Below are 144,179 nucleotides of genomic sequence, written 5' to 3'. Positions count from 1 at the left end.
GTTTAATTTGCCTGTCAGTAGTACCATAGCAGCATAAACTATTTATACCTATAGGGGACGCCAGGGGAATTGGGCCACACTGAGCGAGGATAAATTCTTTATCCTTTTTGTTACACTGTCTGTGTTATATTTTTCAGTTGTCTGTCAATATTTCTCCGTTGTCTTTTAATAAAAGCTAAATAAAGGTTATATTTTAATAAATTATTCACTCTGAGGTGCACCACACAGAGACATTCTTCTCTCTTTTCGACTTATACTTTACTCCATGTCCAGTGGTAGCACACCCTCCTGAAATTGATAAAGTGGAAACACCCACTATAACCATACTGCGGGTCCGTTTATACTGTATCCTTGAATTTTTGTACAGATCCAGTGCGACTGACCTCCTCCTATCCCCCCGTCCCTGTTTTTGATGTCAGACACTCAATTTAACAGTTGATATATTGGCCAGTGTGTATGCACCTTAACACTAACCAATGTGCTATAGATTGACCACCTTGTCAGGTTTTTATAGTAGAGATGTGCGGCGGCCACTTTTTCGAGTTTTGGTTTTGGTTTTGGATCTCCCTTCGTGTTTTGGATCTGGATTGGTTTTGGCAAAACCACCCTTGCAGGTTTTGGTTTTGGTTTTGGATCTGGATTTTTTTGGAAAAATGCAAAAAAAATTGCTAAAATAACAGAATTTTAGCCTGTTTTTGCCCCTAAAGTATTATTTACCTCAATAACATTAGTTTCCACTCATTTCTAGTCAATTTTGATCACTTCACAGCTCACAAATTTGTTTTCATTTACTGTAGTTGGGCCAAAAGGTTATACCGAGGTAGCTGGATGACTGAGCTAAGCGACAGCAGTGGGCATCACATACATGTGGACCTTACACTTCCAACCTGGCACATCTTGGAAGCAGAGCGGCACTCCAGGGGCAGACAGGGTGGCAGCTTAATAAACTACCCCAAAAAAAGAGAAATGCTCCAAAGAGCAAAAAATACAAAGACTGGTAGTAGAAGCTTCAGCACTTCGATCAGGTTGCTGATCTCCCACTATTTCCTACTCCATCATCCTCCAAAAATGTGTTTTTATTTTATTTATTACTTTTATTTATTTTTCTTACTTTACACTGGACACAGCCTGTCACACTGGACACAGCCCCTTGGACACTGGACACTGCCCCTGGACACAGCCCCTGGACACTGCCCCTGGACACTGGACACAGCCCGTCACCCTGGACACAGCCCCTGGACAATGGACACAGCCTCTGGACACAGCTCCTGTACACTGGACACAGCCGTCACACTGGACACTGCCCCTGGACACAGCCCCTGGACACTGGACACAACCCCTGTACACAGCCCCTGTACACTGGACACAACCCCTGTACACAGCCCCTGTACACTGGACACAACCCCTGTACACTGGACACAGCCCCTGTCACACTGGACACAGGCCCTGTCACACTTGACACAACCCCTGTACACAGCCCCTGTACACAGCCCCTGTACACTGGACACAGCCCCTGTACACTGGACACAACCCCTGTACACTGGACACAACCCCTGTACACTGGACACAGCCCCTGTCACTCTGGACACAGGCCCTGTCACACTGGACACAACCCCTGGACACAACCCCTGTACACTGGACACAGCCCCTGTACACTGGACACAGCCCCTGTACACTGGACACAGCCCCTGTACACAGCCCCTGTACACTGGACACAACCCCTGTACACTGGACACAGCCCCTGTACACAGCCCCTGTACACAGCCCCTGTACACTGGGCACAGCCCCGTACACTGGACACAAGCCCTGTCACACTGAACACAGCCCCTGTACAGCTCCTTGTACACTGGTACACTGGACTTGTGTACAGCAGCCCCTGCAGACCCTAATTGAGTGAGCAGCAGCAAAATAATATATTATTATTATAGCACAGCACAGAGCACAACCACCCTCTTCCCTCTCCTATGCTGGAGTAAAGATGGCGGGGCGCGGGTGCGTCTTATATAGAATCTAGATCCCGCGAGAATCCGACAGCGCGATGATGATGTTTTGCCTCTTTTTCGGTCCGGAATTCAGGCGGGAACACCCGAGCCGACTCGGATCCTGTCTCGGATCACCATATTCGGATCTGTCGGATTCCGGCGATCCGGACCCGCTCATCTCTAGTTTATAGTTTAATCCCAGAAAATACAAGTCTTTTAATTATATGCCCAGCCTTAGCCCTATCCTGATTGGGAATCGTCAAAGCCACCTACCCCTACCCCCCAACCTATTCACACACACACCTCCCAGCAGGGCTGCCATCAAAAATTGTGGGGCCCGGGACTGACAAAATAGGCAGGGACCCCTCCCCCTTGTAAAAAAAAAAAACCGACGTGCCTGGTGAGACCACCCGTGTCCGCAGCACCGGCCGCACTACTCAACCTCCACAGGTACAAGATTACTAAAGAGTGGAGAAATGGACAAATAGAGAAGTTTCGTATAGCAACCAATCAGGGCTGGCGCTACCCGCTCAGCAGGGGATGCAAAACCTGGCGCAGTGTGCCTAAGGAGCTCTAGCTGGCGAAATTGTATAACTGACACTAGTGTGTGGTTAAAGGTGAATTGATACTATTATGTGGCCACGCTGCTTCCCTGCAAAGCCGCACCCTACGGCGCACACTATCCCTGTTTTCAATTTGTGTGGGGGGATGACCAATTCCTTTTCTGGCACAGGGCACCAAATTGTATAGTTACTGCATTGTTGCACATGATGTCTATAAGTAGCACCACTGTATTATACTGTTATACACCTTTTTTTTACCATGTGCCTTTGGTTCTTGCTGTCTTTTTGTAAAGTAGGTTTGGGCGCAGATTTGTAGTTTGCAGGAGGGTGCCGAACACCCTAGTTCCGGTCCTGCAACTAATCAGCTTCTACCAATTTTATTATAGAATCTACATGAATTTTGTTATGACGTAAAGTGAAAACAAAAAAACAATATAAGGAAAAATGCAGAAAAATAAATATATAGGGAAAGAATACATAGGAAAGACTATATATTTGAAAAAAATGATAACAAAATAAAGATAAATATAAATAACATGGAGATATTTTTATTTGTAATGTGGAAGATGATGGATATCAAGCATGTCTTGCACTTAAACAGGGGGCTTATTGGTTGACCGTGGAAAAATGCAGGACCAAAGGGTTATATTTGGGGAGGACTCTGGAACATGTCCAAGATGGCAGCCCTGAACAGTTTCCATTGCACCAAATGGATTGTTACAACTCTGGCGATGGTGGTCACCAGGACAGAGCAGCAGGTGCCAGTTAGTTGAACATGGCAAACGTCTCCCGTGGAAATAATATTATGACCCGTTAGGGTCATTTCTCCTTTTATGTTGGAATAAAAAAATAGGTTGTAATTTTACACTGCCCATTGCTTGGTATTCAACATCTCATTATAGGTTTAGACTTTGGACATAATGATGGCGGTGGTGTTGGGGATGGGGGAGGGGGGGTTACTGGTATTGAATGTAAATATAACTGATTGCCTACTGGATATACAATGATATCTCAATGCATCAATGCCCCCAAACTACATTAGGTAAAAACAGCATTGCAGGGGTGATATTACATAATCAATCGTATCACACCTTGCATCGCCTTGTAGGAACCATTTCTGCACAAGATCACTGTTACTCACTTAAAGAAAAGGTGGTGTTGTCCTCCCTGTTTTTTTGAGCACACAGTAACACAGTCATAGAGGGTATGGGAGGAGGAGGCGTGTTGGGATGTATTACAGTAATGGCAGGCTGGAAGTTCCCGGTTTATTTTGATTGTATCTCACTGTTGCCATACGCTGGTGTCCAGCTCCGCTGCTGTAAGGACTGCGTAAACAAAGAGCTGACTGTCCCTTCTCCTTATACCCAGCTCCTGGGATGACTCACTTCCCCCCTCTAACTCAGCAGCGGGACACAGAACCTGCCACCAGCCAAGGCTGCATTATCTGAGGAATACAGGGATTTTACAACAAAATAACACTCGTCTGCGAAAACACTGACCTCTATCATCCTGATGGTGAAACCTCTTTAACCCTTTGAGTGCCAAGTGCATTTGTCAAAATAGGTGTGAAAATTGCCTAGCAAACATTTTTATTCATCATAACGACCTGCAATGTTTACCTTACATAGGAAATATAATCTTATTTTTACACAGCATTTGTAGTTTGAATTTCTATAACACATGTGAGCGACGCTGGTGTTTTTAGCAGATGTTTTGCACATCTCTCACAGAAATGTTGGCACTGAAAGGGTTAAAAAGGATTGATTCGCTTGTTATCATAAATGGAACTTATGGGCATACGGTAGATTTGCTCAGTATTTGCAGAATACGCGGTGGCCCGGCTTGTCACCCATCAACAGCGATTGCATAAGCCTGGTATAAAATAGGTTCCAAAGTATGGAAAAATAAAGTCTATTTTGGATGTTCTCTTGTAAATATTGTGTGGGTGGATGGATACAAGAATCAGAGCGATGGGGAATATGTGTTGGTATTTAGGAAAAACAACTAAATGTCCTCAGCAGGGATCGCTGGATTCCAGCTTCTGACAGCTTTCGCCAACTATTTGTTTCATGACTAAAATCAACATCAGGGCTGACGGCAGCCTCGCTTGGCTTTGCATCACTGGAATAAACTGGATATGCAAGTTACATTCCAAGCCAATGGTTCATATATCGATTTCACTATCATCTACACTGCTGCAGCAACGCACTCTAATGACCCCGAGATAGAGCCGACCTTATGAGTTTACTCTGTAACCCAGCCCACATTACACAGATTTCCTAATGCAGAGAGATATCGTATCTGTATATACAGTATATCCATACTGATGTGAATGAAACAAATGACAGTATAAATTCATGCAACCAGCTGCAGACTGGATAACCTCAATATCCAGCATGTGATCAATGTAACAAGACTTCATATTTTCCTACTCTCTTTCCGTGGGGTATGAATCATAGGATAGACAGCAACTAGGTCGACAAGCATAAGGTCGACAACACTAGGTCGACATGCATGAAGGTCAACCTGACTGAAGGTCAACATGCAGCAAGGTCGATATGACTGAAGGTCGATGAGGTTATTAGGTCGACATGGAGAAGGTCAACAGTCAAAATGTCGATATGGGGGTTCTCACTTTTTTTGTCCCGAATTTAGACATAGTCGACATGGACACTGAAACGTAGCACCGCGTCCCCTCGCATGGCTCGCTGCGCTTGCCATGCTATTCTCCCACCACGCCCTAGTGGATGGTAGGGCATGATATACCGCCTGTCGGCTCAAAAAAAAGTGAAAAACCCCATGTCGACCTTTTGACTGTAGACCTTCTAAATGACGGCCTAATGCTTGTGTTGACCTGATGACCCTATTGACCTAACCCATGTTGACCTTCAGTCATGTCGACCTTCCTGCATGTTGACCTTTAGTCATGTCGACCTTCCTGCATGTTGACCTTCAGTCATGTTGACCTTCATGCATGTCGACCTAGTGATGTCCACAAAAAGCTTGTCGACGTAGTGGTGTCAGCCTAATGCTTGTAGACCTAGTGATTGAATCCCCTTCCGTGCTTGGGGTACTCCTGAATGTTGCAGATTCCCCACAGACTCTAGGGGGTGTAGGTCACCCTCCCCATCTGACCCACTTCCTTTTGAAATGGGATGGTGGGGAGTTGCGATCTCAGAAAATCACGTCATCTTGCCATACTCCCTCGATGTGATCTTGCCATTTGCAGAATGCTGCTATGATGGGCAGGGCCTATTAGCACAAAGCACCTCCCATAATGATCGCTTTAATCTCCCCAGAGAGGTAGCAGAGAAAGTTAGAAATACGGAAGAGTTTGAAATGAAAAAGTATCTATGCAGAGGTGTCCTAAAGGTTGTAGAATAGATTCTGGAGTAAAGGGCCTGATTCAGACCTGCTCGCTAGGCAGCGTATATTCACTGCCTAACAAGCAGGTAAATGCGTACACATCCGCTCGCATTCATCAACAAGGAGGATACAGTAAATCAGTCAATGGTCGCTCACATGGAATGGTTTCTCTAGCCTTCCTGGATAAATGTAAAGCCGCCCACACACGATGCGACGGGGTGATGCAATGCGCACTCCCACGCACATCCCATTGCACAGATTACATTGCATCTAGTACAAAAGGCACAGTTATCGCTCCGTGTAGGGGCGGCTTTAGGCTATACTTACCTTTTATCCTGGATCTGCCACATGCCCGTCCCCTTCCCACCCATCCTGGTACCAACACCCCGGCGAGTGTGAAACTCGCTGAAGGCATACGCTCCCGTGATTTGCACATGCGCATATTTCAGCATGTTCAAACTCCAACCATCGAGACCATGGTGAATTCAGGACCTGAGCAATCAGATCTGAATTGCTCCCAAAGTTTTATCTTTCATTGATCACCTACTGTATTAAACTCTTTTACCCTAAACCTTTATTTCATCCTATATATACCATATAGAAGGCAAACTCTAATATTAACCATTTGCTTCCCATTCTCACACTACTGTAAGTGCTACATTTACCAAGATGGGAGTTAATCTGGCCGTACATCTACAGATCGATTATCAGATCTGGCTGGTTGGAACAAAATCCTGGTAATGGATGAGAGCAAATAACAGTTGACCATTTGCTTTAAAATGCTGGAAAACTGCCAAAAACTGTCCTGTGCATAGAAAATTAAATAAAAGGAAGGAAAAAGCAGCGCTAAATAATTTAGGAAAAATTGGATGATCTTTACAAAATTGTTTTAACTAAATGATAAACACACATATAAAAAAGATAAATAAAAACATCATCAGTACATGGCATGTAATGAAAGAAAAAATATATATGAGGGTATATAGTAAATAATTAAAAGCCCATTTCCACACTAGCAGCAATTAGGAGAGTCCGTTCCTATTATGCCCAGAAAGGCAAGATTTGACAGATTTGGCATTCCTTTGAAAAAGCTGCCAGGTGCAGCGAAACACGTCAAGAGTGCTGTTACCCATTTGCCACCACCTCATTTTGGATTGCAGCCCGAACAAGCCCAGCAGAGGATTCAACCTCCTACCTCCAACCTCCTACCCTCCTACCACCTTGGGATACCAATAAGCATTAAATCTTTGGTACTTGTGTACTTTCACGGCCAAATGTAGTGGCATGCGATGGCATGCGATGGCATACGATGGCATGCGATTTTTGAATGTTTTTTTGCATTTTTTTAAAAATCGCATGCGATCGCATCACAAACGATTCGATTGCATGCGATCGCATGCGATTTTTAACAGAAATGCATCCAAATGCACTGAAATTAGTATCAAACATGTTCAATGGCCCCCAAATGTTATTTTTGAGGCTGTACCACCCCCACTATCAACGCGAACCCGAAGCGTGGCGAGCGCAGCGAGCCCGCGAGGGGCGGCGGTACGCGTCCTACGACCTTTTCATACCCCCACTATCCACTATCCGAAGCGTGGCGAGCGCAGCGAGCCCCGCAAGGGGACGCGGACACCTGCGAAGCCCGCGAGGGGACGTGGATACCTGTGAAGGTATCCGTGTCCGCTCGGCACGCTTCAGGCCTGGTGGCTCGCTGCGCTCGCCACACTTTCTATTCTGAACTCCACGCCGACGTGGATAGTGGGGGTATGAAAAGGTCGTAGGACGCGTACCGCCACCCCTCGCGGGCTCGCTGCGCTCGCCACGCTTCGGGTTCGCGTTGATAGTGGGGGTGGTACAGCCTCAAAAATGACATTTGGGGGCCATTGAACATGTTTGATACTAATTTCAATGCATTTGGATGCATTTCTGTTAAAAATCGCATGCGATGCGATTTTTTTCCTATACGATGGACATCGTGGGAGCTGTGATTGTACACAAGTACCGAATCTTACTTTTCACTCAAAATCTCCTTCAGGACATCTGAGGTTTCCCACCAAACTGTCCTCAAAGTGACCTCCAGTGGATTGGTGATTTGTGCCATCTGGGCCGACCACTTGGACCTAAGGACATTGCAACCTATAACCCATCTGGAGTGGTAAATCTGGGGCAGATTTATTAAGCTTGGAGAAGAGATAAACTGGAGATAAATCGGAGAAAAGGTAAAAGGAGATAAAGCACCTGCCAAACAGCTGTGTTTGAAAAAGACAGCTGGGAGTTGATTGGCTGGTGCTTTATCTCCTTTTAGCTTTTCTCCGATTTATCTCCAGTTTATCTCTTCTCCAAGCTTAATAAATCTGCCCCTATGTCTCAAATCTTGACTTTGTGGGCATAATAGGAACGGACTCTCCTAATTGCTGCTAGTGTGGAAATGGGCTTTTAATTATTTACTATATACCCTCTTATATATTTTTTCTATTATTACATGCCATGTACTGATGATGTTTTTATTTATCTTTTTTATATGTGTGTTTATCATTTAGTTAAAACAATTTTGTAAAGATCATCCAAACTATCGCCAGCCCCCAGCTTCTGCCAGGGGGCACGCGTGCCCGAGACGCCACACGCCCCGTGGCAACGGAGCTCCCTGCCTATATAATTACCCCCTCTCCTTCATGTCCTCCCATCCTCATTCACTTCTGACAGCATCACTTGCTGTGAGCACATATACAGGGGAATGTGCAACGATCTTAGTTACTGCCAATTTAAGGAAGACGGCAAAGTTTACTCTTCAGATAATTGCATACCTCCCAACTTTCTGTGCGCCGGACCCAGGACACAGCTGCTGCGCGCCGAAATTTTCGGCCTAATTTAGGGGGCGTGGCCTATGCCGCAGCTCTCCCGCGAGGCCACGCCCCCATTTTGCCGCTATGGGGGCATGACCCAGAGGCTCTGTGAGCCTCTAGCCATGCCCCCAGCCCCCTGGCTGCGGGAATAGACGCTGTGCGCGTGCGCACAGCATTTATTCCCTGCTGCTTAGCAGCTGACAGGGGGGACTCCCAACAGCCCCCCTCACCACGGGACACTGCCGGCCGCGGGAGGGACAGCGGGACAGGCCCTGATAATCGGGACTGTCCCGCTAAAATAGGGACTGTTGGGAGGTATGTAATTGCGTATTATATACTATCAGCTGCTGGGAGACATTACAAGATAAATGCAATAATAACTATTTTGTTTTAGTAAGTTAGTCACTATAGAAACAAACTATATTTGCTGATCTTGTTACTCTGGCAAAGCTTTGGACACTGGCCAATAAGTTTTCCTTTATTTTTTTTTTACTTTCGACACACCCAACCGTCTGCTTAAAGCTGTGTGATTATTGGGGGAGGAAGAAGATAAAAGATGTTTTGTAAAGAAATACTCTAAGTAATAGCAGATTGTTTCTGAGTGTTTCAGTTTCACTAAATTTATAAGCGGTGACAAAGAACACTTCCTGGATACTGCAGCTGACAATATGAGAGCTGAACATGGTAGTGTGTGAAAAGTTACAAGAGGTCAGACAAGATTTTATGTGTGACTTCCGCCCTCTGGCGGTAGTTGTTGTTATTGCACAGTGAAGATTATTTCCACCACTGGGAATTAGGTTTCTATAGTATAGGGCTAATGATGCATTAAAGAAAATTATTTCAGGATGTTCTCATTGAGGTTTAATTGGTTAAGTTGCCGTTTTTTTTTTAGTACAAGCCTTTCTTCCCATACAGTTTTCGTTTTCCAGGTGCACTCAATACTGACTGACATTTTCCTATCCACAGGTGGAGCTAATTATTTCACTTGATTCTGTGAGGAGACCTGCAAAACATGCACTGTGTGGGGTCCTGAGGACCGACTTTGAGAGCCTCTGCGATAAGTAGGGTTACCACCTAGTCCCTTTAATTCCGGACACATATTAATTACACAGGTTCTGTGGCTGGCTGACTTCAAGACTCCACTTCACCTGATTTTAAACTGCCACAGAACCTGTGTAATTAACATGTGTCCGGAATTAAAGGGACTAGGTGGTAACCCTAGCGATAAGGCATTGAAAGTGGAGGTCTCTAGTGCTTGTACAATCTGGAATATGCTAGTACATAAGGGTGAGGGTGAGAATAGTATTTGCATATTACCACAGCTGCGACTGGAATCCAGCGGCCAGCCTAAGTAGAGTTTGCTGATGCGTTTCACCTACACACACTGACAGGAAGTAGTGGCAGCGCGATGTCTAATGAAACTTTATATTGGTTAGATAGATTATGTAGGAAACAATGCGCTTGTGGTAAGGAGATTGATTAATAACAGGTGCACTATGTGATGTTATTGAGCTCTCTATTTGAGGCATGCATTCTGGGGGCTAATCACTTGCTGTGAGTCTGTCTGTGGTGCAGGGCTGGGCAATTGCGGCCCTTCAGATGTTGATGAACTACACATCCCAGGATGCTTTGCATTAGTTTTGCTATGTGGCCATGCTGAAACTGATGCAAGGCATGCTGGTATGTGTAGTTCTTCAACATCTGGAGGGCCGCAATTGTGGAGAAAGGTGTGCCATATGATCCAGAGGCTGTACTTTGATGGCATGATGATGTCACTTTAACAATAAACATTGCCGCTATAACTGCTTGAAGACTGGTGAATGCTGTTTTTCGGGATCTACTATTAATTATTAAATTCAGGTGTTTCAATCAAACCAGTTGCCACAGGTGTATAAAATCATGCATGCAGTCTCCATTTGCAACCATTTGTGATACTAAATGGGTCGTTCTGAAGAGCTCAGTGACTTCAAGGGGTAAATTTACTGAGATGGGAGTTCTATTGAAGATAGGAATTTGCCCATAGCAACCAATCAGATGATTTCTATTATCTTCTAGAAGGTGCTTAATAAATAAAAAGTAGAATATGATTGGTTGCTATGGGCAACATCCTATCTTCAAAGGAACTCCCATCTTAGTAAATTTCCCCCCAAGCGTGGTACTGTGATAGGATGCAACCTATGCAATAAGACGGTATATGAAATTTCAATTGTCAATGATGTTATTATAAAGCAGAAGCGTCAGTGGCGTAGCTACCGTGCAGCAGAAATGTAGTATATATTTATATACTGCCTTCATAACCCATCAGTTACATAACAGGAGCTATGTGATGTACACAAGATTTGATACACATGGTACACACAGGCTTTCCTACCCTCCCGGAATGGCCGGGAGGCTCCTGAAACTCGGGTCCCTTTCCCAGACCCCGGGAAGGTGGGTAAGTCTCCCACATTGGCCACGTTGTCCCCTGCACCCTCCTTCACTGCGCTACATACTGATTTTCGTGGGTTCGTCGGCGAGGGGCGGGGCTAAAATGGTGCAAATCGCATAATTTTGTGACATTTTAGTCCGTCCCCCAATCTGCAGACCCGCAAAGTGACTCCTTTGCCTGCTATGGGGGCAGGGCTTGGTGACGTCCACCTCGCCCAACCCCCTGACATGCTGCTGCCTGGTCTCCTCTCCGGGCTTTTCCCGGAGAGGAGAACTAAAAAAGTAGGCAAGTATGGGTATACATGTCAATAACAACACGTGATGATGGTAGTGTTGAGATGTTTTTGAAAGTAACTAGGGGGTGAGTGAGTGTTTGTGAGTAGCATTGGTCTTAAGGACTAAGGAAGCAGATGGGTGCATGGGCATTACTCTTCATGGTCCATTCATGGAGATGCTTGGCTACCACTGGAGACTTGCCTGAATGCAGTGTCACAGAAGCTGAGTGCCGTGCTGGCATTTTGGTGTCTCCCCTTAGAGGGTGACACCCGGGTATGGCCTGCGCCCCACACACACACCTCAAGCTACTGCCACTATAGTATGCAACCATTATTCTGCCTGGAGGTGAGGGAGTCTGTTCCGAGCATTCCTGGTGATCAAAGCACGATGAATGCTCAGGATTTAGCAAAATATGACAGTGGTTGTAGAGTCTCGAATTTTTTTTTAGAAATGGATTATTTGGTGTCATAGGACACAATACAAAGTAATTTGATGGACCTTAGACCACCAGGAGACAGACATATTGCAAATAGTCCAATTCCCTGTGCATGCTATGGAAAGGTTCTCCTTAAAATGGTACACTCTCCCTTTATATACCAGCTGGTTGACCGGTACAGTGCCAAGCATAATTCATTTATTTGCCTCATATATCATTGTGTTTTGATGCGGTAGGGAAACCACAGTAATATTGAATAGGAGCGATGTTAATGGGGTAGGGTTGTGATTTTGTACTGTAGCTGTGTCAGGAGTTTTAGGCGATGCCATAAGAAAAATGGCTTAGAGGGCTGGGTATGATATTTCGGCGATGGCGGCATACAGTATTTTATCCCTACCCCTAATACTAACCCGCCCCCTCAATAGCCTAGGGCTCACCTCTCCCACCCTTGGGAATCCTCTGTTGGTATTCAGGCCGCATTCCTGATTAGATGGTTTATCAGTGGGGGCATCTACAGTGTAGACAAGGAGCAACCTTCATAGGAAGACTTAGAAAATGTTCCTTGAAATCTTATGAAGGGGGCGGGTGGGGGAGGGACAGGGGGCAGCAGGGCGACTCCATAAAAGTACTGGGTGTTTGCCTGCTCGGGGCAGGAGGCTGATATCACATAACAGCAGCCACCTCACATTCGGCGATCTGCAGCGGAAATAAAATTTAGTTTAGACTGACTTTTATTTCTAAAGGGGAGAGAAATCATTAGCTGGGCAGCCACCATCGAATTAATTCTCTGCCCTTCGGCCTCATGCGAGAGGATGTGTTCTAATACACATCTCCTCGCATGCTAGCGAGGGAATGTGGGTGGTTGGGTGTCCGGTGGGGCGGCGGGTGGCGTTGACCTGTTAGGCTGCGAGTATTCCCATTCTCTGGTACTATTCTATAGAGAATATTCTGGAGAATTTTAGGGGGTTGTGGATAAGGAGTGTCTATTGTAGGTAGGGGGACATAAAAAGGACACCTTCATTACAGGTATATGCATCCTACAAATCCACAAATATTCTGAGAATTACAAATTTTCAATTTAAATAAAAAATATTTGGAGATTGCCCCTTAACAGGATTCTTTCTAAGTAACTTATTTAAAAGACCAGGTAAAATTAAATTATTTCTGGATTGCTTGGGTTGTTCCATCAGACAAATGCTGTGTGCAACAGTTTTGAATGTTTATTTTTATTTTTTGCAGTTGGAACAGAAGCTTCTTCATGAGAGGGACAGCGACTATAGTTTTACAGATGACCAAGAGAACTAAGTCACCCATGAATATGGCTCTTTACTACCTATATTGATGCCTCTTATGTTTGGGTAAGGCAAAGGAATCTGGAATGAAGATGAGTGTTATAATATGTCTAGTGCAACTGGTACAGTGGCACAAGGGCGTTTGGCTGGGGCAGTACACCTATGAAACTCCAACGCAGGTGTCCTACAGCCGGTTCTGAGTTCAGGGTGGACAGAAAACTCTGCGGGAGCAAAACTGATCTATTTTATAGGAAGGTCACTAGGAGCATATCCTTGCTTTCTTTGTATGTTCTTTGCTTTTTTTTCTTTCTTTGTATGTATGTTGAGAGGCAGAGAGGAGCTTGCATTAGGCGGAGATGCAGGTCCTGATATGCCACATGGAGTAGTCTGGGGTTGCTCCAAGGTAGGTAGCTCTTAGTTCAGATATACCAAGTAAGTAGCCATTATCATGAGGCTCCTTGCTGGCTAATTGTAGACCCAATTTAGGGTAACAGTGGTGTGGGGTGCGGTGCCCCTGGACTGGTTGGGCTGGGTGGCTTTAGTGCGGCATGCCCTTACATTCTATTAACACTTTTCCCTCACTAAAGGTGCATACACACTGTACAATTTTTTTGACCAATTTGGTTGAAAGACATTTCCATTGAACCCAGTGTCCTGGACGAAAGATGTTGACAAAAGATATTGTCAACAAACAAACAATGAAAGATGATGTGCATACCCGCCAGTTGTTCATCAAGATTGTTCGTCAACTGTGCATGCAGCTCAATTTGAATATCTTTCAAAAAGAGCCTATAAACTGTAGCTAGATCTTTCTTCTTTCGTCTGTCGTCAATATCTTTAGTCAACATCTTTAGTTCAGGACACTGGGTTCAATGGAAATGTCTTTCAACCAAATTGGTCAAAAAAATTGTACAGTGTGTATGCACCCTAACACTATCTCTCTCTTATTTTAATTACATTTCATTTATCTCTCTCTTTATATATAGCTTCGGCTTCCTATCACTAATTATTAACACTTAGTATCTCACTGGCATGCCGCACTGGGCCTCCTAGCTTATGATGGTTTTTGGGGTGCCGCACCCTGCACCTAGATATAGCGCTGGCGCCAATATACAGAGAAGCCTTGACGCGGCTTGGGGGCATGTCATACACCTGCGCAGGTATATGTAACCAATATCTCTGAATTCTATTATCATGTAGTGTTCAAGATTGGTTACTAATACTATTCAGTGTGCTGGGGGAACCAATGTCTTGTTACTTACCAAGTAACACCATGCACCTGAAAAGTATTACTGAACTAATTTGAGCATCTACCACTATCTGTATGTTTCTTTGGGGAGGTACTGGGTGGCGTCATTGAAGGGATAAAAGTACACTTTTTTTATCAAGGCAAACAACATTCTAGTGTCTCCCTAACTTCCTCTGTTACCTTACGAAACTCTACATCTGGTATATATGCAGCTATTTCCTGCTGGGTGCCCAGGCCTCTCTTGGGATTGTGATCAACTTGCAGCTTGTGCAATATATGGTCCATACCGCTGGCTATGCCTTCCAATGTACAGTATGTGCTATGTGCTATCCTTGATTGAGTATGGAAGTAAATGACCTCTGGGCATGTACTGCTCATTCCAGGAGCTTCCAAATGTAATGGAAATGACAGATAAAAGGTTTCTACAAACTTAATTCCACCACCAAGGGGGATATATGGAGTTTCTGGTAGCTACTTGTATTTGTCCAGTGACAGGGTACGCCTATGGCTCTTTTCTAAGGATAATATTTTCAGAAGTAGAGACACTTTTTCACCTTCCTGCAGTGGCTGACAAGTGTTTTTGGACCACCTTTTTCTTTGAGAGCTTGGCACCTAGGAACAGCTAGATTGGCTTGGGCAGCAAGCATCCTGACTCTCCACTGACAGTCAGGGGAGTGACATGTCCCATCACTTACCAACACAAACAGTACCACTGCCCCTGCCCAGCAGGCTAGACGGTGCACAGGTCACATGTACACTAGCTGCCAGTGACGGGGCTAACGCACAATACAGCAGAGTTTTCCTTAGCGCTTTAGGATTAGGATACAGTCTCAGTCTCTATGACTGGAATGGTGGACCTAATGCAGATGTTGTTCTTGTGATTGCTGTTGCTCTATTTTGCAAATGTGACTATATGCTAAAATTGGCAGAAGCTATCCTGAGCATGGGACGCCCACTGCTGTCACTTCTGTCCCATATTATACAACTGCTGATAAAATCAGTAGCATCTTCACAAATCAGTGTCAGCACTGCCGGAAGGAACATCCCCGTGGATCTTCCCATGTTATAAGCGGGAGCCTGGTTCAAGGACCCAGCTTACCCATTTACACTGTCACTTAACCTGGGATCTAACTAGGTCCAACCTTACAAAAGAGTGACTCTTTTCCACTGACCCACGGCACAGGTTATCACAGCAATAGCCCAGGTTTTAGCCCGGGCAGAGAATAAGAAGTATTACATTTTCAATAGAGTACCAATTCCTGAAACACACACTAACCTTACTGTAACTAAAGCACTCACACCAAGAATGTCCTTAAAATGATGTAATAAAATACATTATTATTTCTTTTTCTCACTTTAATTGACTTGAATTTAGAATTCATATGGACATATTAATTCTTTCAAGGGTGCTCTCTTATAGCAATGACATAAACTATAGCATGCAAGCCAATTAATTGTACATGCATATCCCCCTATATCCCGTGTGGCTCTTTTCATCTCACAGTTCACCTGAACAATAAGGTTAATTCAGCGTTATTAATAGAACAGCTGGTGCCAAGTTCTCTGCGCCTTTGTCTGCATTTGAGAGAACTGAAGACTTTGTGTGAGCTATGATTATTTAACAAGATATATTAATGGTATAAAAGTATACAATTAGGAAATCTGGAGCTCGGAACACAGACATTACACAAATATAAATATCAGAACATTGTTTTGAGACCCTAAAATACGGCAACGTCCCTGCAGACACACAAGTTTTTTTAGTAACTTATAAAGACTCCTAGGGACTTTGATTTGAGACAATGTTTATGGTTTAATAACACTTATCTAATTTTACTAACAAAGCAATATTTGTTCAGACATGTTCAGACAGGTTTTAATCATATTGTATTCAGTGGTCTTGGAGCTTTTTATTTAAATAAATTTTATTAGTGAGATGCCATGGATACATAAAGAAATAGTTAGACAAATAGATATGGTAAAGAATATGGTCCAAATATGTACAAATTAATGCAAAAATTAGGAACGTGCGCAGAGGTTCCCTGGACCAAATACAATACAGTCAAGAAAATATATAGGCATCTCTTTTGTTTTTGTTTTTAAAGGTGATAATATACTTAAAGGCAATATAGATATAGTGCATAACAAGGATAAATAATAATATATGTACATATACATACATACACACACACATACATGCATACATACATACACACACACATACATGCATACATACATATAGCTTACACATATATACACATACAAACATTTTTATTAGTCACAGAAGCCTTAAAGATAAAGTGTTTAAGAGAACTAATAGAGAAGAGAAAAAGAAAAAAAAAAAGGAAAGAAAAAAAGGGGGGGGGGGGACCCGGAAAGGAGGGGGGTCCTACCCGACTGGTCAAGTTCAAACTTTTAGGAGATAAGTTACTATGTTTTTAGTGGAAGGCTGGGGGTACATTGAAATACGTGGTCCATGGCTCCCAGACCCTAATAAATTTAGCGGAAGAGCAATTTAAGATACTAGTGATGTACTCCATTGAATGAATATGCCAGATCTTGGCAGTCACCTCGGCTAGAGACGGAACAGTTTGAGATCTCCATAGACCCGCTATACAGGTTCTAGCCGCCAGAACCATATGAGTGAACAATTTATTCTTCGAGCGAGTTGTGTCTGGGATATTCATTGAAAGGAGAAAATAGCCAGCTTCAAATGGAATTTGCAAAGATAGAATCGAATTAGCTAAGGTAGTCAGCTTCTGCCAAAAAGGGATTAAAACTGGGCATTCCCACCAGATGTGCAGAAAATTTCCATCCGCCTTTTTACATCTCCAGCATAGGGGGGATATATCTGCGTTCATTTTATTAATTCTTACTGGAACATAATACCATCTATAGAGAAGTTTATATGCGTTTTCTTTCAGTTTAACACATATAGAACTAGAGGCAACATTAGAGTAAATTTCAGACCAATCGTCATCTTGCAGCATTTTTCCTAGGTCAGATTCCCATGCATTCATATATGAATCTCTAGTATCAGAAGTCTGAGGTAATAAAGAAGGATATAAATTTGAAATTAGGCCTTTTGTCGATGTCTTGCGAAAAACTAAGTTTTCTATAGAGGTGAGTGGTCTAGCAGTGACTTGTGCAATTACTGAGGAATGAAAATGCCTGATTTGGAGATATTGAAAGAAATATTTATGCGGAATAGGGTGTATAGATTGGATGTCTGCAAATGTGGGGAAGGATGAAGTTTGAGAGATCTCATTAATAAACCTTATCCCGTTTTTCCACCAGCTACTAAAGGCCTTAGGGGAGCAACCTTGTCGAAAGTAAGGATTATCAAATAGAGGGATCAGTGGACTAGGATAGGGTGCTACTTTGAATCGTTTATTGGCAGTGTCCCAGATATCTAGAGAATGTGATATTACCGGATGGGTCTTTGTAATCTTAGGACGGGCCGGTCTGGGTAACCATAAAAGAGAATATACCGAATGGAGTTTGAGACTTTGAGATTCAATATCTACCCAAACCCTCTCAGAACTAGGTCTATTCCAAAGGACACATTGGGCCAATCCCGCTGCTAAGTAATATGAATTTAAATTTGGGACCCCGAGACCACCATCGGAAGAACGTCTCTGGATAATCAAACGACTCACTCTAGGCTTTTTTTTCGACCAAATAAAGTCCATAATTTTTTTTTTAAGAAATTTAAAAATACAAGGGGGAATACGTATCGGCAGGGTTTGAAAGTAATAGAGTAGACGTGGTAATACATTCATTTTGATAGCATTAATTCTACCAATCCAGGATATATGATATCCTCCCCAGTCAGCAAGGTCTTTTTGTAAACGTGCAATTAATCTTGGGTAATTAGCTTGATAAAGATGTCTGTAATTTTTAGTAATGGCGACACCCAAATAGGTGAGCTGGGTTCTATTCCAGCGGAAGTCGTAGGCCGACGCCAATGTATCTTTAATGTGCTGCGGGACATAGAGATCTAGGGCCTCAGTTTTTAATGAATTAATTTTATAACCTGATAACGTTCCGAAATCTGATATCTCACGGAAAAGGTGAGGGAGGGAGTTAGCTGGGTCAGTAATTGTGAGCAGGACGTCATCAGCATAAAGGGCTATTTTATGCTCCGCGTCACCTATTTTAATTCCTTTTATATTTGGGTTGGATCTAATGCGTGCTGCAAGAGGCTCAATAGTTAGTGCGAAAATGAGAGGGGACAGCGGGCATCCCTGTCGCGTCCCATTAGTAATTAAAAACGGGGAAGAGGCTATTCCATTAGCCAATACTGATGCACGTGGTTTGTCATAAAGGGATGATATTCCTTGGAAAAATCTACCAGAGATGCCTATCTTTTGAAGTATGTGAAACATGAAGGGCCATTGAATCCGGTCAAAGGCCTTCTCAGCGTCTAAGCTTAACACCAGAGCTGGAATCTTCTGTTCATGAATACTATGAATCAAGTCAATTGTACGGCGCGTGTTATCAAATGCCTGTCGGCCAGATATAAAGCCCACCTGGTCGGGGTGTACCAGGTCCGGGAGCAGTGGGCCCAGCCTGTTGGCTAACACCTTTGCAAATATCTTGATGTCAACGTTGAGCAAAGAAATGGGCCTATAGCTTGAGACCAGGAGGGGATCCTTGTCTGGTTTGGCGATCACCACTATGTTGGCCAAAGAGGTTAGTGAGTCAAAAGAATCACCATCAAGGAGACCATTAAAAAAACTTTTTAAAAAGGGAGTCAGAACTGAGGCGAATTTTTTATAATATAGAGGGGTAAATCCATCCGGGCCAGGAGTAGAGGAAGTTTTTAGACCTCCAATTACTGAGTGAATTTCCTCTTCTGATATTTCTGCATTCAGTTCTGCCAATCTCCGGTCGTCAAGGGTTGGAAAAAGGCCACTAGAATGGAAGGCAGAAAGAGACAGGGGATCAATAGAATTGTTTTGAGTACTGGAACTATTCAAATTATATAATTTCTTATAGAAATCATGGAATTCTGCTACTATTTGTTTTGGGTCATAGGTGATTATTCCCGAACTATGACTCTTAACCCTGGATATCAAGCTGGACATTTTCTTCTGTCAGTGGTCTTGGAGCTTAAGTTGAAGGAAAATGAATGTGCTCCTATATAAGGTAACATATTGGCAATGTGCACAACCTATATCACACACGAGGGTGGATCAATAAGTACCTGTGTTTGAAGACAGGTGGCGTTGCTGAGGAAAGTTGGTATTACTATCGCGTACTACCATCTTTCAAACAACGCCATACCAAATTTCAGATTGAATCATAGGTCAGTTTTTTTTTTCCCACCACGACAATGCACCAGCTCCCTCATCCGGAATTGTTGCGACCAACTTGCATGCTCCCTGCAACTTCATTCTGAAAACGTGGCTCGCGGGAAAAAATTTAAAATCAAAGGAGGAGGTCATCATCGAGACAGAAACCTACTTGAGTTTGACAAATCGTATTTATTAGAGGGTGTAAAGAATTGGCAGGGACATTGGGAAAAGTGTATTGCCGTGAAAGGAGTTGCCGACCCTCCCGGAATTACCGGGAGTCTCCCGAAAATCCGCGGGTCTCAGAGGCTTCTCCCGGAGAGGAGCATTTGAAAGTCGGCAACCCTATATATATATATATATATATATAAAGTAGGAATCCACCAGGGATAAGCACATCACTGCAGCCAAACTTGTGAAACAGCTCCAAGTTTATTAGCCTCGACGGGCCGTTACATGTACTCATGTCTCTTGAGAAAGGGGTTGTGCCCCGAAATGGCCCGTCGAGGCTAATAAACTTGGAGTTGTTTCACAAGTTCGGCTGCAGTGATTTGCTTATCCCTGGTGGATTCCTGCTTTGTATATATTTCAGCAAAGGCACGCAGCACTATTTGGATTTATTGTGGAGAGTGCCAGTCCTTCATCCTGTAAGCATACTTTTGATAGTAGATATTTGATGGCCTTTGTCCAGACAGTGCTGGGCCACAGGTTTGTCGGTCTTTCCTGTCTCTAGAGCCAGCCTAATCGTGTATCTGTGGTTCGCCATCCGATCACGGAAAGGTCTTGTGGTCATCCCTGTGTAATACAGCCCACAGGGGCAAATCAGGATGTATACCACATAGGCGCTTGTACAAGTTAATCGATGGCGGATTTTTATCCTCTTACCACTATGTGGGTGTGCCACGGTGTCGCCGCTCAACATCGCATTGCATGTTGTGCATCCTTTGCACTTGATGCAACCTGGTTTGGTGGATCGTAACCATTGTGATCCCTTCGGGCTTGGACGTGCTGTTGGTCTCATCAGGATCTGTTGGATATTTGGATTTCTGCGATAGGCCATCATTGGTGGCGGGTGATTCTGTAACCCCAATGTTCGGTCACTAGTCAGGAGCGGCCAATTTTTCTTATATATTGTTTTTGCCACTGTGGCTGTGTGGTCAAAGGTGTTTATATGTACCATTCTCTGGTCTATGTTTGTTTGTGATCTTACAGGCGGAGTTTCGTGTCTGGCCTTGGCTTTTTGTAGGCATCGGTTGATAATCTTCGGTGCATATCCCCTTTCGAGAAACCTCATCTTCATTTTATCCAATTGCACCAGAGTCCTCTCTTCTGTTGAATTCGTCCTAAGGACCCGTAGGAATTGGGAGATGGGCAGACTTTCTTTTAACTGGACAGGGTGCTGGCTTTGAGAATGCAGTATCGTATTTCTGTCCGTGCTTTTTCTGAACATTGTATAACCCAGTCGATCCCCATCTTTGAATACATTAAAAAACGTTACTGTTTGTTGGTCAATAGTATGAGTTAGACGGATTGGCTCTGGCATTGTATTAAGGTTGTGGACCATCATCTCAAAAGATTCCTTTGTTCCTGCCCATACTAGAAAAATATCGTCGATAAATTGACTATAGCATAACAGGTGCATATGGGCTATAGATGTAATATATTTACTCTCATACTTCGCCATGTACAAATTGCCCCCCCCCCCCCCCCGTGGCCTAAATGAAAACAACCCGCTAAACTGTTTCTTGTGAGGCATCGATGATAAATCCCTAAAAACAAAAAACAAAAACAACAATTGATTATCAGTTGCCTAAAACTCTTTGTTGGGTGGATAGGATGAGTGGACGGAGATAAGGGGTATGTGGACGGGATGCAGTTAAGATCCCGGCGGTCGGGATCCCGGCGTTCAGAATCCCGACGCCGGAATCCCGACCGCCGAAATGCCGACACTTTCTCCCTCCTGGGGTGTCCACGACACCCCTGGAGGGAGAATAAAATAGCGTGCCGAGCGTAGCGAGGCACCGGGCCCGCTGCGTGGCGAGCGCAGCGAGCCCGCAAGGGGGGGCGATCCACGTCCCCCCCTTGTCGGCATTTCAGCGGTCGGGATTCCGGCGTCGGGATTCTGAACGCCGGGATCCCGACCGCCGGGATTCAATACTGAATCCATGTGGACATATATGACCTTTTTTCATATCATCATCTCCAACAGTAGTGACCATCATCCATGTTGATAAAAATAATAAAAATTAATAAAAATGAAATAAATCTCTTTAATAAAAACATAAAACAATACATAAAATTCAAAAAATAATTATGTAAATATGTAGATATTGTATATGTTGTCCTATATGTTTGTATGTCAATGATATGTATTCCTTTTTGAAGGAGACAATATTTAAGTGCCTTGTTAAAATGCTGTACAGAAACCATTCCACTTATCTGCATTCAATTCTGGTAATAATCTAGAATATTTAAGTCTATGGATATGTTGTCTTATGGATAATTATATATATTATGTGAGACCCAAAACCAAAGCTTTTTCAGAAGCTTTGGCTAAGAGCATAAGCAGTCCAGTTACACCTATTTCGCTCTTTCCTATTGTATCCAAGTACCTACATCCACACTAACAACTCCCTCATAGTAAATGTTCTCCTCAATCAGGATCAGAAGTAGTCCTGCAGGCCATTTCAATGGCATGACTGACTCCTCGATTCCTGTGGAGGATCATTAAATGCTATGCCTACTGCTGCCACTGCTGCTGTTGGTAATGTGAATAGACTATCATCCCAGAGAGAAAGTTGGAAGTCCACACATTAACTAAGCAACTGACTGTCCAACAGTCCGTTGCAAGGAAGATGAAATATGACAGCAGTCATCCTGTTGCAAATCAAATTACTAAAGCCATAACAATGATTCTGGAGTTAGACGTGGGCCCATTATCCTCCATCAGTGCAGTGGGATTAGGCAGTTGATGGGTGTACTGTGCCCCCAGTACCAAATCCCATCTAGATTCCACTTCACTAGGCAAGCAATTCCCAGACTATACAGGGACACTAAGAAAAGTGTCCTTCGTGTCCTCAAAAATGCCATTGTACCCACTGTCCACTTAACCACGGACATGTGGACAAGTGGAACAGGGCAAACTAAGGACTACTGTACATGATTGTGACGGCCCACTGGGTAGGTGTATTGCCTTATGCAGCAACAACAGCAGCGGCACTAGCAGCATCTCAAAAGCGACAACTCATTCTTAGGCTGGCTACACTGTGTATTACTGATTTCCATAAGAGTCACACCTCCCAGAACCTCTTAGAGATCATCACACAATGGCTTACTCCGCGTAGACTCTCCTGGGTATTTGTGATATCTGAAAACACATTGTGCGAGCATTACAACTGGGCAAATTCCAGCATGTCCAATGTTTTCTCACACAGTTAACTTGGTGGAGCAGAATTTTTTTAAAAAAAGGACAGGTGCGCGCAGGAGATGCTGTCGGTGGGCAGAAACATTTTGTGCTGCTTTCGACATTTAGCGACTGTGTGTCAAAGACTGGAGCACCAGCAAACCCTCTTGAAACCTCCTCATCTGAAGCAAGAGGTAGTAATGAGGTAGAATTCTACCCTCTATATGCTTCAGAGGATGGAGGAGCAGCAAAAGGCCATTTAAGCCTATACATCCACCTATGACATAGGCAAAGGAGGGGGTATGCACCTGACTCAAGCGCAGTGGAGAATGATTTCCGTGTTGTGCAAGGTTCTCCAACCCTTTGTACTTGCCACACGTGAAGTCAGTTCAGACACGGTCAGCTTGAGTCAGGTCTTTCCTATCATGAGGCTTTTGCAGAAGCAGCTTGAGAAAGTGAAGGTGGAGCTAAAATCGATGTGGAACTTGTAGAGGGAGCCCTTCATTCTCTTTGTCAGGATTCAAGGGTGGTCAATCTGTTGAAATCAGAACACTACATTTTGGCCACCATGGTCGATTTTAGATTTAAAGCCTACATTGTATCTCTCTTTCCAGTGGACACAAGTATGCAGAGTTGCAAAGATCTGCTGGTGAGAAAATTGTCAGCTTAAGTGGAATGTGACACGACAACAGCTCCTCCTTCATTTTCTCCAGCAACTGGGGCTGCAAGGAAAAAACAGCATTTTTATAGCAGAACTGCTGTCGGTGATGCAGGGCAGGAGCAAGTTTGGATATATGGTCCATACTGAAGAAGCTACCTACAATTACTGACATGTCTACTGTCACTGCATATGATGCTTTCACCATTGAAAGAATGGTGAAGGATTATATCAGTGACATCACCCAAGTAGGCATGTCAGACAGCCCATATCTATACTGGCAGGAAAAAGAGGCAATTTGGACACCCCTGCACAAACTGGCTTTATTTAACCTTAGTTGCCCCCCTCCATTGTGCACTCCAAAAGAGATTTTAGTGCAACCAGGCACCTTATCGGTGATCGGCGTAGGAGGTTGCTTCCACAAAATGTGGAGAACAAGATGTACCTCAAAATTAATTTCTAAATTACTAAAGGAAGAACAGCAATTGCTTCCAGAAAGTACAGAGGGACCTGTGATGGTGGATTCCAGCAGGGATAAATTAATACTCTGTGAGAATGAGGATGTAAACACTGAAGGGAGTTAGGAATTGGAGGATTAGTAGGACATCTTGCCTCTTTAATTTGTGAAAGAAGAGACAGCTTAATTACTTATTTTTTTGTGGGGGCCCAAACAAACCAATCATTTCAGTCACAGTCATGTGGCAGTCCATGCTATTTATACAACATAAGGGTGGGAGGGAGGGAGGGACTTTGAATTAATTAAGGAAATTAATGTTATTGAGGTTAATATTACTAAAGGAATAATAGCTGTTTTTATCATAAAAAAAAAAAAATACAGATCCAAAACCAAAACTTGTCCGTGCATATCTCTTCTCTAATAGATACTCTCATTCATATACTACTACAGAAAGGTACCTGAAGAGCAGAGTACACTCATGGCCCCAACATAAGCATAAACCTAAATCTAGAATAGAACAATTTTACACTGTCCATCTTGGATTCAAAATGAAGCCCTCTACCTGGGAGCCGGCTGAGATGTGGAGGAGACACGTAATGGCAGTACGGATGGTGTAATGGTTAGGATTACTGCCTCACAGCACTGAGGTCATGGGTTCAATACCCACCATGGCCCTAACTGTGCGGAGTTTGTATATTCTCCCCGTACTTGCGTGGGTTTCCTCTGGGTACTCCGGTTTCCTCCCACAATCCAAAAATATACTTATAGGTTAATTGGCTCCCAAAAAATTAACCCTAGAATGTCTGTGTGTGCATGTACATGTGGTAGGGAATATAGATTGTAAGCTCCACTGGGGCAGGGACTGATTTGAATGGTCAAATATTCTCTGTAAAGCGCTGCGGAATATGTGTTTCAACAGTTTCAAGACGAGTAGCTCAGGGATCAGATCTTGGGGCTCTTCTTTTTTAATATGTTAATGTTACCGCTTGGATATCTAATATTCAAGGAATAGAAGTTGTCATGCATGTGCTGATGACACACAATTATATCTGTAATGCCTGTGATATAGTCCAGATAACCTTATTGCTTTGTTGTATAAAATACATTAATCATCATGAATAATAAAACAAAATATATCTAATCTTAAGACCTAAAGGCCCCATACACTACGCAGGGCTGGTCAGGGTGTTTGTTGCCATCTGGATCTGCAGAAGCTTTGTAGAAGGTTTTTTTTCCCCACCCTTTGTAATTGAGGAAAATATATGTAATTATGTTGAGCAGATTCATTGTACTTTATCATACAAAGCTGAGGAGATTGAACAAGGCACAGCTTCCTCGACAGTATATACTATGGCCACAAGAGGTCACTGTCTACTTCTTGAAAATTGGTGATTCTTGTTGAACTCTGTGCTGTGCTACTTTTGTAGAAAAGAGAATAGGCCTATTAAATAGCATAGCATTTATATGATAAATCTGCCTTTTCTGGGCTTTTGTTTAGGCGGAAATGTACAGAATAGACCGCAAGGTGATCTTTCTTAAAATATAATGGTAATATGAATATTCTTACAAAGGGTTAAGGATGAAGTATGGTTGACGTTACCTAAAGGTTAAAAAAAAAAAAAGTTCTGGTGTCTCTATCTCTATTAAAGTCCCTCTCTGGTGTCTATTTATATAATAAGTTGAAGAGTGTGTGTGTGTGGATGTCTGTCACATTGCGGACACACTGTGGCACTCAGAGCCACCCAATTCACCAACAAGGTACCTCTGGACCCGGTGGTGTGCATCTCGAAGCGGTTTTTGTAAAAATGTCACATAAATTTAAAAAACACCAAGGTTCTATTTGCTTTGATTCATGATCTGGAGATCGACGAGTTGGGAAACAAATGACCATATATCTACAAATGGATCGGGCATGTGTTCTCCATAAACAACGGCGATCCGTCGTGATTGACATAAAAACATCTGGCAGCCTTGCGAGTCAACCAGAATAAGAACCACAGCATGTAATATGAAAGGTAAGAGCTGGTTGGATGGTACTTTACCTTCGTCCACCTTATCTCTCTCTCCAAGGCTTAGTACATAGACCTCTATAGCTTTTTAAGTGTACAACATCATACCAACATTCTCCATTACATAATGGGATCTAATGTTGTTCAACGTGAATCTGAGAAATAAGGGCACTTGTAAAGGTCAAAAAAAGAAACCTAGACTAAAGCTGTGTACACACGGTGCGATTCTGGCTATACCAAATAGAAACTTCGTCAGAATCACTCAGTATTCATCCACATTCGATGCCGGAGCGCTCCCCCGTTTAGTCAGTATCTCATAGAAAAATAGACTGTGTAGGCAAGTCTATCTTGACTATCTTGCCTGTAGAATGTATTTGGCCTAGGACAGGCATGTCCAAAGTCAGGCCCGGGGGCCAATTGCGGCCTGTGCTGTAATTTCAAGTGGCCCGCAGCCTCCAGCTGGAAGCGGGCAGAGCATCAGATGTGGGAAGCACAACACAGGACACTAAAGGTGGGGCCCTGGCGAGCGCACCTTTACCTTGCTGTCTGCTGCAGTGAGGAGGTGCCGGCCGCCACAGTCAGATGTGTTTTTAGCATCCTACCCCTGCTGCTGCAATCGTATATCACCCTACTCCACAACCACAGTGACAGCAGTATTTGGGGAGGAAACAGCAAGGGGGAAGCTTGCTACCATAACATGCAGAGCGGAGGAGGGCAGCAGTGGGGGCCCAAGCATCTCCTGTCCTTGCAGTGCCTCCTTTGCCTCTCCATCCTCTGGCTCACACAAGGGGCTGGGAAACATACAGAGAAGGGTGGGGGATATACAGTGATGGAGGGTCTGGCTGGGGGACATACAGTGAATGGAGGCAGCGATGGCCATTCAGAGAAGGGAGGCTGGGGGACATACAGCGAATGGGGGCAGAGTGGCGTACATAGTGAATGGGGTCATACAGTGAAGGAGGGTCAGGCTTGGGGACATACAATGAATGGAGGCACTGATGGACATTAAGAGAAGGGGGCAGGCTGGGGGACAGAGTGAATGGGTGCAGAGTGGGGAACATACAGTGAACGGGGGACATACAGTGAAGGAGGGGCAGGCTGGGGGACATACAGTGAATGGGGGCAGACTGGGGGAAATACAGTGAAGGGGCAGGCTGGGGGACATAGAGTGAATGGGGGCAGAGTGGGGGACCATTCTGATGTTATTAATGATTCATAGAATGTCAGGCTGAATGGTCGGCCCCCACACATTTACACTTCACCAAATCTGGCCCTCGTCGCAAAAAGCTCCTATCTATTTGGTCCTAGGCCACTCCTGGCCTAGGACCAAATAGATAGTCTAAATCTATAGGACATGATCATCTAAAGTGCAGTTAGCCAGAACTGGATAGTCAACTCGGCCATGAGCCAGAATCGCACCGTGTGTACACAGCTTTAAATAGCCTAAAATGTTACTTTTTTGTCAGGGAAATAATCAAACTTAGAACAGGTGAACCTTGGCCTCTATGCAGAGTACATGAGACCTTATGGGAGCAGACATAATTACACAGACAGGTGTTTGCTGTGTGCTGTGACCCTGAGCTGCTCTGACTGCTACAGGTCAGTAACTAGTACAGCTCAGCTGGGCTGAATGAAGGATCTGCCTAAAACCTGGACTGGAGATATGGAACTTTTTGCTCCACCCAACTTTCCAGTCACCTTTTATTCCATGGCCAGAAACCAGAATTTACTGACTCCCCAAAGAAATCTGCTCCCTGGAAAAAAACACAACGCTCCCAACTTATTTCCAGCTGAAGAAGCAGAATGACTGCCCACACCTTCCGTGGCATTCCTAGCTGTGGCATTCCTAGCTCGTCTGTGTGTGACAAACTTGGTCGCTTTATTTATTGTACACAAATCACTATAATAATCCAAATGCATTTTATAACAACAAATATACGGCCCATCTTCATATTCCTTGTACTGAAACCTGGGGTTAAATTGTCTTTCAATGCTGACAATAAAATAATCAACTGTTATAGGAATGTGAGCAGTGCCATGGTACAAAAGTTGTATAGTACAACTCATGTTGGACCGGCAGAGGTCGGACGGGCAGCAGATCTGACCTCCAGCTCAGGTCCAATGCGCACGGGATATCAAACACATCTGATTTGGGCCGATTTCCGAGTGAAATCGTCCCAAATTGGTCTAGTGTATGGCACCTTTATATTTATCAAAAATCAATTAATGTACTAAACTCTGTAATTAACTTTGTAATAACAAAAATAACAAAACCTCTTAATTAGAAATAAATACTTTAAACATTTTTTATAAACAACTACAAGTAGTTTGGCCACATGAGCGATACAAACAACACAGGTAAATAGACAGATGGTGACATTTCATAGAATAGAATAGAATAGAATCTTTATTATCATAAAACGTCCACATACAATGAACATTAGACGAAAATAAATTGTAAACAATACAAATACAAAAACAATAAAAAAGAGGTACACTTGACTACAGGATTGTGCATAGATCATAAATAACCCTAAACATTTAAAATATTTAAAGTGTTTAAAGTGCGGATTGCTACTGGAAAAAAACTCTCCCTATATCGTTTGGTTTTACATAAAACTGAACGATATCGTTTATTTGATGGAAGTAAGGAGAAGAGATCACTATTTGGGTGGGTGGGATCCCTCAGGATACTGTTAGTCTTCGAGAGAAGTCGCTTTTTAAAAATATCTTGTAAACTTGGTAAGACTACCCCAATCGTTTTACCTGCAGTTGACACCACCCTCTGTAAAGACTTACGGTCAGCTGCCGAACAGGGACCAAACCATGCCACAGCACCGTAAGTGAGGACACTCTCAATCACACATGAGTAAAAGCTCACCAGAGTTCTCTCACTCATGCCAGCCAGGCGCAGTTTCCTAAGAAAAAACATACGCTGGTGGGCCTTTTTGACGGTAATATTGATGTGAGTGCTCCATGAAAGGTCCTTAGATATATTTACACCCAAAAATTTAAAAGAATCAACAGTCTCCACCTGTTGACCATTTAAAACCAGTGGGCAATATGTAGTCTTGTGTAATTTTCTAAAATCCACGATCATTTCTTTTGTCTTGCTCACGTTCAGGATCAAACAATTCTCACTGCTCCATGACTCCAATTTGGACACTTCCGTCCTGTACTTTGACTCATCATCATGAGAGATGAGACCTAGAATGGCAATATCGTCCGCAAATTTAATAATTTGAACAGAATCGGAGCTGGTAGTACAATCATAAGTAAATAATGAATACAACAGGGGGCTCAAAACACACCCCTGGGGGACACCTGTGTTAACTATCAATTCGCCAGATACCTGGTTCTTCACCCTAACGACCTGAGGCCTGTTAGATAAAAAGTCCAGAATCCAGCCACACATGGGCCCACTTAATCCGATACTGGAAAGTTTGCCCACTAATGTGGATGGAACTACGGTATTAAAGGCCGAACTATAATCTACAAACAAGATCCGGGCAGAGGATCCCTTTGAATCAAGATGAGCAGAAATCTTATGAACTAACATAAGCACTGCATCATCCGTGGATCTATTAGCCTTGTAGGCAAACTGAAAGGAGTCAAAGCCAGGAGGAATGCTTTCCTTAACGTGAGCAAGAACTAATCTCTCAAAAGCCTTCATAATTAAAGATGTTAAGGCGATCGGCCGGTAGTCATTCAGGCTATCAACTTCATCAGATCAGAGAAAGATCTATGGCTTGACACTAATTTGAGCCCTTTCCAAAATCTCTTTTCTGATTTTGGGATACGTGGGATGATCTTTAAGGACCTAAAAGAAAACAAAAAAAAAAAACAGGAAGATTCCATGAGAACAAATATATTTCAGAAAAGCAGTTTATATACAACAAGAGCAGTGCAGGACTTACCTTATGACTAACCTCGATGGCATCCAGAAACTTCTTATCTTTTAGATAGTTAAATGCAAGCCTGAAACCTGGAAACATAAAGATAAAAAAATAAAATATATATATATATATATATATATATATAAGTTCGTGAGGAGGCACTCCGATTGGATGGTTGTGGTAAGTCACGTAAATGCTGTTATCTTCTGGTGCCCTCCGGGCTAGGCCTTGGCTGTCTGCCAAATGTACAGAGGGGGGGTGGCGGCACTCAGAAATAAATGGAGACCACGCTAGGTTAGACCGACGTTTCTGTGCCGACTGGCACTTTTATCAAGGTGCAGGAACAATTGACAATACAACAGTGAACATTTAATTACCCTTACCTGATCCGTCCGTGCCGCCCGCTGCGTCCTCCCGAGACGGCGTCTGATGATGACGTCACGCGCCGGGTGCCGCGTCGAAACGCACGGAGAGACCGCATGTGCGTCAGGTTGTCAAGGTAACCTGGCAACAAATGCCGGCACCAGCACAACCATCTGAAAAACAAGAATGACAAAAAAAATTACGTAAAAGCCAAGAATAATAAACATACAATAACCAGTGAAACATCTAGACACATTTACAGGGTCTGCAAAGTACTGTCGCCTTAGCTGCACGTTATAATAATCCATCTAAAACCGGGTGTTATCGTTCCCGAACTCCCGGATAGCCCTACTCACCATTATAGAGGGCAGTATAGATAATACATTAGTTTTAAATAAAAAACTTCTGAAAAAAAGCTTTTTTTTACTATAAATATCCCACATAAAAGGAATCCAGCGACTACCAGTCATTAAAGAAATGTGCGGATGCGCTAAATACATTGTTAATCACAGTGCTATAACAAGATGGCCAAAGTGAGACCGAATGGACTGATTTTGTACAAACTAGTGTCATACATGAATGACACTAGTATATACAAAATCAGTCCATTCGGTCTCACTTTGGCCATCTTGTTATAGCACTGTGATTAACAATGTATTTAGCGCATCCGCACATTTCTTTAATGACTGGTAGTCGCTGGATTCCTTTTATGTGGGATATTTATAGTAAAAAAAAACTTTTTTTCAGAAGTTTTTTATAATGGTGAGTAGGGCTATCCGGGAGTTCGGGAACGATAACACCCGGTTTTAGATGGATTATTATAACGTGCAGCTAAGGCGACAGTACTTTGCAGACCCTGTAAATGTGTCTAGATGTTTCACTGGTTATTGTATGTTTATTATTCTTGGCTTTTACGTAATTTTTTTTGTCATTCTTGTTTTTCAGATGGTTGTGCTGGTGCAGGCATTTGTTGCCAGGTTACCTTGACAACCTGACGCACATGCGGTCTCTCCGTGCGTCCCGACTCGGCACCCGGCGCGTGACGTCATCATCAGACGCCGTCTCGGGAGGACGCAGCGGGCGGCACGGACGGATCAGGTAAGGGTATTTAAATGTTCACTGTTGTATTGTCAATTGTTCCTGCACCTTGATAAAAGTGCCAGTTGGCACAGAAACGTCGGTCTAACCTAGCGTGGTCTCCATTTATTTCTGAGTGCCGCCACCCCCCCTCTATATATATATATACTGTATATATATATATATATATATATATATACTGTAATTCCCAATGCACTCACGGTTTAGTTTGTTATCTTCCGGAGGTGCTTCCGCCAGTCACACAAGCACAGCTTATGGTCCAAATGTAAAGTCACTTAGAATCAGGGCACTCACCAAGCAGCTGTAAGGCAATGCTTCTTTTTATTAATCCATCAAGTACAACAAGTATGCCGACGTTTCGGACCCAACGGGGCCCTCAATCATGGTGTCCTGGATGCTTTCTCTGTGAGATCTGATTCTAAGTGACTTTATATATATATATATATATATATATATATATATATATATATATATATATATATATATATATATATATATATATACATAGTTTGGATTCAGTCCAGCACTCTCCTGAGTGGGTCAGTGAACGTGGGTAACTTATTTATTTTATTTATTAACAGTTTCTTATATAGCGCACACATATTCCGCAGCGCTTTACAGAGAATATTTGAGCATTCACATCAGTCCCTGCCCCAGTGGAGCTTACAATCTATATTCCCTACCACATGTACACGCACACACAGACATTCTAGGGTTAATTTGTTGGGAGCCAATTAGCCTACCAGTATATTTTTGGATTGTGGGAGGAAACCGGAGTACCCGGAGGAAACCCACAGAAGTACAGGGAGAATATACAAACTCAGAATAGTTAGAGCCATGGTGGGAACTTCTGGTGAAAATGGATAGTAGACCAGCAATTAAACAGACAGCGACACTCCACGGGTAACGTTTTAAGCGTGTATTAGGTGAAAGCATTGACCTACATTTCAGGGGCCACAAAACCCCATTGTCAAGGTATACAAAACCAATAAAGTAGGAAGGAGTCTGTATATAAAGAGCCAAAATACCAACAGGCCATCAGACTAGCATAGAGCTGACACCCCAAGTTACCTATCCATCAGCGGTGGTACAGGGTGCTTGAAACAAATGCAGTTTAATTACAGCAAAGTATGTACATTTCAGAATTTCATTTTTGTTTAATGTATATAGTAAAGATGGCCATAGATCAGGGGTTCCCAAACTTTTTTGAATCACGGCGCCCTAGAGCATCAAAATATTTTCAAGGCACCCCTAGGCCAAATGCTTCTTATCGAGAAATTCAGAAAAAAATATTAAATGAAGTGCATTGTGTTTATATGTCACAGTTATCTGGTGAGGGACAGGATTTGCTTCTGTTTGTCCCCATATATTATGATTGGCAGCCACAAGCACTGGTTTTGCCTGGTACATTGACCATAAATAATATGAAATGATCCTGGTCCACCACCCCAAGGCACCCCTGCAAGTGTCCTAAGGCACCCCAGGGAGCCTAGGCACACAGTTTGGGAACCACTGCCATAGATCACTAGTGGTTTTACCACCACCGGTAGTCTAAATCTTCAAGGGATTTTGCTATCGTTGGTGGGCATCCAGTGGTGCACCACTGGCAGTGGTGGCCAAATGTTGAGGAACATCAATGTTGGCCGATGTTGTGGATATATACATGGGCAGCATGCTTTTCCGATGATGATTTAAAACCTCTTACCATTGGTGGTCGTCCCCTGTATACATTGAGTGCTGAATTTTTATTTTATTTTTAACTATCAAATTTTTGGCGGTTTAATGCAGCCATTTTTAAGAGTAAAATTGTTGGGAAGAACCATAACTACCATAGGGCTGGTGCAAGTTTCAATGCTGTGACCCATGGTGGCATATAAGGACGCCCCATTACAGCAGATGCCAAAAGTGGGTGTCTCAGTCCTTGCACATTGGGCCACACAGCTAAACATGGGGGAGGTCTGCTCTGGCAACAGCACAAACTGGAAACTATTATCTAAAATTGCAGTTATCAGACAGCCCCCTTTAGGGGGGGGGGGGGGGCAAGGTTACATACCTACAGCCGAACTGGACTGACTGCTGTAATTCCAAGCAAGTTTATAGTTCTCTGCAGCATCTTTATATGACTGTTCCTTCTCCATAATGAAGCCAAGATATTCGTAGGCTTTACAACAAGACTGCAAATAAGAAATACAATATTTACTGTAACATTTAATATTAAATGTTCAATGATCATAATAATTTAATCACAGCATAAACTGGGTACTGCAATAATAGTGTAGTAGATTGAAAACTACCAATACTTACTATAATAACTAAATATCATATACAATAGGATGTAAGAGCGTAATATCCAACTATCCATAATGCTATGAAGAGGAAGTGGTGCCAAAATTAAGCAATTTTCACAAAATTGCTTCCTGTGCCTCCTGCCCCCTCGCCATGGACTCAGTATTACAAGCACTGTGCTGCCATTTCACTAGGAAGTAGGTGTGAGCAGGGCTAGAGTAAGCCTGGGGGGTGGCAGGGGCATTCAAGACAGGTAGCTCATAAAGCACAATGGTCAGCTATGTATGCTCTTTGCTATGCATATGCTAATATTGGTACATGGATGCCATGGCTAACATCTCTGCTCCCCTATAAAGCCGGTCTCACTGTCTAAGCATACATATTACTATTTCTGTTATGTAAAGGTAGGCACTATAGCTTGAAATAATACATACTGTGGACACTAGTGTCTTGTATACTGTAATATAAAAGGGGCAGTGTTCTTGGACATATTAACTGTGGGCACTACTACAGTATATGGCATACTATGGACTGTGGGCACTACTATATGGCATACTATGGACTGTGGGCACTACTATATGGCATACTATGGACTGTGGGCACTACTATATGGCATACTATGGACTGTGGGCACTACTATATGGCATAATATGGACTGTGGGCACTACTATTTAGAATAATGTGAGGTATCCAGGCCTGCCATGACAGACAAACACTTTCCTCAATGCCGCTGTATTGCAGAAGTGCAGAAAATCCTATTGGTGGATCTATGCACCAAGTAGTAATGGCCACAATACTGTGATTAGTCATCTCTATAGCAACAGAACTTGCAAGATGTATCAGCGATCTGGGAGGTTACCAACTACCAAATGTCTAGTTTTTGTGCCAATGATTGTTTTCCATGGTTCTGGTGATGTTATGCAATATATTGCTAGTGTATACAAGATGTAGGAAGTACAGTACTAGTGCTATTTCCTGCATTCCAGCAATAAAACAAAGTGCTAACTAAATATCACAAACAAAATGCAGACGACCGTTTTGTAGTTGTCATCTAGGGGATAGATAGGATGATTGGTCAAAAGACGGACCCCAGCATCCTGATACGGAGAATCGTGTCCCCTTACACTCCACACCATAAACTTCCCTTGCAGCAGCCTCAACCTTACACCCCCCCCCCCCCCCTTAGCCTGACCCCAACTCTCCCTGCTAGTCCTTAACCCCTATACAATGCTTCCTTGACCTAACATCCCCCTTGTAAGTGCCTAAACCTAACCCCCTACTGAAGTCTAACCCGTCTAACCCCCACATCCTAACCCTAAGTCCGCCTGTCGGTAATATGGAGAAGTGCTCACATACAGGTGATGCAAATACAATATTTTACGACACACTACAGCATTGCGGGACAGCCTCGCCCTGTCCTGCACGCCTTGCTGTGGGTTGTAGTTTGGGGAATCCTCCCTGAACTACTACCCATGCTGGAATCCTCTTCTAGTCTTCTCTGTGTCTAGTGTCAGTTTGTACTGCATCTACTTCTTTTTTTTTTATCTTTTTATTGAATGTTTTCAATATAACAGAGACAATAACAATAGTCACATTTATGAATTAGTGTAATATACATCAGATTGGACCATCATAATCATAGTATTGTGGCTTAAATAACCATTTGCAGTGCTTACCAATTAAAATAAATTAAAGCTCCAACTGACTATCAATCACCATAAGAATTGTAACACTAATAAGGTAACAGGTCCAGCCCTTACGTACAATGAAAATCATAGAGCTGGTGTCTCTTGAGACCCTCACCTTAGCATAATTACACTAAATACCTATCTATACAGTAAATACATAAATACATAAACACGTAGACAAGACGGGTAGGGTAATGTGGGTGGGTGGGGGGGGGGTGGGTGTAAATTTCCATTCATCTGTATATTTCAATATTCAAATATTTCCGATGTTAGTTCTTTTGTATTATAAGATACAGTAGGAGCAAGTTTCATCTTTTGCTCCTTTGGTCATGGCTAGCCATGGCTATTCTATTGTTCTCAGCTGCAATACAATACGTATTGCAGCTGAGAACAATAGAATAGCCATGGCTAGCCATGGCCAAAGGAGCAAAGATGAAACTTGCTCCTACTGTAGCATCTACTTCTTAAATCGGGTTGGTAGGAATTACAGGCAGTCGGGTTCCTGCAACTCAGAAGGACAACAGTGGTATCCCAATAGCTAGAACCTACACACATATCGAAAAGGGTACTTGTTTCCTATCACGGCCACAATCGCGGGCATCGTGTGCCTTAACTTTAAGGCACACGATGCCCGCGATTTCCTTTGAAAAAAGCAGTACTCGGGTACATCGCGTCGGTCGTGTGCCTTAAGAAGGCATACGACGCGACCGACGCAATGCCCACGATTTCCCCATAGGCTTCAGTGTTAAAATATTTTAACATTGAAGCCTATGCGCACCCGACGCGATGCCCCCAATTTCTCCATAGGCTTCAATGTTAAAATATTTAACATTGAAGCCTATGCGATGGACCCGATTTGTCCATAGGCTTCAATGTTAAATTATTTTAACATTGAAACTGAGTCCATTTAACATAGGAAAAAATGGGAAAAGGTCGAATAAGGGCCATTTCTCATTGGGTATGGCCCCGTCATGTGTGTAAAAAATAATGGTCCCCTATTGTGGCCGCCACCCCCACGATCGACGCAAACCCGAAGCGTGGCGAGCGCATCGCGCCCGCGAGGGGCAGCGGTGCGCGTCCTCCGACCTTTTCATTCCCCTACTATCCACGTCGGCGTGGAGTTGAGAATAGATTAGTGTGGCGAGCGCAGCGAGCCACCGAGCCCGAAGCGTGGCGAGCGCATGCTGATACCTGTGAAGCACGCGAGGGGACGCAGGGATCTGTGAAGGTATCAGCGTCCGCTCGCCACGCTTCGGGCTCGGTGGTTCGCTGCGCTCGCCACACTAATCTATTCTCAACTCCACGCCGACGTGGATAGTAGGGGAATGAAAAGGTCGGAGGACGCGCACCGCCGCCCCTCGCGGGCTCGCTGCGCTCGCCACGCTTCGGGTTCGCGTCGATCGTGGGGGTGGCGCACACAATGGGGGGCCATTATTTTTTACACACATGACGGGGCCATACCCAATGAGAAATGGCCCATATTGGCCCTTTTACCATTTTTTCCTATGTTAAATGGACTCAGTTTCAATGTTAAAATAATTTAACATTGAAGCCTATGGACGCGATGGACCCGATTTCTCCATAGGCTTCAATGTTAAAATAATTTAACATTGAAGCCTATGGACACGATGGACCCGATTTCTCCATAGGCTTCAATGTTAAATTATTTTAACATTGAAGCCTATGGAGAAATCGGGTACATCACGTCGGTCGCGTCGTGTGCGTTTTGGTATGCACCCGACGCGACCGACACGATTTTTTCCGACACGACCACCACGATAGAAATCGTGGTGGCCGTGCTAGGAAACAAGTACCTCGAAAAGTATTTTTTTCCCTGACAAAGCTATGAAGATCTTAGTCTCCTATGCATCCACGTCTCATAATTCTCTGAGGTCCCTGCTGCCTGCTTGCTTCATCTTTACAGCACATCACTCAAAAAATACCCATTTTTGAGAGACAGACTCAAAATATTAAGTGGCACCTAAACCTATGAAGGAGGGACTACTGATATATCTGATATTTGCGACATGCCCCACCATTTTTACCAGCTTTTTGCCAATGCTCGGAGATCGCCAAGCGCTGGTGATCCAGCTCTCTGGATGTTTTTAGCTGATTCAGTTCTCTGTATGTCAAATGACTCTGGCCACACCATACACATCGCAGGCTACCCAGGTCAGTGCCCGGGAAGGGCCACCTACTCTTGGCAGGGGGGCTTCTCACAACTTCGAGGTCAATGACCAGAGATCACCAGAGCACTTTTCTGGAAGTTCTTCTACTTCTGAGCTGAAAACCAGCATAAGAGAAATGGTAAGGCAGCTATTTAAATGATTTGGAGTCAGAATTAGAGGCCATGAGGACTGAGTATTGGAAACCCTGCATTAGAGGGAACACTGATGGGGATTAATGCATTGTAGAAATGAATAGAACAGTCTGGTGAATAGTATGATGTGTGTATTTCTCTCATCCTTCCTACCTTGTTGTATTTAAGGCAGCGCTTCAGCAAGTCCGTTGCAATGTCATATTTTCCTGATTTAATATACACATCAGCAAGCAGCAACCAGCTCTTCTCAAGATCATCAGCATCTTCCAAGGTCCAGTGAGCTTTGGACAGGCGCTTTAGCTGGTTCCTTGCTCGCGGCGTTTGCTTGAGAATCATGAAAGCTTGGGAAACTGCCAGAAGAGCCGAGACGTTCTCTTTCTGCAAGCAAAAGTGGTAAAACACGCATCAACCTTAGGGACAAAGGGGTTTTTTTTTTTCAAAAACATTTTATTGAAATGATCACATAGTACAATATATTGTTTCCAAGTCAAGGCGACAACTCACTCCTTGTTAGACATAGATATACCTCGCAGGGTGATCCTATTTTCATTTTTTTTTTTCCAGTAAAATACATACATACAGAAACGTAAAAAGAAAAACAAGCGATTATATAATACTGTAGGCAGTGTGTAGAACATTTACATGGTGGGTTCGTTTCAATTAGTACAAACAGTTATTTTGTCAGCCTTAGTTTAGGCTGTATTTATATAATTATTATTTTTTTTTTTCCTCCCTTTGATTTTTAATTCAAGTACACCGCCAATACGTCATAATTGGTTTTACACCATCAATCTAATTAAATGTATAAACTCAAACGGACAGGACAAGACAAAGGAAAGGTACGGGGAAGGGTAGGTATTGAGATAACTATGTCTACTTCCTAACAGGTAGTCTAGTGATGCTATTACATTTTACATAGGGGTTGCCAACACCCTTTTCCTCAACTGTAGTGATTAGATGAACTGATCACATGGGACCTAACTGACGTATTAAATACCATGAGGTGTTTTCATATAGACTCAGAATTTGTGTTTGAATGGTACTAGGCAGGGTCTCGATATATGGCCCCCATTTTTTATAAAACCTTGTGACACCAGTCTCAACATCGGGTATTGTGGCTTGTCGTTCCATATATAAAGTATTTAAGATCGTGGTTTTCGTTTCCAGTATGGAGGGTACTGATTTTTTAATCCAATATTTCATAATTAGCCTCTTTGCTATTCCCAAAATCACTGTTATGACTGGTAACAAAGCTTTTTTCCTTCCCCCCCAGTCCCACTCTCCCATTACCAGTAGCAAGCAGGCTGTAGGGTTTTTTGCTATTTTTAACCGAAATGTACTGTTTATAAATGCAATCAGTCTATTCCAATATGTGGCTATCCTGCCGCACTGCCAAAGGTTGTGGAAAAAGGTGGCTCGCCTCTGACCACATTTGACGCAGGAGTCTGGCTCCCCAGGTAGCATATGTGCCCTCTGTATTGTGGCTACGTACGCCCTGTGTATTACTTTCCAGTGCACCTCCTGGAGGGATGCTGAATGGAGATATTTCATGGTCTGTTGGCAGTGCTTCAAGACCTCCGTAGACTCTGGGATCGAAGGTATCTCCGATTTCCAGGCCATCAATGTTCTATTCCCTTTTTTCGCCCCATCTGTGACCCCCGCCTCTACATAATAGTATCTCAGTCTATAAGTCCCAGTGTGAGCCAGTGTCATGATGGTGGTGATTGGGTCAGTCTCTGCCCCTTCCGGACCAGCCGGAGGGAGGGACTGAATCATATGCCTTGTTTGTAGGAACATGTAAAAATGGGTTTGTGGTAATTTATATTTTTCTCTCAGGTCCGCGAAAGACATGAGATGTCCACCCGGATCGTATACATCCCTGATTGCCGCCAAGCCAGCCTTCCTCCAGACCAAGAACTGAGGGTTGTCCAGTCCAGGGGTAAACCTTGGGTTGCCCCATAAAGTGATAAAGCGAGAGACCTGGGGGGATCTTTTCAATGCCTTATTTGTGTATAACCATGCTTTGTGTGTATCTTTAAATAAAATATTGTCTAGTATGTCTTGCCTAATCATCTTCCTAGGTGTGTGTATTAGTGCTGTTGGTGAGTATGGGGCGAACAATGCTTCTTCGAGGGCGCGGTTAGTAAATACTGAGTGCAGCCAGAACCAATCCTTTATATATCTGAAACAAACTGCCCTGCTGAATGTTGCAGGGTCTGGGATATTGAGCCCTCCCTCAGATCTGGGAAGCTGTAGTTTTGCATAAGCAACTTTCGGTTTTTTGCCCGCCCATAAAAATTTAGAGAAGACTGTTTTGACGATGACGCAGTCTTGTCTGGAGAGGGATAATGGTATCATTTGGAGTAGGTATGCTAGTTTGGGGAACACAATACTTTTAATGACTGCTGCCCGTCCCATCGTCGAAAGGGGGAGGGAGGTCCATCTGTGAAGGAGTGCTGATATCTCCGCTATCACCGGACGGAAGTTAACCGAGTAGATCTCGGACACAGAGTGGGGTATACGTATGCCTAGATATTTCATTGTATGCCTTACTATGGTAAATTGGGCCAATGGGGAATCCATGATGGGCGAATTTTGGGGGCCTGGAAGAATCATCAGTTCGGATTTGTTATAGTTGACTCTAAATCCTGAGAACGATCCAAACTGCTCTATTAGGGATACTATCTCGGGAATGGCCTCTTTTGGATTCGATACGAAGACTAACATGTCGTCAGCGAAGAGGGCCAATTTGGCCTCCTCGCCTCCAACTCTGATTCCGGTATATGTAGGGGATGCTCTAAGGGCTATGGCTAAAGGCTCCAGGGCCAAGGCAAATAGTAATGGGGACAAAGGGGTTTTATGTATGAAGCAGTGACAAGAGTAGGGAGGTGGAGTCTAGACATTATCCATAGCAGCCAATTAGGTTTGAGGAAGCATTTAACAAGTACATACTATAAACAGGTATATGCTGATTGGTTGCGATGGGCAACTTCTTCACTGGTCCAGTTCTCCACTGCTTGAAACATCAGTCCCATATTACTACTCTCCCCCAGTTAACAGAATTGTGGGGATAACTAGATGGCAGACTCCCTCTCATATATATGTATATATAATATGTCTCTGTACACAGTCGGACAGCAGAGATCACTCATGTAAAAGAAGCAAAATGCCATGGGCCAGTTCTCTGAAACGTGCCTCAGACAGGTCGACGTGAAGCTGGTAGAATAGAGGCATGATATCACTGGGTGATTATAATAAAGATATATTCTTCATTATTGCCCTTCTGATTGACATCGTTCATAAATGCACCCACTGTGTACGCAACAAACAATGCACATTCCCACTCAAGTCTACATGTATGGAGCAGGGACCCGGTGGCGTCACTGAATGATATAATTTGCTGGAAGTTCTAGGTCATGTACTTGATAATATCGCTCATTGAGCAAATCGTCAAGTGTGTATGTTCCTTTAACTCCCTGGAAGTCTATGGCATCATTCATTTAGTAGAGGGAAGAAGGTAGATTCTCTTTTAGCCTCCATTATCTACTTTCCGTTGAATAGCAACATGAACTACAGTATATATAGAACATAAGACAAAGTAACTCATGAAGAACAAAAACTTAGGGGGTGATTCTTGTTTAATTGTTCCCTCGCATAGGGGGACATAATTTTTCGTGACTGCGCATGCGCATAGTCAGTTATGCGCATGTGCAGCCGCACACAACAGTGCTGGCGGGGGCGGCAGATTCGCCCATGGGAATGGCCAGCGTTTCATGGGCGTTCCCATAAAAACACTGGTCATTCTCATGGTAATTCCCAGACAGTGAGGGGGGGGGGGCGGGCAGCTGACATTCCGCTTCCCACACAGGATTTCTCAGATATGCGAGCGCTGGAGAAATCATTCAATGGATGCCGACAATCGAACGATTTCTCCCCCGCACCCAAGGCTGCGAATGGATGTAATTCGCAGCTGTGCAGGTGATCGCGGCATGCGAGGGGTGGGCGGCCGTGCGGGCAGCCGGCGATGTCTGGGGGACATTCGTAGCCTTGCGAGTCAACCAGAATAACCTCCTTAATGCAATATAGCGTAAGAGGAGTATTTACATGGTTTAGTTACATTTAATTAAGGAAACCATTCAATTAATCATCATATTTAGCAACATGTTAGAAAATGATAAATACTTAGATACATTTATTTATATTGTAAATATGTCCAAGCACATATATTACCTCAGTGTTAGCCATTTCAGTGAATGTACTGAGGGCAGCTTCCACACTGGCTTTGTCTCTGGTAGCCATCAGGCAGTAGCTTTGCAACATTGTGAGCTGGTTCTGTCCATGTACGGAGCGGGGGTGAAACTCCTTCAGCAATTTCTGAGCTGTACGAACACCGGCCTTCTCCGAATCCCTCCGGTCCTCTGAGAGACTGAATCACACATGGATCAAGGTTGAACACTATTCCTTTTCACTGCCTTACATATCCAGGGCTTATTCTGAGGTGGACAGCAATGGAAACGCAAACTGCACATTTTTACAATTTATTCAGAGTTGGACACATACGCAAGTACTGTATGAAGGTCCCTCCCCTTCATGTACCTGGTATACATGCACCAGAGTATGACTGAAGGCATGGCTTCACTGTAACATTATACATTTCATTGAATAATGCGGATAATAAAGAACCAAGCGCAGAAGCATCTGAATTGCTATCTACTGTAGATGCATATATAGATTTTTCATTTCCATAGCAACACATAAACAAATGTGGAGCCTTCCTCTTCCCACCAGATAATGCCTCATACTTTATCTGTGTAAACTAATACAGCCTACACACATGCCGATATTAAGGCATTTTCTAAGCGATTTTGCTTAGTTCGGCAAAGTCGCTTAGAAAATGCCCTCAGATCGGTGTGTGTGGGGACTATATCGACAGCAATGCGCGTCCCCGCGCGTCTTTGTCGCTGGCCGAGATTGATGAACAGTGTCAATCAGAATCGGCATTGGCAAGGTTCTCCCACCGGAGAACACTGGCGCTGTCTGCTCGCTTAGCACACAGAGCTGACAGCTCGCTCTGTGTGTGGGCTGTCTGCTCTGTGTGCTGAGCAGAATGGCCGACATAGCACAGCTAGGTCGCCCTACACACATCGGCATGTGTGTGGGGCCCATTACTCTTCAGTGCTGTGTATTTTGACTTATTAAAGCTTTGTAGCCGTTTTCTGATACTTGCATAGATAGGTGTACTTGAGAAACTTCCGTCCAATCAGATGCAGGCTGTCAATCATCATCAGTGTGCAACTTACACAGTGTGGTCTTAGCACCTGCAAGTCAGACCCCTGCAGGCTAACACGACCGTGTCACAATTCAAAAGCAAACACCCAAACCATACCCTTATTGTACCTTGGCCATGTCTGCATGCTAACCCCCAGTGCCCCCCCCCCCCATGTTATGTCAAGTCACCTGACAAAGACATGCATACAGTGGCAGAATTGTGAGTGGTGAGCCCAGGTGCAAAAATATTATTTTCCTGGCTGCCCTTCCCCCCAACCGAAATGCACAATATGTAAAACAGGGAGAGGCAGAATGTGAAAGGAAAAACAGTGGGTGGCAAGGGGTCGGCAGTGGGCTCCTTAGTTCTTAGGGACCCCAGTGCTCCGCACCTTCTACACCCATGGTAGTTCTGCCTCTGCGTGCATAGTCACAACATAATAGGCAAGTTACAGCTGATAAAGTCTATAATTTGCATTTATGCCCAACTCTGAATTAGCACTAAAATAATGTACATGTGAAACAATACAGTGGTTACCAATGTGTCCTTATTCTTCTTGCTGCTGGTAAACTTCTGCCTTGTGTGAATGCATTGTGGCAACAATTACACCCAGCAGCAGACCCGGGCACGTTCAACAAGCACATGCCCGAGTAATTAGTATCCACTACAAATTCCTCTGCATGTTCTAAAGTACTGCCAAGCCCCACTACCATACAATATACTACATAAGGAGTGAGGTACTATAGTAATACAGAATACATGTTACCTACCTGTCATCCACATCCAGGCTGTCAAACACCTCCCCACCCACAATCTCATTGTCTGGGTTTAGACAGATCTGAATCATATTTGTGATTGCCTGTTGGCCCCAGTCACTGTCTTTGCGAGCCAAATTAAAGTATTTCAGTGCCTCGTTAGGCTGTCCTATGTGCCTGCAATAGAAATGAAGTGAATAAGGACAATTATTAATTTTCAATATGCATCTATTCTAGCTTATAGGAGGGAAGTTTGCCTCTTAGGGGCATCCTATTAGCTGCAGTACTTCACCTCTGCTGATAGGATCATCGGGAGCAATCCTATTAGATATTACTTCACCTCTGCTGATAGGATCATCGGGAGCAATCCTATTAGATATTACTTCACCGCTGCTGACAGAATCACCGGGAGCTATCCTATTAGATATTACTTCACCGCTGCTGACAATCATCGGAAGCTATCCTATTAGATATTACTTCACCTCTGCTGATAGGATCACTGGGAGCTATCCTATTAGATATTACTTCACCGCTGCTGACAGAATCATCGGAAGCTATCCTATTAGATATTACTTCACCTCTGCTGATAGGATCACCGGGAGCTATCCTATTAGATATTACATCACCGCTGCTGACAGAATCAGTGGGAGCTATCCTATTAGATATTACTTCACCGCTGCTGATAGAATCACCAGGAGCTATCCTATTAGATATTACTTCACCGCTGCTGACAGAATCACCGGGAGCTATCCTATTAGATATTACTTCACCGCTGCTGACAGAATCACCAGGAGCTATCCTATTAGATATTACTTCACCTCTGCTGATAGGATCACTGGGAGCTATCCTATTAGATATTACATCACCGCTGCTGACAGAATCAGTGGGAGCTATCCTATTAGATATTACTTCACCGCTGCTGATAGAATCACCGGGAGCTATCCTATTAGATATTACTTCACCGCTGCTGACAGAATCACCGGGAGCTATCCTATTAGATATTACTTCACCGCTGCTGACAGAATCACCAGGAGCTATCCTATTAGATATTACTTCACCTCTGCTGATAGGATCACTGGGAGCTATCCTATTAGATATTACTTCACCGCTGCTGACAGAATCAGCCGGAGCTATCCTATTAGATATTACTTCACCGCTGCTGACAGAATCAGCGGGAGCTATCCTATTAGATATTACTTCACCACTGCTGACAGAATCACCGGGATCTATCCTATTAGATATTACTTAACCTCTGCTGATAGGATCAGTGGGAGCTATCCTATTAAATATTACTTCACCGCTGCTGACAGAATCACCGGGAGCTATCCTATGAGTTATTACTTCACCGCTGCTGACAGAATCACCGGGAGCTATGCTATTAGATATTACTTCACCTCTGCTGATAGGATCACCAGGAGCTATCCTATTAGATATTACATCACCGCTGCTGACAGAATCAGTGGGAGCTATCCTATTAGGTATTACTTCACCGCTGCTGATAGAATCACCAGGAGCTATCCTATTAGATATTACTTCACCGCTGCTGACAGAATCACCGGGAGCTATCCTATTAGATATTACTTCACCGCTGCTGACAGAATCACCAGGAGCTATCCTATTAGATATTACTTCACCTCTGCTGATAGGATCACTGGGAGCTATCCTATTAGATATTACATCACCGCTGCTGACAGAATCAGTGGGAGCTATCCTATTAGATATTACTTCACCGCTGCTGATAGAATCACCGGGAGCTATCCTATTAGATATTACTTCACCGCTGCTGACAGAATCACCGGGAGCTATCCTATTAGATATTACTTCACCGCTGCTGACAGAATCACCAGGAGCTATCCTATTAGATATTACTTCACCTCTGCTGATAGGATCACTGGGAGCTATCCTATTAGATATTACTTCACAGCTGCTGACAGAATCAGCCGGAGCTATCCTATTAGATATTACTTCACCGCTGCTGACAGAATCAGCGGGAGCTATCCTATTAGATATTACTTCACCACTGCTGACAGAATCACCGGGATCTATCCTATTAGATATTACTTAACCTCTGCTGATAGGATCAGTGGGAGCTATCCTATTAAATATTACTTCACCGCTGCTGACAGAATCACCGGGAGCTATCCTATGAGTTATTACTTCACCGCTGCTGACAGAATCACCGGGAGCTATGCTATTAGATATTACTTCACCGCTGCTGACAGAATCACCGGGAGGTATCCTATTAGATATTACTTCACCGCTGCTGACAGAATCACTGGGAGCTATCCTATTAGATATTACTTCACCTCTGCTGATAGGATCACCGGGAGCTATCAACAAGCAATGTCAGTCCCCCATTGGCAACGAGCAACGTCAGTTCCCCTTGGCAAAGAGCAACTTCAGTCCCCCTTGGCATCAAGCAATTTCAGTCCCCCTTGGCAACGAGCATGAAGCCCCTGGCATAGAGCATGAAGTTCCCAGCAATGAGCATGTAGGTAAGTGACACTTATGTGTCAAATGTGTAATGGGCGTTATGGTTCATTTAATGGTATATACAGAGCCGAATTTCCCATTAGGCACGTGAGGCACGTGCCTAGGGGCGGCACATGTTTGGGGGTGGCACTTGGATGCCTGTGATAGTACTGTCAGCCCAAAATGTACCAATAACTGCAAAATATCCACTGTACTGTACTATATTCCATCTTAAATAGAGTGTAAATGGATAGGACATGCAGATACTGCCCCTATAAACTGTCCTACTTAGTAAACATTATTGTTGTGCCTAGGGGCGCCCTCATCCCTAAATCCGCCCCTGGGTATATAGAAAGTAATGGGCATCATGTGTGGCCTTATGTGGCATTGGCATTAAGGCATGTGGCTTTATGTGTAATGGGTATTAAAAACTTCGCTAAAATGTGCAATGGGCATACCGGTGTGTGGTATAATGTTAGGCCATGCCCCCTTTTGCCACGCAAGAGCCCCGCCTACTACAAATCTGGGGGGGGGGGCGCGCAAAACGTGACCTTGCTCCGGGCACCGTGGCACCTAGCTACACCACTGATTGTACTGCAATTGCCCCCTTATTCTTACCATGTTCTGCTTCTTTAAGAATAGAGAGACATAAACATAAGAAGCAAACCAATTCTACAAACAGACACAATCATCATTGTGTGCTCATGCACAGTAAGGGAATAATAATGTGACACAAATAAATACAAATTTTCAACTCTACAGTGTAAGTGACTGTATGTTATGTCCTCAGCATGGTTACAACTTTTGCATTGTGTGACTTTGCGCGTTTTGGTCACACCTCAAGTGCAGCAGTTTGGGACAATTTGAGGATAGATAAAAAAGTACACATATATATATATATATATATATACACACACATTATAACATCAAGAAACATTAGTGCAAAATTGCATTATACAGTTTATTTACCAGCTAAAAAGGCCTTTACAGTAATTATATCCAGGTTCCAGCGCATTTTTTGAGGAATTTGCATGCGCCAAATCAAAGAACTCTGTAGCTTCCTCAAGTTTCCCACTTCTCCTTAGTAGGTCAATAAATTTACTCAGCGCTGTAAAGTTATCTGGAATGGAAAAACACACTGGGTTATAAGACAGGACACAGTTGTCACTGTATGGTCATGATGAATTCTGTTCCAAAAAGTATTTGTACAGGATTTCCCCTGTAGTTCCTGGCAAAATGCCAGTCTAAAGGTGGCCATACACACGCAGATTTATCTGCAGATCTGTCTGGTTGGAACAAAAACCTGGTTATGGATGAGAGCAAATTACAGTTGGCCATTTGCTTGGAAATGCTGGAAAACTAACAAACTGTCACTGATCCATAACCATGTTTTTGTTCCAACCAGCCAGATCTGAAGATAAATCTTACTAGTGTATGGGCACCTTAAGCCTAATGAAGTAGACCAGAGTCACAGGAAAGGCACAGAGAGGGCAGGCCTCAGTTAGAGGTCCAGGCCTAAGGTGGAGGTGCAGGCCTCAAGTAAAGAGACAATGGCCCTTATTCTGATCTGTGCGGCCGGAGCCGCATACGTTGCTCCGGCCGCACAAACCAATCCCCGCCTACAATACGGATCGCCACGGCCGTCCGTACGCGGACGGCTGGCGATCCGCATGAAAATGGTGGGGCGTACGCCTCCACCATGGTGGGAGCTGCCCCCTGCATTCGATGGTCGGCGACCATCGAAGGCAGGGCCGCACGCTCCACCAGCTCCCGCAAGCTTAGACCACACGGACAATCGTCCGTGTGAAAGCTTGTATGGGGGCGGAGAGCTGACATCCGGCGATGTCAGCTTTCCGCCCCCATCACTGGCGTCATAGCCTCATTACCATGCATACGCCCCGCGTTTGCATGGGAACGCCCATGAAACGCTGGGCGTATGCATAGGGTGATGAGGCTATTAAGCCCCTCACGCCCCTATACGCCCCCTTTGCGGCGTATACATTTTTTGTGCGGCGATTTCGCCTGCACATGCGCAGAGTGACCTCTGCGCATGTGCAGAGTGAAAACATCGGCGGTACGGCCGCACGCGGGCCGTACCGCCGAGATCAGAATAAGGGCCAATGTCACAGCTATCCCGCATCACTGTCCTAAGGCGTAGCTGAGTTGGATGGCATAATTGTTAGTTCTTCCCTGGAACTCACATAGGAACCAGAATCTTGGAAAGGTATGGGCTTTTAAAAGAACACATGCACCTTCTATAAGCGACATTAAATTAGACATTCTAGATTTTGACTGAAGTAATGGGGCCTACACATGTAGCCATTTTCTAAGCTATGTTACTACGTAATAGCTTCATAAAAGAGGGATATATTATATCAAGACATCACGGAACTAAGGGTCTGATTCAGAGGAGCACGCAGTTATCGGATGACGTGTCGAATGAATTGGAAATATAATCATTATATATAAGTACATAAACGGTCAATACAGTGATCTATCAGATGATTTGTTTACCAAAAGATCTGTACATGCGTTCCCCTCCTAAGGTTAGAGGAGTGAAGGCAAGGTTTCTTTACAGTAAGGGCAGTTAAGATATGGAATACTCTGCCAGAGAAGGTTGTGATGGCAGACACTTCAGATACGTGTAACAATGGGTTATACACATTTTCAGCAGAAGAAATTATACAGGGATATAACTATTACTCATAATGCACTATGGTGGATCTAGTTTATAACAGATTGGCAGTAACGTCATCCAGGTTATTACACAGCAGGAGATCATATATAGATTGAACTTGATGGACTACAGTCTTTTTTCATCCTCAACTACTATGTAACTATGTCATCGGACAAAATGATATTATATTAAAATCAGATGCAGAATAAAACAGATTCCTAGTATTCTACAGGTGGTTGCATAAAGTATATATTATTTATGTAGTTAATGCATATTTGTATGATCAACCGGAACAAACATCCGACATGTCACATACAAATATGCATTAACTACATAAAAACATACTTCATGCAACCACCTGAAGAATCATAGAAATGTGTGTAATTCTGCATCTGATTTACAAATAAATTAATTATTAGCATGTACCTTGATGATGTATTACTCATGCAATATACAGAACGTACACTTTTTTGCATTAAATTGTCTAATTAATAATAATATTTATATATATATATATATATATATATATATATATATATACACACACACACACACAGACATACACACTAGTAAGCCCACTCGAAGCAAAAGCTTTGAAATCTAGTCTGCTACCTTCTGTGTTTGTGCATGTGTTTCACTCTCTGCCAGCAGCTGGCAGTGTTTTGGAGACTCACGGACACTAGACAGATATAACTAGTGCTATTTTTCAGCAGGAACTCAGTTCCTGAACCTCTAATTAAATATGACATCATCAGGAACTAAAAATGTACTTTCCATAAGATAAGTTTTATTTTAAAGTCACCTGGGAGTGCCTTTGTTTCTAAATACAATATGTACATCTATCTCTCCCTCCATCTCTTTATTATATATATTATTTTTTATTTAATTGATCCACCCCGAGACCTGGAGTTCCTGGACCTATTTTTCCAGAAAAATAGTACTGGATATAACCTTACCTGGTGTCTTTTTGAGAACCTGATGAAAATGTTCTATAGCTTTCTCATATTCCTGTTTCCGAAACATGATATCTGCCATCATCTAGCAGAAAAAAAAATCAGAATAAACTATAGATATAATAAAAGTCAGACCTGTTGCTAAACTGGATGCAACTACTCACCCACTCGCACCTGCCATTTGTTTTCATGCTTTTAACCTCTTCCTGACGCAGCCAGTTTTTGCCTTCCTGACAGAGCCATTTTTTTCAAATCTGACATGTATCACTTAAGTGGGTATAACTTTTTTTTGCTTTTACTTATCCCAGTGATTTTGAGATTGTTTTCTCGTGACACATTGTACTTCAAGTTAGTGGTAAATTTTGGTCGATACAGTCTGTGTTTTTTTGTGAAAAATACCAAAATGTCGTAAAAAAATGGAAAATTTAGCGATTTTCAAAATGTTAAATTTTCTGCTTGTGAGACAAATAATCATACCACTCAAAATAGTTAATAACTAACATAGACCATATGTCTACTTTATGTTTCCATCATTATTTCAACCTCCTTTTAATTTTTTTGGACACTAGGAGGCTTAAAATATGAATAGCAAATTCTCAAATTTTCAAGAAAATTTCAAACACTGATTTTTTTAGGGACCAGTTCAGTTCTGATGTGCCTTTGAGGGACTTGTATGTGAGACACCCCCATAAATGATGCCATTTCAAAAACTGCACCCCTCACAGTATTCAAAACAGCATTTTGGAAGTTTGTTAACCCTTTAGGTGTTTCACAGGAATTAAAACAAAGTGTAGGTGAAATTTCAAAATTTCATTTTTTTTGCAGATTTGCAATTTTAATACATTTTTCTAAAGAACACAGTAGATTTTACTAGAGAAATGTGACTAAAAATTGATTCCCCCAATTCTTTTGTTTTCATAAATATCCTATATGTGGCCCTAGTGTGCACGTTGACCAAACCACAGGCTTCATAATAGAAGGAGCACCTACTTGATTTTGGAGCCTCCTTTTTATGAGATTATTTTTTAGGCACCATAAGATGCTAAAAGTTAGGAACCCCCCCACAAGTGACCCCATTTTGCAAACTACACCCCTCAGGGAATTCATCTAGGGGTATAGTGTACATTTCAAACCCCCAGGGGTTTCACCAATTTTGATACAACTGGGCTGTGCAAATGAAAAATTACATTTTTTACACAAAAATGCAGTTCTGGCTCAAAATTTTTCATTTTCACAAGGAATGAAGGAGACAAAGCACCCCAAAATCTGTGCCCCAATTTCTCCCGAGTACGGCAATGCCTCATATGTGACCAAAAAATTCCAGTTGGGTGCATGGCAGGACTCAGAAGGGAAGGAGTGATATTTGGATTTTGCAGCTCAGATTCTGGTGGAATGTTGGTGGGTGCTATGTCGCATTAGCAAGACCCCCGAAGCACCAATACAGTGGAACCCCCCCACAAGTGACCCCATTTTGCAAACTACACCCCTCAGGGAATTCATCTAGGGGTATAGTGTACATTTCAAACCCCCAGGGGTTTCACCAATTTTGATACAACTGGGCTGTGCAAATGAAAAATTAAATTTTTTACACAAAAATGCAGTTCTGGCTCACAATTTTTCATTTTCATAAGGAATGAAGGAGACAAAGCACCCCAAAATCTGTGCCCCAATTTCTCCCGAGTACGGCAATGCCTCACATGTGACCAAAAAATACCATTTGGGTGCATGGCAGGACTCAGAAGGGAGGGAGTGATTTTTGGATTTTGCAGCTCAGATTCTGGTGGAATGTTGGTGGGTGCTATGTCGCATTAGCAAGACCCCCAAAGCACCAATACAGTGGAACCCCCCCACAAGTGACCCCATTTTGCAAACTACACCCCTCAGGGAATTCATCTAGGGGTATAGTGTACATTTCAAACCCCCAGGGGTTTCACCAATTTTGATACAACTGGGCAGTGAAAATGAAAAATTAAATTTTTTACACAAAAATGCAGTTCTGGCTCAAAATTTTTCATTTTCACAAGGAATGAAGGAGACAAAGCACCCCAAAATCTGTGCCCCAATTTCTCCCGAGTACGGCAATGCCTCATATGTGACCAAAAAATACCATTTGGGTGCATGGCAGGACTCATAAGGGAAGGAGTGATTTTTGGATTTTGCAGCTCAGATTCTGGTGGAATGTTGGTGGGTGCTATGTCGCATTAGAAAAAACCCCAAAGCACCAATACAGTGGAACCCCCCCACAAGTGACCCCATTTTGCAAACTACACCCCTCAGGGAATTCATCTAGGGGTATAGTGTACATTTCAAACCCCCAGGGGTTTCACCAATTTTGATACAACTGGGCAGTGAAAATGAAAAATTACATTTTTTACACAAAAATGCAGTTCTGGCTCAAAATTTTTCATTTTCACAAGGAATGAAGGAGACAAAGCACCCCAAAATCTGTGCCCCAATTTCTCCCGAGTACGGCAATGCCTCATATGTGACCAAAAAATACCATTTGGGTGCATGGCAGGACTCAGAAGGGAAGGAGTGATTTTTGGATTTTGCAGCTCAGATTCTGGTGGAATGTTGGTGGGTGCTATGTCGCATTAGCAAGACCCCCGAAGCACCAATACAGTGGAACCCCCCCACAAGTGACCCCATTTTGCAAACTACACCCTCAGGGAATTCATCTAGGGGTATAGTGTACATTTCAAACCCCCAGGGGTTTCACCAATTTTGATACAACTGGGCAGTGAAAATGAAAAATTAAATTTTTTACACAAAAATGCAGTTCTGGCTCAAAATTTTTCATTTTCACAAGGAATGAAGGAGACAAAGCACCCCAAAATCTGTGCCCCAATTTCTCCAGAGTACGGCAATGCCTCATGTGTGACCAAAAAATGGCAGGACTCAGAAGGGAAGGAGTGATATTTGGATTTTGCAGCACAGATTCTGGTGGAATGTTGGTGGGTGCTATGTCGCATTAGCAAGACCCCCAAAGCACCAATACAGTGGAACCCCCCCACAAGTGACCCCATTTTGCAAACTACGCCCCTCAGGGAATTCATCTAGGGGTATAGTGTACATTTCAAACCCCCAGGGGTTTCACCAATTTTGATACAACTGGGCAGTGAAAATGAAAAATTACATTTTTTTACACAAAAATGCAGTTCTGGCTCAAAATTTTTCATTTTCAGAAGGTATGAAGGAGAAAAAGCACCCCAAAATATGTGCCCCAATTTCTCCCGAGTATGGCAGTGCCTCATATGTGACCAAAAAATACTAGTTGGGTGCATGGCAGGACTCAGAAGGGAAGGAGTGATTTTTGGATTTTGCAGCTCAGATTCTGGTGGAATGAATGGTGGGTGCTATGTGGCATTAGCAAGACCCCCGAAGCACGGTGAAATGATGAACCATAATCCATAGATGTGTGGTATATTTTAAAACACTCCTTTATACATAGGCCGGGTTTGTCGGGGCAAGTTTCACAGTGGAAAATAGTTTCCTTTCTTATTCCCTTTTTATAGCAAACTTTGCACCTTTTTTGTGTCCTGCCCTTTCTTGCAGTGGAGGGGATTTCGTTCGGAAAATGCTGCCCTGGTACAATACGGGGGCCAGTACTAGAAGTACTGGGGCCCTCTGCCTGCTGGTTCCCAAATATTAAGCCCTTTATGACTTCCTCTTGAAAGTGCATAAATGTCCCCCTCTGGCTGGTAGAACGGAATAGCACGTAAGCGTTATACAGTGCCATCTGGATGATATACACGGCCAGCTTCTTGTACCATATTTTTGTTTTCCGCAGGGCACTGTACGGCTTCAGTACCTGATCTGAAAGATCCACTCCGCCCATGTACTTATTGTAATCTAGGATACAATTAGGTTTTGAGGTGTGGGTACTGGTACCTCGTACAGGGATGGAGGTGGTACTGTCTCCATGAATTGTTGTCAGTATAAGGACATCCCTCTTGTCCTTATATTTGACCAACAACATATTTTCGGTGCATATTCCCCTGCTTTCACCCCTTCTCAGTACTTGGGCAATGTGCGTTTTTGGGAGGCCTCTTTGGTTCTTGCGCACAGTACCGCCAGCTGCTGTACCTCTTGAACCAAGGGCCTTAAACAGGGGGATGCTAGTGTAAAAGTTATCCACATAGAGGTGATAACCTTTATCCAGGAAGGGGTGCACTAAATCCCAGACAATTTTTCCACTAACACCTACGAGGGAGGGGGGGCATTCTGGCGGTTCAATTCTTGAATCCTTCCCTTCATAAACCCTAAACCTGTGGGTGTACCCTGAGGTGCTTTCACACAGTTTATACATTTTTATGCCATACCTTGCCCTCTTACTGGGAAGGTACTGGCGGAATTTAACCCTTCCTTTAAAATGTATAAGGGACTCGTCGATACAAATAAATCTGTCAGGGATGTACATCTCTGCAAATTTGGCACTGAAATTATCAATGACCGGCCTGACTTTGAATAGCCGGTCAAAGGTGGGATCATCTCTGGGTGGGCACTGTGCATTATCGGTGTAATGTATAAATTTAAGGATTGCTTCAAAACGAGTCCGAGTCATGGCCATACGGTAAAATGGGGTGCTGTACAGAACATCTGTACTCCAATATTGCCTAATTTCTGGCTTTTTTTACTATGCCCATATGTAACACCAGACCCCAAAACGTCATCATCTCTACTGCATCTACAGGGGTCCACCTAGCAAATGATGACGTGGGGTTTTGAGCAATAAACTGCTGGGCATATAAATTACTTTGGTCCACCATTAAATTTATAAAATCATCAGAGAATTTTTTTTTGAAAAAGTCAATTTCTCTGAGACCTGTACTATCAAATTGGATTCCTGGGATGGCCAAAAACTCAGGAACCTGGGGCTCAAAATTGTCTGGTGGTGGGGTCCATACGGGATCAATCATTTGGGGGGGGTCTCAGCTGCTCTACGGGGGCGTCTTTGAGGGGGTCCCTCATCACCAGAGGAGGAAGAGGAGCTTAAGACGAATCCTTCAAATTCCCCGCTTGCCTCACTGGCTGTGTCAGAGTCAGAGGCAAGCATGGCATATGCCTCCTCCGCTGAATACATTCTTCTGGAGGACTGGGATGACATTTGGGATGCCATTTGGGATGCCATTTTTATTTTTGTGTTTCTGTAAGTGTAATGTTTCAACACGTGTATAGTGTATGGGGGGTACAAACTTTATTTCAACACGGGTGGAATGTAGTGTGTAGTGTGTATGTAGTGCAGAAAAAAAAAATACTTTATACAGGAATTTGATCCCAATAAAAAAAAAAAAAATTGAAGGGGTTAAAAAAAAAAAAAATTGAAGGGGTTAAAAAAAAAAAAAGGTCCTGCGCCAAAAATTGAGCACAGATGTTGGTCAGTAACGACCGTCACTGAACAGCGCTCAAAGGCAACAGGACACCCACAAAGGCAACGTGGGTGTAAAAACAAAAAAAAAAAACAATTTAAAAAAACTGCAGAAAAAAAATTATATCAACCCTGTGCCAAAAATGTTGTTCAGTGATGTACGTCACTGATCAGCGGCCACAGGACACCCACAAAAGCAACGTGGGTGTAAAAACAATTTAAAAAAATACACCACAGCACTCTCCAAAAAAAAAAAAAAATTGAAAAAAACTGCAGAAAAAAAATTATATCCCTGTGCCAAAAATGCTGTTCAGTGATTGTACGTCACTGATCAGCGCTCAGCGGCCACAGGACACCCACGTGGGTGTAAAAACAAAACCCCACTGCACTCTCCAAAAAAAAAAAAAACTGCAGATCAGTGATGCAGTGATGCAACACTGATTAGCAGTGAGGGGCAGCAGGCACACAACTGTGGGTGCAACCTGACAGGGTATATATATAAAAAAAAACCTGGACCCCCAAAAAGTTGCTGATTAATTAATTTAAACTAATCAACACAAAAGGGGGGGCAGCAGTCAGTTGCACACGCAGCACAACCTTTGGTGCAACTGACAGGTATATATATAAAAAAAAAACCCCTGGACCCCCAAAAAGTTGCTGATTAATTAATTTAAACTAATCAGCACAAAAGGGGGGGCAGCAGGGGGGGCAGCAGTCAGTTGCACAGGCAGCACAACCTTTGGTGCAACTGACAGGTGTATATATATAAAAAAAAACCTCTGCACCCCCAAAAAGTTGCTGATCAGCTCAGATATAGTGATCAGCACAAAAGGGGGTGCAGCAGACACAAAATATAGCACTCTCTATCACTCTCCATCACTCTCTGTCACTATCTCTCACTATCTCTGACTATCTCTGACTATCTATCACTATCTGTGACTCTATGACACTGCAGCAGCAGCACACAGGAAGTCACAAGATCCAGGAAGCATCCAGCTGCTGGCAGCACGCTACCAGCGGTGATCAGCGGTGATCAGGTAAGTATAAGGCAAGGTTCAGGTATGTATAGCAGGACAGAGTGGCCGGTGACCGCTCTGCACGCTATTCCAGACCGGAATGGCGTCTGCAGCGCAGTCACCGTTAGTTTAAATGGCGCGCCTTGGCTGTGATTGGCTCATCGGTCCGACGAGCCAATCACAGCCTTGGGGGCAGGTGGGGTGAGGTGTCGTCGTCACCGATGACCCCCTCATGCCCCCTGACGCCCGGCGGTGATTGACACCTGTGTTACCGAGCGTCTGATTCGCCGGTAACACAGGAAAACGCTGTGAATGGCTGTTCACACTGAACAGCCAATCACAGCGATCGCCGACGGGGGGGCGGCATCGCAGCCCCCCCTGGGCATGCAGGGACATGTCTGCTGTCAGGGACAGCAGACATGTTTAAACTGTCACCGCGTCTACAGACGCGGGGACAGTTTAAAGTCATGACGTATATATACGTCATGTGTCGGGAAGTACATCCCGGCCACGACGTATATATACGTCAAATGTCGGGAAGGGGTTAAACAATTATTTAGCTTGAGAAAAACACATTAGAAATTTCCACTTCCACTAAAACACCTGATACATCAGAAACAAGTGTGTATCATGTATCATTTTTTTTTTCATTAAGTACTAAATCATCCAAAAGAGCAACAAAAAAACAAAATGGCAGCCAATGAGAATCGGTCAGCTATGTAGAGCGCAACCATCACCACCATCCTGCATTACTATCTGCCCATGATGGGGATGGTGTACATGCATCTATGTCCCGGTTTGCCATTGTGAGAACATGTACACAGTACTCAGCTTAGCCTCTTCCTCTGCCATCCCGCCTCTATGGGGGCAAGCAGATGTACGAGAGAATCACGCAAATCTTCAAAGCTGCATGGTGTGCGGGCAGATTTCTGGTCATGCGTAGTGCAACATTACACAATATACTGTACACAAACCGGCAAAGTTTTCACTGTGCATTTGTGTCTAAGGGTAAGCGTGTTTAACCGTGTGTAACTGTATATTTGTATAGCTGTGTGTGTAACTGTGTTTGCAACTGTACGTGTGTATAACTGTAAGTTTTTGTGTAACTGTACGTGTGTATAACTGTAAGTGTGTGTTACTATAGTTGTATATAACTGTAAGTGTGTGTAACTGTACGTGTGTATAACTGTACGTATGTATAACTGTAAGTGTGTGTTGCTATAGTTGTATATAACTGTAAGTGTGTGTAACTGTACGTGTGTATAACTGTATGTGTGTATAAGTGTGTGTTACTATAGGTGTATATAACTGTAAGTATGTGTATAACTGTACGTGTGTACAACTGTAAGTGTGTGTTACTACAGTATATGTGTATACAACTGTAAGTATGTGTATAACTGTACGTGTGTATAACTGTAAGTGTGTGTTACTACAGTATATGTGTATATAACTGTAAGTGGTCAGTACACCTCTCAAACGGTAATGCCAATGTCCTAAGGTGAGCTCAGGGAGGACAGAAACCTCCCTTGGAGCAGAAGGATATTTTCATGCTGGGTGTCCTTGCCCTGTGCTGGACAGCCCCCACCATGCCAAAGAAAGCAGTTGCAGTTTTCCCTTTTTTAGCAAAACTGCAACTGTTGCTGAATCAGCCCCCTTGTATACTATGTATCCTATATCACATATGTGTGTGGGGGCTGCTGTGCTCTGAGGCAGGCCCGGCGACAGGGGGGGTCAAAGGGGACATGTGTGAAGGGCCCCGGCGATCTGAAGGGCCCCAGAGCCCGGCCAGGGCCCATCTGTTTGCTATTATCCCCGTTGGTGGCGTGGTGTTTGTGAAACTCTGTGCTGGCCGGCCCCCTCAGCTCCCTGTCAGGCTGTCAGGCACGCGGGCAGCTGGCGGTGATTGACACTCACAGTCACAGACTCCCTCCGCCTCAGCCGGCTCCGTCCCCGGGTCTCTCTCCGGCTGTAACGTCGCCCGACTCGCCTGCGCCAGTGATTGACACAGTGTGTGTCCGCGCCGCGCCGTCTACGTCACAGACAGCCGCTCAGCGCTCGGAGGTTGAGCCTGAGTCGGCTGTCTCCGGGCTGCACTGCGCAAGTGCATTATCTGTTATCTGTGTTCAGCTCCCCATAGGCATTGTGGAGTCGTCTGGTGCCTGCTGACTGTGCCTGAGGCTGTGCCCGTGTGAGATTCCAGAAAACCAGTGTGAAAGCCTGCCAACACCCCCACCCCCGGATCCTCTATGGTATACAGTAGGTACTGACTAGGAGGGAAGGATTTTCTCCAGCGTTGCCGACTTTTTCTGTCTCCTCTCCGGGAGAAGCCCGGAGAGGAGACTTCCAGCTGCAGGTCGGGGGGCGGGGCTTTAGCTTTACATCATTAAGCCCCGCCCCAGGATGTTAAAACCCCCAATACACGGATCTCTGTGGAGGGGCGGAGCTAAAATTACGCGATTTTAGCTCCGCCCCCTCCTCTGACACCCGCGGATTGACGATTTCAATCCAAAAGGTATGGGGAAGACGCCGCAATCGGGGGGTGGCGTGGGGGTCCCCCGGAATCCGGGAGGGTTGCCCACCTTTCCGGGGGGCCGGGAGGAGGACCCTATTTTCGGGATCCTCCCGGTAATTCCGGGAGGGTCGGCAACCCTGATTTTCTCTCTTTTTGCTATGCCTATGCTATGTGGAACTAAAAGTCTCAGGCTCTCAGCAAATTAGCACCTCCTATTATGTTTAGAATTAGAATATGACTGCATGATACTCCAGCATGCCTGTATGAATATAACAATGTATCTCAGTCCTACCTTTTAAATCCAGAATAATGTGTTTTGTACAGTAATACTATTATACTTCAAAATTTCATTTTTAGTATTGGTTATACTGCCTCACAGCACTCAGGTCATGGGTTCTATCCCCACCATGTGTTATATATACACAAGGCAGTACGGACGGTGTATTGGTTATACTGCCTCACAGCGCTGAGGTCATGGGTTCTATCCCCACCATGTGTTATATATACAGGGCAGTACGGACGGTGTAATGGTTATGCTGCCTCACAGCGCTGAACAGGGTTGAAGGGCGGGGGGCCCCGGAAATACCAGTGTACAGGGCCCCAAGATTTCTGTTGCCAGCTCTGCTCTGAGGTATACACCCTTATTAAGTGGCAAAGTGGGAACCATTATTCTTTGTAATCCTTTTTGGGCAAAGTCCTTAATCATACATGTCACCGTCAGGAACCTGCTTCACCACTAAAGCAAGTCCTGACAAATAAAGGCACATACGGCCCTGTTCATAATGTACATCTGCCCCACTGTATGCTACATGTGCCATCTCATCCACAACCTCCCATCCTGTTAAGGAGGTAAAAAAAAAGACACAGAGTAAGAAATTGCTCATTGTGTATGGTTGCCCACTGATCTTATAATAGCTTATTGGACTGGAGCATCTATTGGATCACCATCAATTATCTTATAGTGTGTACCCAGCTTTAGATTTCTTAACATGGCTACAAATGATTATGTTTTGTATTCTATAGGCTTTGAGATTAAACACTTGCAGTTAAATTATGCTGAAAGCCTTCAACCCTATAGTTACCATTGTAGCTTCATCTTTATATCTTGAGTCCATAATGAGGGTATTACACTGCATTTCACAGGAATCCAAGTCATCCATTACTAGGAAAAGACGTGACAACTTCAGCGTTACCTGCAACTATAAGGAAGAGGGATTTATAACCTTCCCTTCTACACTATAAACCAGGCATGTCCAAACTGTGGCCCTCCAGCTGTTGTGAAACTACAAGTCCCATCATGCCTTGCCATAGTTTTAGCATTCCCTAAGAGCAAAACTGTGGCAATGCATGATGGGACTTGTAGTTTCACAACAGCTGGAGGGCCACAGTTTGGACATAACTGCTATAGAAGAAATAAATCCACTCAAAGTCATAAACTACCTTATGTGGCATTAAATATGGAATGCAATAAACACATTGCCACTTACATGGGGTTAAAGCAATAAGACTTACAGGGGTTCATTTACTAAGATGGGAGTCTATTGGAGATGGGATCCTGCTATGGGCAGCCAAACAGAATCTACTATCTATTTATTCAGCATCTTCTAGAACATAATAGAATTAGATTGGTTGCCCATAGCAACATCCCATCTTCAATAAAACTCCTATTTTAGTAAATAAATCCCCAGGGTCTCCAATCACCCAGCAACAATCTAAACTTTCCAAATCAACACTTGCATCACACAGAGTGATCTTGTCGATGCCCCTCCTCCGCCTGAAAATTTTCATTCAAATAAATGTAAAGCACAGGGGAGAGGCATGGCAAGTAGTAACAGAAGAAGTTGGACTCTTGGGGGAATTCTATTTTTTGGGTAACTGCACTATTTCCCAGGGATTCGAAGGAGCAACTCAATACTTGCTCCCAGTGGTTGACGTTGGGTGGTTGGTTAAAACTGAGTAACACCACCTTCAATGGTGAGGTGGAACTAGTTCTACTTCCACCTTGGCCCTGGAAAGTAACAGAAAAGCAATGTCATTTTCAGGGGGGGTGCCAAAAACCCCATCACTGGCCCTGGCTCTGCCTTATGGGGGGTGGGGAGGTAGGAGGGAATTAGGTGGCAGAAGGAAATTCATTCTGCCACCTCTCCATGGCCACTTTAGGCCCTGCTTTCTTCAATCTTCCATGAATGCTGTGATGCACACAATTCTGCTTGCCACCTCCTATGTTTTTGGCATGACAAGCACATCAACTAATGGGCTTTGCAGCTTAACCCCCCCCCCTCTAAGTGCCTTACCCTCTCTCCCCAAAGCCTAACCGTAAAATCCCCCCCCCTCCCCACATACACACAATCCTATCCCTAAGACCCCTTAGTGCCTAACCCTTTACACCCAAACCCCAGTCTAAGGCTAACCTGCCCCACATACTTACAGTTGGGATGTCAGTAGTCAGGATTCACGTTGGCATCCTCATCGATGTTGGGTTTCTGACAGCGGTATTCTGGCCGCAGGTCAAGATGTCAGCATTGGTAATCTGACTGCCAACATCCTGTCTGCTGGGATTGTCACCATATTCCCATTTAACATATACTTACTTTGTTATCTGTGTCACAGTAAGGCATTGCTTCAGTGTAGTATTTTAGAGCATTTGGGTAATCCTTTTCGTCTACGTAATGTTCAGCAAGTTGTATAAAGATCTTAGTAGCCATTTGCAACTGTCCTGTTATCATTTCTGGGTGTTCAAGAGAGACTCGCTTTAGAATTCTAGCCTGGATATCCAAAGCCTGCAATAGTCAGAAGTCATTATGTAACACAGAATAACAAGAACAATGCAAACATCTATAAGGGTTTTAGCTCTGGATGCATTGAGATAAATATTTGATGTTCCTACATGTGTGCAATAAAGGCTTCACTTCTGAATGATGACTGATATGTACATGTTGTGGCTAACATCAGAAGTTTGCTACATGTGACATTGGCCCTTATTCTGATTGGTGCGGTAATATCCGCGTGCGTTCGTGCCGCCGATGTTTTGTGTCTGCGCATGTGCAGAGGCGTCTCTGCGCATGTGCGAGCGGGGCGTACGGCCAAATTCCGCATGAAATGTGAACACTCCGAACAGGGGGTGGAGAGGGGCGTGAAGGGCTATTTGGGCTCATTACCATATGCATACGCCCCGCGTTTCATGGGCGTTCCCATGCAAACGCTGGGCGTACGTATGGTAATGCGGCCGTGACGCACGTGTAGGGGGCGGACATATGACATCGCCGGATGTCAGCTGCCCGCCCAGATCCCTGCTTTTGCACGGAAAAATGTCTGTGTGGTCTGAGGTTGCGGGTGCTGGTGGAGCACTCGGTCCTGCATTCGATGGTCTGCGACCATCGAATGGTGGGGGAGGTTCCCTGAGATGGAGGAGGCGTATTCCGTGAAAAATACACGTGCGGTCCGTTCGGCCAGCTTCTTACCGCATACGGACAGAGTTGGCGATCCGTATGGAAGGCGGGGTTTCGCACGCACGGTCCTGGCCGCATAATCGGATCCGGCCGCACCGATCACAATAAGGGCCATTGTTAGGAAGATAAACTTTTTTGGCTCAATAAGATGGGAGAAGAGGGGAGGAGGCCTGTGCAGAGTCTACTCCGTTCTGGGCCCCTCAGCGCCACTGGACCTTTTGACCATGTCAAACTTTTTGATGTGTTGACCTTTTGCTTGTCTACCAATAGTGGTCGACCTTTTGACTGTTGACCTAACAACCCGTACCCCTTTTGGCAAACCCAAAGCATAATAAAGCGTCTCACACTACATATAACAAACCACACAGAAAATACTCAATTAAACAATAGAAAAAGTTTTCCCGAAAGGGATAATCTATGATCACCCTTGGAAATTCTATGTATGTAATGTTTTAATTTCGGCTAAAGAAATAATATTTGGCATCATCATTACCTTATTTAAAGTTCCAACCAATTCTTCTTTTTTATGGTGTTTGTATGTTTGTCCAAGTAACATAAGAAACTTAACATCACTGACCATCGAAGGCAAGTCAGATGCTAGGAGGAAATTAGAGACATTATACTATTACTTCAGTTAATATACAATACAATATAACCAAGCATAGTCAGCCCATGTCCTGTCCACTTGATTTACAATATGCTAAGTCAGTGGTTCCCAAACTGTGTGCCCAGGCATACAGTTCTAAGAAAAGCCTTGGGTGGGTTGTTCTAGGACCAAATCAAATTATTTATTGTCAAAGTGATAAGCAAACCAATGCTATTGGCTGCCAATCATAGAACATGTGGATAATCAGAAGCACAACTGTAGACCACCACATAACTAAACCTAAGGATGACTGGTAGACACAATGTACTTTTTTTTTTTTCAAAATATGTCACTATTATACTTTAACCTAGGGGTGCTGTGGAACAAATGCTGATACTCTTGGGAACTGTGATTCAAGAAAGTTTTGGAACCACTGTTCTAAGTATAATATTTTATATTAATGAGTTGGATAGATTATTATTGTTCATAGGACTCCGGCTTATTGATTAGCTTTATAGAGCTGTTGGGTACCGCAAAAAGCAGTTGGACTTCCAATGCGGCCACTGACTTCTGGCTGCACGTATCCAGGTGGTGACCAGGGTTCACAGTTTAGGTGATCAAGTCTGGGCTAGTTAAGAGGCTGGGTTTTGGTCTTCTCACTTGTAGACCTAGGCTACAGGAACCGTAACAATGTTAAAGGGTTGGTTCTAACCTAAACTGGGTAACCCAAGTGGAATCTACAGTTATTATAGAGTTCATTTGGTCAGCATATTGACAAAGCTACATTAATCAGAAGCTATAAAACCAATGTAAGAGCTCTTATCCGGTTTGCTGGGACTACTGTATATATATGATTTTAATACTCCACTTACACCAGCTATTGTGTCTGAACACTGCTCTATGGCATTTGTAGGACTAGAAGAGAAGAGCTTGTGGGAACATACCAGGCTCATGATCTAGAGTATGTTTAAGAAGATTTTCAGCTTTGCTATAATTTTTGAGTTTCAGAAACAGGTCAGCAAGCTCACAGCACAGAGATTCTTCCATACTCATCTTCAGAGCGACTTCATAGTAATTTACTGCCTAAAATCAGGATACAGATAACTGTAAGACAACTAAAGCAGGTATTAAAGTCAAATCTAAAACAGGTGCATACTCCCTCTCCCCTTCCCTCTTCTCTGTTCTGTAACTCTTGCCACAAGGTCTTAGGCATTACTTAAATTAGCTGCTAATGGGAGATATCATGTAGTGGTTGTCAAACTCTTTCCTCAGAACCCCAAGCAGTTAATGTTTTTCAGGTCATCTGTGGATTTTTACAATGTGACAGATTGTTATACGCCTTGGTGGCTCCAGAAGAGAGGCTACAGTACAGTTTTAAATGCAAAGAGGAGAAACACCAACTGCCAGTGAGTCAGTTTGGGATGGCAGTTGATGTGGCTCCCCTATTTGAATTTTGAACTGTGCTGCAGCTCCTCCTCTGGAGCCGCCCCTGGCCATTCACTTGTGCACCTGCTAAATGCTCTGAAAAATGTGAACTGTTAAGCTGGTTACAAACTTATACAATCATTGGGAGATCTGAGAGTGATTGTACGATTACTGATGGGAGTTCTACAAGGATGTATCTGGTTCAACATAAGGTGTGAACAGCATTCCAGATTTGTATTGCCTGTATAAGTATGGGGGGGGGTGTCCCAAGAAATCTCTCCTCCAAGCAAAGCCTGGAGAGGTTTGTGTCCCTGCATCATGTGATAAATTAAGAGGGTGGGCTGAGAGTATGTAGATTTTTTCTGCTCCTGTGGTGTATAACCAGCCATATAGTTATGCCACAGTGATTTTATGATAAGCTATCGGTACTGAAAATAAGTGAATTACTACACGGAAGCATTGAATGAAATGAGGTATGTCATACAGGTCTATATGTGATTTGAAACAAGATAATGTGTACAGTGTGAGTGGGCGGTGTATAAATGTACACCAACCTTTTTATATTGATGGGTTTTCACAAGTGATAAGCCAACCCTGCTTGTCAGTGTCGCATCTCTGGGCTTCTTGCGTTGCGCCTGATCATAAACCTCCAGAGCCTTCTCCGGCTTTTACAGAAATACACAACCATTAGGTTTGGGAGAGAAAATAAATGTTATCAGTTTAACCCGACAGAATATATCTTCTTATTTCTGTTCTATAGAATGTTTAGGAGCGTATCTAGTGTATTTGTTCTGTCTCCTTCCCTGTCACTGCCTTGTCTACTTTCACAACCGCAAACAATAGATACCTGGAAATAACCCAATTTTCTTCTAAGAACAAACTACGATTCTTAATTCAGCCCTCATTTGCATATTTCCTATTTATAGTGCTTTGAATTTCATTGGCAAATTTAACTAATATTTCATTTTTCAAATACCTCTTGAATATGCAGGTAGGCATCTCCCAACAGAAGACTTGTGTGAGCTCCAGGCAGCTGTTCACTTAACTCTCTGTCAGGAGACACAGGAGTCACATTGGTTACAGAGAGATCAATGTTGGACAATGTTTACCGCACAGGAAGTCAGGAACTATAAATGAAAATAAATAAATCAGTATGCTACTCTATGTCAGCTGAAGCTGAGTACACACACTCAGAGATATGGTGGATGACACGATATATTGCTCATATCAGGGCAGTGTATATGCCCAATATGCGAGTGGACACTGTCGCTAATGATGTCATCAGGTTTGACGTCCTGCATATCAAACCTGAAGATATCGCTAGTGACACTGTGTATGCAAATAAAGGAGAGGACAGTGATTGTTCCATCCTTAATTATCATCACTCAATGTGTACCCAGGTCCTATCGGTCTGGTACACATTGCTAGAGTGTGTACCCAGTTTAAGGGGGGTATTCAATCTGGGATCCCAACTTTCCAAACGTCCCGACAGTCAGAATCCCGGACCATTTAATCTGGTCCGACAGCACGGTCGGAATTCAACTTGGTAACACTTTCTTAAAAATAAAGTTGGCCAATGACACATACAGAGACATTGATCTAGTGGCAGGGACATAACATTTATCTATTCTTTTTAAATATAGCAGAACTTTGCAACTTCATTATTATACACCGTATCTTAAAGCCATATTTTAATTACTATCAACCTTTTAATGAAACTTTAAATGTAGTTTATTTAGAGGTAAATACATGTTTGTAGTACCAGCGATGTGTCACTTCATATCACTGACACACCTTATTTTCAAAATATAAGGGAACAGTTGAGCAACATAAATTAGGAAGATAAATAACTAACTTTAGACTTTTTGGAATAAATGATTTGCAGGTGTACAGGTGTAATCATTGTTGTAGCAGGACCATCAGGTGCCTGTCACCAGTTTTTCCGTACACAACAATGCCCTTTGTCTAATGGCAGTGAAGTCCAGAGCCTCCCTTTAACACACCCACCTGGAGGTCACAGCAGGAACAGCATGCATGCCAGAGCAGCAGATGCCGGTAGCTTTCGCGATGCAATCAAGTGAAATCCCGCGAGACACTGACCCTGAGCTACCTACATCTGCTGCTCTATGACAGAGAAGATCTCTGGCAACCCATATTAATGAACAGCAGAACCAACGAAGGACATTGAAACTACAGTATGTAGGGGGGCCCATAATGTGTGGGGGCCATGGGATGGCTAACCCTATCACCCCTTCCTTAATCCAGCCCTGGTGAAGCCATACACTCCATCGAACAGAAGGCATCGGCATTGGGGAACGACGGCTTCTCAGTCACAAAGAAATGGTTAATACATTTGTTAAAAGTCATTGCTACTAGATACTTACCTATAACAGGCAATGTATAACTTCTTATCCTTTCGATGTCTGAGATAGATATCAGCCATCTTTTTCTTCACCTCAATGTAATATGGCTGGTCCGGTGTCACGTCTATCAGCATGCTCAGTGCCATCTCTATATCGCCTTTACTCAGACACATATCTGCATTAGCCACAATGATTCGAATCTCTTCTGGAGTACCACGGAAGGTATGGATAGCATCCTGTATTAACTTTGTAGCTTCGTGCTGCAACAGCAGATTTATGATCAGCACACTATTTTATTCTCCCACCACGCCCTAGTGGATGGTAGGGCATGAAATACTGCCTGTCGGCACATGTCAGCTCAAAAAAACAGAGATAAAACCTGTCGACCTAACCCATGTCGACCTAACACATTTGTCGACCTAAAACCATGTCGACCTTGTCCCATGTTGACCTAGACACCTGTTGACCTTCATCCATGTCAACCTAGAACCCTGTTGACCTTGTTGCCTGTCGACCCAACGGTGTCGACCTAATGACTGTCGAACTAAGTTGGGTCGACAATACGACCGTACCCCATCAGAAGCACTGCTGCTGTGTTCCTGCACGTTATTGCTGGCCTCCTCTTCCTGCTCCCTCTCTCTCCTCCCACCCAGCGGCAGCAGTAGCCTCAGACTGGCTCTCTCCGGCTCACTGCCGGTTGTGGCCTTCCCCCCGAGTGAAACCGGGACCTATATTTCACTCCACACCCGCCTCTTGAGCTCCTCGAGCAGGATTGCGGTGATTTGTGGCACCCCGGAGCAATACCAATGCTGGGCCAGTCCCTGTGAGCAAAGGGGACCCATAGCCAGGGACCACTCTACTTGAATCTCCCTCCACCTGAGAGGCAGCAGCGGCTGATGAGTGGCTGGGAGCTCTGGTAATTTCCTCCTCCCTACATCTTGTGACGGCCATCTTGGCTGCTGGTTGCCCTGCTCCTTCTGCAGTGCCTATAGCTCTGATAGGGAACCAGCCCTGTGATAGTGTGTGCAGCCAGAAAACAGCCAGACAGCTTGATTAGGGTGTCATTGACACTCCCATCTCTACCTTGGGGAAAATAATAATAATAATAATTATTTAAAAAAATTGTTTTTAAAAAATAACATAAGAAGCGGCTGCTGCTCCCGAGCAGAGGGTCCATCAGATAAATTGTGTTGTACAAGTACTGTATATGCAGTAAGATAAATTGCATGCGATTCGTCAAGGGTTGATAAATTGCATTCAATATATCTTATGTGAAATAAGCACAAATTACAAAATCTGACATGCAGGGGAATTCAAGGGAAATCTGACGCAATTTCAAGCCTCAGATAAATTGACCTAGTGTATGGGGCCCTTAGGAGCACTGATGCAACTATTTCATCCCAAGCAAGTACTGCCCCCGGTCTGCCTGACTTCTCCCGCCAGATGCTGCAATCCTGGCCAGTATACATACATTGCATTGGTGTTTTACCTGTTCCTTATTTAGACAAAGAAGTTCTGCAAGATCCAGGTATATGGAGACGCGGTCACTGATGCTCAGGGTGTCTGCTTTCCCTCTCGTGACTGCTCCTCTCTTCATTTCGGGGAGACTCATACACATCCTCAGCATCTGAGCAGCTCCTGCTAGGTCCCCTGTATTTTTCAGAACTCTTGCTTTAATCAAATGATAAAGAGGATGTTCTCGCACCTGAGCAAAAAAACATCAGATTACATCCATGCAGTGCTTTACTTATTATGGGATGGAAGGTCACACTGTAAAATATAAGGCAGGATAATACTGGCTGTTGTCTCATAACCAATGGAATATTATAAACATGAGCCAAGAGTTCTAGCCTGGGCTATAACCTACAGAACATGGCTGTCTCCCACCATAACTAACATGACACACTTCCTCTATCATCCCATACATGTCTTACATGGTCACCTATCCATCCTCACCAAACATCTATAACATGGTATTCTCTGCTATTATTCCCGTACCTCTATGACTTGTCATCTATGTATCATCCCATACATGTCTTATATGGTCACCTATCCATCCTCAGCAAACATCTATAACATGGTATTCTCTGCTATTATTCCCGTACCTCTATGACGTGTCATCTATGTATCATCCCATACATGTCTTATATGGTCACCTATCCATCCTCACCAAACATCTATAACATGGTATTCTCTGCTATTATTCCCGTACCTCTATGACATGTCATCTATGTATCATCCCATACATGTCTTATATGGTCACCTATCCATCCTCACCAAACATCTATAACATGGTATTCTCTGCTATTATTCCCGTACCTCTATGATGTGTCATCTATGTATCATCCCATACATGTTTTATATGGTCACCTATCCATCCTCACCAAACATCTATAACATGGTATTCTCTGCTATTATTCCCGTACCTCTATGACATGTCATCTATGTATCATCCCATACATGTTTTATATGGTCACCTATCCATCCTCACCAAACATCTATAACATGGTATTCTCTGCTATTATTCCCGTACCTCTATGACATGTCATCTATGTATCATCCCATACATGTCTTATATGGTCACCTATCCATCCTCACCAAACATCTATAACATGGTATTTTCTGCTATTATTCCCGTACCTCTATGACATGTCATCTATGTATCATCCCATACATGTTTTATATGGTCACCTATCCATCCTCACCAAACATCTATAACATGGTATCCTCTGCTATTATTCCCGTACCTCTATGATGTGTCATCTATGTATCATCCCATACATGTTTTATATGGTCACCTATCCATCCTCACCAAACATCTATAACATGGTATTCTCTGCTATTATTCCCATACCTCTATGACATGTCATCTATGTATCATCCCATACATGTCTTACATGGTCACCTATCCATCCTCAGCAAACATCTATAACATGGTATTCTCTGCTATTATTCCCGTACCTCTATGACATGTCATCTATGTATCATCCCATACATGTCTTATATGGTCACCTATCCATCCTCACCAAACATCTATAACATGGTATTCTCTGCTATTATTCCCGTACCTCTATGACATGTCATCTATGTATCATCCCATACATGTCTTATATGGTCACCTATCCATCCTCACCAAACATCTATAACATGGTATTCTCTGCTATTATTCCCGTACCTCTATGACATGTCATCTATGTATCATCCCATACATGTTTTATATGGTCACCTATCCATCCTCACCAAACATCTATAACATGGTATTCTCTGCTATTATTCCCGTACCTCTATGACATGTCATCTATGTATCATCCCATACATGTTTTATATGGTCACCTATCCATCCTCACCAAACATCTATAACATGGTATCCTCTTCTATTATTCCCATACCTCTATGATGTGTCATCTATGTATCATCCCATACATGTTTTATATGGTCACCTATCCATCCTCACCAAACATCTATAACATGGTATCCTCTGCTATTATTCCCGTACCTCTATGATGTGTCATCTATGTATCATCCCATACATGTCTTACATGGTCACCTATCCATCCTCACCAAACATCTATAACATGGTATTCTCTGCTATTATTCCCGTACCTCTATTACGTGTCATCTATGTATCCATCCATGTCTTACGTGGTCACCTATCCATCCTCACCAAACATCTATAACATGGTATTCTCACTAATCTCATCTCATTAACCACTGTAATATCCTTAATAAAGTGCAAAAGAATGGAGCAAGGCCAAGTAAAGCACTTTTGCCTGTGATACATTATAAAAAAAGGGCAGTGTACTAATTCTAATATTAAACACGTGGTGCACAATAATTTACCTTAAAATTGTGGCTGACTCCTGATTCCAGAGACTGTAAGCACTCAGTATACTGTGCTAGCGAGAGATGTATCTGCGCCATGAGAAGGTGCGCATCCGCCCACTCAGGGTTCAGCTCTATACACCGCTGTAAGGTCCCCTGTGCTCCATCCAAATTCCCTGCAACACACGGAGGGGTTTGGTGCGCACAATGTAATGTGACAGACAGATGCATGGTTTGGTACCTATCTGCTTTGTTGCTTATGTGCCGATAAATGAAACCAATTGCTTGGCACGCCTCTCTGACAGCACAGCACACGCCCACTGCAGTGCACAGCATATAGTAGGTGTGGCTATCACAATCTTTCTGAAATGCTTTTTCAAAAGTAGGAATGTATGGCCCTAACCATTTGATGGTTGGTGACCATTTATTTTAAACATCCATTAGCAGGTTGGGCGAAAGGGGGTCGGGCATACTGGCATTCGGCAGGCAGTGTCTGGTGGACTGGTGCGAATTCGCAGCTTTGCGAAGCAACCAGAATAACCCCCAGTATTGAGTGCGTGGAGAACACTGCGACTATTAGCAACATCTTAAATCCCACATAGCTTGTGTTTCACTGGTACTAACAAGGGTATTTTCCAACCACAATATAATTGTATAATATAATTATAATTTATAAGATCTTTGTTGGGCAACCCTCTGTCCTCCAATATGAGCTATTATCAGTCCCTTTTTGTCTTCATTAGCAGACGATTGCTACTAAGTCAGGGATCATTAGTTCAAACGGTATTGCTTAGTAAATACAGAGAAATACCCATTTTCCTGGCTATTTGATTAAACTGGGCGGCTGTTGAGAATAATTGTATCAACCTAATGTCATGGAGATGATTATGCAAATGATAATGCAATTTTGTTTCAATAATTTCTTTTAGCTGTTAAATATAAAATTACTATTCTTAATCACTTGGCGCCTTAAAGTAACATACCTGCTAAATAAATGACTTGAGCCATGAAATAAAGAGGTTCTGGTAGAGATGGTGCTACTGTAATTACAGGGGCTAAAATGGCAGAAACCTTTTCCAGCAGAGGTGAAACAGACTGGCCTGCGTATGTGGGCTGTATAAGCAACGACAAATAGGAAAATGTATTAATAAATGCACCAAACATAATACAAGTTTGAGAACTCAACCTCAATCACTTAGCAGCAAACATATAGTAATTCAAACTGAGCATACAAATGAGAAATGTCAGTGTACTGTATACCACAATAACAGGGCAGATTTTCCAGGTCTCCTTGCCAGCGGAGTAACAGGGAGGCAATGTCAAGCTTGCTCAGTGCACATTACATCATGACAGAGGGGGCGGGGCGACAGCATCAGGAAGTGCACTATAGCCGGGAGTGTCCTGAAGACGCTCCAAACAGCTGTACAGACTGCAGGGTATATGTTCTGCTAGCCAGAAGTAAGGGCCATGAATGGAATTTATATTGCTATATTGCTTACATGGAAGCAGAACTAATATGGTAATGCAGAATGTGACATCACACCTCCAGCTAGTATTGGTGGTACGAGCTGTATCCTAGGACCCATGGAATCGTGCAAGTTGGCCACTACAGATATATCAAAGAGGCCTATGATGGAGATCCAGGCCTCGGATGTCTGCTCTGTGTATAATATCCTCCTCCCCTCCACATTAACAACAGTTGTGTATATTATATCTCCGGTCCAAGGGCCTGATTCTGGTTCACGTGCAAAAGCAAAGTCTCTCTCTAATGGACAAAACCATGTGCACTGCAGGTGGGGCAGATGTAACTTGTGCAGAGATTTAGATTTAAGTGTTCTTTTGTTTCTGTGCAGGTTAAATACCATCTGCTTTATTTTTTTTTATTTATTTTTTTTATTTCCTTTTTATTCAATTTCTCATGCATTTAAAAATGACAGTACATAGACATTTCACATTACATATACATATAACATTGATATGACAAATTCACTTACTAACAATACACAAAACTTGCCCGCTCCCAGCCCTCCCCTTCTTCCGTTCCCATACCCCTCTCAGCTGTCTGAGCCATCTGCTTTATTTTTACACTGCAATATAGATATCAGTTTGAAGTACAAACCCCATCCAAATCTAACTCTCTCTGCACATGTTACATCTGCCCCCCCCTCCCCTGCAGTGCACATGGTTTTGTCCATTAGAGAGAGAATTTGCTTTTGCAACTAAAATCAGGCCCCAAATCTCAACATGGTACTTGTTTCCTATCTGGGCGCCCACGATTTTAATCGCGGGCATCGGGGGTAAAATCGGGGCCATCGCGGGCATCGCGGCCGATAAAAAATCGGGTGCGATGTGCCAGACGCGATGCCCGCGATTTTCCCATAGAGAACAATGTTAAATGCCTCAATTTACCCGCGATGACCGCGATTTACCATAGGAAACAATGTTAAATGGATCAATTTCCCCAAATTATCATAGGGAACAATGGGAAATGGGGCAAAAACACCCCTGAACATAAAAATGTCCCCCCAAAAGTAGTTGACGCCACCCCGCCATCAACGTGAACCCGAAGCGTGGCGAGCGCAGCGAGCCCGCGAGGGGCGGCGGTACGCGTCCTCCGACCTTTTCATGCCCTACTATCCACTAGGGCGTGGAGTGAGAATAGAATAGTGTGGCGAGCGCAGCGAGCCACCGAGCCCGAAGCGTGGCGAGCGCAGCGAGTCCCGCGAGGGGACGCGGATACCTTCACAGGTAAACGCGTCCCTTCGCGGGCTTCCCAGGTGTCCGCGTCGCCATGGACACCTGGGAAGCCCGCGAGGGGACGCGTATAACTGTGAAGGTATCCGCGTCCCCTCGCCACGCTTCGGGCTCGGTGGCTCGCTGCGCTCGCCACACTATTCTATTCTCAACTCCACGCCGACGTGGATAGTAGGGCATGAAAAGGTCGGAGGACGCGTACCGCCGCCCCTCGCGGGCTCGCTGCGCTCGCCACGCTTCGGGTTGGCGTGGATCGTGGGGTGGCGTTAAAAATTTGGGGGGACATTTAAGGGTTAATTGTGCCTATTTGGGCTCTGTAGCCCATTTAACATTGATTCCTATGGCCACATCGGGTCCATTGAGGCATTTAACAGTAAAATTGCGTCGGTCGGGCCATTTAACATTGATTCCTATGGGAAATCGGGTGCATCGCGTCGCGGGCATCGCGGGTACATTTATGGCCGGCCGCAACACGACCGACGCGATTTCCATGTTTAACATGGGTTTCAATGGGAAATCGCGGGCATCGCGTCGGTCGCGTCGCGGCCAGACATAAATGTACCCGCGATCACCACGACGGGCGCCCAGATAGGAAACAAGTACCCTCAACATTTATTAGGTCAACATCAGACTATCGATGGTCATCATGTCAATATTGAACAAGTTGACCTATTTCTACTATTGAGGTTGACCATTTTGACATTCAATATGTTGATACTGATGAAATGACCACAGTGTTGTAAAGGTGACATATTTTTTTTGCTGTCAGTCTGTCCCTTATGGTAAAGCTTATACTACCCTTAATGCTAACCATAACGGACATGTTGACATTCTGTCAATGTTGCCATTTTCCAGGCATCCACATTAATGATGTCAACACTTTAACTTTGCCAACATGACAACATGCCAAGCATGTCCACATGATGACTGTATCCGCATTAACAACCTTACTGTATCTCTCTTGTAATGATTTGTGGGCTTTTTATACCATATGTGTGTATGGCATTAGCAATCCTAATGGGCCATAGAAGCAATGAATGGATAGCAAATGCAATAACTGTGTGTAATCCTGCAATGCGGTGAATGCAGGGAACGGTGCTACTCACCTGCTTTGGGCAAAATGCCAAATACTCTTTCACAACATCAACAACAAAAGTGGGATTGAGTTTTTGTAAATATTCCACCCCGAGAGGCAGGCCGCTCATTGCTGCAAAGTGCATGTCCACAGCTTGTGTAAGATGGCCGACCACTACATTCTCCTCCTGGAGCTTCTTAGAAGCAAGGATTGCCTCCACATAGCACAGCTCCTGCAAACAGCACACAAACACCTGTCACATTAATAGGTACAATCCACACCAGTCGGTGAGCGGGCTGGCACTCCCCCAGTCCTTTGCCATGAACCCGGTGCCCTCAGGAACTCTGAGGAAATTTTTGAAGTGCAAAAAATAACTTCCAAATTTCGGGGCTATTACGCCCCTTTGTCAAGGTACAGAGGGGCGTAATAGCCCAGAAACGTTGGAGTTATTTTTGCACCTCAAACAAAATGACACAACAGCCGGTGCTTGGACACCAATGTTTCAAAGCTCCGTGGCTTCTTTATCAAGGTGTGTAGTAGTTCTCTACTACACACCTTGATAAAGAAGCCACGGAGCTTTGAAATGTTGGTGACCAAGCACCGGCTGTTGTGTCATTTTGTTCGACTGCCACTACAATCCCCCACACTGCAGATAGTACAAACAGCCATTGCTGTCTTTTCGCAAGAGGGCACCGACTCATTTACTCGCTTATGCTTTATGTAAACGGGGAGTGCCACCGAAGGAAATATAAATATATACACACACATTCTTCTATTTAAAGATGCACGATACAGTCACTTGAGTCAAAGGGCCCGATTCAGATTTCGCTAGCGGCTGCGCATGGGGCTGCATGAAGGAAAAATAATTTGATGGTCGCCCATCATCAAGTGATTTTTCCTCGGTTCGTAATGAAAAGTAAGTCAGGACTTACTTTTCATTTCACCGCTGTCCTCAGAATTCGGGGTGGGTGCTGGCATAATGTGACATGCCTATGTCTGCAGGGGTACACCCAGCAGGCTTCTGCCCCCTACCCACCCCGGTCCGGCAAGTGTGAAACTCGTCAAAGCCGTTCGCTCCCGGGGTTTGCACATCCACAAACCCCGACCATCGGGGAAGGGGGCGAATTTGGCCTTTTATGAACGGGTCTGAATCAGCCTCAACATGGGCATTAGTATATCACAAGTATATAAAACAAAATATATAATTTTTTATATATACAGAACAGATCAAAACAAAATGTGTCAAAGAAGAAAGATATAAAAGACCAGGGGGAATAGTGATGGATTAAAACAGATCCACCACCAATGACGGTACTTATTTGTTTCCTTTAAACTAACCTTTAAAACCAGGTGGAGATAACACTGAGGTACTGTCGGAAGCAGACAATGACATTTCCTCCTTTGACATATATAAATCTAAGCTAGTTATCACTCTATAACGGTGAGTGTGAATGACATATTACAGGTATGACCACCTTGGCGGCGCTGTTCATATGTCTTCAGTGTTTCCTTGTAGTTGGAGATAGGCTAGGTAATAGCGTTAAGGATCCAAAATTCTAAATTCACAGGAACCCCTTCACCTACTTTTCTTTTGCAAGTTGGATAGTTTGGGTCCAGAAGGAGGTAAAAGATGGGTATGACCACCAAATGTGTGCAGGTGTTCCTAGGCCCTTGGTACAACGCCAGCAAACAGTAGGAAGACCATGGAGCACAGATAATCTTAATAAAGGTGGAGCAGACTCAGACAAAGGGTAGACAGAGCACTTCTCATAAGGGCAAACAGAGGAACACTTCCATGGAAACAGCAGTCTGGCTACTTTGTGATCATTATACACCAGTTAGAGGAAGGGCCACATTATAACAGATGATCTAATATTATTCCTAATAACAATGGGCTAGGTGATTCCCCTCTCCCCACACTTCACTTCCTCTGGCATACAATAGAGCAGGTAATATATGTTGGTGTGATAACATGTATCCTTCGCACCTCTAGAACCCTTGTGTATGTCAGGACAACTCCGTGTATGAGGATTTACCTTTGATTTCCCAAGTGACTGCTGAACTTCATGCAGGAAATCAAGTTGTTGCTCTGCTTCATCATAGTTGTCCTGCAGTACCTGGCACTGTATAATTCCTACGGTTCCATGCAGAGAAAAACAGGGTCATAGTATAAGGATTGTGTATAGAAGTATAATGATATAACAGCAGCCTAGAATGATGCACATTACATCTTCAGAAATTTCAATAAATTAATATAAAAATATTTATCATTGAATTTAGATACTGAAATCTGTTGTGTGACGTTTATGGTACTGTAGAACCAGCATTTATTGTGTAATACAGATGTTTATATTAGATCATATTTTCTGAAAAATTATTATATTTTATTTATATGGTGCCACAAGGATTTCACTGGGCCTAATAAAGCACATAAACAAAGGAGCAAGCCAATAACAATGTACAGGTACAATGAAGGACAATTACATGGTATATAAGCTGCATCAGGGTACAGGACACTTAAACCGTCACCGGGATGGCAGTAATCAGGGGCTAGGTGCCTTTCCAGGGAGTAAGGAGTAGAAAATGGTTTAATAGAGGTAAAGCACATAAGGGGAGGGGCAGACAGACAGGGGTGACGCAGATGGAGTAGAAATCAGGATGTAATAAAGGGCTAGGATGAGAGATGGAATAGAAGTGAGCATGTATAGCTGGCCATACGACCTGCTCACGATCATGATTGTGTCACGATTTCCCTTCAACTCCCCCGCAGTCCCAGACTCCTGAATTGGTGTGAATTTTGTACACATGATGTACTCATGATGTGCACACAATCTGTCGCACGATCCAGCTGCTGCATATGACCGACTGTATTCACCTAAACTGCCTGAAAACTGCCCCTAAAATGACGCCGGTAACATGTCCTCATAAGCACACATGACCTGCACCCAATCACAACTGATCAGATGTGCAGCACGTCTGGTTAGAGGATCAACCACTCGACCCGCAGGACCACGCATCATGAGTAAACACCTCACGATGTGCATACAATCTGTCGCATGACCCTTCCGGCGCGTTCTGGTCCAATGTCGTTCTGGTCTATGGGGGCCTTAACAGTGGGTTAGAATAAGAGATGAGAGATGCAATGGTTTGATGAAGAAGCGTGTCTTGAGAGCCAATTTAAAGAGGTGGAGTCTGAGGGGGAGAAAGAGAGAATTCCAGAGGTAGAGAGAACCAATTGGCAATAGAGGTGGCATGTAATTCTGGAGCAAAAGAGGGCACGTGGGAGTGTAAAGGGAGATAAGGTCATATGTGTAAAAGATAAAGAAATGGGTGAGTGCTTTGTGAGAAAGTGTGGGAAGCTTGAATTGGATTCCGAAGGGTAGAGGAGCCAGTGTAGGGCTTGTAGGAGAGGGGAGATGGACATAATACACTTTGAGAGGAAGATGAGCCAGGCAGCAGCATTGAGGATAGATTGGAGTGGAGAGAGGCATTTATCAGGGATGCCACATAGGACGAGATAACAGGAGTCTAATCTGGAGATGACCACTAAGTGGATGAGTGTTTAAATAGCATCCAGGATGAGAAAGGGTCTGATCCTGTAAATAATTTTCCCATGCACCGGAAGTAGCATGCGTTGCACTGAATTAGATCACATACTATGGGGTGGTAGTCTCAGATTGAACCCATCTTCTGTGATGAAAATGTTAATGATGGAATATCACAATATACTACATTGATGCCTGTACATGGGAAACAGTATAAGAAAAGATTGGCACCTGCTCATAAAAGAATGCATATAGTTACATACCTATAAGAGCATCTATGTTACTCCCGTCCAGCTTCATAGCAGCTGAATACCAGCTGGCAGCTTGTGCCACATTGCCTTGATGTATCAGTTGATGGCCCAGTTCTGTGGCGAGCTCTGCATGTTCTGGGGATATTCTGTATGTGCGCTCACAGAATCCAGAGATCTCCTGTAGAACTGATTGGTGTCTTCCACACTGGGGAGAAGAATAAGATGAGAACTATGCCAAGTTAGACATCAAGGAGGTGAGAAACTCTTTACATATCTTCTGAACACTAAGGGGGGGTATTCAATCGCAGATGATATTTTGTTAGCTTCTGATGATGTCGGATACGTTTTTCCAACTGTCAAAGTTCGTGCATCAGCGAAAACAGGCGCCGATATTGGAAAACAGCTGTGGATTCATCACTGCAGCAGCTGTTTTGACAATGCAGATTCGACAAAGTTGAATCTCCACAGGTGAGTCCCGGATGATTATTTCCTGGCCTGGTGGAAATATTGGCCAAGATTTAATTCCCCCCCCCCCCCCCCCCATATAGGAGAATGGTCCCTGATATAATTTGTAGCAATATAGGTGAAGTCCAAGTGGTTTGTGATTTTGATTACATGTGTTTAATCACCATTCCAATTGGGGTTTATATATGTTTCCGGTACTTGTGTAGTTTCACCGCGCCATTTACAAAGTCATCGTAGTGTTGCTGTCAGCATCAGCGTAGTGTTCCCGCTGCCAGCGTAGTTAGCATAGTCAGCGTCCCTGTCAGCATCAGCATTGTGTTCCCGCAGCCAGCGTAGTCAGCGCGAAGTTTGCGTAGTCAGCTTGTGTGTGCGACTGTGTGTACGTTCACGCTTAACCGGAGCTTACGCAGTTAGCGTAGTCAGTCAGCGCTTATTGCATTGTGTGGAAATCATTGACCCTTTTAACCTGCCTGACATGACAGGTGTGAATGTGTTCCTGAAACACCCCCACTATCCATGTCAGCCCGAAACGTGGCGAGCGCAGCGGTACGCGTCCTCCTGACCTGTTCATACCCCCACTATCCATGTCAGCGTGGAGTTGATTTTATACAGTGTGGCGAGTGCAGCGTTCCCAAAGCGCGGCGAGTGGACGCGTAAAACGAGCCCGAAGCGTGACGAGCACAGTGAGCCTTGCGAGGATTACTTGACGTGTATTCCACATGTGTATTCCTCACGGGGCTCGATGCGCTCGCTACGCTTCAAGCTCATTTTCTGTGTCCCCTCGCTGAGCTCGCCATGCTTCAGGCTTCGTGGCTCGCCACACTTTATAAAGTCAACTCCACGCTGACATGTATAGTGGGGGTATGAACAGGTCCGGAGGACACGTACTGGGTACCCTCGTGGGGCTTGCCACACTTCGGGCTGGCATGGATAGAGGGGGTTTGAAATGGAGGCATTTGCCAGTATGTAACATGGAGCACTGGCAAATGCATCCTTTATTGTGCATGAGACGCACTTGCGCCCACACCACCCCCCCCCCCCCCTTTGTGCACAAGTTGCACACGCTACCGAATCCCTAACCCTAATCGTCTCCCTGAAGCGGACACGGGCATGGTTGCCATACCCTGCCGCACAAAATACTGAGACGCACAAGCGTAGGAGACGCTCGTGCGTCTGAGGCAGATGGAGCGCCTCTCCGCCGGTGCCCGCATGATCGCTTCTCCACGGGCATCCGCCAGTGCAGGGAATCTGGCGGTTACCAGCGCTGTGTGAGAGGCTAGGCTCTCTCACTAGGCTTGCCAGGGACACAGGGGACAGAGCTGCAGGTCGCAGAGACAGTACTACGCTGCCTGACGGGGACACTACGCAAGGCTGCCGCTGGGACACTACGTCCTTGGGCTACACTGACAGTGTAGCGTTAGGTGGTGCCTTGAAACTGCACAAGTACCATGTTTGTATTTGTTAATTAAATGGCTGTAATAATAAAAAAAAAATTAAATTTTGCACATGTGCTTTACTGATTTGTAAGATTTACCTTTTTATAGTTATTGTTATATGACACAGAAGTGCAAATTGGGGAGCGCAGTACATAAACATGTAGCATCATACAATCAGAAGTAGCTTGATGACTTTAGATTGCACTTTACACCAAAGGTTAAGCACCCACAAGCATATAATGTATGTGTCTTTCTTGTGGTCTGCATGTGATGCATTTTCTACAAGCACACCCTTACTTTATATTGGATAGTATTTAAACACACCTCCTACAACATCTACGTACAAGTGAGGTAGCAAGCACACAATCCGTCCCAGTCACCATAGTGGTGGATTTCTTTATTAAGACTTATTTATAATGCTCCAGCGCACTATACTGTGTAGGAATGTTTTGGTGCACTGACATGTACAGTACAAACTAGTGCTATTTTGGGGGGGACAAATGGATCGCAATTGTATCCAACTTTATGGCTTAATGTTTAACCCTTTGAGTGATCATCATAGTAATGACCTGTAATGTTGACCTTATGTACTGTAGGACATATAATGTTTTACACAACATTTTTTATTTGAATTTATACAAGGTATAACACAAATGTTGGCCCTCAAAGGGTCAAATATTCTTCCTGTATAACAATGAAACACAAATATAGTTACCTATAAAAAGATAAAGTTAAATTAAGCAAATGTTCTATCGTCTGTAAAACTGGATCTACAGTAGAACAGCTTTTCAGAAGGAACACAACCAATGTTTTCCTCTGTGTCCCATAATCCTTTATATTAACTGTCAATTGTGTTCATGTGCGTTCATGCTAGGGAGCCAAGATGAAGGAAGCAGGTGTAGAAAAGGAATAGGCTAAAGGTACATATGCATTACTCTTTACTGTGTGACGTTCATTTAATTTATATTTAAATAGAAATGAAACTATTTTCTACATTGGCACTTTCCTGTTCATTGTAAACTAAAGTCGATATTGTTAGGTTATATATTAAGTGTGTAGATGGCAGTACGGATGGTGTAATGGTTAGCGTTAATTCAGCACTGAGGTAAAGGGTTCGATTTCCACCATGGCTCTAACTGTATGGAGTTTGTATATTATTATTATTATTATTATTATTAATAACAGTTTCTTATATAGCGCATACAAATTCTGTAGCACTTTACAGAGTATAGTTAAACATTCACATCAGTCCCTGCCCCAGTGGAGCTTACAATCTATATTCCCTACCACATGTACACGCACACAGACAGTCTAGGGTTACTTTTTGTTGGGAGCCAATTAGCCTACCAGTATATTTTGGATTGTGGGAGGAAACCTAAGTACCTGGAGGAAACCCGCGCAAGTACAGGGAGAATATACAAACTCCACACATGGTGGGAATCGAACCCATGACCTCAGTGCTGTGAGGCAGTAATGCTAACCATTACACCATCCGTACTCCCCGTACTTGCGTGGGTTTCCTCCGGGTACTCCGGTTTCCTGCCACAGTCCAAAAAATATACTGGTAGGCTAATTGGCTCCCAACTAATTAACCCTAGAATGTCTGTGTGTGCATGTGGTAGGGAATATAGATTGTAAGATCCACTGGAGCAGGGACTGATGTGAATGGACAAATATTCTTTGTAAACGCTGCATATAAGAAACTGTTAATAAATAAATATATTCTGTTTATGGGCCACCCAGACCTTAGCTCAATTTGATCACAATCTGTAAACATAAATTAAAATCTTTAGGTTTAGTCCCAGTTTCCAGATATTATGAAGAGGAATTATTCTTACCAAATTAAAAACTACAAGGAGTTTCTGGAAATGTAATACTGGATTCCGTGGTTCCAAAGTCTCCAGAGCACTGATCAATTCTTTCACATGGTTAAGTGCCTATAAAAATGGGTGTAGTAGAATGTTATTGTGCTAAATAGAATACAAACTTTCAATTTAATGTGCACCTAAAAAATACAATATTACAATAATACAATAAAAAAATACTATAATCACTAATTACATTATATAATGATAAATGATGCCTTTTATAAATACAACTTGTGCTTCATGCATTGCAATAAAACAAGAACAGCACTATAACAGTGCAGCAATAATTGTTCTAAGCACTGTTAAAGGAGTAAGAAAACTGGATATAAATACTTACCTAATAAATCCTTTTATTGGAGTCCATAGGGGGGCACAGATACACTGGGAATAGCTTGGTGAGGTTAGAGTCTTGGCACCAAGTAGTTTAAAAAAAATTTCCCAGCAGCCCCAGACTCCCTCTATGCTTTTTTCAGGCGCTCCTTCTTTGTGTCCCTCCTTCACATGTATTTCAAAGGGTTATTCATGAAACATGTAAGGAAAAGACAGGAATATAGTGTAAAACCATAAAATATGAAATGAATAAATCCCAAAAGATGTGTTTTAATGGGAACCGTACCCTATTTAATTGTCCACCAAACAAGTAGACAATTTGCGCATGTGGTTAGTAAGTATGGAAACCAGGTCTTCAAATGTGGTCCTCCTTATTTTTCCATATTTCTCCCGTAAGTAGAGAATATACAAAAAGATATCTCCATATGGTGAAATACCGTTTTAATGAAGACACATAAATTTAAAACATTCAACATGAAAATTGGGATAAATGTCTTGGACTCTCACCAGAATGAGATGTCTACTCAAACAAAAGCAGACTCAAACAGCATAAGGTGGTATTGCTTCAGGCGTCCCTGGGTGCTGCTCGATCTCCCGGTCCTGGTGGTCTGTCCAAAGCGCATAGATCCCCTCCGCCAACACGTTTCAGACTGATTTTGTCCTTTATCAAGGCTTGGAGACATGTTGTCTTACTGGGGTATTTATACCCAAACATACCATTTACAACAATTGGCCTAATTCCAGACATAGACTACTAACCACTAGTGCATCCTATACATTCACATGGAGACATTCTGAAAGTCCAATCCAGTTTTTGTGATCACCGGCATCATGCTCATGCTGAAATCAGCTGTGGTATCGCCAGGCTCCGTTCCGGAACTTCCGTGCGTTCCACCGTCAGTGGAAGCCGGAAGTTATTGCGTTCCACTTGCCAGGATGTGTAGTAATGCGGTGCGTCATCTGCATGCGTGTTTCCGATCGAGCAGCACCCAGGGACGCCTGAAGCAATACCACCTTATGCTGTTTGAGTCTGCTTTTGTTTGAGTAGACATCTCATTCTGGTGAGAGTCCAAGACATTTATCCCAATTTTCATGTTGAATGTTTTAAATTTATGTGTCTTCATTAAAATGGTATTTCACCATATGGAGATATCTTTTTGTATATTCTCTATATGGAAAAATAAGGAGGACCACATTTGAAGACCTGGTTTCCATACTTACTAACCACATGCGCAAATTGTCTACTTGTTTGGTGGACAATTAAATAGGGTACGGTTCCCATTAAAACACATCTTTTGGGATTTATTCATTTCATATTTTATGGTTTTACACTATATTCCTGTCTTTTCCTTACATGTTTCATGAATAACCCTTTGAAATACATGTGAAGGAGGGACACAAAGAAGGAGCGCCTGAAAGAACTGTCGGTATTTTGTCTGTTGTGGTTCTATGTGAAGTGTGTCTGGTGACACACTTGCCGTGCAGATCAGGCTGCCCCGCAGCGCAGTATTCAGTTCCAAAAAAACCCATTGTATTGCTTGTATTTCCCTCTATGCTTTACTTTAGCCATAGCCTCTACCAAGCAAGTTAGGCAGTAGAATCGAGGAGAAGGTAAAGGAAGAGGAAGACCGTCATACATGCCGACACTCAGTGGAGCGAAGACCCAAGCAAACCAGGGTGGGTGCCTTGTGCTCCCTATATGTCCACTAGGGGGAACATTTATGCTGGGGAGTCTTAAAGCTGTCCCCTTAAGGGCGGTGATGATCCTGAGATGTGGTGAGAACTGAAAGCCCAAAACTTGTCACAAAGGTATCAAGGTGTAGCAACGAAGAATCATGTGGGCTAAAAACAAATCAAATAAATGAAAACAACAAAAACTGTCGAGAGTAGCACCCCCTAATAAAATGGTGCTGGTTCTTGTCGGCCCCAAACCAAAACTGGCTTGCTGGGGTCCAGGTGCAGGTTATAGCAGAGAGGGAGTCTTGGGCTGCTGGGAAATATTTTGTTTTAACTAATTGGTGTCTATACTCTACCTAGACTCTACCTCTTCTTCAAGCTATAGGCAGCAGGACCCCATGTCTTAGATAAACCACTTTAAATATTTGATATTATGCAAAAGCTCAGAATAAAATGTGTGTAGAGGTGCATTCACTTCCACTTTTTCAGTCTCCATGTCTCAGAGCATTTTCAAGGCTTTATTGATTGATTGCTTTCCCAAAATGAAATCAAACCAATGAATCCCACTAACCTTAAGCACGTTTCCTTCCCTGGTGAGGCAGTAAATGAGCAGCATCTGCAGAGCGTCAATGTTATTCCTTTCTATCAGTAAGATTCTGCAAGAATAAAATAAGCAGATTAGTTTTACACTTTGTCATCTATCTATCTACCCTAAAACAATATAACTATATTCCTGTTGTATATTTCGGTACTTGTGTATTATCTGGGCGCCCGATTTTTTTCATCGCACGCCACTACTTAAGGCATGCGATGCGATTTTTCATTGTAAAGACCCAATTTTTAATTGTATAGTCACCCATGGGTGATTTCATACCCCCACTATCCAACTACGCATGGAGTTGATTGTATATAGCGTGGCGAGCGGACTACTTTACATGTATTCTGCGTCCCCTCACGGGGCTCGCTGCGCTCGCCACGCTTCAGGCTTGGTGGCTCGCTGCGCTCGCCACACTATATAAAATCAACTCCATGCGTAGTTGGATAGTGGGGGTATGAAATCACCCATGGGTGACTATACAATTAAAAATCGGGTCTTTACAATGAAAAATCGCATCGCATGCCACTATATTGCATGCGATGCGATGCAATACAATGAAAAAATTGGGCGCCCAGATGTTACACAAGTACCTATATTTCTTGTAAATGGATTCAAAATTCCTAAGTAATTACTCATAACAGCATAAAGCACATTATACAATTGCTAGGCCTAACCTAGACAATGAGGTATATACTAAACATTTAAAAGAACAATAGCGACACACAAAAGCATTTTACTGTATTGTTACTGCCCTTTTAAATCCCAGAACACGCTGAAAGGAAAGTGACAATGCCAGAGACATGGCCCTTCAAGACGCTAAACCAAATTCCGCTGTCTAGCTCCAACTGGAAATAATGAAGCAACCACACCAGCCCTAAGAATGAAGTTAGGGAACCCCTTTCGCTTACCCCAAGAAATATAAGCCATCCAGACCCAACAATAGTACCTAGCCGACACTGGTCCTTCTTGGTTCGAGCCAGGCAGTTTGAAAACCTCTAAGAATTACGACTATGGATTCAAGACACTAATCAGGAAGTTACTACTCAAGCTACTACTGCTACTCAGTATATATATATACAAATTTTTGTCACAAGGAAAAATGTTTAATGAAGATAAGTCAGTGATCAGTGGTGCTGAGAGTGTGTGGGGGGTACTAATTACCTAGGCTCAGGTCTAAAGGAGGGGCCCTGTGGGGCTTCCATTACCTGGCAGCAGCAGCAGCTCTTCTCAACTCAGCACCTGCTGTATTGTGCCAGGTTGCAGTGGGGCCAGGGAGGTGCCTACAGTTTTTTTTTTTCTGGAGGTGCATGGCCATACCCCTACACGATTAGGCCACGCCCCTGAAATGTCCCTGGGCCTGGTCAGGCTATCTACTGCCCTGTCAGGTATTAGCATTTTGAAATATACATTCACATTGCATAAAAAGTATTTTTTTGGAACATAGATTCGACAAACCTACCGTTGTGCGATTTCAATGCTTTGATCCCAGTCTTGCTGTGCTAGCACATACTTCATCTTCAAAGTAAGTGCTATTGTAAATTTAGGAAAACTGACAATTATTTGATTGATTATATCCAAGGCTCCCGAAAAATTCTTCTGCATGAAGAAACACTCAGCCTGCAGGGGAAATAATAACAATAAACTGGACAAATAAGGAATACTGTATATAAAACACAAAACTGCTATATTAGGGACCTAATGTTCTTCTTGCACATACAATTATTTGTTAAGAATCTAACATTCAAATTCAGGAGTTTATTTATGGCTGCTGAAAATCCCATGGCAAAACCACCCCTGCCAATGAAAAACAGCTACCGTATTTATCGGCGTATAACACGCACTTTTTTCCCCCTGAAAATAGGGGGAAAAGATGGGTGCGTGTTATACGCCGATATGTGCGTGTTATACGTCGATATAGCGAGGGAGCGCCGGAGCGGGCACCCCCAGAGGGACAGGCGGCAGGACGCCGCACACAATAAATACGCTGGTGCAACACTGGAGCGGGCACATGCAGAGGGACAGGCAGCCGGACGCTGTGCAGCGTCCAGCCGCCTGTCCCCCCGCATGCACCCGCTCCAGCACCACACCAGCACATCATGTGCAGCGTCCTGCCGCCTGTCCCCCCGCATGCACCCGCTCCAGCACCACACCAGCACATCATGTGCAGCGTCCTGCCGCCCGCCCCGAAGGCACCCGCTCCAGCGCTCATATTTACCGGGATTCTGTGCAGCCTGTACGGTACTTATGCGAGGAGGCTGGCTTCCAGTGTCTAAGATGGCTGCCGGTCTTTTACAGTCCTTTTACATTACATGGAGGGAGTTGCTACCTGTTAATACCTTGACACACGTCAACAGTATTATATTATATTATATTCTATATATATATATATATATTATTATTATATTCTAATGTAACATTTGAGGTTCACCATTTAATGTTTAGCAGCTGGGTACAATTAAATATAAATATAATAATTATATAATTATTATTATAAGTTCTGAGTTACCCTTATTTTGCTTCAAAGTTTTTATTTAGAAATTTTACTTTTTCCTGAGATTTCCCTTTTAAAATGAAGGTGCGTGTTATACGCCTGTGCGTGTTATACGCCGATAAATACGGTATTTAGTAAGTAAATGGCCAAGTGTAGCTGTTACAGACACACGGGCCCTATTCTGAGTTGCACACAATGCTGAGGTTTACAGAGCTGAGTAATTAAATCCCTAAAGACTGGCAGGGCATGTGTTTCTCACAGTGTGTGCGCAGAGACGCAGGTGCAGTAGACAAGCATTGTATCAGAAATGTATAGGAAATGTGCTGGGCCTTCCTGGGTTCTGACTCGGAGTTGACACCAGCCCTAGTAAAATGGCATCTGAAGACACAGTTAATGTATGCAACTCCCTCCCCCCAAACGGTTGCTGACTGTCAGTCAACCAACATCTGAATTCACATGGCAACCACCATCACAAAACCATTGTGGCACAAGAACAGTGCAGCTCGGATACATGCACACAGGGGAGTAAAACTCCCAGATGCAATGTCGTCCCCAGCTCCAAGTCCTAAAGGGGCACCTGCATGTACAGCAGCATCTGTGTGGTTAGCAGTGGGATCCACATGTAACCGCTGCTCCTCCAACGGAGTTCAGAGGCATACCTGCTGCTGCATGGTTAGTTGGCTCTATCCCAAGACCCTGCTGACACCTGGAATAGGGGTCATGACAGCCAGTGCTGCAGCAAGCGACAGTGACTCTAACCTGCCTCTGGGTAACTGGGATGAACGTATGCCCCTGCATGCACAGTAGACAAACATCGGCCAGTTGCAAATACATCACAAATGCATAACCTCTTATTGAGGCCCTTGGAGAACCTTCCCAATAATGTTATGAGGTTTGGTGAAGAACATTTGAGGACCTCACAGAAATGATTAATGAATGTCTGTATCTGTAATCCAGATAGTGATAGAGTAGGTTCCTACACATTACTATGCGAGTTTCCTCCGAGCATAGCATCCATCCATTTTTTATAGCGGATACAGGAGAATAAGTAGCAGACTAACATGTAGGACAATTTTGAACAGATGACAGCCCTGACTGAAGAAAGTAATTTACCTTTCCAATGACTCCAAATAAATTCTTATTGTCTTGCGTTCCTTCATCAAAATATTTTACACATTTTGCAGCAGCGGTCCCAGGAGACAAGTACAGCCATCCTTTCAGCACCAATCCCTGAAAGAAAGCACGATTGTAGCAATCTCAACAATGATTTGATGGTAGGAAACAATATCTTGTTTTTAACTTAAGGAAAGAAAATTAACTGTAAAAAGAAAAAAAAAAAACAATTGGACATGGTAATCACAGTAAGGGTCAATGACAAGATGCTTGGCTTGAGACATATTACAGACTTCCACTGACAACACAAAAGAATGATAGACATGTTGCATATACTATTTGTATACTGTATATCGCTGGCAATGGTGTAGCTGAGAGTGACCACCTTCCCTGGCAAGGTTACATGTATTATATACATTTTTCACCATTAGTTGACACATAGGGGCCCTTACAAAATTGGAACCTACAATAGATCTACTTTTGTCCCTGGACCAGTCCATTGTAATATGGTATAAATTACCTGGATACCATATATGTATGGTACATAATATTAACTAGGGCACTGTAATGTGGCGCAATATGAAATGGAGGCACTATAGTGTGGCACTACATGACCTGGGGGCTCGTTATGTCACATAATATGATCTGGGGGGGGACACTGGGCCAGATGCATTCAGCTTTAAAAAGTGACACAGTGGAGAGTGAACAACCAGACAATCAGCTCCTAACTGTAATTTCAAACCTAGGCTGTAACATGACAGCTGATTGTCACTCTCTATTTTATCACTTTTTGAAGCTTAGTGCATCTGGCCCACTGAATGTCGGGGATGGCAAACTGGTCCTCAATGACCCTAACAGTTCATGTTTTCCAGACATTTTATCACTTTTTTGAAGTGTGGTGCATCTGGTCCACTGAATGTCGGGGATGGCAAACTGGTCCTCAAGGACCCATACATGTTTTCCAGAACACCTGTGGATCTGTAGAATGTGTTGGTCAGGAATGAATGCACCACGTTTTCAAATATAAAAATAATTAATGACTATGCCTGTGTGCACCATCTAGGTGGTCTGGAAAACATGAACTGTTAGGGTACCAATAGGATCTGGTTGGCCACCCTTGCTGTATGCCATAATGGGTACTTATGTATTATCTGGGCTCCCATGTTAAATGCACCCCATTTTTTCATATCCCTACTATCCAATTACGCATGGAGTTGATTTTATATAGTGTGGCGAGCGCAGCGAGCCACCGTGCCCGAAGCGTGGCGAGCGCAGCGAGCCCCGCGAGGGTACACGGTGTCATAAGAAAAACGGGAGCCCAGATATTACATAAGTACCCCATAATGTGTAGTGGCACCCTTACAATGTGACATAATGTGAACTAGGACACTAATATGGGGCATTATACTAACTATGGCACAACTATGATTTATTAAATTAACTATGGATGGGGGATAAAGTTAACAACTGCAGTGGAGAGGTATCGTTCTAGAAAACAGGTTCTCAAAGTCGGTCCGCAGCACCCCACACAGTGCATATTTTGCAAGTCTCCTCACAGAATCAAGTGAAATAATTAGCTCCACCTGTGGATATTTTAAAATGTGTCAGTGAGTAATGAGTGCACCTGTACACCTGTCGGGTGACCTGGAAAGCATGAACTGTTTGGGGTCCCGAGGATTTCAGAACGACTGCTCTAAAAGTATTAGGACAAATTGTTGCTATGGGGCACACAATGGCCCTTATTCTGATCGGTGCGGCCGGATCCGAATATGCGGCCAGGACCGTGCGTGCGAAACCCCGCCTTCCATACGGATCGCCAACTCTGTCCGTACGCGGTAAGAAGCTGTCCATACGGACCGCACGTGTATTTTTCATGGAATACGCCTCCTCCATCTCAGGGAACCTCCCCCATCATTCGATGGTCACAGTTCATCGACTGCAGGACCGAATGGTCCACCAGCTCCCGCAACCTCAGACCACACGGACATTTTTCCGTGCAAAAGCAGGGATCTGGGCGGGCAGCTGACATCCGGCGATGTCATATGTCCGCCCCTACACGTGCGTCACGGCCGCATTACCATGCGTACGCCCAGCGTTTGCATGGGAACGCCCATGAAACGCGGGGCGTATGCATATGGTAATGAGCCCAAATAGCCCTTCACGCCCCTCTCCACCCCCTGTTCGGAGTGTTGACATTTCATGCGGGATTTGGCCGTACGCCCCGCTCGCACATGCGCAGAGACGCCTTTGCACATGCGCAGACACAAAACATCGGCGGCCCGAACGCACGCGGATATTACCGCACCAACCAGAATAAGGGCCAATGTTCTTGCTACACCCATGGTTGCTGAATTTGTTCTTTAAGCAATGCTAAATTATTTGATAGGTCTATTAATGGAGCAACATTCTTACAAAATCACCAAAGTGCCCAGTTAGCCGGGTCACCCAGGCTGTAAGTGCAGACTGACTCCAGAGCCTGGAAAGTTCAAGTGATCACACTCCCTTCTGACACCGTCTGCTCTTCCATTGATTGCTGCCATACCTCCGGCATTTGTAACTGCATGCATGCTGCCTCCCACTCCATCACCTCCTCTAAAACCCTCTCCCTCACCAAGTCACACTTTGAGCCAGTCTTGTGTTTTGAAAGTTCATTTACCTTTGTATTAAAGTCTACCAGGATTCCTCCTGAATCTCCATTTATCAATTTTCCCTTGACCTGCCCTTCAACACAGTTCATCCTTTAACTATTCACAACTCCCCTAAGTATATGAGCTCTTATGGGCAGTGCTCTCGAAATCTTTTGTCCGTCCTGGACAAAAGATTTCAGGCAAGCGCACATCTTTACCAAAGATTTTTCTTAAGATCCCCTGTGCGTTCCTATGGATCTTTTGTTACATTTTCTGATCTTTCGTGCAGCATGTAAGATCAGAAGATTCAGCTAAAGATCCACGGGAGCGCGCATCGGACAAATATCAACCGCTTTTCTACAGATTATTGGTAAACATCGTCCGATTTATCGGAAATCGGCCAATCTGCAAAAAAATCATTCTAGTGTGTGGGCACCTTTAGCCCTATTCATGCAACCTGTGGAGCTTGTCTACTGTATCCAAGCCTGTTCCGTGAAATTACACAACATCCTCTCCTTTAAAGTTTAAAGCTGAAAAAAATTGTGAAAAACTCCTATTAACCATATTCTGTGGCCAAACACCTGCCTGAGCCTTCTGTACAGCACAGGTCCAGCTTTCCCCTGTAGGTTGATAAATACTGTATTAATTGATCAAATTTACAAAATTAGTAGAGGGAGATTGAGGTTTTGTATTCTTTCATGTTAAACACATGTAAATAATTTGTAAAGCTAAAGAAATACAGTATAAACAATCAGGATTTACTATTTACTTTGACTGGGCCCCAGGGGATCAAGTAGAACACCAAACATCAGAACCATGCCATAGAACACTGTGCTTCTACCCCCTTAATGGTATTCTCTAATGTGATTGGTCAGGAGGCTAGGCAGCAGTGGAGAATGTCTGGTTTAACTATGGCTGTCACATGACTGGAAGTATGTCAATTAAATGACACCAGCAGACAAATATGTGATGGCCTCTTCAGCAGCAGTATGTCCTACTCATCCGGAAGCATAAGTAATGTGATTTAACCAGGGCTACTCATCACCTTTAAGAAATAGTCTTAAAATGCAAAGCCATGGACCTGGACTGCATTAGTGGATCAATTGTGAACTGAATAGTGAGCAGCTGCTTCAATACATACCTCACTTGATTTATTGGACATTTTCAACATCCTGTCAATGTACTCCTGAGCCTTGTCACTTCTCCCAAGCAACCACAGGAGCAATCCTGCATAGTATAAGGCTTTGGCCCCTGCTGATCGCCGACTTTCCTTTAGTTTGCTTTCTAACTCAGATATTGCATCACGATCTGTAAGAAATATAGAATACAATCATTCATTACAAAATAACAATTACACATTTAGCCACCAAGGTGTCTGATTTAGCGATTTTAGCTGTATTTTACATCATGAACATAAGCATAAAAAAAAAAACAGCTGCAAAATTGCAGTCTGACGTATTTATGTTGAGTTGTGTGTAATTCCAGATGTTGGAAGGACACTTTCTACAATGTCAGACAGAGAATCGGGTAGGCAAGTGTCAAATACAGCAGCGGTTCTCAAACTGTGGGTCCTGACCCCAAAGTGGGTCCCGACCTTCTCAGCGTGGGGTCGCGACTCCATGTTGCTGACCATCAGGCTGATGACTTTTCTTATCTCAGTCAGTGATTGAAGGAGTCTAAAAGCTGTTGAATTGTCTGTTATTTTAGATTCCTCCCATAATTTTGTGCCTTCCTATGTGCCGTCTGTTGACTAGACATGTGATGTGATGACCTTCTGCAGTCACTTGCTGGGGTCCTGTCATTATTTTTCTTGTTTGATGGGGTCCCAGAGCAAAATAGTTTGAGGTCCGCTGAAATACAGTATACAGAGCCATTGCTCCAGGCAGGGTAGGTCCTGACATGGCATATAGGAATAGATGCATTGTCAGTGAAAGATTTCTAGCATTACCAATGATGAGGCCTTGTTGAAAACATGGGCCTTATGATGGGCCGGTTCATTCGCAAAGCTATGAAATTCAGAGCTTTGCGAGTCATTGAAATGCTGCCCGCCACCCCCTTCAGGTTAGATGGGGACGTCCTTTATATATAATTTTTTAGGGGATATGACATACAAATCTGCATTATTTACATAGATACAGAAATATGTAAATGGCAATGCCTGAATATGAAATAACATAAACCATACCACGTGTGATTAATAATAACAGATTCTACTAATGGTGTCATTCAATTTCCTCCACCAACCCTGGATATTAAGAACTGGTTCTTTACATTTTGCAATTCACTAAAGGACATATTTCTTAAATACACCTGGAGAGACAACAACTGTTTTGCGGAGTAACCTGCAAGTATTAAGAATCCCCAGCAGTGATCCGTTTCCCCGTTTTGGAAAGCTTTCCGGATATTAAACCCTTCAGATGCCATTAGCCCATGGTAGCCTAGGGGCGACTATTCCTATTTCTTTTTTAAGAGGGATTCACCGGCCTTACATACGCAGTACACTTGCTGGGTCTGAATATGGGAGGAAAGTGATTGCTATCAGTCTGCATCCACCTCTATGCAGGGACAGGACTTTCTCTCACGGCTAAATGCAAGCGGTAATCTACATTCCTGCATTGTGACTATGGGTGATATTATCACATCACAGCCACAATAAACGTGCAGGATATGAAAAGTGATAAACATGTCTGAAGATATTAATAACTCTTCAGAGAGAGACCAGATAGGATAGGAGAGATCTTACCAATAATTTCACTTTTCTTCTGTGCATATATAAGTAACATCATTGTGCATAACGAGACTTCTGGGACATCTTTGATGGACTCCAGCTCTCTAATGGCTTCCTGTACACGATCTGTTAGCGTGATGCAAAGGAAAATGATTATGTTAATTTTGAGCATATCTAGAAAACGAATGAATTTAACACAATAATCACATCACAACATTACAGTCACCATAGCTGAAATAAGTGATAGAGGGACCATATATTATAGTGTATGGACTGGGGTGGGCATGGTTTTTATCCTTGACTAAAATAAAGGTACTTATTATTGATCATCATCAATTTACTTTTGCACTGTCCTCTGTATAAAGGATCTTTGAAAATGATATTGACAGAAATTGTTGATGTATGATTCCTGCAATCTAATGACTTTCTGCATAGGTGATGCTTCCTGCAGACAAAAGGAGGTTATTCTGGTTAACTCGCAAGGCTGCAAATTTGGCAAGCTTGTGAGTCTGCCAGACGCTGCCCGCCATCCACATGGCCACCTGCACCCCCCCGCCCCCTGCACACCGCAATCCCACGCAGGCATGCAAATGGATGCAAACATCCATTTACAGCCTTGCGTGCGGGGACAAAATCATTCGATGGTCAGCAACCATCGAATGATTTTGCAGGTGCTCACAGATCTGAGACACCTTTGTGGTATCTCAGATCTGCAGGCGCCCTGTGCGGGAAGCCGGTGGGCAGCTGAAATCTGCTGGTGTTAGCTGCCCACTCCCCGCACCCGCGTCATCGGGTAACTACCATGGGTGCTCGTCAAGCGTTTTCATGGGAACGCCTGGCGAATAATCTATTTGCCATGGCCGCTGGCACACAGTGGCTGCACATGCGCATAAATAACTATATGCATGTGCAGTCCCCAAAAAACACTCCCCATGTAGGGGAGCATGTACACTAGAATCATCCCCAAAGGCTGATGTTCATTTTAAGAGTATATAAATTCTACTAAAAAAGACTGCTCACATTTTAGGTTGCGGAAAGCCTGCCAAGCTACTAAGGAAGGCATCTGCCCCTTGGCCACTTATTTGTGTGTGATCTGATCACTGAATATAATCATGTATCAGAATACATACATTTTTCTCATAAGAATTCAGAAATCACTACAAATTAGTTCCTAGTTTACAGTTTTTGAATGCACACGAGCAGGCGATCCACTGCACATGTGCAGATCTGGTCGTGTGTAGCTGCAGAAGTCAGGTGAGTGACAGTCTGCAGCATTTTGGGGGCTGGCAGAGGGAGTGTTGGCTCCTGTTTTCTGGGTTTGCCAAAGCCAGTGGCTTCATCGGATGCATTTTCACTGGCCCTGGCCAAGTGGTTACTCAGATGTCCAGTGGCCCAGTGATGTTAATCCGTCTTGGGATGCAGCATCATAGAAGCCTTCAGTGGTTACCTTTTCACAGAAGACACATTGGCTTTTGCATATTTTTACACAACTATTACACACAAAGTTAGATGTTATAGTGCCCATCTTTGAATCAGGCCTTATATATGAATGTAGATTGCGCTGTGGCCTGGTCTGCTACCTCCATTCACATAAACATGTGTCAAACACCTCCAGTTGTCCTCTTTAGAAGCTTTGAAAAATCTCACTAAATGCGACATACATTAGGTCGACCACTAAAGGTCGATAGGGTTTAAGACGACACAGGAAATAAGTTGACATGGCTAAGGTTGACCGGGTCGGAAGGTCGACATTAGTTTTTACATTTTTTTTATCCTGAATTTCGACGTAAGTGCCCCGCATCGCATTGGTTTGGGGATTAGAGAGTCTGAGCAGTGGCTCACTTAATGGTGCAGTGCCAGTACTAGGAGGTGACAGGAGTGTCTGGGTGCCTCTCACCTCTGCCTCTAAGTCACAGAGAGACAGTGCTTTCAGCCTTTCACTCTGCCTGTATGCACTGTGGTTCAGTGTGAGTCGGACCGAGTCGCATGCTGCATACCTAGCCTCCCGGCTGTGCCTCCCAGCTGTGTAACACTAAGCGTGGGCTCCATCCCGAACAGTCACCCTGCGGAGTACTGTTACCAGACAGATAGCTGCCCCAGGCCTCTGCTTTACCCTTCCAGACAGATGCACAGAATTTGAGACTGTCCCACGCTGACAGACCAGCTTTGACTCGGAGTACAAGAGCCTGAGGGTGCCACTGACAGCTGTTCATCTCAGAGAAGATAGGCACATCAACATGATCTATTCCTTTCCTATTCCTGGCCCTGGAATGAGACACTGGACAGGGGACAGGAGCTGAAGTGACAGGGGGGCAGGAGGCTGGAGTGACAAGGGGCACGAGGCTGGAGGGACAGGGAGGAAGGAGGTTGGAGGGGACACAGGGCAGGGGGTGACACAGGACATGAGTCTAGTTGAACCTCTGATGATGACATTGGTAATATTAATACATAAAAAGGCATCTTCTAGACCATGGGATCTCCTACATGAATCGTAAACCAACTGAAGACTGTTTGCCTAAGGAGGATCAATTTCTCCAGAGCTTACAAACTGGAGAAACCACACAGAGGAGGTTATTGTTTGGTACCCCATGCCTTTGCATGGGGGAAGGCATCTACACCAGGTGAAGGTTTAAACTAGCATTTGCGCATTAAATCAGCAGCAACAGAGGCAAGACTGGAAACAATATTGTCCACCTCTGATCTGATAGTGTAGCTGTATACACGCCCACATATTTATTTATTAACAGTTTCTTATATAGCGCATACATATTCCGCAGCGCTTTACAGAGGATATTTGAAAATTCACATCAATCCGTGCCCCAGTGGAGTTTACAATCTATAGTCCCTACCACATGAACACACACACACACACACACAGACATTCTAGAGTTAATTTGTTGGAAGCCAATTATTCATATTTTTGGATTGTGGGAGGTAACCAAAGTACCCAGAGGAAACCCACGCAAGTACGGGGAGAATATACAAACTCTGCACAGTTAGAGCCATGGTGGGAATCGAACCCATGACCTCAGCGCTGTGAGGCAGTAATGCTAACCATTACACCATCCGTACTTCCCGTACTGCACACAGTACTGACCACACCCACACAGCAATGGTCAGACCTTTGATCACTATCAGATCCAGGTCTGTGTCACCCTTAGACCCACACTGACCAAAACTGTGTAATAAGGTGTTATAGTTAATGAATACAAGGAAAAACAGAAAAGGGGCACAAAATCAGTGCTCATATACAATATTTTTGTATAGATTATATGCCAAAGTCAATGAATGTCCCATTTGCCAACATCCACTCCACCCTCACTTTTCAATTTCCATACGTTGTTATTTTGAAACTAGTATACATTGTTTTTATTACTGTGACTTTTTATTTTTGGTACTGGGAAGTAAAATATATTTTTGTCATGAATAGATACACATATAGGCACACATTAATGTTTAGTAATCAGTCAATAAATTATAACAAAATAACACTGGCTGCAATAAACAGGCAGCTATATAGAATAGTGCTAGTAAATAGCACAAATATAGATGTGGTTACTAAGTGAGTTTCAACTTTGCCATATGACCATTATTAGTTCCACTTGGAAATACAGTACAATTCTAGATTTTTCTTTTTAATCAACATATAAAAAAATTAATTTAAAGAAATGGTTCTAGCTAAAACGTTACCTTCCATAAGGATACCATAAGCCTTGAAAAATATAAGCACTGGATCATTGTAATACTTCTGCAGTCCTTTTCTTGCTATATTTAGCATGTGACAATAGTAATTTGCTTTACTGTAGAACAAAATAGAAGCCTAGAAAAGAAAAATATTTTAGTTGCAGTAGTTTAAACCCCACTCATGTCATGCACAATAAGATGAATAATGACAGCATGTAATATTATAATTACAGTCTTTAAAGCAATTTTCAGTGACACTGGTGCATCTAATAACCTGACGCATGGTACTGTTTTGTTGGATCTTGCTATCATGTTGTGCCTGTTATGGCTATGTTAGTAGGGTTGTCCCAGGCAGCAGTCTGATTGCCCACAATGACCCGCGATTATGTTCATTATGCCCATGATTATGGCTCTTCAGCTATTCTGGATATCCATGAAGACATCAAGAAAATGTAGTTCCGCAGCAGCTGGTAAATAAGATACCTACAGTGCCTGTGCTAATAAAGGTCGTTACCTTAACATTCTTGTAGTATTCCAGAAAGGTAGACAACATCGATGTGCTTTTTTTTATGTACTTTTTATTAATACCAGGGCCGTCACTAGGTGTGTACCAACGGTGCCTTGCCCACTGCACTGTGGGCACACCAGCTGGGCACACCAGCTGGCAACACCACCCGCAAGGACGCTCCTCACCTGGTGGTGGGGAACTGTTGCACTGCCCTCTGCAACAGTTCCCCACCACCAATCACCCGTCTGCTCCCTGTCCACAGCCCTCCGCCGCTGAGCACCCATCTGCTCTCCTATTCCACAGCCCTCCGCCGCTGAGCACCCATCTGCTCTCCTATTCCACAGCCCTCCGCCGCTGAGCACCCATCTGCTCTCCTATTCCACAGCCCTCCGCCGCTGAGCACCCATCTGCTCTCCTATTCCACAGCCCTCCGCCGCTGAGCACCCATCTGCTCTCCTATACCACACCTCTCCACGGCTGAGCGCCCATCTGCTCTCCTATTCCACAGCCCTCCGCCGCTGAGCACCCATCTGCTCTCCTATTCCACAGCCCTCCGCCGCTGAGCACCCATCTGCTCTCCTATTCCACAGCCCTCCGCCGCTGAGCACCCATCTGCTCTCCTATTCCACAGCCCTCCGCCGCTGAGCACCCATCTGCTCTCCTATACCACACCTCTCCACGGCTGAGCGCCCATCTGCTCTCCTATTCCACTACCCACCGCTGCTGCTACCAGCCAACAAACATTTCAAATGCCATCCGCCAGCCTATAGAAGCTTGCTGACTGGCAGCCACAGTTAGAAATTGTCTGCCAGACTGAGAGCTCTGATTGGCTCAGGACCCATCGCCATTTGAAATGTTTGTTGTCGGGAAGCAGCAGTGGAGGACTGGGACTCAGGGAGCGGACAAGCACTTGTCAATGGGGACAGGGAGCAGGAGCAGAGCCTGCGGGAGCCAGGGAGCAGCAGCAGAGCCTGTGGAAGCCAGGTCACCTCTATATATTTTTATTATATATATAATTTACATTGGACATTGTGTAAGGGGTACTATTGACAGCATTGTGTAAGGGGAAATACTGGGGGAATTGTGTGGCATAATGTTATCTGGTCCACTCGCAGGCCCACGTTCGTTCGCACGGGGCCAATGTTTGTTGTTTGCGCATTTCTGCACATGTGCATGCGGCCACGGTGGACAAACTGTTCGCTTGGTGCACGCACTCATTATTGCGAGCGGAGGGTGGGGCGTGGAGAGGTGGGGTGGTCCGTGTTCCAAATGTCGGGTTTGAGCCGGCATTTGGGTGTAAAAGGGGTATAAGTAATACAATACAGTGTGTTAATTACTGACAAGATTCAATTCTTGTGCATATACAATTTTGACACATATGAAAAATAGTGACTTGTGGAAAAATGTGGTACAATGTGTCGAGAAATGATACATAGAATAGGCGTAATGCACAAGGTAGGACATAAAATAAGTAACAGCTCCTGTGCTTGTCAAAATGTTGGATAGTTTTCTATCCTGATAAATATTTGGTACTTGCTGTGTTTATTAATACATATGTATGGTAAACAAATACGGGGTATATGTACAGGTATTTACAGTGAGAACATATATAAAGAAATATAATATTATATAAGTAGGCAAAATAAATGGTATTGTAAAATGAGGCAGTCGGGTGCCTCAATGCTTCTAAAATGTACCAATCCTTAGGGAATGCAAATATGGAGTATGTGTACAAGTATTTACCATGAGAACATATGTAAATACATTTAATATTATTTAAGTAGGAGAAATAAATGGTATTGTGAGATGAGGCAAAGGGATTGGAATATAATATAGTGTCAGTGAATGAAGCGCTGAGCTCACCATGATTTCAGGATCTGTGTCCGCCATTGTGAAGTGATGTCCCCACTGGCCCACGTCTGGTAGATATGATGTAGATAACAGTAGATCCTCTGTCACTCCCTGATACTTATATCTGCCTACTGTGGATTTAGTTATTTCTGGACATGTGTAAGGAACTGCAAACACCTAGATCTGTGTTACTTGTAAATGTCTATATTTTGTCCATCCCATTACAGCACTGTGTGACCTACCTACATATATCTGTGCATCCCTGTGCAATGTGTCTCTCTGGTCTCTACCACTGAGAGCTCTGCCTTCCCTCTACCTCAGACTGTCTCTCCCTCTGATCTCACTTTATGTCTCTATGACTGAGAGCTCATGACTCCATAAGCGGTCTCTTCCACTGAGATATGGTTACTGCCCAGACCGTCTCTGCCACTACGCTGATCCCAGACTGCTGGGATGTCACCATTCCCCAACCTGTCTCTGTCCCCAGGGATGTTGCCGCTGTCTCCCAGTGTCGGTGGGTTGTGTGCTTTCCTCCTGAGTCCTGCGTCCCTGGTTACCGTTCCGCTTCCTCCGTTGCCACGGGACGTCACTACCCGCCAGGCAGAGCAGCCGATCTCAGATGGCCTATGCAGGCGGCTGCTGCCATCGGTGATGGATTGCTAGCCCTGGCCTGAGATCGCTGCTGTTGCTTCTGCGTCTGACCGGCTCCTTTGCTGCTGCTGCTGCTGCGCACATCCCGGCTGCCACACACCAGACATGGGGCTGTCCCTGAGCTCCGAATCCTCGGATGGCGGCAACGAGGGATACCATGTGCATGGGGTGAGATGTTATTATGGAATTAGTATTTTGGGGGCTGAGTTGCAACTGGAACCCATGGTGAGGCTGCTCCCTGTGATACTGTGTGTGTGCTCTCTGTCTGCTGTGGGACTGTCAGTCCTCACATGCCCCTCCTGGCACAGAAAGGCATGGGCTTGTACCTGCCAAACAACTGCAGAGCCCAATGCTGAGTCCCTCAGTTTTCATGTCATATAGGAGTGTGGTGCTGAAATGTGGCCACTTCTATTGGCATACAAGAGTAGGGGTGCGGTATGTTTTAGGTTGAAATGTTGACATTCTTAGCATGTTGACATTCATCATGTCTACACGGATGACACGTAAGCTTCCTGGTGGCTCAGCGATCACATACCTGGTCCTGGTGCAGGGCAGTCTCCAGCGTTGTCTTCCAGGGTCCAGCAGTGATATGAGCCATCCAATGCAGACTCCTGACAAGCGGTTTTCCAGTGTGTACAGACCACCAAACCCTAATCCCTACGCCGAGTGCCTACTAACACTCCAGGCGGCACCTAAACCTGTCAGCATGTCGGCATTTCACACGGCAAAACTTCAGATGTCAACATTTCAAGAATGTCTATATGTTGAACCATGTTGACATTCTACATTGTAACTCTTTACAATGTGACCGGATAATTAGAGTAGCATAGGGTGGCATGCATTGGCATAGAGTCATGGGTCCTGAAGTACAGTTGGCTGCAGAATGAGCATAACTTTAAGTAAAGTAGGCACACATATAACATATAGTTCCCCATAAAATGAGCTCTCTATGGGCCAGATTCTCTAAGCTTTAAAAGTGATAAAATAGAGAGTGATAAACAGCCAGCCAATCAGCTCCTGCCTGACATTTTTCAAACACAGTCTGTGACATGTCAGGCAGGAGCTGATTGGCTGGCTGTTTATCACTCTCCATTTTATCACTTTTGAAGCTTAGAGAATCTGGCCCTATGTCTTTCACAGGAAAGGGCACTAATTAGATCAGGCATGTCCAAACTATGGCCCTCCAGCTGTTGTGGAACTACAAGTCCCATCATGCCTTGCCACAGTTTTGTTATTAGGGAATGCTAAAACTATGGCAAGGCATGCTGGGATGTGTAGTTTCACAACAGCTGGAGGGCCACAGTTTGGACATGCCTGAATTAGGTAAATGAACCCACTTGTTCTTGTCCAAGTTCAACCCAAGAACATATAAAAGCAGTACGATGATACCGTGATCAGGACACTGGTGCATATAATAAATCAGTGGCTCAGTCAGATTGCAGATACACAAGTGGCTATGAGGGGAAATATATTAAATGAATACAAAACAATTATAAAATAATACTTTCCTTTCTGTTCCATTTGGGCGGCCTGGAACATCAATTGAACAGTTGATAAAAAAAAAAAAGTAGTATTCTGATTTTTTTTTACTTTTAATTCCACTTGTGTACATGCGTGAATGTGTGTGCCAGTGCCCTGATCACAGTATGTTCTTCCTGTGTACAGATCATTGTCACCCATATGAAGAGATTGATGCATTTAATTACAAAGAAAATGATTATTCCATCAGCACTAATTATAAATGAGGTTTAGACATTATCGTGTCTTTATTTATGTACACATATCCAGCTTTAACCCATTAAAGTATACAGAGTCTAGCTACTCACAAATTTAAAATAGTTAATGAGGAAATAAATAGCTTACTTCAAAGTAAGAACATAGCAATGGCACTGCAGGGTTATAAGCTAGTTAATACATAACTATTTATGTTGTATGGATAGCCATGACAATGTTGCCAGCGTTCAGTAATTTACCTGGATGTTTATGGCTAAATTTACTGAGCTGGGAGTTCTACTGGAGATGAGATGTTGCCCATAGCAACCAATAAGATTATATTTATTATCTTCTAGAAGGTTCTAAATAAAAATTTCACAGGGCCAAATAAGCTGAATAGTGCTCGCACCTCCTTTTGGAGGTGCGAGCACTATTCAGCGAATTTGGCCAACTTGTAAAGTGTGCCTGTTGTCGTGATAATTCTCAACTCGCGAATCATCCGCACCCTACGGGGTTAATAGGATTGACCCCTCTGAGACATTCTATAACTTAAAACTTGTCTTGTAGAAGAAAGTTGCCTGTCGCAACCAATCAGATTGCAGTTCTACTTTACCGAAATGTACCAGATAAATCACAGTAACAATGTTGTTGGTTGCTTATCGCAACACCTCCATTTTTGTAAAACTGCACTTTAATACATTTACCCTTGTACTGTATGTTAAAGTAGGCTCAAGACACCTAGGCAATGAAATACTTTTGACTAGTGTTCCATTCAATTGAAGTATATAAGTCAGGCCTGCCAACCTGGGGCTCACCAACTGGTGTAAAACTACAAGTGCCAGCATGCTTTGCCACAGTTTTGCTATTATGGAATGCTAAAACTGCGGCAAGGCATGCTGGGATGCCTAGTGTCGCCACAGCTGGAGAGCCACAGGTTGACCAGGCCTGAAATAACTATACCAAATACAAATTCATGAATATTTTATATGTGATGTTGAGGTAAGCGGTACTCCCAGATCTCTGTTATATGGGATGGAAGATGACGTATGTATTGTATATCTTTGAACATAGACATAAACATAAGTAGAAGTCCTACACTCACAATGGTATGATTATCTTGTGTGGCATTAAATAAGGGACTGTTATCACCACCCTATTTACTTACAGATATGCAGCTGTTATTATAGTTTTATGTACACCTTTCAGCCATATTATGGAGTATTAATATGACCTATTTTAACCACCTGTGTCTATGATGATTTACATTGATCTGTCATCCTGTACTCTGATGTCACAACTCTGATACTCCCTAGCAACTCAGATAAGCCTATTGCAAGTTCATATTTGGTGAATTTATTGATTTGTATATGTAGAAACACTTTTCAAAGGTGCTTCACATTTGGATGCCTCTTTTTATATGGTTTTGTTCTTTCCTTCAAATAATGAATAATCAGTAATGTAGAATTAGCAGATCTGGTGCTGTTTATGCTGTGGACGATAAGACACAAGTGTCCTTGAACTGCTGACTTGTTTTGGCTATGGTGCAGTGTGCACATGATTGGAATGACTTGAGGATCGACAGCTACTGGATTTAGCAGCATGCATATTTTTGACAGTGGACTTTGAGAAATGCAGTCAATATGCTGCTTCTCAAGAGAAGTAAAGACTACTGTTAAAAATATGATGATGGAAAGAAAAGATATGATTGTGTTTATTGCTTGGGGTTGGAGCAGGATATCGGAATGTTTTTGTTATGCCGATCATCCCTCTGAACAAATTAATTTGAAGTACAGTACAATGAAGCTGCTTTCATCTGTTTTCTGGATAGGTTTGTCCTTCAGATGTGAGTCTTGGGGTTATTGCTGCATGCCTGAGCACAAGTCTTTTGTAATAAAGCTCACAGATTAATGTACTCAGTGTGGTGAATTATGCCAAGTGAGCAGCATTTCCAATATACTCTGCAGGGTCTGATTAATGGAACTGACCTATATATCCGTAGATCTAGGAACAAACCAACGTAGATCTAAGAATAAACTGGTGACAAATGGACAAAACAAACAAAAAATAAAAAAATTAGTTACTATAGTTTAGTTGTTGTTGTCGTTGTTCTTCCCAGAAAAGCATGTAAGCAGATATGGGGATACAACCTTAATGACCTCCCACCGCACAGTTGCAGATGGTAACAGCTTAGACGGATGCTGACTCCTCTATTCGGGTATACGGGTGACGGCTAATGGTTAACGAGCATAATTGTGGGAAAAAATTAAAGATAGCCAGCGATTAATGATTTGGACACGATTTAAGCTAGGAGCTGAACACAACTATACTGTAATCTTATAGACAATTTTCCGCTTTCCTTTTCTAAAAATGCGCTATAAAAGATGTGGCAGAGAGGGCTATTTACAAACAATGTACCTCTAGTTCAGGGGTTCCCAAACTTTTTTGAATCACGGCACCCTGAAGCATCAGGATTTTTTCGCGGCACCCCTAGCCTAAAGGTTTCTCATTGAAAAAGTCAGAAACAAATATTAAGTTAAAAAAATTGTTTATATCTCATCCTTAAAATCAGTTATGTGGTAATGGACACAATTTACTTCTGTTTGTTCATAATTTGACTATTATATTGGACATAAATAACTTGAGTTGGTCCTGGACCGTCAACCCAGGGCACCCCTGCAAGTCCCCCTAGGCACCCCAGGGTGCCACGGCACACAGTTTGGGAACCACTGCTCTAGTTGAAGGCAACCTTGTACACCAATAGTAGCCCTTTAATCTTCCAATGGCCACACAGTAGTTTCAGGAGTAAGTTAAATGAACTCATTTAATTGAAGAAAGTGATACATGCCTAATAACATAATAATAGGCCTTTAAAAAAAAATCTATAAAAGCTATAACAAACAAAAGAGTAGGATGGAGTTGGGGGACACAAGTGAGGACTTGGTTCTTTGTGTTCAGCCCCAGGGCTGACTGTTGCTGATCACTACTCTAGATCGTACCAGCTAATAAGCAATGAGATTTTGTTACACAATGCAGAGACCGCTGATTAGTTACTGTAGTTTGGTGCAGATTTGCATCTAAATGCAATAACCCTCAGATTATTGTGATCTATTGTTCTTTTTGTACCTACACATGATAGGGATTCAGTTTTTTTGGTATCAAAGCAGATCTAGCCTTGCGTGCTGAACTTGTAGTTCCACAAGAATTCTGAGAACCTATAGTACCACTGCTTTAAATCCTCAGTCTTGGTTTCAGGATCTCGCTTTAAAACCTAGAGGTGTCATGAATTTCCATAAAGGAAAGAGTGAGCCATTTCTGGTATTAAGTTGAAGCACGTGATGAGTGTTTTGGGGATAGAAACTGAACTGGAGGCTGGCTAGTCTGGGATGTCAGGTTACAATATATTGGGCGTGGCGTTTCTCCCTGGCTGCAGAGGCTCTTGCCAGACAAGTAAATTGTGTTTCCTCCCTTGTAAATGAGTCTGTGAAAGGTTGGGCAGGGTGTGTGATGGGATTTAACTCTTTTTGATCTGACAGAATGTGACATTTCAGAAACCATTTAATAACTACTCCACTCCTGCAACGTTTTGTAACATTGCCAAAATTAAATTTTGAACCATCATACTGTACTTTAAGTTCTTTGGTCTGTATTTGTGTTCAGAATCAAATTTATTTTGTTATGAGAAATCCATGAATTTATATTTCCTTATACAGTAATAAAGTATCTATCCTCACATAGATGTCACCCCCACCCCCTGCTCCATTTCTCTAAATACGCATTGTCTGAGTGCCAGATTCAATTAGCTGCACGGTGTGGTCGGAACCTGAGACACAAAACACATTGCCTGGCTGCCAGGCGCAGTCAGTCTACTACACAGATACACACACACACACTGTTTTCAGCATGTGTTGGCAGAGAGGTTAAAAGGAGGTGGGGATTGCCACATGTTAAACTGAGATCAAAGTGGTGTTCCATTGCCCCTCTGCTCACTGACTCATGTGAATGTGGTTGTCATGGTAGTCAAATAACACTGTGGAAAATCTTAAAGAATGGTCAATAGTAGTGTCCTTGTATTGCACGGGTGGTATAGTGGGGTGGTAAACAGGTGAGCTGTGGGCGGAGCCGAGCGCCCACTGCAATGTATATTACTAATATACATCTCAGCGATGGGCACCTGGTTTCCTCTCTGTGCGTGAAGACTAATCTGTGCCTTTAGTGAACTGAGTTCCACTTCTCTGGGCTTTCAGTGCAGTGCGCACTTGAGCTGTCTCTGTGGGTGGGCTGAGCTCCACCTCCCCTGGCTTCTGCAGTCTGAAGGGAGTGACTGCCGCCGGATATAGCTGTGAAGCTGTTTAGTGGTACGGTGCTACAGGTAAAGTAATGATGAGGCACAGCAAGGGGAGCGGAGATAATGAGAAGGAAGAGGAATGATGATGATGAGCTCTGCTATGGCATAATGTTCTTAAGAGGCTTTACTGTGGTGTGATGTGTATAATGGGATCTACTCTCTGGCATAATGTGTACTGTATAAAGCTGGGTACACACCTGAAAAATTATTTGTCTGATGGGAGCAAATGATAATCAGCTATTTGCTCCCAAACACTGGAAAACAGACATTTTTTGGTCAGACAAATTACTTGTGTATTATCAGGGCGCCCATTACGTAGTTTACGGAGTGGTGTATTGAGAATTCCAATACAGCACTATGCTGGCTACGTAAGTGGCTCTGGAGCCCTAAAAATACACAATGCTTAATATCCCCACTATCCAGGTCATACCTAGTGTTCATTCTAGCACCCGCCATATTTAAAAACCCATGCAGTTTCTCTTCCCTACCTGGGGTGTCGCTGTCTGCTGTGGTGTTTCTAGCACAGTGTGGTCTGTATATCAGCACTGATATGCAAACCAGACCTGTGCTAGAAACACCACAGCAGACAGCGACACCCCAGACAGGGAAGAGGAGAACTGCATGGGTTTTCAAATATGGCGGCTGCTAGAATGAACACTAGTCATACCCCCAGTACACACGTCGGCGTGGAGTTGATTGTATAAAGTATGGCGAGCGGACGTGGATATGCATACGCTCGCTGCGCTCGCCACACTTTATAAAATCAACTCCACGCTGACGTGGATAGTGGGGGTAAAATGGCTGGTCTATACTTACCCTCCTCCGGCCCGGGCACCACGTCGATCCCCGCTGACTCCCCGCGATCCATGTTGACTCCCCGGCAGTCACATTAAGTCCCCCTGCTCCGACACTCGCCACGGACGCTGTACACAATTAGCGTAGTGCCGCTGGGGGAGCAGGGAAACCATGTGATGCGCCACTAGCTGCACTACACTGAATTACGTACAGCGTCTGCTGCGAGTGTCGGAGCAGGGGAATTGAATGCGACTGCCAGGGAGTCACCGTGGATCGCAGGGAGTCAGCGGGGATCATCGCGGTGCCCGGGTCGGAGGAGGGTAAGTATAAACCACACCACCCTGCTGCCTCCTGTATTATCACGGCGCCAGCTACGCTTACAACATAACTTAGCCTACGTTGAAAATGTAGCATAGCCGGGCGCCCTGATAATACAAATTATTTTTTTGTCTGTTAGGCGCAAATATACTCCTATACATTCCAAGATTATTGTTCGCTCCTGACAGATTGGATAGGTAAATATTTAGGTGTGTACCCAGCTTAACTCTTTGAGTGCCAAGGGAATTTTTCGAAATACTGTAGGTGTGAAAATTGGCAAGCAAACTTTTTATTAAACCCTTTGAGTGCCAATGTTGCTGTGAGAGAGCCTCAACATGCCGGGGGCTGCAGGGACGGACCCCCGTTCTCACTGCAAGGCAAATTCCCGGGTGAAGAAGTTCTACGCAATAATTTGCCTTTTAACACGGGTTTTTCTGCAGTGTGAACAGGTCAACCTGTGTCTGCAAACCCGGATCTCAAACACGGGTAAAAAGGGTATGAGATCCGGGTATGCGACCCGTTCACACTGCAGAAAAACCTGTGTTAAAAGGCAAATTCCTGGGTCGACATGATAGACCCGGGAATTTGCCTGCAGAGAGAAGGGGGTATGAGGTGAAAATTGTCTTCTGGTACCTCTTGTTTTCTACCCAAATTTATATTAGTTAATCAATTAAACGTTTCCCTAGTATGTATGTGAAAGGCAGCATCTCCTGTTGTATACAGCAGTTACTTCTGCAACTTGCTGGAGACTGTGGCATGGGTAGCCAGCCCTGAATGCAAGTGGATTATACTATAGTTATACGTCTAAAGCTGCTCACACACGGATTGTTTTTTTTTAATGAAATGGCCATTTTTGACTAATTGGAAAGACCTATTGTTTAAAAACTGTCCGTGTGTGGGCATGATAACAATGCAATGTGCATACACGCAACTGGTTCATGTAGCTCAATGATCCCTTCAGCATGCAGAAAGACAATGACCAATGTGTTTGGCCAGGAGTGTTCTGGGTTTCAAGGGAAATTGGGTGACAGATTGGATTGTTCATAACATCTAACCACTGCGGGCTCAATAACCCTTTGGGCGGTATTCGGTGCCACCAGGGATTGCAGCGAGGGTGGCTTGTTTTAGGTGAGGATCGCCGAATACAAGCCATCCTTGCCATCTAACCCCCTCACCAGCCGCTCGCCCTATTCTATTTTCCAGGGGAATCCTCACCAGGATGGCAAGGATTCCCCCGGAACGGCGAGATTCGCTGCTAATGCAGCAGGCCCACTGTATATACCCTCGCAGCTGCACTCGCTGTGTCCACCTCGCTGAAAAAACCCAGCGAGGTGGAATCGGTGAGTGCTGGGGGGTCAGTTGAATACTGACCCACAAGCTGTGACGGCGAGCTATCAGCACTGCTCACCATCACAGTTCGCCATAGGGCATTGAATGCCTTTCAAACGCCAATGTTGCTGTGAGAGATGTGCAAAATATCAGCTAAAAAAATGCCAGGGCCGTAGTCCAGGAAGATGAATCACTTTCGTTATTTCCGGCAAATGATCCAAAGTCAATTCATTGAAGTTTTGTTAAGGCCCCCATACACTATGCGGTTTTGGGACGATTTCATCCGATTTCGGCACTTTGTGCCGATAATCGGGTGAAATCGGCCCAAAATCGTAGGTGTGTGATATCTAATCCGATCCGATGCGCGGTCCCGTGCGCATCGGATCGGATCAGGGAGGTCGGACGGTCTGTACATACGATCACGTCCGACCTCCCTGTATGCATATGCCTGCCACCTGACAGGCGTATGCATGCAGACACCAGGGGAGCAGTGGGGCGGGCAGCGGGTCCCTGAGCGCCGGCGAGTGCTGCTGACTGACCTGGCCGGGCAGTGTACTTACACATAGCAGCAGCGGGGACGGGCAGCGCAGTGGCGGCTATTATATTTTTAAAATACTTGTCAAATGACCGGCCGCTCTCTGATTGGCTGAGAGCTCTCCGGCCAATCAGAGAGCGGCCGGTCATTTGACAAGTATTTTAAAAATATAATAGCCGCCACTACGCGTCCCGTCCCCGCTGCTGCTATGTGTAAGTACACTGCCCGGCCAGGTCAGCAGCGCTCACCGCACCCGCCGCCGGCCCCCACCACCGCTGGCCGCCCCCACCACCGCCGCTGCCCGCCCCCACCACCGCCGCCGCTGCCCACCCCCACTACTCCTCACCGCCCTGCAGCTCCCCGCATGCGATTTATTCCATGTAAAAAATGGCACATCAAGTGCCAAATTGTATGTGAGCCTCCCGGGGAGCTGCCGGGCGGCTCGCAGGTAAATTGGGTCCGACTTGTCCCTAGGACAAGTCGGCCTAATGTATGGGGGCCTTTAGACATTGCACCAAAAAAAGAACAGTCCCTGAGACACTGGCATTTTTAGCAGATATTTTGCACATCACTCACTGGGTTAAGCCAGCTTCCAAGCTTCCGGCGATGGGATTCCTAGCTGTAATTTCATGCTTGTTTGTTTTATAGTCCTGGAAATCTTCTTTTTATGATGGATTAAAGGGATGACAGTGTCTAGGTCAGAGGTAGCCAACTCCAGTCCTCGAGAGCTACCAACAGTTAACGTTTTCCAGGTCTCCTCACAGAATCACAAGTGAAGTAATTAGCTCCAGCTGTGGATTTTTTAAAATGTGTCAGTCAGTAATGAGTGCACCTGTCTACCTGCGAGGTGAGCTGGAAAAGGTGAACTGTTGGTAGCTCTCGAGGACTGGAGTTGGCTACCCCTGGTCTAGGTCAACATAGACAAAATGTCAACATGCAGAAGGTCTTTCACGTTTTTGGGGTCAATGTCGACACCTGAGCATGTGGACACTAATTAGTGTAGTGCGTATGTTTCGGGATTTTTCGTTCCAAATCGGAGTACACATGAATGTTGAAGTACTGTACCAAGAAAAAATGTAATTCATGTTGACCTTGTCATGTGTCGACTATTGCAATTTCGCCATTTTGTTGTGTCAACCTTTTGTTAAAGGTGACCTAATAAATTGACTGGCAACCTATCATCCGAATACCATTTTTACGTACGTACCATACGCCGGCTACACAGACCACAGTTTTAGGAGGTTTCAGATGAAGAGCTGGGCTTCTAGCTATTGCCATGTGGTGTTATTTTAAGCAGAGGATATAAAAGATTATGTCCCTTGTAATTCAAATATTGCATAAAACATTTGTGACCTGTTTGTCTGCACAGATAAGCTACTTTCAGGTTAGTTAAACACTCACACTGGGAACAGAAACATGTTTTACTGAACTGCTTTAGATCCTGGTGCAGGGCACTCCTTTAGGTTACAGTTCTACATCTTGGAATACCATCTGTAGTAAAGTTAAGATATGGATAAGTCATTTGCCGATATTCTTGTCTCATTATTATGACCCAAAAGCGTTTTTTAGAGGAGCGGCTTTTGATCTCAGTGGCAGATTTCTGTCTTATTTTTTCAAAATGCATTACTGGTTACAGCTGTTTACCGTATCAGTGTTCCACTGTGACATGATCATAGTGTGACTGTTGTAGGGATGGCCATCGATGGTTGCAAAATTATGCAGTGGATGAATATCAATATTTTTACCTATTGATGTTCATCCATTTTGTTTGACTGGCCAATCAAAACATGGGCGTGGGGATTCGATATGTAGGGGGCGGACCTATGCTCTGTGTCCCGGCACTTAAAAAAGAAGCAAAACATTGGTTCTGTTTTGCCATTGATGGAGGGAAACCATCTGGTTCTCCCCCATTGATGGCAAAAGTATTCGACGTCAGCCATAAACCATTGATGATTTTGATCATCTGGCTGTATTGTATAACACTCCTTTTACAGCAAAGCAATAACACGGGTTATTGCCGAATCAACCTGGGTCAGTGCTTGGTGTAAATGGAGTCAAAAGAAATAACCCGGGTTCTGTTACTTGGCAATTCAACCTGGGAAATTTCCGGGTTAATCACGAGTGAGACCCGGGTTCAGGGGTGGTTTAAACTGATAAAACCGGGTCAATCTGAGCAATCTCTTACCATGTCCTCTGGTGTGTATGGGGCTTTACTGCACAGATGGCCTAGCATTGCTATATCCTTTGAAGTACAGGTAACGGTTATTAATTTTGTCAGGATAGACCTTTATATTTGTTTGCTGGCTTCTCACTTTTATCCATAGCTTCCTGAATCATAATCGTTGCACATCTATAACAATGTTATGCAGGGTATCTGGTCCCTGGTCGACAATATCTAGGTCCACAGTGACTAAATCGACCACTAATGGTCGACACCTAAGAATGGTCGATATACCCTAGATCGACAATGACAGATTGACACAAGCTAAAGTTTGACATGTACATGGTCAGCACTGATAAGGTCGACACAAGTCTTTCACGGTCTTTCAGTTTGGTCTGTATTTCAGCATTGATATGCAGACCACACTGTGCTAGAAGCACTATGGCAGAGAGCGACACCCCAGGCAGAGAAGAGTAACTGCATGGGTTGTGATAGATGCAGGGTGCTAGAATGAACACTACTTTATGACACAACTGCTGCTTCAGCTGTTTTGTCCATATTTCAGCTTGATCTTTCCCCAGTTGTCATAGGCAGGAAAAAGTATGTTTTTATGCAGTTCTACTCCTCCGTGACATTGATTCTAGGACTATGACATTTAAATGCATAAACAAACTGTGGTTGTCATAGTTCCTTTGTAATCCCTACCTTGTTTTGTGACTTTATAGGGATTAATCTGTTGATACATTATACAGTGCTGTTCTATGAAACCATGTACCACAGTGCCCGATAGCACTAATATAAAATGTAATAGGGCTCAATAAACCAAGGTTCGGCTTACTAGTAGTGTTCATTCTAGCACCCTGCATGGAGTCCTTCTCTTTCCTGCCTGGGGTGTCACTCTCGGCTTTAGGGCTTCTTGCAGAGTCTTGTCTATATGTCAGCACTATTATACAAGCCAGACTGTGCTAGAAGCACCACAGCACATCCCAGGTAGGAAATAGGAACTGCACAGGTAAGGTGCAGGGTGGTTAGGCTGCAGGAGTGGTGGGTTAGGTGTAGGGTAAATAAACTTACCGAGATCCATCGTGCTATCAGTATTCTGACTATCGGGGTCACAACTGCTAGGATTCCATACCCATCCCAGTGCCAGGGTGAACATAATTGTGTGGCCAGGGGTGTATTGATGCACACGGGAGTATCTTCCCAGTTATATACAGTGAGATGGTGCATGCATCAAAGTTAAGCTGTGTACACATGGCAGCGATATGTGCTGATATTGCTGGCAATATGGTTGCTGGCGACCGTTTTGCCAGTGATGGGAGTGTGCCCCGGCGATAAATTGCCGAGTGCGCGCTCCCGTTTTCAGCCCCGTTATAGTCGCAGGAGCTTGCTTGATTACCTCTGCGGCTCCGCCGGCAGAGGTTTATTTTCATCAGCGACAATCTCTGGTCGCCGATGAAAAGGAGACATTGAGCGATATATCGCCGGGTGATGTATCGCCCCGTGTGTACGCACCTTTAGAATGACTCGCACCGCACCAATCTCTGCTTTCACTGTGCAGAACTGTTTTCAGTAATCTGACATTATCATGTGAGCTGTACATATATGGGATTACATTTGTGTTTTTGCCTCTTCTGTTAGACACTGCCCATGTGTCTGATGACTGCACATGCTGAGTCTTTGTGGTATTGGATCACCATGAAGATTGAGTAACCAGTGGGCAGTATGTTTATTGCTGCTGACTCACGGTTTCCTTAGTTACTATAAAACTTTAGAGTAAATAGAAGGTGTCAGATACACATCTGCTGTTCACAGATACACAGCAGTACATTAAGGTGTTTTTTTTCTTCATGTGTTGTGTGGTTCTAGCAGTATAATAACCATACTGTCATTTAGTATGAAATGTTTGTGTTCTGTTTCTGTTGATATAAACCAGTAGCCCTGTATGCAGCGACAGAATTGTTCCCAGTCCCTGTCCTACATGTATGTGCAGGCAGGGCGTCACCACTCCCTTGCTACCTGATGTAAAGGAAACTCTGTGTGACACACCTGTATACATTTCTGTATACAGGATACACTGCTATGGTAAAACCTAATTACCAGCAATACATGTAGAAATTATCACCACATGTTTTCTCTTGCAAGCACGGTGAAGGGGTTGGGTAAGATATGGCAAAAAGATAGGTGTTTGTGCTCACCTAGGCCCAGCATTATCTCTGGCTTGGATCTGTGTTCCAAATGCTGGGTCGGATACGGGATTTGGGTGTAAAAGGGGTATTAGTCGATAATGTCAATGCTTTCTGCATGGAGGCTGACGCTCGTTGTGGAATTTCAATGCAGCAGGTAAAATCACACAATGAGCCCTACACCGGACATAAGCCCTTATTCTGGTTCACTCATAAAGTCAAATTTCTTCTTAAATGAACAAAACCATGTCCACTGCAGGGGTAGATTTAACACGTTCAGTGAGAGTTAGATTTGGGCGAGTTATTTTGTTTCTGTGCAGGGTAAATACTGGCTGCTTTATTTTTACACTGCAATATAGATCTCACTTTGAAGTGAAATCCCACCCAAATCTAATTATCTCTGCACAAGCTACATCTGCCCCACCTGCAGTGCACATGGTTCTGACCATTTGAGAAGAAGGAATTTGTCTTTTGCGAGTGAACCAGAATAAGGGCCATATAACACAAACACCCCCAACACTACCTTTGGGTGTGGCTCCTGCACAGAAAGCTTGCTGCAATCAGTCCTGAGATGTGCTCAGTGCTGTCCATATGCCAGTGCATTGAGTATAGAGCAGACCTTTAGCCAGGTCTGGGGCAAGGACTATGGGCCATTCAAATCTGTGTTCTCCAATAAGTCACTACATTGTTGCTTTTGAATCTGTACTGGTTTGAGCTGTTTGTCAGATTGTATCAATTTGTTTTCCCCAGGATTAGTCTATAATGTGCACCATTGAAATTACTATTGAGCCTCACACAGACATGATTTGCAGAGTAATATAAATTATAATCCAACATTCACATTCTAATTCCAATGTCATCACAAATGGCTTTCTTCAAAGCCAAGAATTGGATTGACAGTGTGTATTTTTGTAGCTCATTTTTAAATTAGTTTAACAAAAGCAAATTATCTGTCTGCTATTGTTACAGTGTATTTGTGCTAATTCCTCCACATTGGATTTGGTATCATTTCATTGAGGGGTGCCGGACCGGGTCCCGACAGGCATTCACCCGACGTCGAGCGACTGTCAAAACACCGGCCATCGGCTATTTTCCCTCGTGGGGGTCTACGACCCCCATAGAGGGAGAATAGAATAGGTAGCGAGCTACCGTGCCCACAGCGCGGCGAGCGCAGCGAGCCCGCAAGGGGCTTTGTTGCGATCGCCATGCTGTCTGGGTCAGGCCAGTCGGGATCATGACGTCAGGATAATGACTGTCGGGATCCCAACTGTCGGACCCCTATACCACACCCTCATTGAGCTGCTGTAGAACCAGAGTGAGAAAGTGATCCACAGTATCTCACAGACTGTGAAATAACAGACATACAGTACTTTATGCTCCTGGTCACTGACTGTTTCTTACATTTTAGGTACAAGAGAATTCCCCAGCACAAAAAGGAGGGCTCGAACCCTTTTTTGATTTTATAATTGCAATTGGACACGCCAGACTGGTAAGTACTGTAATCATTATCCAAGTACATAACATGAATAGAGTTAAAGTAATACAAATGTTATACCAATGATCATGTGTCCATAGACCCGTTATAGCTTGTGCTACAGGAAATTATAATTGTTATTTTATATATATATACATATATATATATATATATATATATATATATATAATATATATATATTTATTGTGTGTGTGTGTATATGTATTGGGGTCACAGGGCGGCACTCCTGGGCAAAGTATAATAAAGGTGCCTGGTCCATAAGTTAAGCAATACAGTACACTTACCCCCCACAGCATGGAAGGAGTCAGAACCAGCACTCAAGTATGAAGAAATCCTTTTATTCCATAAAGGTAAAAACAGGCAGCAGCAGCTGTTTCAACTGAGCAGTGTCAGCTGATGAAAACTGACATAACTTAGGTCGACAGTCATTGGGTCGACCACTATAGATTGACAGTCTCTAGAGTGACACATGAAATAGGTCGACATAGTCATTAGGTCGACACAAGCATTACTCTGACATGCAAAAGGTCAACATGAGTTTATGTTTTTTGTGTCTGTCCACTTAAGTGTGCCGCGTCTCCACAAAGCATACCATGCTTCGGGCACACTATTATATTCTAACTCTATGCCCACTTGTACAGTAAACTATGAAAATAACACCTTTCTTTGGGAAAAAACATGAAAAATTAATGTCGACCTTTTCAATGTCAACCTAATGCATGTGTCGACCTAGTGACTGTTGACCTATAGTGGTCGACCTAGTGACTGCCAACCTAATACTTGTAGACTAGTGAGCGCATCCCGCCAATGCTACCCACAGTGTGATAAGAGGTTAGTCACACATCACCAGAGCTATAAATGCCATTATAATTCAGGCGCCCATACTTCCAGTACGCTGGAGCGTGCTCTAAAGGCTCATAATGAAGAAAGATGCAGAGATCTGTCAGCACTTATTAACGTTGATTCTTCAACAATTTAGAAAATGCCATTGCATAATCAGCGTAACGTGAATGGACACTTTCATTTATCAGTATGTGCTTGTACTGGGGAAGGAAAGTGAAATATGTGGAGGAAACTCGTACTAATATGTGGAGAACACATACAATAAATGACATTGTGATCCTCACACAGAAAAGCAGCGCTACCATCCATGGTGCCTTTATGTAACCATGTTCTATGACTATCATAAATTGCGAAAGGGTTACTTTGCTGGTTCTTTCCGAGGTTGCCATCTTTCTGGCATAAAAGGCTGAATCTGCCGAAGGGATACAGTATATGTTAACCCTCCAGATACTCTTACCTACAGAATGTTTTGTCTTCTTAAAAAAAAAAAAAGCAACAACCCTTAGTTATATTTTACATTTTATCTCTGCCAGGAGAAGACTGTTGTGTCCTATACTATTTATTCCTGATCTGTGTTATTTCATCACTAGGTTCTTTTTCAATGACACATCAAGCTGGGTTAATTTTAAAGTCCCTGTAATCCTCCCAAGAGACTAATTGCCGGGCACACACTGCAGGCTTACATCAAACCCTGTTGAGTTGGTTTAGTTGAACCTGGCAGCTGCTGATTATGTTACTTAGAAGTATTGCTATGCTATGTGTGTTACTCTGCTGTGTAATGAAGCAGATATTGTGGACACGAGTCCATAAATAACGAGAAGCTGATTATCGTACTGAAATGTTACATCTTCACCATCCAAACTCTGATGTGTCTGTATGGTTCCAGCAGATTCGTTCTGTCTAGATCTACACCCCTGGTCTAGATTAAGAAATATCGAATACACTTCTCCAATAAAGCATGAAAGCTTGTGTTTCCTTCTACCTAAGTGAGCTGAGACCAGACTAAAAAGTGTGTACTTCCTCATCTTTGCAGCCACCGCTTACGCTATGGAACTTATGTACTGTACGGCGAGCCGAGAGGGAGGTCCACGCAACTACCCTGCGTCCACGCCACCATCTATTACCTTTAGTAAAGTTGTGGCGAGTGAAGCGGAGCTATGGTGCTCCTTATGTAGCGGTTAAGTAGCAGCTAATGTAACTGGTGTAGCGCTGGCCGCAAAGATGAGGAAGTACCGTGATTCCAATTGAAAAAGTTGTTTACATACCTCTTTCTTGTATAGGAGGTATATGGGCCCAAGGAATTTTTGGCCATATAACAAAAAATATATCTCTAAATAATAAAGGGCAGATCCGATCAGCAAAGAGCATTTAGGTTATGTTTAATATATAGGTCTAATGAGTTATAGTCTTATGCGTTTGTGAATATTACTTTTATAATACATTTTAATATTCAATTTTAGACATAAATTGATAAATTAACAAATACATTGCGTTATAATGTAAGCCCATCATCAGTACAAGACATTCCATTAAACTGATACTTTTTCAGTGTACATAATTAAGATGTTCACATTCAAACATTTGAATAATAACCCTTTTACACCAAAAACCCGGACCCGATCCAGCATTAGGAACAAGGATTGAAGCGAGGTCGGATCCAGGATTTACCCCATTTATACTGCGGTGCCTACCTGCAGTGTAGACAGAGGCGGCGCTTGGAGATGACATCATCTCCAGACGCCAGGACCGCGGTCATCCCCGCCTGGACCGCTGATCGCCGTGCCAAGGTAAGCTGCTGGGCTGCCCCCAGCCCCCGTGCACCCCACCAGCTGTCGTCCGCGAGGTGATTGGATGCCACACACAGTCATCCATTCACTACATCCAATGCCGCCGCTGTTGTCTGCAGAGTATAGCAGATAGCAGCGGAAGGTTGTGAGCGCCCCCCCCCCCGTCCAACCTGCGGACGCTGTGTTCCGCAGGTTGGACGTCCCCCATTCATGTAAACGGGAGCCGAGTCGGATGACCCGGTGTACCCGTTTACACCGCCCTCTACCCAGGTCCTAGCCATGTTCTACCCAGGTCCGGACCTGGGTAGAAGTCCTGTGGAAAGGGACACGGCTTTGCCCATTTACACCGCCGCTGACCCGGGTTTGACCTGCCGATCACTTGGGTTTTTGCGGCGGTGTAAAAGGGGTATAAGTAAATGGTGAAAAAATATTCCAAAATGTTACAAAATATCCCATTAAACAAATAGAAAATCAATAATGGTGCAACCTACCTACCAGTGGCAAAAAGAATCTCTGTAACTCTCAGGTCCCAGTAGAAATGGTCTATGAAGGAGGTACCACCAGGTGCTAATTTTTATTCTAAATGGGTGATGACCTCAATTCCTGTCAGTGAAAATGATCAAGTAATTTAATATGTCTTTAAGTAGGTCCCACAGAGGTTATATCTCTCTTCTTTTACTTTTATCTTTCTTTTTCGTCTTATTTTGCCGATTTTCTTTTTTCTTTCATTCTCTCTTTCTTCCTTTTTTTTCTTATACATGTCTCTATCATTTATCTAAACATAGAAAAACAGATTTTGATGACCTATAAGAACAACTTGGCCTATCTGTTCTGCCTTTTTTTCACTTTTAGTAACCTTGCTATACTGGCCTGTCTGCTCCTGCAGTTTAACAGGGAATCAAATATTTTGATTGGGTAAATATCGCTATTGCTATACTGGCCTGTCTGCTCCTGCAGTTTAACAGGGAATCAAATATTTTGATTGGGTAAATATCGCTATTGCTATACTGGCCTGTCTGCTCCTGCAGTTTAACAGGGAATCAAATATTTTGATTGGGTAAATATCGCTATTGCTATACTGGCCTGTCTGCTCCTGCAGTTTAACAGGGAATCAAATATTTTGATTGGGTAAATATCGCTATTGCTATACTGGCCTGTCTGCTCCTGCAGTTTAACAGGGAATCAAATATTTTGATTGGGTAAATATCGCTATTGCTATACTGGCCTGTCTGCTCCTGCAGTTTAACAGGGAATCAAATATTTTGATTGGGTAATCCAAGACAGTGCTAATATTATTTATAGATTTGAGAGCTCTTGTATAAGTTTAAACTAATTTGTCTTCAAGTGCTGGCAATCTGCTATTTGAATGTTTGTTTATATTGGAGTTTTATTGCCTGCCTTGTAATTGGGGAGGGGTGGATTGTTCAGGTTTTGATTAGTTGTATTGACTTCACATGGACAGAATCCATCATTTATAAGGGAGCCTCACTAGGCTGTTGTAGCCTGGGCTGTTGGGTTATTTTATAAGGGTTTATTTAAAAGGGTTCTGTAATGATACAGGTCGAGTATCCCGTATCCGAATATCCGTTATCCGAATTATTCCGAAATACGGACATTCCAGAAAGTGAAAAAAAAAATTTTTTTTTGCTAAAAACTCACTGGGGACATTTGTAACAGCACTACTGAGGACATGATATGTAACTGGCACTATATATGTACAAGAAAATGATTGCTTCGCATTCAAATTCAGTGCTGAGATAGTACACACATTTTGTTTCACGTTTTGAAACCTTGTTTTTTGAACAATTAAAATATATTTGTGTGTATTTTATGTGGTAATAAAATATATTTGTGTGTATATTATGTGTTTATACAGCATAAATGCAAGATACTTCAAAATACATCATTGAAATATTAAAATATTCCGAAATACGGAATAATCCGTTATCCAAAATTCTCCTGGTCCCGAGCATTTTGGATAAGGGATACTCAACCTGTACAACAAATTCAGGACTTATTCAGGATGAAAACAGATGAACTCATCACCAAGACATCTTCAAGCCTAAGAAAGTTTAAAAACCCTTTGCTTTAACCTCTAAAATTGAACGTATGTACATAACCTGCACTCCTATATACTCACACTGTCACTATGCTGCCTGTTTGTGTATGTGATTCATCCATTCTAATAACATAATCTGCTTCTATATTGCAATACTTGTGTTTGTACATTTAGACATTGCAAACTTGCTAATTGGAGCCATATTAGGCTGGTGTCTGCTTCACGAAATACAGGGTAACTCTACAACTGAAAACATTTACTTCACTGCATGCCATAGCATTGTATGCAATCTATGGTCAGCTGTGCTAATCAGCGTGCACTCACATACATGTAGGGTTTATAAATGACTATCTGAGCAACACCAGTAAGCTGGTATTAACTATTGCAAGTCCAATATAACTCTTGGCCTATAGAACTGTTCAAATACACCATGTACTACAAACTATTGCTCTGCTTCGCTCTCCATGGTTTTCTCTCAAAATCAGTCTCTTCTCTCTCTCTCCCTGAAGCTCAGCCCTCTATACACATTTCTGCCTCCATTATCTACACCCCTCTTATTAACACTCATGAGATTTTTACCTATCTCTCTACATTGACAATAACATCCACAAACTGTCGCCAGAAACAACATTCACAAACCACCTGCAGCTACACCTATCTCTCTCTACTGCTTCTATTAGCTGGTGACATTTCACTTAATCCAGGCCCCAGCTGCTTGCCCCGCTCGCAGGCACCTAACTCTCAGGAACATAGTAATCCAGCTAACCTCATAAACATCAAATGCCTCCCATCATCCCCCAAATCACTAAAATGTGCGTTATGGAATGCACGCTCTGTTGGCAACAAATTAACATCCATCAACGACCTCTTCATTTCAAACAACTTCAACCTGCTGGCTATAACAGAAACATGGCTCTCACAATCAGACACAGCCTCCCCTGCAGCCCTGTCACATGGTGCTCTCCACTTCACACACACACACACACCCAGGCCTGGTGACAGCAGAGGAGGTGGGGTTGGAATATTACTATCCCAATCCTTCACATACAAAGTTATACCACAGGTTCCATCACTCACATTCACATCATTTGAAGTACATTCCATCAGAACTTACACTCCATTCTCGCTGCGTGTTGCAGCTATCTATCGCCCACCTGGGCAGCCAACACGATTTCTGGAAGATTTTTCTGCCTGGCTCCCTCACTTCCTTTCCGCTGACATCTCAACCATCATCATGGGTGACTTCAACATTGCTATTGATAGCCCAAAATCTGCTGCTCATGCCTCCAAACTACTCTCTCTAACCTCCTCTCTCGGCCTCTTCCAATGGACCGACTCCTCTACTCATCGGGATGGCCACTGTCTTGATCTGATATTCACTAAGCTGTGCTCAGTGTCGGAATTCACCAATTCTCCTTTCCCTCTCTCAGATCACAACCTTATCACCTGCATGCTGTCCTCTTGTACTTCTAACTCAAAAACACAGAAATCCTTTAATCCACCTCAAGCCCGCAGAAATATTAATGATATTAATTTTCAAGTACTCTCCTCCTCACTGCAACAACAGCTTGCTCCTATTTCTGCATTCGCTACTCCTGAGATGGCGGTATCACACCTAAACCTAACCCTCAAAACAGCCCTGGATGAAGTGGCTCCAGTTACCCACCACACTCCACGTAGGCCTAGACGCCAACCGTGGCACTCTAAATTAACAAGACACCTACAAAATATCTCACGCAAAGCTGAGCGTAAATGGCGTAAATCTCACAGTCCAATGGATTTCTTTACATATAAGAATATCTACCAGTACTATAGTTATGCCCTGGAAACTGCCAAACAAACATATTTCCAAACTCTCATTTCTGCTCAAGCTTCTAACCCAAAACGTCTTTTTAATACATTTAAATCCCTTCTCAACCCTCCCTCACCCAAGCCACCAACCACTATCCATGCACAAGATCTTGCTTCCTACTTCAGGGATAAGATTGACAAGATCAGAGATAAATTGGTATGCTCCAACTCAGTTGGTGATATGCTCAATTCCATACCTGAGCCCTCTGAAGCATTTGCTTCATTTGATCTCACAAATGAAGATGAAGTATCTGCACTTTTCTCTGCCTCCCACTCTACTACCTCTCCTCTTGACCCTATACCCTCGCAAATAAGTAAATCTCTGTCTCCTGTGCTCATTCCAATCTTAACTAAAATCTGTAACCTCTCTTTCTCTACTGGTGTCTTTCCTTTATTGTTCAAACAAGCAGTTATTACTCCGATTCTGAAAAAACAGAATTCTGATCCAAGCTCTCTCTCAAACTACCGTCCCATTTCTCAACTTCCATGCACCTCCAAACTACTTGAAAGACTTGCTTATACTCACCTCACACACTTTCTTAACTCGCACACTTAATGGACCCGCATCAGTCAGGCTTTCGTGCCCAACACTCCACAGAGACAGCACTGACTAAGGTTGTGAATGATCTGGTCACTGCTAAGTCTAAAGGCCACTACTCACTACTAATTCTTCTAGATCTCTCTGCTGCTTTTGACACTGTTGACCACACACTTCTCATACAAACACTACAATCCATAGGTCTTAAAGACACAGCCCTCTCTTGGTTCTCATCCTACCTCTCTAACCGCTCCTTTAGTGTTCGTTTCTCTGATTCTACCTCCTCTTCGCTACCTCTTTCAGTTGAAGTACCTCAGGGTTCAGTTTTAGGTCCCCTGCTTTTCTCAATCTATACCTCATCTCTTGGCAAACTAATCAGCTCCTTTGGATTTCAGTATCATCTGTATGCGGATGATACTCAGCTCTACCTATCCTCCCCGGACCTGTCCCCATCTGTATTGAGCCGTGTCTCTGAATGCCTTTCTGCTGTTTCATCCTGGATGTCATCTCGCCACCTCAAACTTAATATCTCAAAAACAGAAATAATTATATTTCCGCCAATAAATAGTAGTTACCAACCTGATATCTCTATCGCTGTTGAGAAGATGACAATCACTCCTACCTCTCAAGCTCGCTGCCTAGGTGTTATCCTTGACTCAGAACTTTCCTTTGTACCCCACATTCAATCTGTCTCAAAATCATGCCACATGCACCTAAAAAACATATTTAAAATTCGCCCTTACCTTACACAAGACACTGCAAAAACTCTAATCCATGCTCTCATCATTTCACGCATTGATTATTGCAATAGTCTTTTTATTGGCCTTCCCCAATACAGACTTTCACCACTACAGTCCATTATGAATGCAGCTGCAAGGCTAATCTTCCTAGCCAGACATTCATCGTCTGCAAAGCTACTCTGTCAGTCACTTCATTGGTTACCTGTATTCTACCGTATTCAATACAAAATTCTTTTACTTACACACAAAGCCATAAACCAAACTACACCAACATACATATCTTCTCTTATCTCAAAATATCATCCAACACGACCTCTACGCTCCTCCTAAGATCTGCGTCTCTCATCCACACTCATTACTCGCTCCCATTCCCGACTGCAGGACTTTCTTCGGGCTGCACCCACTCTGTGGAATGCCCTCCCAAGCACAATAAGACTCTCCTCCAGTCTCCAAACCTATAAGCGTTCCCTAAAAACTCATCTCTTCAGGCAAGCTTATCAAATTCCAGAACCAGTCATAGAACCTTGCGTTCTGGTGGAATCGATGCAATAAAGAATACAGTATCTATCCTTATGTATCAATGCCTATTTCCCTATATATTGTAAGCTTGCGAGCAGGGCCCTCCTACATTTTGACTGTCTGTAAATACCCTGTTTTGTTGTATCACTGTCTGCTATTGTAAAGCGCAACGGAATATGCTGCGCTATATAAGAAACTGTTAATAAATAAATAAACCTCAACCCTACCTGATAGTTACATAGTAGTTAAGGCTGAATAAAGACGCATACCTCCCAACACTTACGATTTCAGCGGGACAGTCCCGATTACCGGGTCCTGTCCCGCTGTCCCACCCGCGGCCGGAGGTGTACCGCTGCGGGGGGGGGCAGTTGGGAGCCCCCCCAATTTAACAGAATAGACGCTATTCAGCGTCTATTCCCGGCCGAAATGGGGACGCGGCGCCCCTCATTTACATAAGCCCTGCCCCTTTTTGGACGCCCGCGCGGCTTCGCTGTGCGAGTGTCCCTATTTCTGCAGCTACAAAGTTGGGAGGTATGAAGACGTGCGTCCATCAAGTTCAACCTATGTTATTAAAGTGCATGATCTATCTGCTACATCCCTTATATAACTGAAATCTGATTTAATTGTACAGATTATGATTAGTACTCCTGGATATTTTTGCCCAATAGATGATTGTCCAAACTTATTTTAAATGAATTTATTGTCTCAACTGACACCTCTTCTCCAGGAAGAGAGTTCCACAATTTTAATGCCCTGACTGTAAAAAAGTTTTTTTCTTTTGAGGGTACAAAATCTTCTTTTCTCACGTGTCCTATTTATTATTTATTTATTTACAGTTTATTACAGCATAGTCCGTTGCGCTTATCAATTGGAAACAACAGTGATTAAACAAACTGGGTAGATACAAACCAACATGGAGGTTCTAGAGTCCTTTCTCAAAGCAGGTTGAACCTTCCAGTTTATTTAGATCATTACATTTTAATGTAAGCTTGATTTAACCTTATTATTTTAATGTCACTTAATAAAACTCCTTGTAGTATATGGGAGTAATTGCCTTTGTTATGCCTGTATGATATACTATCAAATTGAGTGATTAAACACTGGGATCTGGAAGTGAATGAAAAACCCCTCTTTGACACATGCCGGTAATTCCTTTGATGATACCACTGCCCTGAGGTTCCATAAAGACCATTATTGATGAGCACTGTATTTATTATCACAGCACGCAGATAACAAGTTGGATTTCATGAATAATTTACACTAGAGAGCGCTGTTTCTCATCTTCTTATAGTATTCCAGCCTTTTGTAATGGTACAACAACAGTCTTCCAGAAGAACAATCAGCAGCCACCTGCCATACAGGAAGTGTATATTCACGTGGGCGTGCGCACACACACACCCATAGTTCAACTGATTTATATTTTTAAATTGCAGATTGTGGTGAGGGTGCTAGGACCCAGGGACTCACCATAGAGTGTTGCTGCTTTTAAGTGACAGGTAATAGGTTGGGGGCAATGGTGCTGGTGCCGCCAGGTGGTTATTTTATTTTTAGTTAACTGACTGAAAAGGGAAGCAGGCACTATGAAAGTATTAATATGGGGTTCTGTCCCAGTTCTGGTGTCTCTCCTGTCACCGCTCCTGGTCAGCAGGTGATTTATTTCTGTTTTTTCTATTTTTTCAGAATAAGGAAAATAGTACGTTTAAAGATCTATTGAAAGCCAACATGGAGAAGCCAGTGAAGCTGGAGGTGTATAACACCAAGACAATGAAAGTTCGTGAGCTGGAAGTCACCCCCAGTAACATGTGGGGCGGCCAGGGCCTCCTTGGTGCCAGTGTCCGATTCTGCAGCTTCCAAGGAGCCAATGAGCATGTATGGCACGTGCTGGTAAGTGGTATATACATGTTTACTTCAGTCTACAGTATTGTTTGGTAGGGCAAGCGAACATACAAACTTCATTGAGTAATCTTGTGCCCTACATGAAAAGCCTGATCTAAAATGAATTTCACGTTATCATTGTTCTGTCTTAGGACGTGGAGCCAAATTCACCTGCAGCCTTGGCCGGTCTGCATCCACATACGGATTATATCGTAGGGTCGGACCAGATTTTACAAGAGGTATGTGCATTTTGGGTTTTGCAGGTGTCTAGCCATTGGAAGCTGCTGTATGTGATTATGTTTGTATGGAAAGATGTAAGCAGGAAATGTGATGGATACCACCACTCACTACCATCAGGAGTGTGATTTATGGCCAAACTCCACAGAAACGGGATGCAGTTAAAATCCCGGCGGTCGGGATCCCGGCGTTCAGAATCCCGACGCCGGAATCCCGACCGCCGAAATGCCGACACATTCTCCCTCCTGGGGTGTCCACGACACCCCTGGAGGGAGAATAAATGAGTGTGCCGAGCGTAGCGAGGCACCGGGCCCGCTGCGTGGCGAGCGCAGCGAGCCCGCAAGGGGGGGCGATCCACGTCCCCCCCTTGTCGGCATTTCGGCTGTCGGGATTCCGGCATCGGGATTCTGAACGCCGGGATCCCGACCGCCGGGATTCAATACTGAATCCCACAGAAACATCTCTAGGTTCTATCAGCAGTGTAACTCATGGCCAAACTCCACAGAAACATCTCTAGGTTCTATCAGCAGTGTAACTCATGGCCAAACTCCACAGAAACATCTCTAGGTTCTATCAGCAGTGTAACTCATGGCCAAACTCCACAGAAACATCTCTAGGTTCTGTCAGCAGTGTAACTCATGGCCAAACTCCACAGAAACATCTCTAGGTTCTGTCAGCAGTGTAACTCATGGCCAAACTCCACAGAAACATCTCTAGGTTCTCTTGAAAGATAAACGCAATGTTTCTATCTAGCTTTGTAAACAAAATTCTATAAAAAAGGTAACTAATTAGTAGACCACATAGTTCTGTAATAAAATAATTGATTAACTCGTTATTTACGCTCAGTTGTTATAAATCAATCAATATGTAATTGTGTATATATGCAAATAGTTGACCACTTTTGAAAACTGCAACAATCAATTGCCCTTTCCTGAGATCTTCACACAGAATAGAATGTCTTATACAGTACATTGAGAATAGCAACATAAGAGAAGTACTGGACTTACAGTTGAATGTATATTTTGAGAAATAACTGTAATCTATTCTTTCTAAATTCTGAAGTCAAACAGCTAAATGATTTTTAATTAAAAAAAAAAAAAAGTTCTATAATTCTACAGTTTTTTTTATCAATCTAATATATATAGATGTATTCGAAAGGCATATTCTGTGTTTCTGTATCCTGAAAGAGACTTAAAAGGCAATATTCAATGCTCTATTGCGAGCTGTGATGGCGAGCAGTGCTGACAGCTTGCCGTCACAGCTCACTGATGAGTATTCAACTGACCCCCCTGCACACACCGTTTCCACCTCGCTTACAGCGAGGTGGAAACGGCGTGTGCAGCCGCCAAAACAGCGAGACTCCAGGCTAAATGCAGCGGACTCCCTGCATTAGCTGCGAACATCGCCATTTGGGGGAATCCTCACTGTCACCTGGAAAGTTAAATAGTGTGAGCGGCTGGCGCGGAAGTTAAACGGCGAGGTTGCCTTGTTTTCGGCGTTTAACCCCCTCACATTGAATACGGCCCAGAATGAGACATACAAACAAGCATGGTTATGGTCTGGAGAGGATCAGGGAAGCCAAGGCTGATGGACAGGCCTGTAAGAAGGGGCCGAGGAACTGGTTTAGAAGTGAATGCTCTTTGCATCCATAATGCATCTTTGGACATAGTAGTGATGCAAAAAATGGTACTTGTGTAGTTTCACGGCGGCAGTTACGTAGTTAGCGTAGCGTCCCTGTCAGAATCAGCGTAGTGTTCCCGTCGCTCACTTAAGTAGTTAGCGTAGTCAATTGAGCGTGTTCCTGCGGCCTCTTAAGTAGTTAGCGTAGTCAGTCAGGCGTCCCTGTCAGTATCAGCTTCGTGTTCCCGCCCGTTCGTGGAGGGTGTGGGACTGGGTCCCGACAGGCATTCACCTGACGTCGGGATCATGACGGCCACCTGCTATTTTCCCTTATGGGGGTCCACGACCCCCATAGAGGGAGAATATAATAGGTAGCTTGCAGCATGGCGAGCACAGCGAGCCTGCAAGGGACTTAGTTGCACTCGCCATGCTGTCTGAGTCCGGACAGTTAAGATCCCGACTGTCGGACCTCTATACCACACCCATTTGCGGGCTAACCGGAGCTTATGTAGTTAGTGTAGTCAGTCAGCGTTACGCAGTTAGCGTAGTCAGTCAGTGCTTATTACATTGTGTGGGAACCATTAAGCGGACGTGGAACCTAAAATACATGCAGAGTAATCCGCATCCCCTCGCCACGCTTCAACTCCACGCCGACGTGGATAGTAGGGGTATAAACAAATCGGGTGGACGCATCCCCTCGCGGGGCATGCCACACTTCGGGCTGGCGGGGATAGTGGGGGTTTCAAAAGGAGGCATTTGCCAATATGTAACATGGAGCACTGGCAAATGCGTCCTTTATTGTGCATGAGACGCACTTGCACACCGCATCCCCATTTGTGCAGGAGACGCACGTTCAACCGAACCCCTAGCCCTGTCCGGTTGCCGTACCCTGCCGCAATACTTACTGAGACGCACAAGCATCTGGACGCTCCTGCGTCTCAGACAGATGGAGCGCCTCTCCGCCGACGTCCGCCAGTGCAGGGGATCTGACGTTTTCCGGCGCTGTGTGAGAGGCGCTCACTAGGCTTGCCAGGGACACAGAACTGCAGTACGTGGCCTACGCTAACTACGCAATGCTGCCGCAGAGATGCTACACTTACTATGCTTGGGCTACGCTGACAACCGTAGCTTAGGCTGCCGCCGTGAATCTACACAAGTAAGGCAACCGTTGGGCTACGCTGACAACGTAGCTTTAAGCATAGCTTAGGCTGCCTCCGTGAAACTACACAAGTACCCAAAAAATATATTAATGTCACAGGAGAAGTCTGAAAAATAACAATGCTTTATACTGGCGAAGGTGGTTCCAGTGATGCATCGGATTACCATCGCTCATCACACATCTGAATAAGTCTAAGCTTACTCAGAATGGGCAGTGGAACTCCTCTGCTGGTGCCAGGAAATCCGTGTCGGTACTCCCAGGTAACAGGGGGTGTCTTTCCCCTATTTTCCAGAACACTGCCCAGACTGCAGCTTAGTGGGCACTGCGTACAATGACGCAGGACCCTTTGAGCATTTGGGCAGAACGGGTCATGGGCATACCCAGTCCCCCATCCATCGGAGTTATACGGTGGGCTGGGTTTAGAATAAACTTGGACAGGGGAAAGGGTTCTCTGAGCACTTCATCCTCTAATGTCCCATGCACAGTAGTAGACCTGACTTGTAGAAGAATCTGGGAAGGGTGAGGTGCAGAAGAAGTACTCTGGTGCAGCGCATTCCGCCCCTTGTGGTCAGATGGTGCTCATGTACACAACAAGAGTCTGCTCCCCATATATCTGCTGTATGGAAAAAGGCAAAGTGCCAGAGAAGAAGAACTCATGACCATTACACCAGCACTTTGCTTCCAAACAGCTCATTCTTGACCAAGTGTCGATTCAGCACTCCTTATAGAAGCTCATACGGTGTTACTATACCACTACTGAGTCCATCATTCAACTAAACCTGTATCAATTCCAGCACCATACCCAGTCAGTAGTCAGGACAGCACATGGCGTTATTGGGTGTTACCGTTATCTCATTATGGGGGGGGGGGGGTATGCAATCTGGCATCATGGCTGTCGATCCCCGCCGACAGCCGTGAACCTGGCCCCTTTGCGGTCTAATCGTCCGCAGAACGACAGACGGGATTCAATGTCCTGCTTGCCGCTCGGCGCAAAGGGGGTCTGGCCGCGGAAACGCCCTTGGATTGTCGATCTGCGGCCGGGATCGCAACAATCCATGGCCGTTATCGGCAGAATGGGCCAGACAGCTTCTAAAATTGGGCCTGTTCTGCCGTGATCCCGCTTCAATGCTGTCGCTAAAGACAGCATTGAAAAGGGAGCCGCTACTATTTCTCACGTTGGAAATAGCGGCGGAACTTTGCATACCCCCCTATAAATAACACTGTATGTTCAATAAGGTTATATATTTTTGATAATCATATTGGTTGCAGAATTTCCTTGTAGCTTGCCCTGTAACAATTTTACATTTGTATATTGTGACCCCATTTTTTTCCAGTCTGAACAGTGTCAATAAATTATCTATTAATGGCCTATTAATAGTTATGAATTGTTGTATTAATAGTTATGAATAGGTATGAATATAATTAATACTGTCATAGGCATTTTATGTAATATGTCACAGTTAGTGTTGTTTGCCTATGTTCTAGTCTGAAGATTTCTACGCCTTGATAGAATCTCACGAGGGGAAACCATTGAAGCTGCTGGTCTTCAGCACAGATACAGATTCCTGCAGAGAGGTGTTTGTAACCCCTAATGGGGCTTGGGGTGGTGAAGGAAGGTACCTTGTCTCGTGTGTTTCTATATGTCTTTGTTTCGAATTTAGGCTAAGTAAAGTGTAACAAACAAAGTAATTTAACTGCAAAGACAATGTCTAAATAAAGCTGGCCATACACTGCTAAGTATTTGTACAAACCATCCAACTAAATGAACAGTATCATCAAGTGCATAGTACTGAATCATGAACATTTACCACCTTGTAACAGCTGAAAAATGATCTAGTTGGTTTCAAAACCTGTTTTAACCATTTACCATCGTGCACCCAACTTCAGGTCATGAATGGAGATCAGATTGGGGGGTTATTCAAGTTCATACGCTCGCATGTGAACGCAATGTTTTTCATTTGCGCATGCGTATTTTTGTGCATGCGCTGGGTGCGAGCGGCCATGGTGGGCAGTGTGTTTGCCGGACGTGCTCTCCCACCACGAAAACACTGGCCATTCCCATGGTAATCACCCAGTGACGTGGGTGCCGGTGGACCCCCTATATGCTAAACATCCATTTGCAGCCTTGTGGGGGAATTCTCCCTGCGAAGGGGGTGGCGGCGTATGTGAATGGCGGGCAGGCGAAAAATTGCCACACAGCGATGCAAACTTCACAGCGCTGCATGTCAACCATAATAACCCCCATTGTGTAGTGTATGTAGGTGCTCCAATGCATTTGACTCCTCCCCTGTCAGCTGTCTAAAGCTTTATAATACTGTCTGCAAAACCATGTGGTCCTTTTCTTTTTGTACTAGTGATATGGAGATTTTATAAGGTAAATTCCTTGACCTTACCAAATGCTGACTTCAATAAAGCATTTGTTACACCAAAAATCTTTTTTAAGCAAATTTTCTGAGAAACATGTCATTTCCACCTATACACTACTGCCAATTCTCCCTCCTTTTGCATGCGATCCCTGTCCCCGCTGCCGGAAGGCTGTCCGAGTCAGAGGTCGGACGTTCTACCAGGCCCGATCTCCGACTTAGATGCACATGGGACGCGCATCAGATCAGGTAGCAAACACATGCGATTTCTTGGCCTGTGACGAGGAATCGGGTGAAAAGTGGCCAAATTGGACAAGTGTATGGCCAGCTTTACTGTCATTTTTTGTTATCTCTTGGATTTGTAAGTACATCATGAGGTGATGATGATGATGATTTGTTGTTCTCTTGTAGCTTGGGATGTGGAATAGGATACGGTTACTTGCACCGGATTCCCTTACAGTCTATTACACCAAAGAAAGACACTGAAAATAAACTGCCGTCACCATTGCCACCTGACCCAGAGCCATCAGTGCCACCAACCAATGGTTATAACGAGGTACAAGGCTGCATTCGCTAACCCTCCATTATTTTAAATAATTTAAAGCAGTAATGGTTCACCTTCCCATCTTTATTATACACTTTGAACTGCTCTACCACTAGGGAATTACAGCTCCCTACAACATTAAAGGGAAAACATTGTAGTAAACTAAAGTAGTTCATTTCTGGCTTCTTTATTTTACCAGCACAATACATAGAGCAGGCGTGGTGTTGTACTGAGTATGGTATAGTGAAAGTGGTAGCAAACATTGTATTATATTTAGGGTAGTAATAAAAAGGCCGGTCTCGGTAGATCTGTTACATCTCTGAGGTACTCATACGGGTGCTAGGTTTATTTCTAGAGAATGCGCTAGTAGTCTATGAATTGTAAATAATGCTGTTCTCTCTCTCTCTCTGTTATCAGGCTCCTCTCCTGGCACCAGAAACACCCACTGGCACAGCGGAGGAAGCTTTCGCTCTACCGGAATCACAGGCACGGGATGCACATGTCAGTCCTGGAGAACATACACTTGTCCTCCCACCACCCGTGCAGAGACTGGTAGATCCAGGTATTAAATATTACATCATCTTGGCCACCGGGTTAGGGCGATTCAGACCAATCCGCTAGGCAGCGGGTGGGTTTGAGACGCCCTGAATCTTTTCTCTTCACCTTACTTTGCATTAGGGGATTCTGTTCTGCTGTATACAATGAGAACCCATGCACTCACTCCCTAATATATTGGGTGACTGCTTGTTCCTTATTTTCCTGATGGTAGTCTGGGATAGAAGGAAAGCGCCCTCTAGTGTAGTAATTAGAGTATTTGATCATAGAAATGTCTGGAAAAAATATAATGAACTTGCTTATTTGTGATTATCAAAGTGTGTCACTGTGCTTCTTTATTTAAAAAAAAAAGGACAGATAGGTAATGTCTAAATTAATATGCGTCATATACAAATTGTCAAGAATTGCAAGTAATGCAAATTTATTAACATACAAAATGATTATATAATCATACATTTACCATATTAATTAAAATATATCAATAAGTTAACTATACAAGACACAAATGGCCACCTGTAAGACGAAATATATATAAAAAAAATAGGAACAATATAAAATATAAGAAAAATCTGAAAATATGTAAGGATATTTGATCCACTTGGCAGGATGGTGCAGAAAGTAATTAAGGTTTCCTTGACTGTTATGTTCTGGTACCCTTAATGCTGCTATCACTGCAATGTGTTTTGCATGAACCTGTATAATTATCCAGCGGCTGTTTTAGTGAAAATTGCTTTATGGTATGGTGGGCACGGTGTGGCCCAACTGAGGGCACTGTAAGAGCTTTAAAAAGGTGACATGGGAAAAGTGCATTTGCTAAATTTACTTGGTCATTTTTTACTTTAGGGTTCCCAGACAATTCTGACCTCCCAGTGCCTGAGATTCCAGACATAACCAAGCTGCTTGATGTGACATCACCAGCCTTACTTAATGTGAAAACGGATCTCGCTTCAGTAACAGACAAGATTCTGAGCGCGGATGAGCTGAATGCTTACATTGGTATGTACTGTATGTATCACTAGTAATGTTGTAATGAAGATGACCGGAAAATAGGAGAATCAGTGCAGCGTTCTCCCATTCTGTCAGCTTTGTTCTATCTCTATCCCCCACCCTAGGCTTGGACCATTGATCAGTGCTGACCATTATGTTAATGTTTGTATTTCCCACTTTGCATTGCAAAATTCATGTTGTACTGTAGGGCGTATACTTCCACAACCAGACCAGCAGTACTGCCAGGACAAGGAGTGATCTCAGAGCTCCCTTTGCTCGAATTTTAAGTTCGATTGTTCTGAAGGTTATAACATTGTGTAGAACAACCTAATCATTCTCAGTAATGGGGGCGGTCCTCTGTTGTGACAATCAGCAGGCAGGGGGCGCGCATACACCAGCAGGGGGTGGTCCTCCGTTGCGAAGATCAGCAAGAGGATCAATCAGAGGATCAGGGATATTTATCGTTCTTAAAAAGTCCTGTCTGCAAATATTGCGGAGATGGTTTGTGATCCAGGAGGCCACTGCTGTAAATGTTCCATCTGCAGCCACCAGCAAGCAGCCTACAGATGTGTCTTCAAGTTATGTGGTTCTTTATTTAACTGGCAGCAGGTTAGCTGCTGGATATCTTCCCCTGCACAAGGGAGGTAGGTGCAGGTTATCTGGTGCCTGTGAAAGTCAGTCACCAGGAATGGCTAATGGGGCCAGTTCTTTGGATACCTGTGCCCTGGGCCAAAGGCCCATCCTTTTAATAACTTCTAACCTATGATGCTTCGCATTTGTCAAGCTCCAGAACAACCACCAAAACCATTTGCCGTTCATACCCATTAACAGCAGTCTCTTCTCATATTTGCAGTGTCCCCTGCAGGAATGTAGACATTAGGTGTAATTTCACAGCTCTACATCCTCCTAAGTTGCATAAACTGCATCTTTCCTATCCTTCTCTTCATTCACTTCTATATGCAAGAAGGTAAATACGTCCATTGCTCTTCCTAGAGAGCAATATATTTTGCCTGCTCCAGATTCCGTCTGCGCGGCATGCAAGGCTGAGGACAAGAGGCAGTGCTCACCTTGCAATGTAAATTGTAAAGCTGGCCATACACTTGTGTGACTTCTCTGAGGGGGTTGCATGCCTGCACCCCCCCTCCCCAGCAGCATAACCCCCTCCCCCCCTGCAGCATAACCCTCCACACTAGTGCCAAAACCTTACCCCCACACTCCACCGCCTAAACGTAAGCCTCAAACCCTAACCCCCCTCACTGTAGCCTAACCCCCCACCTACAGCCTAACCATAAATCCAACCACTAGTACCTACACCTAACCACACCATTCCTGGGCACATGCTTCTGCTGCACACATAATACTGTTCGGCATCCTGGCAGCTGAGATTCTGGCACTGGCATCTAATTGATTTCAAGATTCCGGAACTGGTCTCCCAGTGATAGTTTGGATTACGGCGTCCGTAAACTGAACACCAACATCTTGACCTCATCACATATATACATAGATGCGTAGACACACGCGGAAAACCCCCTTATAAACCCTGCTTTTGCCCCTGCATTAGTACCTGGGAGAAGGAGCCAAATGACTGCCTTGCCCCAGGTAACGAAAATCCTAGTTTCAGCCCTGCTCAATACATATGGGGCCTTTGTATCCATTCTGATCCTGAACATTTAGGTCATGGATTTCCAAAATGACTCCTAAAAATGTGTACGTTAGCACTAGGGGGAGCGTTATGTCTTATAATAAGCAAGGTTTCTCAAGGAACATTGACGTGATAACACCAGAGCTCACAGATTATCAGCATTGACATCGGAATTCACTTTTGAGTGCCAACGCTGCTGTGAGTAATGTGCAAAATATCCGCTAAAAATACCAGTCTCGCTCACAGAAACTGTTTTTTTGGGACGCAATATTTAACTAAACTTCAATTATTTTACTTCAGATTATTTGCCGGCAATAACTGAAGTGATTCATATTCCTCGACCGTAGCACTGGAGGATATTTAGAGGATATTTTGCACATGTCTCACAGCAACTTTGGAACTCAAAGGGTTATCTTATTTACTGGAGTATATATATATATATATATATATATATATATATATACTCCATGTTGAGATCACTTACCGTATATACTCGAGTATAAGTTGACCCGAATATAAGCCGAGGCACCTAATTTTACAACAAAAAACTGGGAAAACGTATTGACTCAAGTGGGAACCTCACTCGAGTATAAGCCGAGGGGGGCTTTTTCAGCATAAAAAATGTTCGGAAAAAGTAGGCTTATACTCGAGTATGTATGATATATATATTATTGTGTAACTTTTTGCTATAATGTAATTTCCAGCATGTAAAAATCTCTTTATTTCCATTACAACAGAACAAGTGACTGTGTCTGAAGGGCCAGCGCTCGATATCCCGTTTTCGCACTCCGATCTGGATCATAGTCTTGCTGGGCACAACACTTTAATCTCATTTGAGGAGCTGGCAGACAACCCTACAGAAGCCTCTTCAGAATGCGAGCCTGAGGCCGAAGGGGACAGAACAGTCTCACCAGTAGAAGACAGGAGCATCACAGAGGATTCTGCAAAAGAAGATGATGATGAAACAAAAGAATAAAAGGAACCAAAAGACCTTTATAGTCTTAACTGAGATCATCTATTTTCCACTACGAAGCGATTGCGAAATGCATGACGGCTAACCACAAAATGGTTCAAATATCTATTTTATTTTTAAAATTTTAAGCTTTTATATGCAAAGAATAGATTTTAATTAATTATCTATTTATGCTACTTGGATCTGTATCTCGGGGGTCATAGAATATGTGAAAGCTTCATAGGCTCCAGCAATTCACCAATGTACGTACATTAAAACATTGCATATCTTCACACATGTTGCCAAACTATGCATTTAGTAACAGCAGAGAACTAGGTGTAACACCATTCCTGGTAGAGAACGTTTGTAGCTGCACATATGAAACTTTTTTTTTTTCTGTTGACAATGGTGATTAAAAGCCGCGTATATTCCAGGGAAAAACAACTGCATCTATATTTTAGCAATCTATAAGGGAATGACAAAATCTGTGTGAGTGGGAAATGGTATTATGTTTAATCTAGACACTGTCATTTTTTTTTTTTTTTTCACTTTCAAATATTACATCTTAAGGAAATCTTCAGGGTTTGGTACTTTTTTTTTAAACTGTTGTGTTAGTAATTATAATATTTAACGTTAAGATTTTATAACTGAAAATGCATGCAGAACCATAGGGGCATATTCAATTGGCTGCATTATTTTGGTTGCTATTGCAACCATTTTTCAATTACTGCTGCTATTCACTCTTGCGATATTCAATTGAATAAAAGGAGTTTTTTTTTAGTTCAAAACATAAGAGACATTTTAGTAAATTCTGTTGGACAGCTTTATCCTAAAAAAAAAAATTGGGTAGCAATAACGCCGTCATAAAAAATATTTTCATCTTTAAAAATGCTGAAAATGGCTAATTTCTGCATTTAAAAAAAAAAATAAGGAAACTAAAAAGGTAATTTTAAATACAAATTTTAAAAAAGAGTTAAACAAAAAAGTGATTTGGGGCCATTTAAAAAAAAAACAGGTATAGTATAAGCAATTATTTTGGTTTCAATAGCTACTTGCGGAGCATATAGAAAAGACCACAGGATAACTCTTAGGCACCTGAATAGGAAAAACCTCCCGGCTGCAGGAAAACCCTGGAAATATTTGGCCTAATTCAGATTCATTTGGCCCCGTTCCGATGTTTGGGGGTCTGCACATGTGAACGAACGTCCTTGCCGAGTTACACACTCGCTGGGCCATTCATTGTGGGGAGGGAGGGCAGGGGGCGTAAAACGGTGGGAATGGGGCTCGCACATGAATGCCCAGCATTTTATGGGTGTCCCCATGGGTACGCGGGCAGGCCGATGCCCACCCCGTATTTGTCCAGGTGCACACAAATAATAGTTTTCACTGACTTCTATTTGCGAAGGCAAGAGAAATCATTCAATGGTCGGCGACCATCGAATGATATCCCTTGCAGCGGAGGTATGCGAGGGTGTGTGTTTTCGTTACACATCTCCTCGCATGTTATTGAGGGGAATCAGGAGGGGGGCGGCTTCTCAGACTCTCGGTAAGCTGCGATGTTCTCAGCTTATCGAGCCAACCTGAATTGGGTCCATTGTTCACAATTAAATGTGCCCCTTAGAATGCAACACTAGAGAATCCTTTGCACTTTATAGATATGACTAGCACAATTAATTAAAGTGTCTGTAGGCTAGACAAGACTTTCATTGGTACTTTTGAGAACCCATTTAATTCCTTTCCTGCTTCCTGCTGTACTTATTTTCCTGGAGAGAGACTTTTCTAGATTCATTTCATTACAGTTTATATACCAGTATTTATGTAGATTAAGAACTGTACGGCAGATTTATCAAACCATTTAAAGGCGAGTAAAGCTACTGTAAGAATTTGGCTTTACTGGTTGTTCTAGAAACTTCTAGACTTTGTCTCTCAAAGGGTTGATACCTTTAGTAATGTCCATGATTAACTCAAACCAATTTTCATATTAATATGATTGTAATATACCCGATGTAAAATAATCCTTAAAAATAAATCTTAGATTTAAACTATAAAGTTTGCTTATATATATATATATATATATATATTTTAGATGTATTTATTTACTGGCCTAATTAAAAAATAATAATTATCGGTATATATTCTATAAAGGGTCTGGTCCTCACTAGATTATCTGCTATCCCAATAAAAGTATGAAAATAGCGGCACACATTGAACCTTAATCTCCAAATGATATTCAACAGATGTCACAATGTAACGTTCCAGTAAGTCCTCAAGTAAAGTATTGGAAGTATATAATTTGCTTGCCAATTACTAAACCCAAACACTTCAACATTGGTGCTTTAAGATAGCCATTGTCCGTAATCATTCTGTTCAATGACGTCTTATGCCATCCAGAAATATTCATAATTATTTGTACATATTCCAAAACATCAGTCGCATGTAACAGAGACAGATTGATGTTCTCTAACTAATATCATTACAGTTACAATGTTTGAAAGCTGGGATTGGCTTAAAATGGGTGTACAGTATGTGGAACATAGAAGTAATTTTTCATGTGTAACCCACAAACTCCCCCTTCCCTCCCCCTGGGTATGGATTAGCGGATCGAGGGCGCTGAGTTCGACAATACCATGGTCGACCACTAGACATCGACGGTGTCTAGATAGACATCTATACTTGGTCGACTGGGTTTACATAGACAGTGACGCTGGGTTGACGGGAGGCACGCATCAACAAGAACCTGATCAAGAGTAGCAAGGATGACAGGTTTTTCGTTGATTGTTGGTGCCGAAAGTCATAGTTTTGCCGTGGACACTGTGTATGTGCAAAGTGTCTCCTCAAATGGACCACGACACTCACCTTGCATCGGGCACGGTGCCTCGCTACGATCGGCACACTATATTATTTTCCCACTCTATGTCCCCTTGGACAGTAGAGTAGGAACCAAGTGGACTGACACCAAATAAAGATGGAAACCCTGTGTCGAGCAGGTCTCCATCGATGCTTGCCTCCCCTCAATCCAGTGTCACTGTCTATGTAAACTTGGTCGACCATGTATGGATGTCTAACTAGACGCCGTTGACCATGGTATAGTCGACCTCAGCCCTGTCAATCCGCCATCCGGATACCCTCCACACACTCCTCTAGATTTGACTACTGATCCAGCAAGTGCACATCAGGAAAAAAGCACAAGTCATCCACATAGACACCTGCACTCACTGGACTTCTAAATGGATCCAATCAATTAGATATATCCTTTGGTACATGTGAGTTGTCTAAACATATAACCTTGACCTGACCAAAAGTGTCATTTTGTTTAATGCTTGCATAATACAGTACATACAGTATATCACTGAATTGATGATGACATCCAACAGGCATGGTCAAAAAATGGCCCTCCAGCTGTAGTGAAACTACAAGTCCCATCATGCCTTGCCACAGTTTTGCTATTAGGGAATGCTAAAGCTATGGCAAGGCATGCTGGGATGTATAGTTTCACAACAGCTGGTAGACCACAGTTTGATCATGCCTGGCATACAATGTGGAGACTGTGTGGTAACATTTTGTTGCTATTTCCAGTTCGGATTGCAAATATCAGATAATGTTTCTATATGTTATTTGAGGATTTGATGTCTTACGATTGGTTAGTTTTCTAATGATATATTTTTTTCTGTTTTGCATCAGTATGAATCCATCGTTGCACCACAGTAGTTGTTATAACCAGTGTTATATATCATGGAATATTTTAGCATTGTCATACTGTATGCTTGTTGGATTACTCACCCACTATCAGATAACACTGTGTGCAGACTGTCTTACTGTATAACAATACTGTCGTTTTGTCACACCAAACACATGCAAAGTGGTGGGTGTGTCATTTTCTCTTCTACTTGATTAAACAATGACAAAGTTAAATCTGATATATGTAGACTATAATATTTTGGGGAAGAATAACAATAATAATATTTTTCACCTGACTGTATATGGTTGCCTGTTCTGTATACAGACATATATAAATAAATACATTATATTTATAGCGCTTTAAACACCTTGGCAGCTAGTGATAAATCGCTTCCTGCGCACTGTTCTAAGACATTAAGTTGAAATTTCATCCTGCACCATCAGAGTTTTTATATTATTTTTGTTTTATTTTAGGATGTAACTTTTTTAAGGGATTTAAATGACTTTTACATATCTTCTGTACACTCTGCTTCTTGTGCCCTACAGAAAACAGAATTTGAAGTAGGGATCCTTAGTCTTTGTGCTGCAGGGAGGGTCCATACATAAAAAGCAATTTGCTTGCAACATCTATACTCAAGGTTTACGTTGTCTTAAGGTGCCCATACACGCTACAATTTAACGGATGCGTGTTTCCGTGCACTTCACATGGCACGGCATAAAAAGCATGTTCTGCAGATACTTTTTGTACTAGATTGCATTGCATCGCATTCAAAACACATGTGATGCGATCTAATACAAAACGCACGGTGCCTATCGCACCGTGTATGGGCACCTTTAGAGATAGGTATTCCTATGTACATTCTTTTGGTGCCTTGCCCACCAATACCCTAGTCTTAATCTAGCTGTCTAGACTTCCATCACTGTACTTGTGGGTGTAATCACACTTACTGTACCAGTGCTATACAGACATGATGAGCAGAGATGTAGCAGATCCAATACATACACACAAATGACGGCAGTGCAAGGTTCTGTGTCTCTCCTGCTCTCTTACATTTGCTGTCAGGAATTCATTATGACATGAGCTGCTTGTATGCATCCTGCTGTGTTCCTGACCCCTTTTTTATATACTGTAGAATCATATCTGTGGAATAGCTGATTACTGACATCCAGTACCAAAAATAAATATTTCTTATACCAAATGTGTCTACTGTTCTAATCTTAATGATTACATGTGAATGCAATGTACACACACACACACATGAAATTGTCAATAATTCCTCTAATATTGGGAATAAGCCATAATGCAGCAATGCCCAATACTAAACTTGTACGCAGAATGCTCTACCTCCTTGAACCATTTTTAGATGGTTATGTCCATACAATACTTTATAATATTAAATTGCAGCACCCAAAGACAGGGAAGTATGTTTTTGGAGAGGAACTGGGACTCCTTTTGCTCTTATCCCAATCAGACCATGGTAGAAGAATAATGTCCAACGCTGAAAGGAGAGTTTCTGAGGACAAAAAAAAGGGCTGCTTGGTTAATCACCCAATTTTTGCTGCCATTATTGAATCAATACAACATGCTGGAGACTGGATATTTCAGCTCTCTATACCGCCGGCTGCTAGCGGTGGAATCTGCTGGTGTAGGTAGAAGTCATCCGATATGCAGGGGGGAGAGAGACTGCTGGTCCAGCTCTCTCTGTTTCCTGGCGGTGACTGCATGCACAAAAGTGCTCACACCAGCTTCTCCTGAAAGTGAAATTGGCGGAGCACTCACTAGGATAGCAGTGGGCACAGGGAGGCTGCCGTCGACTTATGACAGTGCAGTGATGGAAAGTGCGCTGACACCGGGATCAATGTGTAGCGAGGCAGTCACAAGGCAACTAGGATCAGGGGAGGGAGGCCGCTTGATCGGTTTAAGCAAACTGACAGGGGCTCTCAATCTTGACACGTTTCTCCGACATTAAATCTGACTGTTTCCTCAGAAGATATGTTTAGTCTATAGGTGTGTACACACGTATCAATTTACGTTTAATATGATTTGCTTTCGATTTCCTCTATTCCACCCTCTTTCGATTTGGCCTTTGTTTTCACATTCGATCTGCACTTTTGCATTCGATATCGATTTTGATATCGAAATCGATTTACATTCAAGGTACAGCGTACCCATTTGATTTACTGGATCAAATTCGATATTTCCTTGCCTGCACAGTCAATTTTTCTTTTTGATATAGAAAAAATGGGAGCACGCATCGAATCGAATGCAGATTGAAAGCATCTTAAAAACCTTTTGATTCGATTTTGCTTCTATAAGCAAAATATAAATCAAAAACCTGGCAAAATCGAAGTTTTAACCATAATTAATTATTAATTGTGACATTTGTTATTTTTAATTAAATATAATGGTACTTATGTAATATCTGGGCTCCCGTTTTTCTTATTAGACCGCGTCCGCTCGCCACGCTTCGGGCACGGTGGCTCGCCACACTATATAAAATCATCTCCATGCGTAGTTGGATAGTAGGGGTATGAAAAAATGGGGTTCATTTAACATGGGAGCCCAGATAATACATAAGTACCAATATAATATATAATCACCACAGTGCTCTTAATTAATTGCATTTATCTGTGAAGCCACTGGTCGGTGTAGAAATCCAGGCTTCTGTGTGATCCGCATATTGTTTTGCACATCCGCTGGGTACAGGATTGCAGCTGCGAATACATCCATGCACAGCTCTCCATCAGGTCCTGAGACACGTGGAGAATCAGAGGAAAGAAATGAAGGATAGTGATTTGAATGTTCCCTACATTTTGTAGTCACCCTCAGGCACATAGAAATAGTGATAATTTCCAACAGAGGAATCCATATCGGGTATGGATCATTGGATAGACAGACATTAGGTCCACGCATGAAGGTCGACAGGGACATTAGGCCGACAGTCAATATGTCGACATGGGATTTTCCCACTTTTCTCCCGAATGTCGACACAGTCGACATGGACACTAAAAAAAGGGCACCGCTGTGCTTGCCATGCTATTTTATTCTCCCACCACGTGTGGATGGTTGGGCATAAAATACTGCCTTTCGGCATAAAAAAAGTGAAAAACCCCATGTCAACCTTTTGACTGTTGACCTCCATGTAGACCTAATGCTTGTGTCGAACTAATTTCCCCGTCGACCTTCAGCCATGTCGACCCTCATGCATGTCAACCTTCAGTCATGCGAACTACAGTAGTGACCATATCTCTCCATATCACCTAGAGTTTGATCCAAGAAGATTATTAAATGGGGATGTTGAAAATCCATTGACTAAGTGAGCAAAATATCAGTTTAGAACAGCGGTACTCAAGGCACCCCAACACTCCAGGCTTTAAGAATATTTATGCTTAAGCACAGGTGACTAAATTAGTACCTCAGTCAGTTTGATTATACCATCTATGCACGGATATCCCTAAAACCTGGACTGCTCGGGTGCTATGACAACCATGTTTGGGAACCTGGGATGAGAACATGACCCTGAACTCCTATATGAGTTTGGAGAATGCTGCTTCATTACAATATCCATATGCAGTGGCGGCTCCTGCCTCGGCGGAGGATAGGTGCCGCCACTGACCATATGTACTTTTTACCTCCAGCAGCTACAATTGTGTTTCTGCTATCTTATGCACCAAGTGTTCCCTGTGCCCATTATCATGTGGGTAGGGTCTTCTTTGATAAATTACATACAATGAAATGTATTTGTATTATTAGACTCATGATTAGAGAGAGTGAAATATGTTTATTATTATAATACGCCTACTGGTCTCTACGTCCTTGATAGAAAACCCTTTTTCAGGCATTGCAGTGAAATGTGTCCATGAAACGCATCTTACCACTAACAAGGACGACTGATCTTTGCTTGGACCATTTCTGGACCGCTACAGAAGCGTTTTCCCTCAAGGACACTTTGGGACGTCTTTGCCATTAGGTGACCTCTTATCACACCATACATTTGGTTAGGCTCTATTGCTTTTACTATATGGACAGATCATCATATTCCCCCAGCGGAGAATGATCTGTGCCTATAATTGGAGTCTGATACTGATATTAATAGGTGTCCTGTCCCTATGGTCAAATCTAATATTAGGAACAAGTTTCATATACATGTCCTGAATTATGGGTCATTGGGTCGAAAGCCCTTAGGTCGACATGGTTATTATGTTGACACAAGCATTAGGTCAACATGGACACCATAAAAGTGCACTGCGTTCGCTCGTCATGCTTCAGGCATGGCACCTTGCTATATTCTTACTCTATGCGCCCACTTGGATAGTAAAGTATGAAAAAAACACCTTTTTACAAGAAAAAAATCATAAAAAATTCATGTCAACCTAATGCTTGTGCCAATCTATTTAATGTGTCGACCTAGTAACTGTCAATGTATAGTGGTCGACATAATGATGCTTGCAATCACTTGAGCTCAACTCCTATTAAGCACCATGGGGTACAGCCCTCAAGTTGTTACAGTGTCTTTAAATGATTCAGTCCATACAGCAGTGCAAATAATGATATTAGGGTCCGATGAGCAGAAATGATGTTTAAAGTCCAAAAGCGGGTTCAGGCTACTGAATTTCACAGTCCAATTGGGTACATGGGGGGGGGGGCACTGACGCATTTCACTGCTAGCTTTATCAAAGGTGACTGACTTGGGTTCCAGTACACATTTCTATATCTATAACAATATGGCTGCTTGTTAACACCTGATCCCAATCAACCATCCAATAGCATTTAAAACCTCAGAAAAATATGCTACCTGGAAATTTGCCACATGGACATTTACTATGCAGATGCAATTAAAGAGAAAAAAAAATTGTGGAAGGTCACTAGTGATCCCAGGGATGACCCAACCTCAGACGATGTGGCTAGAGCTATGGGGACCACAGACCAAAAGGTGTATTCCATTATTTACAAGAAAGGTGAAATCTCATGAAACGTGTGTAGCTTTGCAGACGTCCTATGGAAGCAGAGGCTAATGAGAAGAATCAACCTGAGGTGCCATCTTTATAGCACTAAGATATGAGTTTAGAAGAACATGATTGGATGTTTAGATAGGACTCCGTCTATATCTTGCAAATAATATCA

At 43.5% G+C, this 144,179-nt stretch overlaps 2 protein-coding genes across 2 annotated transcripts; one reads left to right on the top strand and one right to left on the bottom strand.

Annotated features, from left to right (window-relative positions):
* Positions 1–29,947: 29,947 nt before the first annotated feature.
* On the bottom strand, positions 29,948–100,479 carry TTC21A (tetratricopeptide repeat domain 21A). Its single transcript, XM_083189083.1, has 29 exons — positions 99,590–100,479; positions 97,225–97,354; positions 93,550–93,660; positions 91,948–92,114; positions 88,180–88,296; positions 86,035–86,192; positions 84,549–84,633; positions 81,941–82,039; positions 78,214–78,406; positions 76,442–76,539; positions 74,437–74,637; positions 71,560–71,689; positions 70,595–70,752; positions 68,244–68,459; positions 66,776–67,014; positions 65,368–65,440; positions 64,946–65,056; positions 63,911–64,049; positions 62,874–62,977; positions 61,523–61,711; positions 60,014–60,130; positions 50,039–50,120; positions 47,375–47,525; positions 43,949–44,110; positions 42,143–42,338; positions 38,066–38,290; positions 33,672–33,792; positions 30,179–30,246; positions 29,948–30,081 (listed from the first exon to the last, which is right to left on the bottom strand). Exons 1-29 carry the CDS (start codon positions 99,614–99,616, stop codon positions 30,004–30,006), a joined length of 3,945 nt encoding a protein of 1,314 aa, XP_083045209.1. The 5' UTR covers positions 99,617–100,479; the 3' UTR covers positions 29,948–30,003.
* On the top strand, positions 100,171–140,253 carry GORASP1 (golgi reassembly stacking protein 1). The gene is made up of 9 exons (XM_083189085.1): positions 100,171–100,396; positions 115,019–115,099; positions 125,123–125,326; positions 125,470–125,556; positions 129,819–129,949; positions 131,108–131,252; positions 131,658–131,802; positions 132,639–132,791; positions 135,162–140,253. Exons 1-9 carry the CDS (start codon positions 100,334–100,336, stop codon positions 135,398–135,400), a joined length of 1,248 nt encoding a protein of 415 aa, XP_083045211.1. The 5' UTR covers positions 100,171–100,333; the 3' UTR covers positions 135,401–140,253.
* The last annotated feature ends 3,926 nt before the right edge of the window (positions 140,254–144,179 follow it).

This window comes from Crinia signifera, chromosome 5, assembly GCF_055691185.1.
Source record: "Crinia signifera chromosome 5, ASM5569118v1, whole genome shotgun sequence".
In the NCBI taxonomy this organism is placed as follows: Eukaryota; Metazoa; Chordata; class Amphibia; order Anura; family Myobatrachidae; genus Crinia; species Crinia signifera.
This window is presented reverse-complemented; position numbering and strand designations above follow the sequence as displayed.

Coding starts and splice junctions, on each gene's coding strand:
- TTC21A (XM_083189083.1), bottom strand. CDS start 99,616: ATGGCGGACACAGATCCTGAAATCATG. Junction 65,441..66,775: donor TTATACATTGCCTGTTATAG/GTAAGTATCTAG, acceptor GTCTCCTGACAG/AGAGTTAAGTGAACAGCTGC. Junction 50,121..60,013: donor ATAAAGATGAAGCTACAATG/GTAACTATAGGG, acceptor TTTTTCTGCTAG/ATGATGGCAGATATCATGTT.
- GORASP1 (XM_083189085.1), top strand. CDS start 100,334: ATGGGGCTGTCCCTGAGCTCCGAATCCTCGGATGGCGGCAACGAGGGA. Junction 100,397..115,018: donor AGGGATACCATGTGCATGGG/GTGAGATGTTAT, acceptor CTTACATTTTAG/GTACAAGAGAATTCCCCAGC. Junction 131,253..131,657: donor CAACCAATGGTTATAACGAG/GTACAAGGCTGC, acceptor CTCTGTTATCAG/GCTCCTCTCCTGGCACCAGA.